This window comes from Mastacembelus armatus, chromosome 18 (genome assembly GCF_900324485.2).
Source record: "Mastacembelus armatus chromosome 18, fMasArm1.2, whole genome shotgun sequence".
NCBI classification, from domain to species: domain Eukaryota; kingdom Metazoa; phylum Chordata; class Actinopteri; order Synbranchiformes; family Mastacembelidae; genus Mastacembelus; species Mastacembelus armatus.
This window is the reverse complement of record NC_046650.1, coordinates 11,666,911-11,811,089: the sequence shown is the minus strand read 5'-3', so window position 1 is coordinate 11,811,089 and position 144,179 is coordinate 11,666,911. Positions and strand designations below refer to the sequence as shown.

General features: G+C 41.8%; 1 protein-coding gene across 1 annotated transcript; it reads right to left on the bottom strand.

Moving 5' to 3' along the window:
• Positions 1 to 24,696: 24,696 nt before the first annotated feature.
• Positions 24,697 to 125,238, bottom strand: pcdh7b (protocadherin 7b). The gene is given in 5 exon segments (XM_026292236.1): positions 24,697 to 28,524; positions 29,749 to 29,767; positions 76,915 to 77,004; positions 77,006 to 77,134; positions 121,328 to 125,238. Coding segments are annotated over 5 exon segments (3,786 nt in total). The 5' UTR covers positions 124,403 to 125,238; the 3' UTR covers positions 24,697 to 28,051.
• Positions 125,239 to 144,179: the final 18,941 nt, after the last annotated feature.

Below are 144,179 nucleotides of genomic sequence, written 5' to 3'. Positions count from 1 at the left end.
CGCCTCGCCTACCTAACTGATAAGATTAAAGGTGAACATTTTTAGCTACACTTACTTGCTTTCTTCTGGAGAGTGAAGAAGAAGAATCCATCCTAGAACAAGTTGCCAGGCAACCAGCTGAGACTACAGAAACTTACTAGTCAAACCCAGGAAGCAGCCTGGCACATAATCCTACCATAAAACACAAACTGCTGTTTTTACACTCTAATAAGAAAAAAAAACCCCAGAGATGTGTCACTGAACTTTAGAGGTGCTGATAGGTGGCTTCTGCTGCCTTTTACACATAGTCAGATTATGATCTGCTTGTCTAACTCTCAGTCACATATTATAGTTGCAAAATGTTCAATTTTCAGTCCCTTTAAGAAATCCTTGTGCATTCAAGCCATTCATTTCACCTCACCTCCCCCTTTGTAACCTGTTCTAGATTGCCAGTCTTCAATCACTTCTCTTTTCTTTGCCTGATCCTGACTGCAGATTAAGCCTGATTATTTAGTAATCAGCCTTTTGCCTCTATCTGTCTTGCCTATTAAGTTTCCTTTTAGATTTGTGTGCTACCAAGATATTAGACCAACTTCACAGTTTGTACTAATCTACTCCATACCAATCACTCACACTCTGCTTAAAGCTTGATCTGTTATCCTTCATACATTGCCCTAAACTCAGGAATGCATGGCCAGGATGTCATCTGAAGCAGCAGTGACTTAAGGAAGATTAGAAAAGACAGCATTTCCAATGGATCAAGCCTAAGTGTGTGGTGATTTAGAAAAGTTAAACACCCATGCTTCACAGCACAGCAGCAGCTCACATAGAATTAGCATGGGGGTTTTCAATTCAGATGTGTAACCTGCTGTGTCTGCAAAGCTATGCCGGTGCAGTATAAGACAATAGATCTGCATCATTGGTATATAATAGATGGATTATATTGGACCTGCTTTTGATATCAGGTGTGTCATTTCTTCATAAATTGGAGGCTGCATGTTGAAATAGGTTGAATGACAATACATTTTTAGAGATTCTATGAGGCACTAAGCTGTGTAAAGTTGGTCAGAAGGAGGCTGCAGTTGTCTACACTGCCTCCCTTCTGTCTCTCTCCTCATTCATTTGAATGGTGTAATTGGGTTGAGGCAATTGATTGATTCCCAGGGACAGATGGCATGTACCCAAGATGGGCATTTCTGCCCCTATCCAATAATGTAGTGAGGTTTTCTGCTGTGTTGCATTATATTACAGTTTTGAGCATGTTATCTTTATTATAGCTAAAGTTTGTGTTTCATTGAAAAAGAGAAAATCAAGTGTGTGCGTGCGTGTGTATTGATGCATGTACACCTCTTCTTCTCCATCCATGTGGAACTTGTACTCCATCTGGAGTCCTTAACTCTTTCTAATCTTAGAAATTAGAACATTATAGGTAATAGAGATCTAAATTACATTCATCTAATATCACCTTTGCCAGTCACAATGACACACCATGGATTAACCAAATGATTTAGGCTGGGGTGGCTAGTCAGGTTGAATGTCACCTCAGCAGGTGTCTCCCCCATAAAGTCCAACACTGATTAAATTGGTATATTATCTCCAGTTGGTGTATGGCCCCCTTGTGCCTATACACAATCTAAGAAAACACCTTCATGTGATGGATGATTGTTTTATGCTTAAGGACTACTTAAGTTGTAATGATCTTTATCTGGTTAAGAGGTAGACTCTTAGCCAATTGGCACAAAATGAGCAGAGAGGTCTTTCATATTCCAACCTTGCTCCTTCTCAATTATGGCCATGCACACAGGTTCCTTCACCTCAGTCTCTCAGTTGCAGTTTTGTTCTTTTATAGCTATCCGCCTCACATTACTATGTTCTAGAAATACAATAAACTAATTCCTGCCTGTTTTGCACAGACTATGAATAATGGGAGTGACAAAAAAGGGTCGCAGGGAAGCAATAGTCGTACAGGCTCTAAGCACTGTTTTGTTAGGCTTGACTAGCTTTTGTAATTATGTTTTCCCTGCAACCACCCCTGACCATGTATAGCCCAAAACTGCGGAATTCAAACTATTGAAGTATAAAATGCATCCCACTTTGCACTATAATCACAAGCAAGTCTATTTAACTGCCAGGAAACTGTTCCATTTCATGCATAGACCATTTAAGTAAGTGAAAATGGGCTATTTTTGTTACTGTGTTGATTGCATTGCACAATAGAAACTTTTAATCCAAGTTGATTGTGCAACTCACTGAATGAAGTCGGTGTAAAGGTCCACATGAAACACTAACCACATTTACATTAAACATGCTGCATTAGTTTCCACTCTTTGTATACTTCTTGACTTCCAAATTCTTACATTGTCCAGTTTCTTTTGTTGTCTTGAATTCCACTGAGGGAGGAGACATTGTTTGACTTGCACATCTCTGAGCTAGCTGTGGAACATTCAGTATTTGTGGCAAAGGTCCGGGTGTTTTGCATAAACAACAGAACAACAATACAAGAAAAAAAAATCAGGATAAACGTAGCTCACACCTAATTACCTCAGCCTAATGAGTTACAATCAACAGATCTTTCCAGCAGTTCTCAGTAGCATCACAGAGCCCGTTTGGTTCAGAGGTTGGAGGTGGAGGAGTGCTGTTCCTTAATGAAACCCAGCATGGAGCCCCCCCAAAAAGCAGAACACAGTGATTAGAAGCCTACACAAACACAGAAAAGGCTGCAAACAGTGATTAGTATGTAATTGTAATCCTGTAAAGGAAAAGGGATCTCCATCATTGAACCGGCAGTGGAAGGGGTTAATTAGGGACAGGGTAGCACGGAGGGTGAGGCATTGGTCATGAAAGAAGAACATTTAATATTCATTAATATTTATTTCTGCTTCAAAAACAATTGCCACATTCTAACTTTGTAGATTACACATTGAAATAGGCAGAACCCAACAAATACAATCACTTTTTGTTTACAACCACTCATGGACTTTTTACAAATTGTTTTCCCTGGCTGAATAACAATAGACAGTATGTTAAAGGAAGAATAAAAGTGAATGAAAAAGGACAGGCATGAACAAATATCATTCCTTTTTTCTCAGACGTTCCCTCCTCCCTACCCTATCCAAAGTTTCTCTTGGGCCAAGGTCTTGGCTCTTGGGATTCCCTCTGCATGTGTTAATTAGGGTTGGTCACTGCAGACAGGGTCAGTGCTGGTCTTTTGACCTCTAACAGGCAGAGCTGCCCACTCTGCAGCCTCATTGGCTGCCCTGCTTCATCCATTCTGTCTATCAAACAGAAGGGCGGGTCGGAAGCAGTCCGAGCAGTTTTCCCCCAAGGCCTTCTAATGATGACAGGGGCTTCCTCTGAGGCTCATTAAGAATATCATCTCTAGGAGACTCCCTTAAAAGCACATAAAAGACACTGTCTGGATGTACAAGCAGCTGAAGCATGTTCTCACCGGGATTACAGGCCAATTTATTGAGCAAGAACTAGAGCAAGTCATGCACAGGGCCTCCAATCCTCAGCCCAAGTGCATCCCAGAATTGAGCTTTAGATAGACCATGTCCAGTGATATAAGAACAAAGCATTGGGTTTTCATGCAAATGGAACGCCTGAATGAAGCAGCAGAGTGTCGTGACTTTGGTGATCCTGTCAGCATAACAAGACTGCTGCCTCGATCCTCAACATGCCCGCTTGCTGCGTCTGTCCCTTGCTGTCTTCCTCTCTCACTCGCCCTTTCCTCCTGCACTTGTCGACTGAGAGTCAAAGTTCTCCCGTAATCAGCACAATGCTCTCGGTGGCAGGTGTTAGTGAGCTTTTTTTCTGGCATCTTGATCACCCCTCAGGGAGTGCGCTGGCCTCCGAAGCTGGGCGCACAGCAGGAGTTGTCATCAGGAGGAGAGCCACCCACGGCGGCGACAGAATCAGGCAAATTGCTCTCTCCACAGCAAAAGGGAAAGGTTAGGACCATGGGATTAATCCAAACTGCGAATTCAGCAGAAAGAGTTACAGTAGGAGGTTAGCAAAATGTGTGTAACTCAGCAACACTAGTTTGCATGAATATGATGGTGATAACAGTATTGCTCCAGGCTAATGTGACAGCAGTCTTTCATAGCCAAATATCTGTTTCTTTTTAGACTGACCAGCTCTCAATTCTGTATGTGCACTAAAGAGTTTACTAGTTACGTCCTGTAATAAATCCTCCCTGCATGAAGGTTACAGGGTGTTTAAAGAGTGTTTCTGCTACGGCGCCTACACTCAATGAAATAAATGGGGTGAAAAGACAACAGAAACACCTGTCAGTCTAGTGCAGTACAATTAACCAGGACTATAAACTACATCCTCCAAAGTGGTCATGCAGTTGAATCAACAGCTCTCCGAAACAACAACTTTCAGGAAGTTTCAGTTTGGGCAGATGGATCTTCACCTAACTTTACAAATCCAAACCTGTTTCCCTCCAGTCACATTTCTCTTCTTTCATTTGCAGTTTTCATTTGCAGTTCTAAATTTTTCTGCCTGAACCCTGTTTTTTTTTCACTCCTTTGCTACTAATTGGGTGACTGCTTCATACATAGTGTATGCAAAAAAAAAAAAAGTCTGTTTTCACCTGAGTAGTTTTGCTAATGAGTTTTCCCATAAATTAAGGTTGGAAAATTACATTTACACAGGTGGCATTAATTCATTCTTAATTTTTAGGACTTAATTTCACTACGGTGGTAAGCAGTAATTGTCTAATAGTAATGGAAATGGTACCAAGTTAGGCTTTGTCTTGTGTTTATGTTTTTACAACTTTGTAGTAAAAACTGAAAAAAAACAGTTTTGTATACTTTTACTTTTTAACTCAGGCTTTTGAGTTGATATATCACCCACAGAATCAGCTTGGAAGTTTTACATTACTTTTTCTGCCACACTAGGTAGAGCAAGGTTAGTTTCAAAAATAATGGAATATTAGATTTTGGAGTCAGATTCTCAAAGGTGAAGAGAAAGTACTTTTTTTGTAAATTTACTTTTGCACAAAGATTCAGCAGTAGCAGAAGGACATTTTTTGTCACTGGCATGAGAGGTGATATTTATTCTGGTCTCCCTAGACTGCATGGCAGCTCTGGTCTACAAAAATGACTCAGCTGCTCATTTTCCACCCTGGCCATGGAGTGCAGTCATAGGTAAATAGCCCAGTATTGCCAGTGCAGACTGTCAGATAACCTATTGGTGTCTGAAATGTAAGAGGCACAGGTTGATGTGTTTTGGATTTTATGATGCTCTAGAGCAGTCTACTGCAAAATGCACATGCGCAGTGCACCAGCTCTGCTTATAAGGTCAGTTGTTGAGATTTCAAATGTGGTATGAGGAGAGAGACACTGATTTGGTGAGCTGCATAACAGTGTGCACTTTGCTGCAGTTTCTGCTGGAGAGGGCTCTGTCACATTCAGCTATCAAAGTGTATGTGTCAGCAATCTCTGCTTGTCATGAGGGCTTTAAGGAGAAATTGGATTCTAACATCCTCCCCTGAAATATTTCCAACAAGGCATAAGGCGGAAACATGTGGTGATGCGCTCCTCAGAGCGAACGACCCCTGGATCTGTCAAAGGCCTTTTCAAAGGAGCCGTTCAGGCCCAATGGGCAGATCTGTCTCAGGTTGTTGTCAATTAAGTCGGCACTGCTGCTTGCTTCAGTGTTTGTGTGCACTTTTGGTCCACTTGAGCTGCATGCTTATCAGAAGGGATACCATACTCTCAACTCAAACCTGTATGCTTAACAACATTTCAGCTTGAGGCGTTCAATCCTCATTCCACAGGGTAGACAGGGAAGAAAAGATCCATCATATCTCCTGTGTGTTGACATGTCATGAAACTCACTGCTATAGTGTACACAGCGTTTTGTAGAGGGAAAGCCCTTATAAGCTCACCCAACCCTGTGCAATGGCATAGGACAGTTAAGTGTTCACAGGAGATGACCCTGCCTTTGTTGGTCATGCTCAGTCTGAGTGGAGTACATGTAAAGAGTGAAGATTACATATATAAAGGTATCATAGTTGAAACCCTGACCTTTCAACATCCTTCAGCAGAGAATGTGATCAATGGTGACTCATTTAAAAATGGTTTTCCCTTTCAGTCAGCTCCGAGCTTATGAGCAGTGCTTAAAAAAGTCCTGTCTATGAATAAGACAAAACTGAGAATAGATCTAAAGGCTCAGCCTCTCTGACTGTCATACCACCATGTGCAGTCATACGTGGGTGAATGAAAAATGAATGTCTGTAACAAATTTAATTGCAATTTGTCAAAAACAGTGTTTCCCAAATACACAAAGCTGATAGAACAATGCAACAATAAGATTGGAAATGTCAAAGAAGGCTAGTTTAAAACAAAAATAGCCAAAACATTTTTCTGATAATCAATGACTGAACCACTTACTACTTTTCTCGCATATTTTGCCTCGTAGCTCTCCTCAGAGATATATTTGAGCAGATTTAAAGAAAATGTGGGTTGTGCATTACTGTCCAAAAAATCTGGAGCTCTATCTTGGGTCTTCCTCTCTCTGCCCTCGCTCTTTCCCCTCATCTGCTCTCTCTTTCTAATTAGCTTCTACAGTGAGTGCAGACTGGACAGGGGCCTATAATGGAGCCAGATGTTCGAGGAGATTTCACCCCGCAGGGGAATGTTTTGTTTACTACAAGATGAAAACAACTCTGTTGCCCTCGCTTTCCTTTTGGGGTTGTTTGTGTAAAACCACATCCCCCGACCCCACCTCTTCCCATCCAACTCTGGTTGAGTTTCAGATGCCAAGAACCAGTTTTATTTTGCATTTTACTAGGTTGTTATTTAGTTCATGGAAAGACATGTCCAAACTTCTTTTTTTTTTCCTCTAAAATCATTTGCCATATTCTTCTAGATAAATAACATGATACGAGTCCACAATCCATATCACTGAAATCCATATTGGTTGCATCAGCAGAAAAGTCATCTCTTACCTTCTCTGTTTTCCCATCATCCAACATAGCATGACAACCATTATCCAACTCAACACTTATCACCACAAAATTGACATGTAACCCATTTCTGGGATGATTAATTTACCTTTGGTGTGGCCTGCTGGAGGATCAGTCTTAATCAGCAGAGAGAGAGAGGGGAAGGGAGAGAGTGCCAGGGGTCTATACATGAGCGACTGCAGAAAAACAAATGAAGACACTTGGAATCAACTCCATCTGCATCTCTGACTGATTCTTAGAGCAGGATTAGGAGGCTGGGTCGATGAGTCCGAAGTTGAGTGTCAGTGCTGGGTATGTGATTGGACAGTAATACCCTCACACTCGTCAGCATCTTGAGATCCACTGAGGTTGTAATTGGGTAGTGCTCAAGACTCAAACAACTGATAAGGTTGATTAGTCTAACAGCATTGGAGGGCAGTGGAGAGCTTTATTAGAATCAGGCAGAGATGAGATGAACTCAGAAACTCAGTGTTGTGATGAAAAAGAGTAACGAGGTGGGTCATATTTGCAGACAGTTGAGGTTTTTTTTTTTTTTTTTTCAAAGACACCCATAATGAAGAAAAGCAAACCCAGAAGACTGGACAGTGTTTTGAAAAATAGGTTAAACACATCTGTCCTCTAGAAAAAAAGAGAGAGAAAAAAGACCTCATGCTTACTTTTTTCAAATCTCACCCAACTTATTCTGGTGTCTGAGCACAGAAAGAGAGAAAAAAGCACAATCACATTAGCATGAAGTCAAATCTGCCTTTTGTGAAATGCCAATCCAATTAGCACGTTCTCGTTTAGCTCCCTTGTCCTAAATGGAGGCTTTTGCATCTTTTACAAGGATGATGTGCAGTAAAAAGCACATTTAGTCAACAGTGTGGCCCTCAGGCTTTCCTCTGGGACTATTCGAGCTTGGTGGCTAATGAAACGGGTCCATAAAAACAGCAGGGAGCCGTGAGAGAGGCCATGTGGAACACAAGCACAAAGTGGCATGGGGTCTCCTGGGAAAGGGTAGTGAAAGAAAGGATAATTCTTGATGGTAGGGGATAGGTGGTGCTTTAAAGGCCCAACAGTATTGATTGTTGATAATTACCCTAATGATTGGTACTTAAATGGAGAAACCACAAATGAACAAGAATTAAAAGGAAAACACCCTTACATTTCAATTTAAATTACAACCAAGAGCTGGAGTAGTTTTCTGTGGGATAAATGTAACTTCTGTATATAACAAAGCTGTAGGTCCAGGAAATGGTGGGTACAATGCTCGGCCAAAACTTAATCTTGGTTTCATAGTGTTGGCTCATCATTTTTTAATTTCTAATATTTACACATCAGTCAGCAGAAATAACTCATATATTTTAGAACCCAGGTTCTTCATGTGTAATATTTGGTGGAATGTTACTTTAACTATCACTATTGATAGAAATCATAGCCAAACTCTGAAAACAAGACCTGAACTGTAATAAACCAGAGTTACTTTTTAATTAGTGGGACCCCAATGGAAGTGGTAAAGGTGTTCCAATTGAAAAGATTTGTAGTCTTACTAGAGTGCAGGTGGCATACATTGGTGCAGACCCTCCCACTAATGAGAAGGTTTACCATGTCTGACTCTTGCTAAAGGCTCCTGGTCATTTGTGTTGAACTTTGAGGTTTTTTTTTTTTTTTTCAACTGCAAAGTTTCTGGAGTGGATATGGCTGGGAGGAAACCCAGCAGACCTCAAATTATCCTCCTGCTTTTTCAGGGTCTTTTCATCATTTCAGCTCTCTTGCACACCATTCCTTTACTCTTGGACATTTTACCCACAGTTATATCTGTTCTCGCTTGCACATTATTTTCTTGCTTTCTTCTTCTCTTCTCGCTCCGGTCCCTGCTTCTGCCAATTTCATGCCAGGCCAGTCCTTGGAGAATCACCAAGGGCATTGGAAACAATCAGACGACTCTTCCCTCTCCCAAAAACAGACCCGAATTCTTCATAATCAACCATTTACTTTTCTCCCCGTCACAATTAAAAAGAGCTAGATGGGAATAATTTTTAGACATGGGTCTCATTTCCTATTTCGTATTTCACAGTTCAAGATTATTTATCTAAACACAGCACTGTGTGAGTGTGCATTCTGTGGCCCGGAGCTATTTTCCACATGGGCAACCGTGAAGTCATATTGACACTAAACATATGGTCGGCCCTGTTTTGAGATACACTTGCAGACTCCCAGCGTTTCACTTGTCTTAATGAATAATACCATGGTGGATTCTTGTGTCTGGAATCAGTGGAATTTTTCAGCAGCACCAACAATGCTTTCATGCATGAATTAACACTCTGCATTTCCATTTTTACATGGTGCTGGGGAACACAACAGTTTGTAATTTCATTTGCAATATTATGAGGGAGGGAGGGACTAAAAAAAGAGACCCATCCCGCTTGTAATAAGTGGCCCATTTTATGTTGATTTCCATTCCAGTTCAGCCGAGTACATCCCAGCGCAGTAAAAAGATTGAAGCGTTTGAGCAAAATCAATTATATTTTACGGTACTAAACCACCAATCCTTAGTGATATATCCCTTTGTTATTGAAATGCACTTCTTTCAGAGGACCCTGGCTTCGTATCAAGACGGGAGCTATCCCTGTCTGCACTGGAAGGAAGAAACGTAATACCAAGTGACAGGATAGGGAATGAAAATAATGAGATCTCATAAATATAGTTTGAAAGACAAACTGTCCACTGCTGCTCTTGCAAAAGCAGATATTTCGGTCCACAAGACTAATTTCAGTGACCCCTGAGGTGTAGAGTTAGCTACAGAAGGAGGGGCAAAATGATTTGTGCATGAGTATGAGACAAAACCATATATGCTCCCTTGCGTATGTTTGTAAAGGTCATTTTAAGTAGTAAAACGTCTATTTCAAGCGTTGATTTGCATTGAAAGCGTTGAAAAACTCCTTACAGCCAAGTGGGAGATTCACTGCATAGATGAGATGAGCTTACAGCCCAGTGTTTTTTTTTTTTTGTTTTGTTTTTTTTTTAATGGTGGACTATCCACATCAGACTGAGAAGAAAAAACAAGACTAAAGGATCCCCCTCTCCTCTGACAGCTTATGAGCATGAATTGTTGGGGGGCTGTGTCCAACAGTTTTAGACTTTCCAAAATCAACAGTCTGACATTTTCACCAACTTCACCTTGCGATTTTAACTTTTTTTTTTTCATTCAATACATATCTAGTGGAATCTTTCATGTGAACAGTACTGTGGATGCCTTCCAGAAGACTGTCTGAAAATGTAGACTGCAATATTTATTACTCCTTCCTTAGTATGACAAACAGCTTTTCACTCAGTTGCCCAATGTGGCCGTTCAGAACAGCCATAAACATTTTTGCCCCTGGCATGGTCAGATATGTTGCACAAAGTCATTCATTATCAGCATAACTCGACCACAACACTATATAGACTTTACAGGCATCACAAAAGTCATTAGTATTCATCCTCTGGCAGCCATAATTATATGCGTCTTCTTTTATAGCAATCTGTCTTTCTTTGAAGGAAAAAAATCAGGGGATCACCCAAGTCTTCGTCCTGTGGGCACAATGAGAAATTTCTTGGCAATAGTTGGTGCTTTTTTAAGTCTGGACTAGGTTGTGAACAGACCAACCCTCACATCCAAGTGATTTGTATCTCCATATATTCCTGAGCAGTAGATTGATGAAGCCACACCAGCCACTTCAGGGGCTAATGATAGGCCAAGACATCTTACTGATCATTTATGACTAATAACTAGAAAATCCTATTGTATGTTTTTGTTTTGAATGTCCAGACTTTCCAGGAAACATTGTCATCTTTTGACAGACTTCATAAAGTACTGTATATTTAGCTTTGCAGCTAACTTCACTGGCAATTTCAGTGAATCTAAAAACAACAGTTTGGCTTTTTCCACAGCTCTGTGGCCTCCGAGCTGGTGGGTTAGTTTGCTGTGCTTGACGGGTGAACTTGAAAGTTGACTGTGACTAACTCACAAAACAGACTAGATAAGCACAAACTCAAGATACCAGTCAATAAAAATAAAACTAGTGGCAGCTGCTCATTAGCTACTATAAGCAAGTGAAATTCCGATTTCTGTCAGCCATGTGACAAAATCTGCTTCTATTTGCAGAGTATTTGCAGAGTCCAATCACCAAAACTTCACCAAAGATTCTAAATACCTCACCATCCTTAGTCCCAAAGAACTACAACTGCAAACAGTGCAAAAGTCAAGACATGCAGCTGACATTTTCAGTTTAATTTTACCTCAGAACTGAAGTGTCTAATGGGAGAAATTTGTTTTTCAGGCCTTTTGAAATTGAAATCATTGGATATAACAATGAAAAGACGAAGATAAACATCAACTGGTACAACTAGACAAGGTTAATAAAGATATAATACAGATATACGATAATAGATCTGTTGATGCATTTCTTAACCTAAAATATATCTTACTGACCAGACTCCAAATCACAATGCAAAAGGCATAGGCTCAAAATGCCCTCCGTATAAGCAAACAACCCAGAGACTTTAGAATGGCATTAGTCTGGCCCACCATATGCTTCTCAGATGTTTCCAGTCAATCGTTCTTGGCCCTATAACTCCAACGCCAACTATAACTCCAACTTGAAATCTACCTCTGCTAATTAAGAGAGGACGACAGGGGAGGTACAGTAAAGGTTCGAGGGACAAGGGGCAAACATAAAGGTGCAGGTTAAGTGACAGGCCAGATGGTCTGAGTTTCGTACCAAAGTCACTTTAGCTAGTTGCACTCGTTTCACCTTCCTCTGACCATACTGTACTGAAGTTGCTGAATAGGCAATTGTAGCAAATTCTGAAATTGTATACTTTCAAAGTCAGTTCTGGTTGTACTGGGTGTGCTGCATTTGAAGTGATACGGGATAGATTACTTACTTATTTATAATTATCATTACAACAATGCAAAAATACTCAATTAGAACTAAAAGCCCTTAAGTTAAAATCTATTATCAACTGTTATCCTTTGAGGGTCACAAGGATATGTCACCAATTCCAGCTTTATATTAAAAAATGTATTCTAGTTGTTCCCAAGTTAAGGTCCCACTTCAAAATATCACGTGGTAAATCTAACACATGGACCCCAACTAGTAAGAGGTCATAAAACCCAAAAAGCTGGGAGCCGGTGGTTTAACCTTTGGCAGTCAAATCCTAATCTTAGAATTACAGTAAATTGTATCTTTAACTGTCAGACACAGTGGAGTAAAACAAAAAATTAGTATTTCTCTCTGAACTGCAGGAAAGCAAACCACTGTACAATTGATCCTTAGCCCTCCCTGACAACCCGTCTCATTATGGCAGTGCCTTCTTGTTTATGTAATAGGCCTGTTTTACATGATTCTAAGCTATTTGCCAGCATGTCTGTTCAATTTGTTAACATTTATTTGATTTTCCGAGTTTTAGACAGAAACATTAAGGTAATAGGAGAAGCCTAAACCCCCTGCAGCTTTTACCAGCAGTAACGCCAGTGATTATGAATCATGGTTGCTTAGAAGATCATAACACCGTTCTGTCTTCCAGGAAGGTTTTCTTGCAGTTTTTATTACTGTTGTTTTTCTCTTCTGATGTGCTCTGATTGACAGCTGAGAATGCTGTTAGAACACAAAAATAATCAAAGGCTTTGCGCTTACAGTCATGGATTGCCTAAACTGAACTTGATTAAGTTTCTGGGAGTTTCATGTTTTACATTGTGTTTTTCTGACTGTTGAAAAACTAAATGGCTTAAAGACTGGTTTAAAATATAGGCACCCACTAGTGATAATTCACACGGGCAGTCAAAACAAGTTCCAAAGACCCATACTGATGTTGGTGAGGTCCCTCAGATGCAGTAAATGGGAGAACGGTGTCTAGAAAGCGGAGCAGTGAAAACTCATTGTGTATATCCATGTCAAACACTCTCACCCATTAGAACTGTGCATTTTACTGGCAAAGTTTGCTTTGGACATGAAATCCTTCCTCTGCGTTCCTGTACAATGCAAATATTTGTCATCTGCCAGGTCAGACTGATGCATTCAACGAATTCACTCAGTCACATGCACACTCTAATGTATATAGGCTAGAGCGCAGATAGATATTGATGACAGTGCAATACCAATTGGTGTAATTAATGCCCAGGTTATATTGGAAGGACATGGACAGCGATGTGGGCCATTTATCACCAGTGGGCTTGCTTATTCTCACCCCATTGAGCTATCGGAGTAGGACGGCTGAGCGGAATCTTAATTGCAAGCTCAGCCCCCCTCCCCAAAAGACAGGGCGACAAGACAGGAAAGTCAAATAGTCAGTCCTCTCTCCTCCTCCTTTTAGCTTTCAGTTGTCATCACTTCACCTCTTCACAGCGTGCAACAACAGAGAGGAGGAGAAATACATGTGTGGCACTGAGAAAAGCAAACATGCACACACGTACCAGCTGCTGGATAAGTGAGTGAAAACAGAGGGGGGGTCTGTCACACACACGGCAGGACTCGGAGTAGATTACAGAGCTCCTGAGGAAATATTTCTTAGCCTTCAAACTGACAGTGGAAGAGGATTGACCACTGTCAAGCCCCAAAGCAAACATTTGCACTTCACCTGCAATAGACAACATTATGTAAAGAGATGGAAACGCAGAGCAGATCAAGGCTGAACAGCCTGAAATCAACAGGGAGCTCACGGTCTGTGTTTACCCCAATTGGTGCGAATGTCAGAGTCATTTTGTAGGAGATGTGCCATTTAAAATGTGTTTCAGCAGGAGAGGTCCACAGTGCTTTAAATGCACACTATCTGTTGCCAGCAACATCTGGCTGTTTTTTCACAACATTTGGGGAAAACTCTCAGGGTTTTTTCTTTGGCGGTGTAATGTTATTTTTTCCTTTTGGTTTTTGGATGTAGACATTAAGGTGCAGAGACACAGGGCTTGTCACTGGATTGCCTAATTGGAAACATAAATGTCAGCGAGAGGTGTGGTAGAGGAATATGTGTCCTAGGAATACCAACAAGCATTCATTATCATCGCCACGTTTTATTGTGTTGAACCAGGCGAACGGGAGAGGAAGTGCAGGGAGGAGACGAGGGAGGAAGCAGAGATAAGACAAAGGAGACGAGGAAGCAGGGGAAGGAGAAAGTTGACATGCAGAAGGGAGATGTGTGGGGAAAGAGACTGATGGGAATGAAAATTTCTAAATACAGACAATTGAGCGCCTGAGAAGTAGCAAGAAGAAAAACACAGTTGACAGGTGGGCACTAAGGGAAACACAGAGACAGGTATGTGCACAAATGGTTGTGGTATATTATTTATATATATATTTCTCTCTGTACATTTATGCATGCAGAGAGACTTCAGCCAAATGCGTTTTAAGGCAGAAGGAGGAACGTCATGCACTCGTGCACTTCTCGACAGTCTAGTCCCTCCCTCTCTGCGTCTTTTTATCATTAGTTCATAATGCCAGTGACTAACTGTCTGCTTGGCCAGTGCTGAGTAAAAAATGTAAATATTTTAACTGCACTCAATTATGAGATGCATTGCAAACAAGATACCAGCCACACCTCTCTCCAAACCACTTGTGTCAATACATGGGAGTGGAGAGATATAGTGCAATATGATAGACTGCCGACCTTTCTCTGTGATCAGAGGTGTCAGTTGGATGACAAATAAACTGTAAGTCAGGCGAGAATGCTGACGGAGAAATACAGAAGCCCCGCCTTTCTATTCTGGTTGCAATCCCTCTTAGATCCATTGTAGGAAGTTGAAACATAAACAGAGTTCAGGAGCAGCATCCAGGCCTTTTGGTTCTTTCTTGTTACAATGGCTGATTCAGTAGCTAATGCAATTTTACATGCACAATTATGGAACTCTGCAATCTGAAGCATTTTTGAAAGTGTACTTATTTGTAAAAAAAAAATACAAAGCAAGAAGATAATTAACGTAGCTTAGCATAAAGATGTAATCAGCTACTAATGCACCCCCAGTTATTATACACACACACACACACACACACACACATATATATATATATATATATATATATATATATATAAGTATATTATATATCCTCTAAGTCTGTTCCCATTGCAGTTTGTTGTATTTCGTTTCGCTTTTATCTATCTTTTCCACCTCAGTCAAGTGAAAAAGCTTTTTGTGATCATTTTTGTGCAAAATCACCTCTTTTTGGTTTTAAGGCTGGCAGCCAGTTTGGACAAGAGGGATGACCGCAGCAAGTCTCAGTGCACACACACACATAGAGGCATGTTAGTATTGTTTTTTTTTTTTTTGTTTGTTTGTTTTTTTTTACAAATCTTCAAATCTGAATCATTTCTTTAGGGGATGTTGTATTATCAGTAATTTCAAAATAATGAAATATGAAAAGATCAGTATCTTAATGTTACTGCTCTAACCTGCAGAAATTAGGCTAAAAGACTTCCAAGGTCCTTCCTGGAAAAACATAAAAAGTACTGCGTTGACACATTATACAAACAAATGCACTGCGGTATATGCAAGGTGTTTACTACAGTTTGCAGAATAACGCATTATACATACATCAAATGGTAATGAAATATGAGTCTTGTAAGCAGTGTGCACATACTGCACCATATTCACCATGTGTAGGCTGTTCTTATATCCAAACGGCCCACATACTAGTGCTCTGCATCAGTCATAAAAATGCTACTCCACACACCATCTGACTGACGAAGTGTATGAAAAGGGGAAAAGAAATCTAAATTCTGCTCTTACAGCATGGCAGATGGATAGAAGAGACATCTGCAGTGTGTACTGTGGGCACAATACATCTCTCTAACTTTCTCTCTCTCAGTCCCTTTTCCCCCTGCGTCTGTCCCCCTCAGCCCTCCGGCTAAACACACTCCATTGTATTCCTCATGTTGACTCGCAAGAAAAACTGTCACCAGTGCTCCAATCCTGTGGCATCATCCGGCTCCTCGCGAGGGTGTGGTGGCTCTGTGCGTCTGCATGGTGTTTGCATGTGTGTTTGTGGGTGGACTGCCATCCCTCTGTCTCTGTTGAACTGATTGGCATGGCAGCAGCGAGAGCAGACACTAATCTCATGTGCTAGGTTGGAGGCATCGCACAGTCTGCTATCGCTTCCTCAGATAAACAAGTTACTCTTACAGAAGTAATGCTGCTGCAGTACGTCAGCGGAGACTATAAATGACTTGGACACTGAGGGAGTTTTATGCAGGGGCTTAAACAGAGGAGGCAATGGTCTTGACAGATGATGAAGACATACAGAAGGTCACAAGTTCAATGCCAACACAAGGCTACTTTTTTTGAGTAAAATTATATCCTCTCTATGTGTAACATCCAGATTCTCCTTTTCCAAATCGTGATTTACATCCACTGTCATTATGATCTTTTAATGCAGTGCCTAATGGCTTTTTAAAGTCAATGCAGTCTCGGTCATGCATTCCACCTTCTCCCCATCCTTCCTTCAAATCATTTAGAAATCACCCTAAGACAGTTTTTATTTCGACAGGAAAGCTTTTCTGACTTATACAATCTATCATTCAGTTCCATGCAGTCATTCAAACCCGAACACACTCTTCTACTCCTGATATTTATGTAGCAGAGGGTGTTAAAGGTCTTGCTCAAGGGCACACTGGCAGCAGATGTCAATGGAATAGTAGAATATATGAACAGGCATTTGAAATCAATGCTGAAATCTGACAGCATAAATCCTGAACATCCTGGAGGTGACATAGGTGGTTTTATCACAGTGCCAGTAGAACAGAGATAGAAACATTAAATCAAAACAGAAAGTGAAGTTCTAGTAGTAGAACCGTGTGGTTAATAAAGAGCAAAGGAGCAACGGCTGCTGACATTAGTGTGACATTGTGCACATAAACATCTGTTTTGTTTTGTCAAGACAGGCTGCTCCCCGGGGTTCCTGCTGCTTAGCATCATCAAATCCATGTGGATTTATCGTGTGTGTATATTTGTATGTGTGTTGCATTACCATACATGCAAGAATAAATGTGTGTGTGTGCGTGTCTGTGTGTACGCACACTTATGTGCAATGGGCTAATTAACTGTAGCTCCTGCACAACACACACAGACACATATTTTCTCCTTGAGGGAGGAAAGCAGCCAGCAGAAGTTGTATCAAAGGGTCCAGGCGTGTGGCCTCTCCTGGGATGCACACTGTAGCACTGTCACCCTCCCCCTCAGTTCTCCTCGTTCCATTGGGTGCAGCAGGAGAGGGAGAGGCAGGAAGTAAACAAGGTGGCCATAGGGACCACACAGTTCACATTTGTACTGACTGTGTGTGTGTGTGTGTGTGTGTGTGTGTGTGAAAGAGAGGTAGAAAAAGAGAGGATGCAAAATCAGATCTGGGTGGAAGTGGAGACTTTTTATTCAGAATTAGACCTCCTACATCCTCTACCACAAATGAAGTATCCTGCTATAAGGGTGAGTTGAAGTTCATATACAAAAAAAAAAAAAAAAAAAATTAGCAGGTTTTGCATCAGATTTTTCATACATGGAAGTTTTTCAACCCAAATGCATCAATCAGAATGAACCGGCCGATCTGTGATCGCCACACTCACATCCTTTGATGTAGCACATGCAAATACCAATATTCCTCTCATGCTTGTCTTCATTTCAAACCTAAATACTCCACAAACAAACCACCCTGCTCATGAAGCCATCATATTTATGAAAATGGGGAAATAAAACATGCATGCCTGACTGACTGGCTCCACCACGTCTAACCACAATCAGATATGTGGGTAATGATGCAAAAAAAAAAAAGCATACAAAATGTACATACAAGGAACTGCCCACCGTAAACATCAAAAACAAAGTGCCAGCCTTGTCAGAATAATAAATCCATATGCATTTTATATACAACAGGATATTTTAGTGTTGACTATTTAATAAATAAGCAGCAAGCAAGAGGCCATGCTTCCCGGAGAATTAGTCTGCAGATCTCTCTTCTCCTAACCGTTGTTCAGTGAATTGTATTAGCTGCATGGATAGCTGAATCCATTGATCTCTGCAGAGGCTGAAATTAGCCAATTAATTAGTGCGGAGGATGAGCAGACAGAAAGCTTGATGCAAAAGTCATCCACCAAACAAACTCCCATCCTGAAGTTGCCCCCATGTCTGTGGAGATTTCAGGTTGAGGCTTGGCTCTTTACCTTATGTAAATATATCTCTGATGAAATATTCATGAGCTAGTGTCATGGACAGTGTTACTTTGGTATGGAAATGAGATATGTAAATAGACAGAAGCGTGTTGGACCAGGGGTTGGTTTAAAAGATCACTGAGGGATCAATAGTTGAGTGTTTTTGGCATGAATGCAGTTGTTTATGTATATACATGTTGTCAGATGCAGGAATTTAAGAAAAGGATTTTTTTTAAAAAGTCAGTGTTGTTGATGGAAATACACAGAGAGAATAAAAGTAAGGTTTTGACAAAATTTGTTATAAATTTGAATAATTTGGCTCCCTGTGGTGCCCATTAGGGAATAATTTCTATTAAAAATGTTGGTAGTTGTTTTTTTAAACTTTCTTAATAAACATGTTGTTTTAAAAATTAGTGATGCACAAAGTTTTGAGTTGGCTTTTCACAATAAAATGGTCCACCACCCACACAGGTGATTTATGTTGCCAGATTAGACCTCTTTTAAGAGCAATATGGACAAACTGGATTTGACTGACATCCCCCAAATTCTCCCGGGGGCTTTGATTCAGCTGCTAGAGTGGCACTCTTCACCCAAGTATTGCTGTTACTGCTCCATATAGTTTTTGACTTAAGGAACGTTTGCAAAATGAACAGTGCTAAATACGTTTCAGTTTTCATAGAACTATAGATGAACTGTTTTCTCATACATGATTGATATGTTTTTGTTTTGGTTACTGGACGATATGTTGGTGTATGTTTGGTGGTGGACATACAGCTAACTAATGATTCAAAAAATGACATATACTGATTTGCTTTTGGGAATAACGTATGTTCTATACATCTCATTTTTCACAATCCTTGTGCATACTTGGTGATTTCCTTTGGTCTAACAGTAATGAGGAGTGCAGCAGAGTGGCAGAGCTAGCAGGGCACAGTGGGATGGAAACTGCTTGGTGTCTATCACTGTGTCAAAATGGAATATAACTGTGCTGCACTCTGGCCTCAAGCCACAGGGCAAGTCAGGGACTCAGCACACACACACACACTCATACCTACTGTATACTGTGAGGTCAGTACAATCACTGCTGGGTCAACCTCTACATTCGTGAGAAGACATGGTAGTGTGTGTGTGTGTGTGTGTGTGTGTGTGTGTGTGCGTGTGTGCGTGTGTGCGTGTGTGCGTGTGTGTGTGTGTGTGTGTGAGAGAGAGAGAGAGAGAGAGAAACAGGCATAAAGGTAGAAAGACAACACAAGCAACTTGAGAAAGGGTTCATTCTTGAGTGTGTGCGCTCTGGCCCTCACATACAGTTGCTCCATACATTATACATTTACCCACATGGGAAATAATGAGATCACTAAGATCATTCTCTTAGAAAAAGAAATCCGTTGCATTTTCAAGGCTGGTGCCCTATGCATGTTAACAGCATGAGGCGGGGAGAAAAACCAACTCTCTTTCCACGTGCTTCTCTCTTTTTTTTTCCTCGTTTCTCTCAATCTCTCTTGCCCTCTGGCGTTGCTCAATGCATACAAAATTAGAGCATGTATAGAAAATGCATGAAAATCCCACAGACAGGGAATAGGTGAAAAGGAGGGGGAGGAAAAAACCAAAACAAAGTTGAAGAAAAAGGCCAGTTGGCTCACAAGCTTGACAGCAGGACAACTTATCAGGGTCAGTATTCAGTCATATAGTCTGGAGCACTTGTTGGGCTACAGGAGAAGATAAATGTAGTGAAATCCAGCTGTAGTAAAACATTTCCACTGGTAAACAGGAGCTTCTGTCATGCAGTAGCTGTAATATGCGAATCCTAAACATGAATGCAGCACTGCATGAATGTTGAGAAAAAGCAAAAATAAGATATGACTCCTGCTGATAAAATGTAAGGAGTGAAAAAGTACCACTCACGCTAGTTTTACATGATATCATCCCATGATTCATATGTCAAAAATGATCCTCCTCGCAATGTGTGCTGTAAGTGAGGATTTTTATGCTGTGTATGTAGGTGGTATAAGGTATACTGTCGCATATATTTCAAATGGCAACGCTACAGAAAAGTTTATTAAATATTAAAAGATACAAGAACAAGGTTTTATACTGGTTATAATACTGTCCCATAATTATAAATAAAGCAGAGCCTTAGCAATGAGAAATAAATACAGCTAGTCTTGTTTGCATGTGGAAGAATACGCTGCATTGCCAGTTTGAGAGGTGCACCCAGCTACAGCACATGCAGACTACTACAACAGTCGGACCAGCAAACGGAGCTACTTCTGTTAATAAGAGTGTAGGAGACAAAATAATACTATACAACACTATACAACATTATACACACTATACAGCACTATACAACACTACAAACTGAGGCCTCCAAACTGATCATACAGTTAAATCAACACCTCTGTTTAAAACATGTACAAGACTGCACATCTGTTAATCTGTACAAGCTACAGTAAGTAAGAACCCAGTTCAAAGAGCTCTCGTTTGGTGTGTATTCAGAAGTAAAACCAGGAAATAAACAAAATAAAGCTTTCAGGATGTCCTTTGTAGAATGGGTCCAGTATCATTTGATAAAAAGCACTCTGGCACCTGCATAATAACTGTTATTTATCATTTAATCAGTCATTTCAGTGTGACAGTAAGGATTAAGACCCTCTTCACCACAGCTCTATTCACGTGTGACCCATCAGCTTGGACACTTAATATAGTAACCTTGAATTAAGATTTTAAATTCTGCTTTATGAAAATCTTAACTTCTCAAAAGCCGCTCTTAAAAAGGTTTTTGTCACTCCCCAATCCTGACTGAATATTTTCCTTTTTGTAGCATGCCTGGTAGTCATTTGGATCATATTCATAACCACAGGACCTTAAAAGGACCTTACACTCAAAATATTATGCCACAAAATGTCATGTCAAAGGTGAAAGTGTTGGTTTTTCCTTTCAGTCACAGTTTAGAGTTTGACTTTTGCATTTTTACAGTGTTTTTCTGTGATTGTGGGCTGTTTAATGATTAGTTTTCATTTCCACAACTTCCAAAAGTAAGTACATTTTCAAGATAGAGTAGAAGGTCTTGATGTAAGGCATCGGGGTGTCAAATAGTCACTCAATTAGTTACTCTTTTCTCAATCCCTTTTACCCCCACAGTCTACCAGCCTCTATTTGTCATTAGCCTGCTTCCTCCAGCCCTGTCTCCCCTTTTCTTCTCACCGGCGTACTTTTTGTTATGTAAGTAGTCCTCATTAATCACAGCCCGGCTACGACTGCTAAGACTTGTATGGATTTTTGTCAAATTGCTTTTGCCACATAAATCTAGCACATATAAATTTGTCTGCATTCAACTTGCAACTGATGTGTGATTAATGGGTGTGAGTACATTTTGCCTGTTCTACTGCAGCTTTTTGCCTCACGACAAGTAGCATTCACACCTTTTATTTGGTGGCTCTGTCATAGCTCCAGGTCACTGGGGCAAATCTATCATGTGACATTTGTAATACTGGAAGGATGCGTGCAAAAACAATTACCATGTAAAATCTGCTGAGATATGCTCATGCTTTATTCTGTCTTATCCCACAGTACAAATACACATGTCCTGGGTCTCAGAACCTTTAAAAAATATTGATCAGGGTATTTTCAGTGAGCTACCGCAAATGTTCAAGCAATAACGAGATAAGACCACTGTATTCACTCAATCAATGGATTCCCATCAGAAAACATTGACCTCAGCAGTTTTGATGCGATCAAAGAGTGAAGCCTTGACTGCATTTCCTATGTGTGTGTGTGTCTGTCTCTGCTTTAAAAGCTATAAAATTAGCTTGTAATGGCATCATCCTCAGGGGTGTGATCGCCAGCAAAATAAACGCTGGAATAATTTATGTGATCACAATTAAATCAAAGTTATTGCGGGAGGTTCCTCATGAACTTGTTTATTTGTTCTATCCACCACACATAAAAAAAAAAAAAAACTTAGTCCTCAATGCCACAACGCATTCATAAAATAAATATGAAATAGAAATCAATGTAACGAAGCCCTAACTGCTGTTCTTCGGTTGCCACTTCCTGTGGTTACACTAGAAAAATAAAATTTAAAGACAACAAAAAAAAAAGTCATAAATTGTGGATATCAAACAGCTTCCTCTAAGGTTTATGGTCGAGTTCCTCTCGCTGATATGATTTTGAGTCATTGTTTCGCACCAGTGAGCAGAAATGGGAATGGGATTTAAACTAAAAAGGCATACCTCGTGTTTGATGTTGGAGAAATGATCAATGATTTCATTAATTAGCTTTACACATTTGAGACTGGGGGATAGTACTTTTGATATTCTATCTTTCGTTTGTGCTGTTGCATACTGATGCCGTTTCCGTTTCAACATGACACCACTGCAGAGTGGACCTTGGATTCAGGTGAACGCCTGATTATCAAGGCTTCACCTACACCTCTGTCAGGGTTTGTGTTCTCGCCGTGAAACCTGTGTGGGAGGTTAGTGCATGACTGGACCTTTCATGTGCAGGAGCCTGTTTGGAACTGAGCATGGAGACTGGTGATAACAGGCCAAGTCAGTTAGGATTGGGGGTGATAGTTGCCGGAGGGTTGTTGTTAAAAAAAAAAATCAGGTGCTTGTGAACTTGTTTTTCAACACTATGATATACTTACACCCACACTCTTACAACCAGTGTTTGAAATGCATGTACCAAGAGATAAGTATTTTCAGTAAAAATGGGAAAACTGGTTAAATGTACCATATATGGCATGTTATTGATATCAAGGGAGCTGATAGTCTTTTGAAAAATATATTCTTATTTATGGTATTCATAGTCCTCAATCACTGATTTATTCTTTAAAAAAAAATCACAATTCATTGGTATGCATTGCCTAAACATTAATTATATTCTAATTTGTCTTAATTTCCCTGTCTCTCAACAGAAAAATTAATACTACCCGCTGATTATTCCATGCGAGGCAATTCAGAATGCTTCAGTGAGGACAAGAAAATGAGGGAGACTATTTGCATATCAACATGATTCAAACCTTGTTTTTCTTAGAAGTGTCATCTTTTGAAGAAAACATGCAGAAAAAAAATTATTGTCACATTTTGAATTTAGTACATAAGCACAACTTCCCAGCCTTGTCAAAAAACAATGTTTTTCTCCAGTAATTTGGGAATAACATGGCACAACACTGCTGTGTGTGGTGTTCTTAGTGTGGGTCCTCTAATATTCCTGTGACAGTTGAGAGTAAAACTTTCTCCAAATGATTAAACTTTGGAGTTGTAATTTTACATTGCATTTTAGTTTTCTATTAAGACACCATTAGTGGTTTGAGGGTGTAGGAGAGGCTGCGGCCTGCTGTTAATCAGAGCGTAGGGAGTGGAGCAGAATGGATCTGTAATTACCTCGACTATAATCGCCTCATACATCAATCCAGACATACAGGCCAGATGAGAGGTGCACACACAAATACATACGAATCAAGGTGCATGTTTACGCATGGTTCTTCCATATTAATGTCATTTACAGGTTTGATACAATGAATAGGCTGTAAAAGCTAACTGCATGTTCACCTATAATCTTTTTACATTGCCTTGTAACTTTAATCTGGGATCATTCATAATTTTATATTATTGATGCTCAAACCACAGAGAATTATCAACTAACTTTATAATTCTACTCAGATTTTAAGCCTCTTTTGGCACATTGTTTTGTTTTTGTTGCCCCAAAGTTCCACAAATAAAAGTTCCTCAAATATCCATTTTATTTACAAACAAACATACACATAAAAACAATTAAACCAAGTACACTTGAAGGACAGAGTTTGTTTGAACATGTTATATTTTAATTTCTGCAGAGACAAAAATGACAAGCAATTTATTTACACAAACCTGTACAAAAGCAAATTAAATTATGTAAAATATCTCATAAATAGAAGTGGACTTGCGTTCAATACACTTTGCCATGTTCAGCTAAGCTGCGTGCATAGTGACTCATATTAAACGATGATAAATTTGTTCCTCAATTTCTATATCAACATCCAAGTCGCAGGACAAATAGTAATGGTTAATATTACAAATCTCATTACACACTGTGAATGCTGTATGGACAGAGGAGAGCACAGACCGAACACACACCTCTGGCACCAGCAGGATGCAGACGTTTTGATGGCAGGTGTTGCCTTCTTCATGTTCCCTGTCAACTGTTCAGAAAGATATGACACTTTATCACCTGCTAATGTCCAGGTGTCTGTAGCATGTACATCAGTAACTATCAGGACAATGTACCGAGTCTATCGGTGCTAGGATATGAAATAGTCTACACTCTACTCAGTGTAGTTGCCTGTGTGGCATGTTTTCTTTCATTGACTGTCTTTGTCTGAGGTTCATACTACAGGTTTTGTTTCCACTTTATCTGATCTCGAAAATTCAAAGCATCACCTCGCAGTATCATAGCAAACATCGCCCCTTGCTTATTTGTAGAACAGGGTTTCATCATCTACTGATATGCATACACTGTACAGTAAATCTCTGTGTGTGTTGTGTTGCTCGACACATCCTGAGGTGTGTGTTCTGTCAGTTACTCTCCCTTGCTGCTTTTTTTTTTTTTTTTTCCTCTCTCTCCCACTTCCACTCCACTCCTAGTAAACCGTCACATTAGCATTTTTATCTCTAGGCTCCCTCCACTCTGAGCAGTCAAATGTCTCCAAGCGTTTTTTTTTTTTTTTTTTCTTTTTTCCCTCCTCTACCCTTCTATGTTTCTATATTCAGTCCTAGAGCTTGTTTCATGCACAAAGAAGGTTACTCAACCTCTGATGTCATACATGTACATGACTGGAACACGACAAAAAAATCCATTATCATTATTATTACTATCAACAAGCAACTTTTGAATGTGTGTATGTACTCATTCTGTAATGCACTATGCTAGGAATGGATATTTCAACAAGATATTTGAACCCAGTGAACAACAGCCTTTTGAGTTTTAGACCTAAAGGCTCACTGACATTTGACTAGTCATCCTCCGAGAAGCCTTTGACATCATGGGATTTCATCTAAGATATGCAAATATATTTCAGTCCATACTTAAATGCCACCCCATCTACTTTTGTAAGCAGGCCATTGTTTATGCACCATTCCAAACCAACATTTAATCATACCAAATGGTATAAAAAGGCACAATTGCATATTTGCATTCACTCTAGTATTTTCTTTTTTTTATGTTTTTTTTTTCTTTTTTCAGAAGCACTCTAAATATACAAAGTGGCACCAGATAAAGAAAAAAGTAAAACACATAGTACATTGTCATGATAATTTCCACGGTTTAGTCTGTTATTGTGTAACAATTCAGTGTATGTGATTAAAACGTAAAGAACAACATAACATAGAAACTTGCAAGTTTTGTGGTAGAAAGTTGATGTAATAAAACATGAAAGAATTGGGTGTGTGTGGTGCTAGAAGTGACAATAATTAAATTTGATTTAGTATGAAAAATTAAAAAACAATGGTATGTATGGTCTTAACTAATGTACGAAGTTGTACATGGCTAATGTTTCTTTAGGTATAACAAAAGCAAGCAACAAGGTGGAATTCCGTGTTTACAGGGATAACATTTTTTTGTACATTTTGTTTTACAGTTTTTTTTCTTCTTCCTTCTCAGTAAGGGAAGTAAGTTCCCGTTAAACGTGCAGTAAAAAGTAAATATTTATGTATACAGTTGATAAGTAGGCTATAGGAGCACTTTCTTTCGAACAACAAGTAGTACTTACAGACTATAGATCGCCGGAATGCAGAAAAAGCGGCTCCGGTCAAACCAAAGGGGTTTTGCTGACATAGAAAAAGTTCCATTGCATCTGATATTCTTTTGCTTTATTACAGTCATGAGATTTTGCACCTCAGTAGCTGCGACAAAGAAATCACTGTAGACAGGGAGGCACAACATCTCAACATCGTTGTGTGTGTGTGTGCGTGTGTGTGTGTATAAGTGGTCATTATGTGTCTGCTCTACAGATGTGAGCGATGGTTTGTTGAGACATCACATTCTTATCATTCATGCTCATTCCTTCATTTAAAAAGTCTTCATGTAATGTGTACTTAAAGCAAATTCCTCCCAGAAAGCTATTTTTGTGTGTAATGGCAGGGGAAAGGGGGAAGGAGAAGGGGGATGCGGGATGCTTCATCCTGTTTGCGAAGCTTTGGTTTCCCTTTGACACCATTTATTGAGTAATCCAAAAACTTCCTGGTATCTGCTCATTCAGATGTTGCGTTTTGATTGTTCTCCGTTGAGCTGATTCTTACATTCATGCTCAAAGACGCCATCACCATGTACTGTACTATGAAAAGCAACATCTACTAGTGCTAAATGGACTCTTGGACCGGCATGTGTGGGTTGATGTCACCTTGAAGGCGTGGAAAGAAGTGAAAAAGAAGTTGATGCTTGTTGGTCACATGTACGTTATGATATTTATTGCTCAGTCTATCACACACACACACACACACACACACACAAAAAAAAAAGGAATAACAGTAAAAAGCTGTCCTTGCAGCTGTTTTAGGACCAGCTTGGTCATGTGTATGCCCTCCTAAGCCTATCACTGGTGTACATCTACAGTAAACACTAAATATGGCCTATACACACACATCATATTCTGCATATCTGGCCCATACACACATACAGTTTTAATTGCACCTTCATAATTTTAAAGTTTGTATGTCACAAACTGTGCTTAGTCAGGATTTTCAGTCTGTACAGAAGCCCCACTAGCCTCAGTGAAATAATCTGCTTTCCTACTTCTGTGTATGTGTGTGTGTGTCCGCGTGTGTGTATGAGGAAAAACTGGATAAGTTTCACTATAAACAGTAGCATCCCACTGAGGTGATCCAAATAAGCACAACAATGTACACACATGCTTCTCCAACCAGATGATAGGTGATAGGTCATGGCTCTAAGGTCTTGCATCTCTTAAGAGGGTTTGTTTTGGTGTCAATCTTGCCAATCAGGGACAAATAAAATGAGAGACTGGGGAGAGAGACAAAGGGGAATGGGAGCAGTTAGCGTTGTTGCCGTGGTCCAGTATTTCTGTACAATGACTGATTTTTCATTATGAAGAGTGTACACACTGGTAAATTAGAATCAGTCATTATATGTTCCTCATAGTATACCAGTGGGGTTGTAGTCTGAAGCAGAGGGTTGTTGCAGCAAATTCCACTGGCTCTCATTTCTGTCTCCATTTTAACAGAAATAAATGTTCTGGGCTGAGTATTTAAAGCTTAGTCTTTCCCATTCTTCTAAAATTTGAACACGGTTAAGTTTTGGTCTGCTATTGAGCAACTTTTATCACAAGCAGTCAAGATGACAGAATCCATGGACAGCTCAGTATAATAGAGACCATTATGTCTGATATATTGTTGCAGCCACAGAACATCATGGCCAGAGTGTTCCACTGTTTAAAAAAAAAGGCATAACCAGATACACTTTGAAGTCAAAATGTCCACATGTACAGCTTGTCTAGAAAAAAGAAAGAAATGGTCTTTTCTATACAGTGTCATCTTCAAGGAATGGGATCTTCATTGGGAACAGGGGGTAATGCATGCATGTACTTTATATGCAAAATGATTATTTTACAGATTAACTGTCAGGCAGCAGATTGTGTCCCAAGAGCCCGACTCGCCAGTAGAACAGCCTCATCCTATGTCCAGTCAGCACCCTAAACAATTCTTCCTCCTCCTCCAGTCTTCCAGGCCAAGTCTGGAATTAGCACTTTAAAAATGGTACTATGTTTATATATCCCCTTAGATTTTTCATAAAGGAGCTGTTGTAAAAGTCTTTGGAGAAAGTTTAGTCCTACCTTGCAAACACGTGTGGCTAAAAGCTTCTAGAGCTGTAACATTGGTGGGTAAGCAACTATGCTTAGTGTTGTGTTTAAATGCCATATGTTGTGGCAAAGCATGTACATCTAACCCTCCCAGCTCACAGGTACACCTCTCGTCGCGTCAAAGTGCCACAGGATGTGGGTTTGTACTCCCCGGTAGGCGCCAAAGGGATCTCCTCAGTAGGGTGGCCCAGCACCTCCTCCCCGCCTCCTGGCAAGACATAGGAAGGTGAGCCGAATGCCTCGTAGGAGGAGGAGGAGGAGGCCATCTTCTTGTTGAGCAGGTTGCGATTGCGGTCGCCCATCATGTGACCGGCGGTGGGGTCTCCGTTGGCCATGGCGGCCATGGCGAGGGTCTCTTGGCTGCCAGGCTGCTCGGCGCTGCTGCTGCTGCTGCCGTTGCCGCTCATGAAAGTGGAAAGCTTTGGTTGTTGAGGGGTGGTGGTTGACTTGGATGGCCGTCGCTCGGGCGACGTGCGCACAGGCATCCAGCAGGAGTCCGAGTGGCCATACTCGTCGCATTCCCGGGTGCACTTGCCAGTCATGGCTACGTCAGGCAAGGGCCGGGAGTCTAGAGGAAGCAGAAAGAGAAAAACAAAAATAAATGATACTGTTTGTTTCACTAAGTTGGGATATTTGAGGATAAACTAACATATTTGGCTAAATACATTTCCTAACTCTGCATGTTTATTCTGGTATGTGTCACATGATTTGGCTAGTATGAATTCCTTTTAGATGCGTGAATCTGTACTTTCTCTATAATGAAGTCATCACCGCATCTCAATGTTAATGGAAAAGGTAGAAAACAATAAAAACTGGTCACAATGATTACCAAGCACCTGTTGTCACAGCTAATGCATTGAATCTTATCACCAGTGAATACACTTGTATCGATAAAAACTGTTTTCATGCAGAACCCATACCACATGACAGCAACAGTAACAGAAAACAACAATGAAAAGACGACTCCACTGGCTACAACAGCCTCAAACTAAAAAACAGTGGCGTGAATCAGAGTTGAAATAATGTCATGCTTCAAAACGCGTTTGTGCTGAGAGCAGAAGGGGGTGGGGGGGCAGTGACAGAGAGAGTAGGGAAGAGGTCAGTGTGTCTTTCTCAGTGTGTTCTGATCTAAAATGCACGATTAGGCCTGTTCTGTGTCTGTAAATCTGTAATGTGTGTGGCTGAGTATGTCTGTGAGATGGGAGCACCAACAACACCCTATGTTCTTATCTAGTGATTGACAGACAGCAATCACATTCTGATCTAAGTAGCTTAATAGCTTTGTGTGGCTCAATTGCCCTGATATCCTCTAAAATCCACTAATATGGGTTTTAAGCAGTTACCTAGCTGGGTGCTGGCCTCAGAATAACTACTGTCTACTGTATTATTATGGGAAGCACATTATGTGCTTACAATGCTACACCAGGACAACAGGTTTAACTGATACCATAATGTCAATGACTACTGTCAGACAGTGCAGCGTGTGAAGGATAATTATCCCAGATTCATCAAACCGAAGCTGAAGAACTGGCTCAATAGGAGACAAAAACTACTGAGGAGGGAAGGAAAGGAGGAGTCTATCCCACAGCCCCAAACAAATGCTTACATATTACACAGTGCCAGAGTTATTAAGGAGTGCCAGTGTTATAGAGAATGCTATGTTAGATGTAGTTTATTTATGACCTGATGCGAAGTATGGAAAAATAAAATTAAGCAAAAGCAAGGGTGAGTGCAAACCAAGCCAAGCATGCCTTTGCCCATTGAAAAAAAACAAGTTTGGACCATGGCTTACTTTTAATGCTCTTTTTCTCCTGTAAAAGAAAAAAATAGAACAGAAATCACTCTTTATGTTTTGCACTTATGCAATGAAAAATGTATATATATATATATAAATATATTTATATTTCTGCACTGTATGAAAACCCTTGAGCAGTATTGAAACTGTAACCAAAAACAGGTTGAGAACTGCACCAAAAAAGTTTTAAGCAGAGCAGACATGACTGAGGACACAATGCAGCTGAGACAAGGACAGCAAAGAAAGAGGAGATAGGAAAAACTGAATGAGAGCTTTCTGTAGTCCTACTGATTTGAACTTTTAAACAACAAATGAATCATTTCACTATGAATGCCTCTCAGCAAAATATTTCGATATTACTTCAAGAGTGCCATTCCTATGCTGCTGGAAATCTTATTTATGCTAAATACCTATTGGAATCCATTTTCCTGTCACAAATTACCTTTGTAAAGCATCAACTAATGATTGCCAGCCAATGTATAGCCAATGCCTCAGGGACTAGCTGCCACTCGACAGAAAAATCAAATAAGTTTTTGTCATTAGTGGGGCCAAACAACAGAGTAGTTCTGTTTAATGAAGTGTAAATAGCTAAATAAATGAGAAGAAAATAAAACAAAATAAAGAGATGTAAGGGCAATCACACACACACACACTCAACATGCCAGCTGGTGTGATGAAAATGATAACTGTGGCTATGGATCACGGCATGGCAAGAAAAGACATCTTTGTCTCCCTCTCCATCCTTTTCTCTGTCACAGCATGACAAACAGAGCCATCAAAGAGACAAGCGGATGCCAGGCAATGATTGTCTTGCTCATTTACACCTACGATTGAGCCATCAGGTTACCCACAATGCACAGCGGCCCTCTTGAGGCCTCAGCGCCTTGCTCCTGAATGCTCATCCAATTGCTGCCTCACCCCAGTCACATTCAGGCAAACTAGTAAAAAATCAGCAGGGAGGATCTCTTGCTTCCTGCAGCTCTCTCGGGTAAGCAGCCAACCTTCAGCATCACATCGCCGCCACCCCGTACGATGAGCTGTTGAGGTAGTTAGGCGGCGCTCTGTGTGTTGTGCGTGCTGAAAGGAGGCTGATTATTTCCTAGCCACGGTCCATTGACTCTGCAGGCTTGCTAAAAATGAAGACGTTTCCCACTGAGCTAATGAATTGGGCTGCTATATCAAAGCAAAAATTTTTCTCTTTCTCTCTTCAACAGTGCCACCTCCCCCCGAGGATGGGCCATCAATATGAGTACTTTAAAACCACTTAAATCCATCCATCCTTTAGGTCTAGACAAATAAGTACACTAGAGCCGGGTTCACTCTGGACGAGTACTTTAACCTACTGAAAACTGCTGCTCTGAAGAACAGGTGTGGGTAATGCTAAATTAATTTTAATGTCCACTCAACATTGACAGATTTTTTTCCAGTAGGAATAAAAACAGATACATTACAATATAGCTGGAAAAAATTAATTGTATCATGCAATGTTGCTTCCATAGGGCCTTTTAAAGCCTAATTCAGAAATCAGGACATAAAGCATCTTCAATGAAAAGCCCTTGGAGCACACACAGCACAGCAGCAGACTTCCGTTACATATTCACAAGCATCCCACCAGCACACACTATCAAACACAACATTACACAATACAAGTGGGTCATCTGCTTTGTTAAAAAGCCTCCCTGCAACACTGAGAGTCAAAAAAGGGAGCCTCTTCATCCCAGGTTACATCCCTGGGGGGCTGAGGCCTTGTTATTTGGGGATCCAGAGCCAGAAAACAGTAGTGCAGTCTGGGTGCCGCAGGCAGGGCTCACTGCCTCTGTCAGTGGAAGAGAAGAGCTTTCAGCCAAGGAGGGGTTGGTCTTCTCATAATGGCCTGCAACACATGCCATTAGCCCTCTTTTACATTTACTCAAAAGAAGCTTCCGGAGCGAGGGAGGGGAGCTGATGGTGGATCAGGGAATGATTGGCAGGTAAGTTAGAGGGGTGACAGGCAGAATGGAAGAGCAGCAGCTTTTACTGAGATGTAATTCTGCATAGACAAAAGTCGTTTGCTGTTGAAGTGATGATTACCCACTGAGATTACCGACTGTACGGCAGGAGATATTTGTGCCTTACACAGTGTGCATCTGGTGATTTTAAGTAGTTGGTAAAGCTAAGACTTTATTCATTTGTTCAAGAAAGCAGGCTGAAAGTGGGCCAGTGGCTCCACTGCTTGAGCTGTGGCTTTTCTTAGCTGGCTTTAGTCAGCTGCCCTAACAGCTCACTAGCTTATACTGTGGGATATTTCAAAGAAGCTCCACTGCTGAGGTACAATAACAATTTGATGAGGTATCTTTAGCACAAAAAAATGGAAGGTTGAGCTGCAATGGCTTCCAGACACACACACACTTAGGTTTGTTTCATAGGCACTTCTGGGCAATTACATTTAGTGTGTTTGTCTGTCAGAGTACCTCACTGTGTTTTCACTGCGCCATGTCAAAAAGTCCACTTGCCAGTCCACGTTTCATCTATATCACCAACTCTTTCACTTTTGCTCTGTATCGCCCCACACAACACAGTGTCTACCTCTCCCTCTTCTCTCTATATTTCACTGTGAAGCACGCTACACAGACTGAAGCTCCGTGACTTTTTGCCCTGTCTTTTCCGGCCGGCAGATTCAATCCAAACAGCTGAGGCACTGGGAGGAAGGGATGAAGGGAGAGCGACATAAAAAAAGAAGACTGAGAGGGAAGATTAAACAAAACAGTGGTGATGTTGCCTGCATGCATTTGTGTGTATGTGCATCTACGCTCTAACTATGACAGACACTGCAGCTGGCTGGACAGCAGATAGGGGTCAGAACAGAAAGGGAGGGGAAGGGCATGAGGGAGAGGATGAAGACAGGGATGATGTTGAGAGGAAGGGATAGCTAGAAAGAGAATAAAGGAGAGAGAGAAAGAGACAATGAAGGAGAACGCGTTTGCTGAGTATAGCAGGGTCAGGGCCTGGGAGAAGGGAAACGGCAGATTGAGTGGAGAAGACAGCATGGCTGCCTCTGGGCCGTCACAGGCCAAACACACTGCCAAAGAGAGCAATGGAGAGGAGAGGAGAAAGAATTGGGGACATCACAGACAGAAGCAAGAGAGAGGAGAGGATGAAAGAACAGAAGAGGAGTACTGGAGGAAAAGGATTGCTGATATGAGGCATTGGAATAACAGGAAATTTACTTTAAATAACTATTTGCAGCATGTGCACATCAGTCAGCGCTTTCTGATGCATGCACACATTAACCTATCAATCCAAAAGCCTTGGGTTAGCCTCTTTCAGTTCAATTATCCCCCGCCAATAACATCCTGCTTCCAAGAAGATGCCAGGTGGTGCTCACCTCTCCAATAACTTAATCTAATCTACTTCCATTACGTTCTCCATAACACAAAAACTAAAAAAAAGATACATTCTAACCTCCAAATGTCATTTACTTCCATCCACACGGTTACAATTTGAAGACGGAGTGAAACATCTTATCCTCAATCAACCAGGAGAAAAAGAAAGATTTCAGGGTCTGGGCAAAAAAGGCAGGAGAGGGCGTCTGTGTGAGAACAGTGAGTCCAGCTTGGAAATAGGCTTGTGATTGCCTTGCACCCCTCATCAAAGACCTCCCAGAATGGACAGATCTATTTCGCACAGTGGAGCAATCAGCGTGAAGATGACAGTGTACATTGCTGGGTGTCATACAGATTACTCCGTGCGGCTGCTGAGGGAAAATGAAATATTTATCCTGAAAAACCAGCTGCTGGAAATGTCCGAGCCTTCATGAGAAAGCAGGAGGGTGAGAGGAGAGAGAAAGGAGACAAATGAAAAGTGATACACGGAGACGGCAGCAAAAAAGAAACCGAGATAGTGATGAAACTCAAATCAAAAACAATGCAGAAGACAGTTACTGTTCTCGCCGCCGTTGCTCTGCAGTTGTCTTTCATGTTTCTCCCTTTCTACTCATTCTCGCCTCTAATAGGGTCCCATTTAATTAGGTGAAACTTGCCAACTAATTATGGTGTAAGAGCAAGTCTCCCTGTGTTAGGCTGTTTCACTTTTCAGGGCCCCTGTGGCATTGCCTTGCAGCGGAGAGGTTCTCGGCATCAAAGACAGACAGGCAGACAGTCACACGGTGCTGCTGACTGCACATAAACACAAAACTAAAAGGTGGCTGTGGGGAAAGAAAGGAAGGAAATGCAGAGAAAGAGAAAAAGAAGAAAGAGGGAAGAGAGGCCTAAAAGGCGAAAATAAGGTGAGGGAGGAAGTGTTCCTAAGAGAAAGGAGCAGTGAGAAAAAGAATAGGTGCTAAATTATTAACGCTGTGACGGCGGGTTCAGACAGAACAATATCCACAGGAAAGAGCGATATTTGTCTTTCTCTTGCTGAGATGTTTGCCAGACAATTAAGGAGGAATGGAAGAGAGAGAGATACGCAGTGGTGCGGGGGAAAATGAGAACAAAAAGGGGAGTCCTGGGGAGCAATGACCTTTGAAAATGCAAGTCATGACGTGCACGGCTAGCAGCCACATTAATTGATGGCATTAACGTCAGCAGTGAATTTGTTAAATTCGAACCTCAACATGTAACCCCGATTAGTCTTGTTAAGATCTTCTAAGTGGGAGTCCAATTTGATTGAAGGAGCAGAAAATGTCCTGCTTAATTATTGTTTAATACATAAATGAGTGTTTATCCGTAGTGCCTTAATACAAATCACATCCTGTTCGTATGTCTACTTGACCCACATTTACCTGTTTTCATAACCAGCATCTTTCTATGTAACAGTAACCTTTTTGCTTTAGCTGAGCTGTTGGAAATGGCAGCAGGTGATCTATTCTCTGCCTTCTGAGCTTCTTGAAGTATTTACTGCCTTGCAAAAGCAAATAAAGGAATAATGTGGAAACCCCCCCCCCCCCGGCCGCCACTCTTAAAGAGGTGCAAGGGCCGGCTCCAAAGAAAACCAGAGAGGAGAGGGGGTGAAGAAAAAGATAGAAAGCCCTGATCGAGTTTTGTAATGAGCTGTCACCTCCTTTTGCCTCGCCTTTTGAGATGCCGAACCTCTGCATAAAAAATACCCATGATGCCATCCAGTACTCGCAGGAGAAATGTTCTAGGCTATATCTAGGTAGATGATGACGTCACTCCCTTTTTCGGCTAGTGCTGCTGCCCATACATTGACTGGCATTACAAAGCTACTGCATGTAGGCAGTATAAGTATGGCTACTTTTTGCTTTCAGCAGGGTCAGTGTGCTAGAGGTAATAAACATACTGCAGTCTGCTCCTGAGTAATTATTCAAGGAGAGATTAACTAGCATAATTTCATTCTGGTGACGATCTCTCAGCCAATTATCAAATGCGGATTGCACTCTGCCTCGCCTCTTCACACGTCCTCTCTCCCTGGTTCTCCACAATGCCCCTCCCTGACCATTTCAACATTCAGTACACAAAGCTGAAGACCCCATAAATAAAGTGTCCCTGTCTGTCGTACTCCCCCATTCATCTTACATGCGCACGTTTGTGCACATGTATGTGCAGTTACACATGCAGACCAAGTGCAGCAGGTGGTTATTTACTGGAAGCATGTTTTCTCTGTCTCAATCGCATAAATGCAGTATCCAGAGGTCGTGCCCTCACAGCACTTTTAACCCCTAACCTCATCTATAAGTGGAACAACAGCAGGATGATGTGGAGAAATGAAAAGCACGGTGACTCACCCACTCTGCTAATAAGGATGTCGGCTTCCTGCCATACGCACAAATTTACTGAAGCTCCAAACACGAAAATACCTCTGAACAATCTTCTAAAATCCGCAAAATCTTAAAACAAAAGGATTTTCTCATCAGCCTTTCATATTAGCCTTGGATCAAAACACTTACAATCACCTTCACTAGGTTCAACTCTCATCTTTCCACATTATGCAGTTATGCTTCAAAATAGCCAATTAGTTAAAGAAAAAACAAAAATTCTGCGCAACCATCTCCCCTGTTTCTATGTGTTTTTGTTAGCATGACACGCTGAGCTTATACAGAACACTCTGGAAGCCCTGTAAGGATTAGCATTAGCCGCTCTGCTATGGTGCACACATGCAACAACTGATAAAACAATATGGCAGTCTCAGCTCATTTTCACACCAAGCACAGTGCTGCATTTTCACTGTAGCAAACTGTACATTCACCATGCAGTGTGTGCCTGTGTGTGTCTGTGTGTGTGTGTGTGTGTGTCCCAGCCACAGAAAAAACAACAAGCAGTAACAGTATTATTTGATAAGACAAACACAGAATATGGGTGAAGGCGTGGTTGGTGTGTAGAAAATGGTAGGGCTTACTGAACTACTGTGAGTGTGTGAGCAAGGGGTTCAATCAGTTAAAAAAAAAAAAAAAAAAAGTGTTTTTTTTTTTTGTTTATTATTCCTCTAAATTCTGTCTCTCTCACACACACACATACCAACTAACCCTCAGCCTCTCTCTCTCTCTCTCTCTCTCTCTCTCCAGTCTTTAGAAAAAGAAGTGTTATTGCTTCTCTTCCACTGTTACTCTTATCGCACACTCCCAGGCGCACTCACACAATGGCCTGTTTTACACCATTAAATGGTTATTTGTCAAAATACAATTTCAATTAAATCCTCCCTAAAATAAAAAAAGAGGAAAAAAAAAAAGCCTTTGATTTGAGCTTTTTCCGATCACACTAACAGGAGAAAACATCAAAATCTTTACACGGGTGTACTGTACCTCTACATGGGGAAAGATGTAAGAATTGTTTGAGCAGTACAGTTTTGAAAATAGTGTAAAAAATAAAAAAAAATAGTGACTGTGGTGGTGGAATTTTTTATCTGATATAATTAAAATGATCGGTGACTGCACAGAGCATACTTGGTGTTCAGCACATGCTCAGCCCTAAGCAGCATATGAAATATGTTTTAACAAGAAAAATTATACCACTTGGCAAAGACAATCATACTGTATTAGCAGCAAATTTGCATCAGAATTTCATTATGTGTCCAGAAAAATGTAGAATGACCTACATCTCACAAATTGAATTTATGCATGCAAAAAAAATTTCAAAATAAAAGAAAGCACCCAAGCAACTTCTTATTGAATAGATTAAACATACAAAAATAAAACAGAACAGTTCAGCAGGTCTTCCATATAAAATGCATTCTCTCAGCAGCTAATGTCTAAAAACAAAGGTTCCACTTGTGAGACGTAGTTAGTAGGGGCAGGCTAGCTGGTTAGCTTGTGAGTCAGCCAAATAACACCCACTATCTAGCATGCTTGTCATCCTGAGTGTAGCAATTAGCTCTCAGCTGCTAGCACATTCTCGGCCAGGAAAGCTGGGCAGAGTGAGTCACGACCTTAATAGAAAGCTAGTGGTGAAAATGTGGTAGGGGTAATTATTGCTGACCTCAAGGGACAGGCTTTCACTTTTTCAGCTTGTAGGCTCATAAACAGGCACAGTGAGCTCCACTCCAGGGCAGAGAAGGCAAATTATCTGAGGGCCGTGTTTTCCAAAGGAATTAGTTTCCTGTGACTCGGCAGGTTCTCAAAGCATGATGGATATTTGTGTTGTAACTCAAAACACAGGAAAACTGAGCTGATGTGTTTCTGTTGATTTAGGAGAAGCAGCGCTTACTTTGTCTCTAAATTCTACCTTTTGATTAAATGTAGCCTTGAGAGAGGTAAGGAATATTTTGCACATAAAAATAATGACCAGATTGAGACAACATTTATATTATGGAACCTCAAATATCATAATACATAATAATCTGCAGTAGTTGGACTGTGGAGATTAAACCTTTTTTTTTTTTTTTTTTTTTTTAACTTTTTACTTTGGTATCATGATTTTTACTTAAATGTCTACGTATCACTATGTTGGGATGTGACAGCACTCTTAGACACAGCTTTATAGTGCAATGACCAAGGAAACCAAACAAGCGATCAGGCAAGTTTTAAAGAACGTTCCCTACAGGACAGATAGAACACCTGCTGGGGAGGTTAAAACAAACTGCATCAAATAGCTCTGCCGAGCGCAGACCCCGATGAAAGTGCTAAAAGGATGTGCCAGTCAGCAAATAGGTTCTCCAGCACCTCTTTAATGTATCCTTGAGTCTGAGCAGAGTGCCTCTGCTATGTGAAACCTCCCACAGTGTTTGTGTCTTCAAGAAGAGAAACAAAGACTTTGGAGAGAGCATGAATGCTTCATTCTATGTCTGTAGCAGACATCTGGAGTCTCACTCTGCATAAGAGCCATGTATACAAACCCTTTCCCAGATTTACAAATAATGTCAAAATGTCATCATATTGGGCTTATTCCCACTAGGAGACGCTTAGGTGCTCAGTGAGAATCATGATCTTTGATTTCTCGAGTGCCTTAACCACTATCCAGCCACTCTTGCTGAGGCAGAAGCTCAGAGAGATACAGCCTGATAACACCAAGGTGTCCTGGATTATAGACTATCTCACAGATAGGCCACAGTTTGTTCCCTCCCAGAGCAGTCTATTGGATTTACTGCTGCAGAGGCACTGTGCTGTCACCTTCCTTATTCATTCCCTATCTTTAACTTGACACACAACTGTGGGTCATGCCAACTCCAGATTTTCTTTGGGATGGGATGCATCTGTAAGAGAGACGTGGAGGAGTCTGGTGGGGAGATCTGCTGCATGGTGAGAGAAGGTCCAGCTGTATATGAATGTCTGAAAGAGGCTTTTAAAAAGGATTTCTGATTGATGATTGAAACCTGTTACACCTGGCATCCTAGAGGTCTTGCTGATCTTGACAGTATCTTTAATCACTCAGATAATACAAACTTACATAGGCAATTTCCCTATTGTGGGACAAATAAAGGTTTCTTATCTTATCTCTGTTAAGTTGAGAATAAAACATTTTTTTAAAACACTACTGACAAATTAGGCAGAGTGAAGCAGTGAAAATATGAAAATAAGAGTATCTTCTCCTTGCCCTGCTTCTCCGGCTAAGGTAGTGTGAGCGACAGTGGCACACCACATCTTAAACATTCATTAGGGCATGATTCACTTTCCAGCAACAAACACCACAGGGAGACAAGAACTCTCTTTTTAGTTATCACTCAGAAGTCATTTCCTATTCTTGAAGCTCCAAATCTGGATTTGAATGCAAGTGGACACTTCAAAGTAAGTTTAGCATTAACATTTGCATGTATCACATGGATGAACAAGAAAGAGAGATGATTGGAAGTGAAGTTTGCAGTGGATTTGAGTCACTAGCTGTGGCCCTCTTCCAACTTACAACACACACCCTTCTTAACAGGCCACTTTAGCAATATAGAAGTACAGTGCAATGGCTGCAGCCATACACAGTGTATTATTTAAAGTACTAGGGGCCCAATTTGTCACTCTGTCGGGCTCATCACAGGCGAACATCCTTTATGAAATGCACTTTTCACGCTGTCTGTCTAAAGGATCAAAGCATCAGCAGCCTTCCCCGTTTTTTCCTCTTCAGTTTCCCTGCTCTGAATCCCACTGACAAAATGAGTCAATTTAAACCAAATGGATCCCCTATCAAAATAATGAGAGTGAGTGAGGGAGATAGACAGGGAGAAAGAGATTCATATCATGGGTGGGTGAAATTTGGACAGGTGGGCAGTAACTAGGGGATATGGACACTGTCTCTTTTTTACGTTGACTGGAAATTGTTGGATTTAGAGTGGAAGTCAGTTCACAGCTAAATGGAATAGATTGTCAGAATTAGTGTGTATACATTCAGCACAGGTAGCAACAGTTTAAAGATCTCCTTTAAAGGTCTCCTGCTTTGGTGGAATCGTCTAGTTTGTGCATTCAGCTGAAACTTTCATGTGGTCTCCAATGTTTTTAAAATTGGACAATTGTCTGTTGTGTAGGCAACCTTACGTTCACCTCAGGATTCTGGACCTTATTTCTGATTTATATGATACTGAAATTAAATTGACATTAGAAGACAGCGTTTGTAACGTAACTGCACTGAGCCTTTTCTCCCTTCCCTTTGAAGCACACAAAACATGTTTCATTATTCACCCAGCCTGCCAGGCCTATGTTTCCCCTTTTTTACCCCATCTACCACTCCACCACCACTTCCCCACCCCCTTTTTAGCAATGCTCTCAACCAATTGATTTCTCCTTTTTCCTCTCTCTGTGTTTTTTTCCTCACTCTTGATTCTAATGCTTCTGGGTTGTGGGAAATATTTATTCACATTGATCGACAACGGTGCTGATGGGTCTTTCATGAGCATCAGAACTCAAACTGTTTTTGTCCCACCGTTGTCTCCAAATATCAATCACCAGTGGGAGAAGTGTGAGTCGGACTGCAGATTAGGGCAATAAAGCCCCAAAGGCCAGACTCATTTTCCTACAAGAGAAGAGAGAACAGAAAAATATACACGAGACGTCAATAAGTCTGACCTGTGATGGAGTGTTTGTGTATTCTGTGATGCCTCCCTTGTGCTGCTTGTGCTCAGAGACAGTGTTTTAATAGACAAACAGAACTTTTCTACGAATGATTGAAATACCTGAAGCAGATCCAGAACCTCGAGGTGTGAAGTTGTTTGGGTGTTGTGCATGAAGTGGTACTGAGGGCTAGAGGGAGCACTCTGATGGTAATTCTTGCATCTGCGTGGTCCATATTAAAAATGCAATGCCGACAGGATATTTTCCACATCAAATTTTCATAGCATCGAGCAGTCTCGACAGCCCCGTTTTACACACACACACACACACACACGCACGCACACTGACATGTAACAGTGATGAAGTTCTTAAAGCCTATGTATCTCTCCTTTCTCTCTGAATGCAGTGTGAGATTCAGAGTTGTGTGCCATGGTTCATGGACAGTGGTATTCCTCAAGGCCCTTTGGTGCTGTATGTGTGCTATCCCCCAGATGCATACCTTTGGCACAGATTCACATCACTGTTTACTATCTCTCCTGTGCGTGTATGTGTGTGTGCGAAAACACACAACCACATAGAAACTTGAATATTGCCCTTCTGAGGTTGAAATATTATTTTCACCATATTGACAGGAGAAAATCTCATAGCCTGGTTTCTAGGGACAGGTTGTCATTTTCACAGAGAGCAATATGTGTGCTATATGTAAAGTGACCCATATGTACATTGAAACCCACACATAGTATACAGTCCATTGGCATAATACACAGTACAGTCAGCAGCCAAACTACCAAACACATTATGTCTAATCCTGTGCTGACTCAACTGCTCTTATTTTCATATTCATATTCCGCTGTCAAATCCAAACTAAAAGCGCATCATTCCAGCCAAATAAAACTCTGCAAATTCCCATTCCGCCAATTCCTGCATGCAAGGTCATATGTAAATAGGTTTCCCTTGCAGCAAGAGAGACAGAGGCATCACCATCCGTGTCAGCATCATAAAAAATGGCAAAAGCCGTGTTTGATAAATACGCCTGGTGCACAGTCACACGCATCTCCTTGGCCTAAGCAAATAGGATATGAGGAAATGGAGAGCTGTGGAAGTATCAGCTCCATACAGGGCAAATGAAGATGTATGACCACTTCACCCTCATTATCATCCTTACAGTACATGCTCCTATCTTCTCTTTTAGTGTGTGAGAGCAAAAACAGACCTGCAACTCATTCTGGGACCCATTAAAACTCTTACTTTGGAGAAAGCTTTCAAGACAGAAGCTGTAGTAAAATGATATTAAACTAATACTAGTGGATTTATCACTTTCTATGCACAGAGCTAGAGCAAAGAAAAAGAAAAAAAAAAACTAAAAATCCCTTTGATGACTCCCAATTTAATCCTAGCAAAGCTGACAGAGAATTTGCTTTCTATCCAGTTCACTGGTTGAAAGATTAGTATTGTCTCTCTCTTTTGATGAAAAGCAATGACCAGGAATACAGAACAGATGCACTGTGACATATAGAGTCAGCAAATGAGTCATGATGGGTCAGAAGGGCATTTTATGTTAATACCTGATAAGTGTCCTTTGGGGAAAAAGACTATTATGTATTTACTTCCTTTGTTTCCTCTAGAGAGAGCAAGACAGGGTCTCGTTGAGTTACAGTGGAGTGTGCAACCAAATTAAGAGAGAGAGAAACATAATCAGTGAGTGGTAGAGAGTGAGAGATGCAAGTGTGTATGAGAGGGAGAGAGACAGGCTGGTAATATGCTTGGGAATTTAATAAGGCTCAGTGCTCCTCAATAATATCACCCGCTTCACAGTGTCCTCTGGGAAACATGAAATGTGTCGATAAAGGATGATGCCTCCCTCTGACAAACGGGTTGTGCTAAAAGCTCTGCAAACAGCCACGTGCTGCCGCCATAGTTAGCACAAATGCTAATGTGCCCCGAGCTACACTTTAAAGAATTATTCACTTTCTAATACTTACACTGTGATTCTCCAAACCTCTTCAAGGTCACACACACTGCACATTCCTTTAGCTGAATAATGTCAACATTATTCACTGAATTGTTAGTGGACATGGGCAGTGGATTTCCTCAGTGTGCATCTGTGTGTGTGTGTGTGTGTGTGTGTGTGTGTAGGAGAGAGAGAGAGAGAAAGCTCATTTTGAACTCATTTTTCTAGAAAACTAGGGTTTATTGTAAACAACTTTTCCTCTATGAATGATGAACTTGACCAAAGAGTAGAAGTGCTCTCAGAGTAAAACAAAGTACTTTCACAATACACACACACACAGGTAAATTCCCAGGCGCCCTGGAGCCACCTTCAGTGTTACTTGTTTTGCGTTAGGATTGCTCAATCAAGCTGATTGCTGCAACAGCCCAGATGTTTATGCTATAGCCTGTTTGTGGACACCAAAGCATTTTGGACAATGTTCTCAGTATTCTTTGTCATCACTAAAGATTTGTTTGGTTGTGTTAGTGTTTTGTGCAGGGCAGTCAAGAGCTCCCCCACCAAAAAACATCTGTGCAGACCCAGATAAAAACACACGTCCATACTTTTGGCCACAGACTATCTTCCAATACAGCTGTGTTTAATATGTTGTGTATTTGTGAATGCTGTTGCTTTTCCAGAATTTTCCTGAGTTGCCTTTAAGTGCAACCCTACTCATGTATGCCAAACCTAATGTGCTCATGTTGTCACCAACACAACCAAGAAGTGCACCCCCTGACCTGTCATGTCCTGTCAAACATACGAAGAAAGACAGCCTCTCGCTCTGTTGAGTCTTAAGACACTTACATACCACACCGCCTGGCAGTGTAGAAATCACCCGGAGGCTGTACCAGGCCTTGAATTTAGGACAGGCACTTTTTTGGTCACCCCACTAACCCCTCACCACCAACAACTGTTGTCACTACCTCACTGGGGACCTGCTCACGCTTGACAAAAAGAACCCCAAACATGTACCTTCCTCCACTGCAGCCAAAACGCGCTGCTGGCTTTGAGACGGGGACACAAAGCATAAAAGGGAAAAGAACACGGTCCATTTCTCGCTGGTCCCCAACACCCCCGCCATCCTCGCCCTTCCCTTTTCGCAGACATTGATGCTCACATTCTTTCATGGCTACTCTGTCTATCAAGGTTCACCTTCTGTAATCCTTTCTTTTATACTTGCTCAATCGTCCTCCATTTTTTCCTTTATATATTTCCTCCCTGTTGTCCCTGTAGACTGTCTTCTCCCCCACGCTCCCACTGCATTTCTTTCATTATCTCCACTGATCGGCCAACGACTCCCTATTGGCAAATTCATGAGATTGATCATTTTTACACGGGTGGGTGGATTTAGTAAAAGGGCCCCTCTACTCTCTTCCCCGATACCCGGTTCGTACTCAGCGTAGTATGTGGCACCCACACCCCTGTTGGTAAGACTCTGAAGCCCTATCGCTTAACATGCACTGGGCTCAACTCCCAGGAGGAGAGACAGAGGCTATGAGCAGGAGAGAACGAGAATAAAGCGGCGTAATGTCTGAGCGGAATACTAATAAAGTGCAGCACTCAAGAAAGAGGAGTTGGGAAAAGACAGTGGCAGTGTTCTGCTGCTACATAATTACTGATTAATTAGATTCAATAGCATCTCCGTTTTCCATTCTTCTCCTGTTTGTGTGCATCACTTTATGTGAATATAAGTACGGTGTGTACGATGCGAGCCCACAGGCATGCAAAGATAGAGTTAGAATTCTCCGCTTAAGATATTCATATCCCTGAGGGGACTTTGGCCCTCTGTTCTTTCTCTTTCTTCTTTAATGTCTTTGTGCATGCGTGTGCACGTTTGGTTGGCTTCTTTGACAAAAAAAATAAATAAAACGAGGCAGAGGGAGAGGTTGCATTAGCACGATTAAAAGGACAGTAATAAATGACTGCTGTCTCACAGAAGCCATGTGACTGTCACGACAGGATATGGGCCAAGTGTATCAAGACACAGATACTCCCTGATGATTCGATGCTGCTTCTTAAGAGAGCTCGAGTGGCGGGAAATCTACCATTTAGGAAAAGATTGAGCAACACACGCGCAGACTAATCACACATCCATAGCAATGAGATTTTCTTCGAATCTATATGTTGTGTATAGTATTTTTAGAGCCTGGGTGTGACTCTGTGAGTGTGTGTGTTCAAATGCATCAAATATTAATGGGCATATAGTCACTGGTGAAGTCTCATTAACACAATTTCTTTCGGGGGAAGACTACAGAATAGAGATTTTCTTTCATTGCTACAGCTGCTGATTTGCAGGCAAAGGCGGCCTCTAAGAATAGCCGCAAGTTTTCATGCACTGTAAACCCATTTGTATCCTCCTGTACTGGGTGGATAAAGTGGAAAATCATATTTCTGTGCTGGGTTTAGTTCATTATATTTCAATCATTACTTGGACTATTTCTTGTCATCAATGCTTTTAATCATTTAGCTGAAGATAGCTTGCCTGGTGCTGGAAAGATCATTGACTCTGCTTTCAATAATATCCACCCTGAATGGATAAAGTCATTTTTTCCTGCCTATCACTTGGTTAGTGTTTACCCATGGCTCTGCAATAAACCTTTTCCAGCCAAGTATACTCTTTTCCAATTCCACTCAGAATAAGGAAGAAGCTATAACCTTATTCATGATAGTAGAGTGGAAAGAACATGTTTCTATCTTTGCCCATGGCAGAATTCAGCTGGCATTCATTAATATTAGAGGAAGAGAGAGAGAGAGAGAAAGAGAGTGAGAGAAAAAGATTCTGCGGTACATTAGTGGCCAGATTTATTGACGTCTTTGCGTCATGAATGTGGCAGGTGCTCTTAGGCTACTTGTGAATAGTGGAACTCCCCTCAACTCCTGCCTCTAGAGATAAGTTTGTGGGAGAAAAAACACATACTCTCGCTCCTCGTTCTGTCAAGGTTGCTGAGACGTTGCAGGAAACCTTATGAATGTTCCCTGTCTTGTCAGGGCACAGTGTGCAGCCTCTCACTGACAGCAGGCACAAAATGATGGAAGGTCTGTGCATGGTGTTGCCATCGGCTGAAAATCACATGCTGGACCTGTGGGCAGACCTTGAAAACGGACTTGACCACTTTTGCCATCTCTAACTCATATTTTAAATCTTTCCTAGAAAAATGAATGTTCATCTATGAAATGTCTTGTTAGTGCAGAGGTTTAAACACAAGGTCACACATTTCAGGTAAGGACATTGGAGAATAAACTACTACATGAGCAACCTGCACAACATGATTAACATTAGAATCCCTTTTGAAGCCAGTTGCAGCTCAAGGACAGCACAGTGGTGCAGTGGTTAGCACTGTCAGCTCACTGCAAGAACATTCTGGGTTTCAACCTTTTTACCACTGCTCTTAGACAATTAGGGCAATTTTGTGTGTCAATTTCATGCTCTGCCTGGAATGAAGACATTCCACAGTCCAAAAAACAAGCAGATTAGATTAAATAGTGACCACACACCCACAGGTGTAAATGTTTGTCTCTCTCTACTAGGGGTCTGCCCAGCATTGATTGGATTGGTGCCTAGACTGGCATTTCACAGTATGAAATTTCAAATCTATAGACCCATTATTATCATATAATGTTTGCTTTTAAAACTAAATTATCCAAGACAGAACTCAGTTGTATCTCTCTTGTTAAGCCACAGCAGGCAGCTAATTTATTTTTGGCTTTATGAGACATTTGGACTCATGGACATTAAAATGTAAGATTGTTACCAGAAGATGATGCTCCATAATGGCTTTGGGTTTCTTACACTGCGGCACTACAAGATTAATTTCTGGGCCCTGCCCTGAGCCACAGTCATAACCTTTTCAACTCCACTGATATGTCTGTCCCTGTGGCAAACAGCAGGCTCCATCACTCGCTGGATGAACTGATGTATGGAATGATGCGTCAGTTCAGTACCATTTAATTGTATTAGGCCTATACTATGAGATTAGTCCTCAAATCTGAGATGCTATGTGAGCGCCAGCGGTAGCGTTTTAAATTGATGTGAATCCGACACAGTCTAAAGGGGGTAAAGCCGACTCTGGTCTCAAGAGATAATGACTGCCTGGTTCGTGTCTGCGGGTCAGCCTGACTATTTCAGGGCTAGGGAGGTGTAGTCATTGATGTGTCAAAACTATTCATTTCCCCTCATCACTAAATATTCCATGCAACTTGATTTTCATCCCCGTACCTTGCTTAAAGCTGACCAAGCTCTGAGACAACTTGTCTGGTATGATGCTCATGAAATAAATTAGAAAAGGGAAGGGGAGCATAAATCACATTTTCATTGGATTTAGCAGTGAGGGAGCCTCTGCAAGAATCAAAGGAATGAGCTTAGGCTATGAAACGCCATCTCTTCTTGTACTGTGATGGTCCCATATTTTGGGGGATTTCTGTGATGCTGCATAGCATAAACAAATATGTTATACTGTCCTTTTAAAATGGTTTTGTGTCCTATGACAGGCCTTGATGTCCACGATAAGAAAAGAGAGTTCCACAGAGCCGAAGAACACTACATAAAGATTTGTGCTACAGTTCATACAGTACTGGCTCATTTATCTGTTTATTTTATTTTCCTCGATGCATTATGAAGAGCATATTGTGGTATCCTTTAAATTGCTTGAAATAAAGCCTTTTCTGTTTGTGTCTTTGCATGTGTGGGAGTGCAATGACATGCAAACACGCCAACCAATCTTCACCATGCACATATTTTGTAATTCAAACACAGAAGCATCCGGATACTAAATCTTAACCAATCAGTCGGAGCTATGGATATCATAGCAAAGCAGGAAAACCCACCAAATATTTAATATACAACAAACATATCAGTCGCTAACAGCTGAGTATGGATTAGGCCATCTTCCTGAAAGTGAGCGCATATTTACTGACACAAACAAGCCAGGGAGCATATTACCGAGATACACATTGCTCAGTGCCAGCATATGAATGTTAAATTAGACTGTGTGGACGTGCGAAATGGCTGCAGCAGTGACATTTGTTGCAAAATAGAAAAATAAACAATTCTGTCATATGCAAGGCTGCTCAGATGAGAATCGCCAGATTTCCAATGCTGAGAAGTGAATTTAATTTAATGACATGCATTCATTTAGATTTAGATAACTGTTTAGGGTGTTAAGGTAGATTAACTGGCTAAAGATTAGTTATTTAATGCTGATATATTGCTTGCCTAGTTGAATACATTGCATGATGGAATTCAACATCAAAAGGCTTTGAAGGTTAGCCACCAGTGCGCTGAATTCTTCCCAGGAGATGCCTGAAATAATACCATTCTCTTTATATTTGTTGTTTTCACCTCACCATCACACTTTTTTCTTCACCATTCAGGGGCATTTTGATAGAACAGCACCTGCCACTGGTAAACAGGAAAAACAAATGGGCTCTGATCTCATGGACGTAGATGGGTATTGTTTTTTATTGATTTCCATTGGCTGAGGAGCCTGTGACAGGGAGTCTCCACTCATCAGGTCAGATTATCGATTAAGCTGAAGAGGGAGCAGCGGGGGTATGTAAGGGGTCGTGCATGCAAGCGAAAAGAGCTGGACCGTTTGGAAAAGTAAAGCAGAGTCATGATCCCTGACAGCAGTGATTAACATGGTGAAATGCAGTCAGGTTCCCTTGGATAAACGACTGTTGCAAAATAAACACTTTACTGTTCATGCAGATGTTAATATAGCGATTATCTGATCTGCAAAAACCATCACACTCAACCTTAATGAATTTGCAAAATAAAATTTGACGCATTTGACATGGGCATTGCACTCCCTTGGTACCCCGTGAACACTGCTAATAATAGCACAATGAACATGATATCTATAAATAGCTATCTCCATGCTGTAGAACTCTGTACTTAGAGGACACCAGTACACTCAGAGGTAGGTGAGACAGATGACATTTTGAACCCCCGCAAGGACTGAATCATTACAAGCACCTCCCCACTGGAAGTGTGGTGGGATCAGCAATATTTCACACTGACAGAAGGACTGGACAGCAGGCGTCCACACACAAGCCCAACTCCTCTTATTTATTTATTTCTGTCTCTCCGTCTTTGCCCCCCCATGTATTTGGGAGTTGCCAGATTGGATCAAAAGCATGTTGTATTCAAAGGTACTCTTTTACTCTATCACAAACTCCTCCACTTGCCAAGATACACTGAAATACTCACACATACATAAAAGCATGCGTGTGTCTGATTAGAAATCTCAAACTCCACAGATTCTCCTGACATTCTTTTTTATGTTTCTAATCAGCAGTGGAATGTAAATGTGTCTTTGGCTCCAGCTGGAGTGATAGGACCAGAATCAGTATGTGTCTGCTTAGCACCAAAGTGTTTAGAATGCCCGCTGAGTGCCCCTCTATCTTTCTCGCGCTCTCTTTCTTTCCTCTGACTTTGTTGCTGATGTATATGCAGTAGACACAACAATCACTTGATTGAACCCATTTGCTGCAGACTCTTGCCTCTATCCTTGCTCCCATTAGATAATACCTTATCGCACAACAGCTTGCTTGTACCTCTCTTACAAGTTACAATGAAGATGAACTCATTTGATCTGAATACTCTGCTCTTAATGCATTTCATTCTGTGTTCTGTTTATTTTTATTTGGGCCAGAGCCTTTCCTCTCCTTCAGGACCCATGAATAGTGCATCATTCTTTGCTGTGAGCAACAAATAACACAAGGAGCTTTGGAAATCTAAGTTTGTCTCTGGGGCAAGTCTCTTCCTCTCTTGCTGCCCCTCCACCCATGTGCCCCTGACTCTTACATTTACACTATTTACACCATAGAAATGAAACGAGTTGGAAATAACAGCTCAGTCTTTGCCAGTGCATCTGAACATCGTAATTCGCCAAACAATTGAGGCGTATTGGCTTTGGTAGCTACTGACATGGAATGATGTTTACTGACAGAGACCACGCTAAATCACTTAGGAGGAGTCCTTTTTTTGTCTTTAGTCTTGCCAAGACGCCATCTCTGCTTGGGTGGCCTACATTACCCTTTAGTATTAAGGTCTGCAATTGTTTTTCCTATTGTTTTTTTAGTGTTTAGATTTGCTGATTAGATTTCTCAACTCCTGTGTGTTAGAAAACTGAAGTTTATCCAGTATTTTGCTGCCTAATTTTTAGGATTTGTTTCTCAGTGAGCCTAAAAACTGATAAGAACTGGCAAATTTCCTATTGTATGAGTTGCCAAATAAAGAAGTAAATAAACAATTTCTTTAATTCCTGTTGGTAATAAAACATTTTTTTTAAATTTGCCAACACTCTCAAACATTCTCATTTTCTGGAGCTGCTAGAAATTTAGCCTCGTCTCATCATGTAACCTCCAAAAATGATTCCATCAGCAACCATGAGTGGTGACTAATACCATTTGCTGGGATCAATTAGACTGATTGGCTTAGGCTCTGTCTTGGCCAGCCCAGGAGGTTGGCAGTTGCAGACAAGTTGTCCAATTAAGTAAGCACAAGCACTTGCCAATAATGGTTGAATAATGGGCCTTAAGGGGAGTGTGATTCGTCTCCAATGTTAGGCACCAGGGAGGCAGCCATTGAGTGTGTAAAAACCATAGATTTCTCTTTTCAGATTACAATCAATATCACCCCCATGGCTTTGACAATGGCCTCAATGAAGGATTAGAGTGTAAAGATGTTGGTATCCTGGGTTGATGCCAATAGTTATTCTCAGGCCCACTCCCTGAGTGTACATTCTACAAATGTCAGCGTCTGCTCTTCACAAAAGGTAGATACAATTAGGCCCAGGTAAGTATTCACAAAATAGGGTTCCTTACTTACTCAGATGTTTGGGATTAGATGCAGCGTGGCATTTAGATGTTAAGTTGTTAAGTGTAACATTTGACACATACTAGCTATAAATGCAAAACTGTCAATCAAATGAGTAAAAATATGATAGTTCCCACTGTATCATGCCAGATGGGTCGACAGTACAAAAGGTTCCCTGTGGCACTGAAGTAGCCTTGAATGTGCCATGTGTGAGCACCCTAAAGAACACATCCATCAGGAGGTTGGAAGCTGTTTCTTTCTGAGTCCAGATGAACAGTTAGTAAAGGCTTTAATTTCTTCCATCATCACACCCAGCGTCTATCTCCCTCTCCCCTCTCTCTCTCTGCATCTCTACAGTAGCTGTGTCTAATACTGGCAGGTCTCTTAATGCCACATGTAAGCAGCTGTAATTTAACGCGTCAGGTGTGGCATCTGACAGTTGTGCATTTAATATCTCTCCGTCCAATGCTTGTTACTACCACCACCTGATCACAGGCCCAGAGTTTGAGATGCCCCAGTATGCACAGAAGCACCATTTGAAATGATAGAATAGACTGAGATGAGCCTGATAGTGGCTGCCATCTTTGATGCATTCTTTTATTTCACTTTCAGTTTTCTGTATTGTTAACATATATTGTGTGGTTATTCAGGCTGTAACTACATAATAATAAAGAGTAGGGGATAAAGGAGGACATACTTGGCATTCAACATGATACTTTAATGCTACTTTAGAAAAATATTTAAGCACATGCCTCCCCCTGCTTAAATTGGCCTTGCTCTGTTCATGTGAATTTTTACTCAGTACCATTGCACTTGGTTACCTCTGACTTATTTTCTCTAACACGATCCCTCTCTGCTTTGAGTTCTTTTGTGTGCATTGGCTGAAGGGTGGAACATGTAACAGGCATGGATGTTTTTCTTTCTGAAATGTTCCCTCTTTATTTCTTTTTTTTTTTCCTCTGCTTCTTCCTCTCCTCTCCCAGGTGGCTGTCTCTGGCCAACCATGCACACAGCACACTGGGGTCAGCAGCAAAACGGACGACATTAACAGAGGAACAGGCACATTTGCACATGTGCAAGCATGCCTGTTCCCCCCATGCACGCCCTCTCTTGTTGATACCAAAACTGTCAATCATAACAGTCTGTGAAATACGTGCTTCAGCACCGCACTAAGCTGGAAAGAGTACAAATTCTTTGTGCAGATGCAGACACACTATGAGTCTGCTATCTTCTCTTCCTTACCTCCATCCACTCTACTTTTGCTTCTACCAGACGTTCTGTCCTGTCTTCTTGTTCATCCTCCTTTTGGAACATAGTATAGTCCCTCTTTCAGAAGAAGGTCCTTGTTTCTTTATGTACCTACTATATTGGTTGCCAGTACATAATTGTTTTAGAAGACACATTGCCGTTTGTGTTAAGATTTAAAACTTAGGCACAGGGACAAGGGAGTCAAGCCAGTGACATGTACAGCCTGAATCTCATTAGATATATTTGAACATCAGGGCTGCGTGAGATTTCACTGACCATAATGCCATGCACTTACCAGTAGGGCATTATGGGAGAAAAAGCAATTTGCTGCGGCAAGGCTCAATGGCCTCATGAATCAAGCCAATGTGGACAAGGCGAAAGCAGTTAAGAGACCAGTACATGCTGCCTGGAGATTGCTTTTAATTCTCTTCCGTTACAAAAAAAAAACAGCGTCCACACCTCATAGCATCTAATCTGACAGGTTAATGTCCTTCCGTGTTGTCTCATTGTCATCTGGTGGTCTGCCGTGGACCTTTATTGAAGTTCCTGCACAGGTCACAAGCTTGTAAATAGAAAGATAATCTGTAAATGCTAATAGATTAAAAGAAAATGTGACACTGGCTTGTTTGCTGCTAAACAAGAAACAACCTGTTGGCTTCTAGCTGTCAACAATGGCTGAATTGAAACACCTGTCATATCCTACTGCCAACCCCGTCCTGGTAGGTAGCTGGGCTGCTCAAGCTGCTAATGATAATGACAGCAATCAAAACATTGGCACTAATGCTGTTAATAGCAATGATAGTGCTAATGAGGACACTACCTGGGAGGCTGTTTGCTTAAGTTGTTTTCCTGACTTACCCTCTGGGACCAGAGAAAGAGGGCCTGATATCCTGTTGCAGCAGTCCCTTGGTGGTCTCATAGATGTCCTGGAAGGCCCTCGTCTCCACTGGCTAACTGCTAATGCACACCGCTAATTACAAACAGGGGATATGAGGTAACAGCAAGAGAGCCTCCTGGGACTGGGAGATGCACCCTGCCTCTGTTCCCTCTGTGGTGCAACCGCTCACCCCTCTTCCTCCCTGGAGGGTTACGGCAAGTTTCTGAACATGTATTTTTCAGTCCTGTAGCTGTTGTGAGCATGAGCTAAAAACACACAGAGGTGAACAAGTGGGAAGAAAATAGGCATGTTGTTATTCTCTCTAGCTCTCAGCCTCTCTGTGTGGCAATTAAGACCTGAAATATTAGTCTGCAAAAGAGCTGCATTAATGATCAATGTGGCGGTGGACAGTCTGCAGCAAAAAAGAGACAGCAAGAGCTCTTAAGCTTGTCTATGTTGACAAAAGCTGTTTATACTCTGTATTTTCTGTCTCGTAACAAAAGTGTGAGGGAGAAAAGTGGGTGGGGAATTACAGTGTTGAAGGACCACCTTTGTAATGCTAAATCCCATTCCTAATCTTCCAGTATTGATTGGCCATCACAGGCATCCATTTACAAAACCGAGGATTGTAGGAGAATCAGGGACTGGAGGGGGTGGACAAAGCGACACAAGGCGCTCCCAAATGGCAGACACTGGATAAAACCAAAGCCAGCTTCAGTGAGCCTGCGCAGAAAGAGAATAGAAAACCGAGGATAATACTCAGCTCTGATCTACTGTTTCCAGTCGCCACAAGCACAAGGGAGAGCATAATCACCAGAGCAAGACAGAGCTAAAAAAAAAAAGAAAAAAAACAAAGGAAAAGGGTAGAATAGAGGCCTCCTGCCTCCATTTTGGCCTGAATATCTGGCGGTTGCCCTTTAAGAGTGAGCATCTGCAGGGTCCAATTGGAGACAGGAGCCCAATCCCCTGTTCGGTCATTAAAGGCGGTTTCTAGAATGGCATCCATCTGCTGCTCTCTCATTACCACTATGAGTGATGGTGGTAATGTTCCTAAATACGGTACTGGCGAATTGTCATTTTGACCCTTGACTCAGGAAGTGGACACAACGCAGCTAATGAGGCCAGTGTGTGGACAGAAGTGAGCTCTGGGTGTTCCAACTTGGACTCAGCGCAGGTGGTGCGCACAGTCGCATCATTAAGCTTAAATGACTTGTCCTTTCAGTGACGAGCCTCGCCGCAACACTGTGTTTGTGCTGTGGGTCGATTGTGCGGCCCAACCAGAGAACCAGCGACCAACAGGTTGCTAACGTTCAGTTGAGGATTGCTCATCGCAGCTCAACACGTCAATCAATGTCATCTGGTTCTCTTCCCCCTGGACCTGACTCTTTTCTTCATTGCCTTTGACAGATGGAAAACTCAAATGTGTGAAATGAGTAATACAGCGTTGCTAAAGAGCTAAGCTGTGACTCAGCAAACAGCACATTCACTGAGGATAAAAGACTTTTCCACAGCAGCCATTTTGATTTCACATCCACGACATCAAGTTGAGGCTGGCGTTATTTTCTCCTCAACATACTGAAAATCTCTCCACTGAGTTTTCTTCAGCTTTCGTCTAAACCACCCCCTCCTCTTCCTGCAATCCATCTATAGCAGCAGTGCTCACTCCCATTAATTACCTGCTTACAGAGGCTTTGCATTACAGTCGGCCTGCCAAGACATCAACAGACATAGAGTGGAAGAGTGAAAGTCACCCGTGTTTTTCTTTGGGCTTGTGAAGAATGTCTTTCCTCCCCAGAAACGTGCAGACACAACTAAACTGCTCTGCAATTGATGCTGTTGTTTGCTTCACACACACAGTGCTGCTAAGAAACAACTGCATATGCATGTGGCTAAGGATCAGAATATGCAAATAGATACCGTAAAATTGAGAACAACACACACAGACGTGTGTGTGTGCATACACATGAATATTACTCATCACTCCAAGGTGTGAGGAACCCTAGCTAGTTGAGTGTATTTACCTAGAAGAGAGATGAAATATACAGTACACTAAGGACTAATGAGCTCATTCTCTCTGCAGTGCAATCCCCCAAGCATATCCCACACAAATGCATTCACACACACACAGTCTCACATGCAAGGCCCCCTGTCTACTTCTCCATCTCTGTTGCTCTTCTCAAACACTCGTCATTTTTGCAATTCCTCCTTTTGCATCTCACTTCTCCTCCTCCTCTCCTCATCTGCCTTTTCTTCTCCCCTCCCTTCATCCCCTTTGCTTTCTCTCCCCGAGGCACATCCCAGGCAGTCTACCTGATCCAGGGGCTGTTTGTTTGGAGTGCAGTTGATCGGGCACATGGGTACCTTGGGGTGCAAAGAAGGGAGGCAAAAAGATGCATTTGAGGCAAAGTGAATGAAGGAAAGAATGGTTGTGATGCCTGAGTGTCTTGAAACACCCGGTGAAGAGAGGGAGGCGGGGATGTCACAGGACGAGGCGGTGTGTGTCTGCACCGTTTGGTGGTGACATTTTAACCAACTAGAACCCTTGAAGTTTGGATTTTGCCATCTTCTAACCTGGAGCTGCACAAAAAAGTTTTCAAATCCCACAGTCAAGGTGACCTACTGTACACCTCTGCAAGGAAGATTTTTATCAATATACTCGCAGATCTGGGAAGTGATTTAAATGTTGTAAAAACGCAGTTCAAATATTCAAGTAGTAGATAAACATATAAATTATGACAGAGTTTCAGAAGATCAATTTAGAAACTGCCTAGTGGATAAGGTAGCTAGATATATTGTGGTTGTAAATTGTGGTTGACAAATACATCATATCACTGCATATATTGTCATATTGCCCATCCCTGTTGTAGTGCATATTATGACTTTATAATATGATTTAGAAGTACACTTTCATTTAAGATGGCTGGATTCTGGTTTTAATTTAGAAAGTTCCTACCTGGGTGAGAATAAGAGGATAGAAAACAAACAAAACCAGCAATAAACACACTCACTGTACCTGACTGGCAAGCATCAACCAACAGGCTCCATTTAAAAGCTTTTATTTATGCTCAAAGTAGCACACGACCACTAGAAAATGGATTGACAAACAGCAAAACTCTGTTGGACACTGTGATTTGTTATGTTGCTAAGGAAACACACACACACATGCACGCTTGTTCCATATGACAGGTACACAATAAAAGGGACACTCTAATCCCATAAAAGGTGTCTTTGTGGTATATGAAGCTGCTGCACTGCGGTCTACTTCACTTTGCTGGTAATTATCGCTGTCTGCCTGGGAGACAGAGACAGTAATGCTTCATTACAAAGTACAGGAAAGACTGAGGACGCTGAGGAGAAGAGAACAGACCGGGAGGAAAGTAGGCGATGAAGGGGTATCATTACTGGCCCATTTGTCTCAAAACACAGGGATAGGGGAGAGCAGAGTTTGAGTAAGACAAGGTGCACACGATGACTAGATCCAGTTCAGCCCCATCAGACTATTCCCCCGTCAATGAGGACCAACTGGCGAAACTAAACCCAGTTAAGAGAAAAATCCAATAGACTCCGCAATTGAATTTCATTATTCCAACTTTAATTACTTGCCCAATTTGAGGCTATGGCATGCATTGATTAAAATGGACACTATTTAATAACCCTATCCCCTCAAAAAGGAACACACCTTGAAGATGGAATAATTAAAGCAGTGGTGAGATAAGATTCATATCGTTCCCCTCTAACTCAGTCCCTGCAAATTGGAGGTGCTCTAATGAGAGAGGAAAGTGAGCCAGTGGAAGGAGAGAGCAACAATAGAGGGCAGAAAATGAGAGAAATTGAGGGAATGAGCGAGTGGTGGAAGGATTTGATTGACAAGCAGCAACACTGGGAGACAAGTAAGAGGATACGTGAGCTGGAGACATATGGTAAAAAAAAGATGGTTTCTGGAAATCAGGAATAGGTACTCATTTGGAATTGATTTCTTATGTTAAGACCGCTGATACCTGTATAAGCTCCTCCTGTGTTGTGAAGGGCAACTGGACTGAGGATGTGGGCGGGTTAGGAGTTGACTTTGCATGTGTCCAGCAGTGGCCCCAGGGAAGGACTATTTAAAGAAAGGGACGGACAGCAGCCTCCTTCTTGCTGCTTACGAAGAAGTGAGGAGAGAGAAGTGGGGCAGGACGTTTTCAGTGTCCTCCACCCACACACACATAAAATCATACAGAATGTGCACAAGTAGCATCCGTAGCTCTCAGTCGCTTTTTAAGGGCTCTTTGCGTTTAGAGGGAGCTAGGCTGACATGTTCTTGTCTGCGCTTAATCATACCCAGTGGGCTTGAGGTTATGAGCCAGAACACTATCATATGTGGGAGTTTCATACTTCCTGTTGTTGCTTTTAAAAATTTGCTTTTAACAAGAATTTTGCTTGCATGCTTTGTTAGACAAGCATAGGACCAGACAATAGATTTGTTTTTCCTGATGTAAAAGCTTGTGTGCTCTGTTTGCATGAATAAGAACAGTTCTGTGTGTGTGTGTGTGTGTGTGTGTGTGTGTGTGTGTGTGTGTGCGTGCCATTGTAACAGCTAACCTGTGTGCCCTCATGGCTTCACCTAGTGAGAGTGCCATGGCTCGTTAAGCTGGCAAGGATGATAGTGCCCGACATCTATTTACCGTAGCCACGCAAACACACACAGACACATACAAATGGCCCACTTTGGCCAACAGCATCCCCTCCGGCCATTTTACGACTCTTGCTCTTTGACTCTTTTCCTTCTATTACACCCCCCGCCCCCCCTCATGTCTCTTTTTCATCCCTTCGTGCTTTCATCCTGGTCTGAAACGATTAGTGTCATACCTGGCTATGAGGTTAAAACATGGGGGAGGTGTATTTTTCAGTGCCCTACAGTAGCTTTTATATAAACACTGACTGTAATCTCTCCTTGCAAGATGGCTTTATAGGAATAAAATATGAGTGTCCAGAAATATTAAATGATTTAGGAGATGGTGCCGGTCCACAGAGCACATATAAATTAAATGAACACGCTCTGCGGTGCTAATATGCATACTATGTTCTCCAATGTACCCAGACTGACTTCACAACACTTTATCACATCACTAGTCGATATGTGGGGCTCATCTTTGCGAATCCGTCTGGTTGGCAAGTGCCGGGATTCAAGACTTCACTCAGCACAAACACATAGTTTAAACATTTGCAGAGACCTTGCAGATCTAGCTGCTAATGTGTAGTCGTGAGCAGCCTCGTTCTCTACAAAAAAAATCAACTTTCATTCGACAAAAGAGTCCTAGGTTTAAAGCTGTAAAGGTTTTACAAATTAACCTAGTGTGCGTGTGTGTGTGTGTGTGTGTGTGTGTATGTATGTGCGTGCGTGCGTGTGTGTGTGTGTGTGTGTGTTTGGGCAGTATAAAAACATACCCACATCTTAACTAAATTTAAATTTCATAGTATTTAGCTCGCTTAAGCATTTTAAAAGGGCTTTCAGACTTCTTTCAAAAAGTGATCTAAATGAGTGAAGCAGGGGGAGAGACTAATGTAGAGAGATGGCTAAAGAGAAGCAGGAAAAATCACAGCATGCTACCCTGGGCTCAAGCAGATCAGCGCTGTCTAGGTCAGCACATTTGAAGTTAAAGTCAGTTTTAAATGGGTCTTCAGACACCCTCAAATAAAGCCGACAGACAGCGCTGACCTTTACAAACTACTGTCTGTAATGAAGAAAGAAGGGGGGGGGGGACAGATGGAGTACAAACCCGCTATGGCTCAAACTCCTAATTGAAACTTCTCAACTCTTTCTTGGAGTTGTGCTGAACTCTAGGGAGGGAAAATGAGAAGATGAGTAGGTTCTGTTTTGACTTCCTCTTTTTCAACAACCACCACTACAATTTCAGCTTTCGCAGTGTGTTTATGTTCATATCTAGGCTGCTGCAAGTGCAGAAGCGAGAGAGGAGGGGGGGGGTTGTTTGGAGCTCACGTTTTTCCCTGCGATGCGCAATTAAATTTAATGACACGAGTCCTTGTCTAAACTGTTTGAAGTGATTTGACTTTGTGTTAGTGAAATAGAGCGGAAGAGGGCCAAGGTTGAAGGCCCAACATGTCATATTTCTGTTCATGTTGCATAATATAGTGAAGTCAGGCATTCACTGGTTAATTCATTCATTCCAAGGAGCCTGTAATTCACCTGACACAATGAGCAGGAGAGAGAGAGGGATGAGGAAGGGAAGTCCTGGAAATGCTGTGTGCAAGTGTCATCAGCACAAAACTAGGAATTTTTGAGATTTAGATCAAAATATGCCAGAAACCTTTCTTGAGTGTTTATAGCTGTTGTCCATTTGGATGAGAAGTCAGCAATTGCTTTACCATAACCTGAGCTGTGAGGGATAACCTGTGAGGGATTGATACTCGGCCCCTATAAATCTCACTTGGGTAGTTGGCGCCTGAGTTATTTGTTTATGCATGACATGTCTTGGCTGGGAAGTGAGTGTCAAGTGAGCAGGTGGGGTGGTCATCAGTGAAGACAATTAAACACCTCAGAGGCACTCGGCCAAATCTTTCCTCTGTCCCTTGCCTCTGTGTACCCTTCCCCTCCCTCCCTCGTGCTTCCTCTCCGTCTGACAGATGATAATTCAGTGGGAGTAAGGGTCATGGCCTGACAGAGAAGGGCATCATCAGCTGTGATAACATCGCTGGACACAGACAGTCAACAACAAGTTGGCAGCTGAAAACAACAACAGACAAGAAGAGAACTTTTCAAAGGCACACACAGGCCTGGGTTTTAGTTACAACCTCACGCATTACGACACTCTTTCAAAGTGCGCTTGAGTGCGTTAATGCTGAATCTGCAGTTTGGATGAAGGCTGGCGTGAGTACACTTTGTGCCCTGGCAGAGCCACACACTGCTTACTCATCCTAACTTGACCCCCCCCCCCCGTGTACACTGAAACCCAGAGACACACAAATACGCACCAAGACACAAAGCGTATCACTGCTCAGTCCGTGTTGAGGTCAAAAGGGCTCTCAGTTTCCCCAGCATCATCTCAAATGCTTGCTAATTAGGAGTTGATGGGTATTATTGTACCCTCTGGAATTGTTGGAATATTCTAGAAGGGCAAAAAATACGCTCCCGTCACTTGCACATGTTCAAAGGAGGGATTCAGTCCCAAACTAGGGTGGGAGAGAAAAAAAATCGGTGTCACAAATGGGGATCGACTGTCAGCCTGGCTAATTATCCACCGTTAAAACTGCAAGCTTCATTTCCCGCACTTATGTCGAGGGGAATCATTTCTGGCGACCTCATCCCTGACTTTATGAAAAGAAAAACTACATTTATCATAATATTACCAACTCCCCCTCCCCCATTCCCTCCCCACTATTATAACCACAGTCAGAAGTCCAAATTGAGTGATTGCTTTTACAGGGTTTCCACGTATTAGCGCTTCTTTAATGTGCTGACACCATCACCCTCGTGCCTTTAACTGCTCTGTAAGATGTGTAGCTTGGCTCCAGTGTACCTCAACTACAATGCACCGGGGTCAAAGCCAGGGCACTCACATGATCGATGCTAACGTGATTAGCAACACACAACCAGAGGCTAAGCTGTGCTTATGAAAGTGCTAGTTACAGGCTCTCTTTCCCATCACAAAGGCGCATGTGAACCCAGGAGCAGACGTGTGCAGGTTAACTAGGAGCTGCCTGTGGACCATAATCCATTTAAGACTGTAAACATGGAGGAGGGGGAAGACATTTACTGTCAGACAGTGCTTGCCACAGCCGGTATATCATCTCCCTGTCAGCAATGCATGCACTGCTGGCCTCTATGAAATCACTACAGTTACAGTGGTAGCATTAGTCATACCACCTTCAGGGCACTACCTTCTAATCAGCTACAATTACTGCGATTTAAGGCTGCGATTCTCTTATAAACAAGTCTATATTTTCATTCTTTACATATATATATGGACCTTAACTACATTTTGTGATGACGCAGTTTACAGTAAATGAAGTTCTCTTTCAGCGCTGAGTGAAGAAAATGCTTCAGGTTATAGAGTGGATGAAAAATAGGTAAGGCGCACATGAGTTGTTGATTATGAGTCCCCCTGAGTAAACTAGCTGCAGCAAAGAAAAACAACACCAACAGTGGAGTTAAATTGGAGTTCTTGATCTCTTGATCTGTAAAACGTAGACTTTGCTAAGAGTTATGTCTTATTGTTTGTATAATTAGATGTTTGACACCCCCTTTGTTAAATAATAGTGTAATGTGATTTCTATTTGAAAGCAAATGAAAATAACATTCTTTATACAATACGTGCACAATACTGAGAGGCTGACACCAAGATATAAAATAACCATAGTGATTCAGTGGTCAGTATTTCTATGTCCAGAATTCTGACAGTTCAGTGTTAATCCACCAGCATTATGCGATGCGAATAAGGACTCAGTGGCAGCCAAGGTTAGAGACTTATTTAAAAAAGGCTGACATTTACACTCTGAGGTTCCTAAGTCTTTGGACTCACAGCAGTCTTTCGATGGCTTTATGTGGCTGTTGGTCATGTTGTGGCACATGGATGACAGCTAAGCCAATGTGATGTACGTTAGATGGGTGACACGGAGAGAAAAAGAGAGAGGCAAAGATTGTGTTTCCTTCCTCAGTCTCTCTATAGCACATACTCCTTTTGCGGTTATGCAAACGCCTCTTCTCAAACTTTGCATTGCTGCCAGACCTTAACTTCTATTATGGTGCTATTTTTAAATTTTCATTTGTGATGGCTTCAGCATGCAAGTGCATTGACCTTACCTGCAGAATCCACCATCCTCTCTGTCACAGTGAAAAACAACTAACTAGCACGCAAACATTTAAACCAGAATGTGTACGAAGGTTTTCTCAGGCAGGAGAAAATACATCATTAATGACTTTCTGTAGCAGTTTGTCTATTCAGCCAGACAGAGACAACTTTAGGTCAAACAACGTATAGCACAAATATCTGCCCTCCGACAGCCAAGGTTGTCTGCATCTCCTAGATCGATATTTCTTCTAGTACTAGCTGCTAGAACACAGGGTGCAAAGGCTGCTGAGCAACAGAAGCACTGAAGACACACAACACTCTGCATTCTGCCCATGTTTACACAAGGAAAATGGATAGTCAAGGATGGAAGGATACATGGGGTTTATGCACAGTGTGAAGTTTTAACTCTGGAAGTAAAAAGTGAAAACATCTAAAGTAGTTGCAGTCTGTTTTCCTGTTGAATTTTTTTAGTGTATTGTTATTTAAAGTGGAATTTGGTAACAGAATAATAATAATGAGTGTTAGTTCTTCAGTTGTTAGGGTTAGGGTTGTTGCAGAAATGCATAATGCATGTATATGCTGGTGTGTATAACCGACACTGATGTAACATACCGGTAGAACACAGACACATGTATGCAAAAATATCAGCTGAACAAACCTGCAAAAATAACCCCAAACTTTCCACCATTGCTGAACATTGCATGGCAACATAACACTGCTACCAGCATCGACAGAGTTATTAGTCTATTATTAGCTACAGTAGCGGCTAACCCCCACCCCCGACACAGCACTGTCATCATAGATGGCTGGCTTCTAATTGGATACAGAGGAGGCTGCATCCATGTTTCACTAGTGTGAATGGCAATCATCTTGTGAGAATCAAACATTCAATTAAATAAGCCCCAAAATGCCAAAAATAACATTTCATGGGGAAGTGGCAAGCGGATGTGAATCACATTGAGGCATTTGCATAAACAGATGATTACAACGAGACGTCTGAGGAGAAGGGGCGAGGGTTGGGAGGGTGGACAGATCTGAGACAACGAGGGGGAGAGAGAAGTTTGTGGAACAAAGGAGGACCCTCTCTTCCCTGTCTCTCTGCGCCTCGCACACTTGGCACCTAGTTTATGTTTGTCATGCCTGCTCCTATTGTGTAAAAAAAAGAATAAAAAGTAGTATGCAAACACACACACTCAAAGGCTCTTGCGCACAAATATACACAACACAGTGGGAAACTGGAGGAAAGAGAAAGTGAGGCAGCTGTGAAAACATTGCCTCTCAGTATCAGAAGAGACTTGAGAGGAAATATGGTGCAATTTTTTACAGCTCCCTGCCTGTCAGGGTGAGTAAAGAGAGGCCTGTCCAGTGGACCTTTACAGTCTCTTACACACATCACGCTCCAAAATCAAAACCCCAGTGTCACTGAGTGGGTTGGAAACACTTGCCTTTTGCCTGATTTGAACCAACTTGTAGATTATTCTTGCATTCCTGGTGCCGGTGGTTTTTTTTTTTTTTTTTTTTTGGAGAACACATTAGTCCATGGCCTCGTTTTTACCACAACACAAACAAACGATTTCATGCTTTCATGCCAGAAATAGTGAGAAATTGTATTTTTTTTGCCCTGTTTTGGCACTAGATGTAGTGCAAGTAACATTCTGTTTTCAACAAACTGCACATACAAATTGGTCTGTGGGACCCAACTTTAAACATATGCAGTATTTTGTGGCCTGCCCTTTAAATTATTTTCCACACAATACATAGAAAAAAGACAATTTAGCAATTGAATGCGAATGATTTTTTTTTGGTAGCAATACCAGAGAATGCATTTTCATTCAGTGTGTGTGTTTGTGTGTGTGTGTGTGTGTGTGTGTGTGTGTGTGTGTGAAAATGTGTCAGACATTTCATTAGGGGAAGTGCTCTCTGGATCTTAACTGCGCATTCTTTGGTTCTCATTATTTTTTGCCCTATTCACATAATCAGCACTTCAGATTAAACTGACACAATCTCCTGCCTGAGTGCAGGGACATGAACACACACACACAATTAAGCACAAGAAAAGAAAAGAGTCAGCTCAGGTTACATAACGCCTTGAACAGAATACAGTTGCGTCTACACACTCCCACACTCATTCTTTCTGTCTCTCGCTCCTTCCTCTCTTCCATCATCACCTTTGCCAGAGGATAAACTCCTTGGCTTGGAGGCTTTCTATCAAAGCCCACAACCACAAAAAGGAGCTCACTGCCCTTATTCTCGCAGCCTCTCTACAAATATCTATTTCTACACTGCATATGCTTTTACCCATCTGCAGCCTGCTCTTAGTTTCGCCTTCTCAAAGTGCCCCCCACTGCTCCTCCTCTGACGCTTTAGAAACAAATTGCTTTGTCCCCACATAGAGTTCAGCCAAAGAACACGAGTGTTGACAGCTATGGTCTTTTCAAGAGGAGAGGAGGATTACTGCATGTATGTACTGAGGTGGATTAAGACTTTGACGCTAATGAAAGGTCCTGACAGGAACATTTTTGGAATTGGTCAGCAAGTCTTAAGCCCAGTTAATGCGTATAAGGCCAAAATGAAATCGCTAAAAGCAGGGCTAGATATAATAATAATAACATCAAGAAGGGGGGTAGAAAAGTGCAGACAATCAAGAAATGCCTGGAAAATGCAATTTTCACCAGAAACCATCTGTTCTTGCTGTTTATAATCTGTGGTTGCTTTTGATTAAGATTAAACCTAGCTCAAGCCCCATGAGCTATTAAAGGAGGCCGGCATCTTTTTTTTTTTTTTTTTTTTCAAATAAAGATGAGTGATTTAAGTGGTGATTGGGGAACAAGGTGATGTGTGTGTGTGTGTGTGTGTGTCTCCCTCCATGTGTGTCCGTGTCCGCGTGTATGTGTTTGTGTCCTTGCTCCGTCTCCAGTCGCTTAGGGATTAAGATGATTTATGCTGCCCTGACGTGACTTCAGATTCACAACATGTGGGGTGCTGGATCCATCATTCATTTCTCTCTCCTCTTGCTCTTTCTTTCTCAATGTCAGTAAAAATCCAACTTTGTCTGTTTAAAGGTTTATTATTCAAATTACTTTACATGTTTGGGACTTAGCTGACTTTGTTACACCAAAACAGATATATTGTCTTTTTTTTTTATTCAACACATTCTTATACCTTGGCACAAAACTTGGCGCCTACGTTACCCACATTCCAATGCGACTTTTAACAGTTCAGCCTGAAGCTGCTAAACTCAGACAGAGGCAGTCTCTTTATAAATTTTCAAACTTGTCTTAAGACCTCATTGATGCTGACTCAGGCGACAGTGTAATTATTCTGTATGTATATAAGTTTTTTTTTTAGGTTAGGGAAAGGCCAAAGACGTCTGTGTGTGTGTGTGTGTGGGTGTGTGTGTGTGTGTGTGTGTGTGTGTGTGTGGCAGATTTGACATAAGACAACTGCCCAGAGAGCAGTTCATCATAACAGCTATAACTGGATAATGACTGTAACTTGTTTCTCTGTGCAATGTGTGAACCCAATCTGTCACTTTCAAAAGACTTTCAAATCCGAGCCGAACATTGTGAGTGGGAGGCACCGCTATTCTGCATCGTACAGCTCCTGTGTGCATGCAGTGCAGAGTACAGTAGCCTGGTGCAACCAAAAAACATTCAGCCAAAACGGATCACATTTTCTCTTAGTCTTTCTGAATTTCTTATGCAATATGCACACCTGCAGCACAAAGGATTTCTTCCTGCTTATGTGACTTGATTTTCATCAGTTAAGCCTCTTTCCAGTAGCACCCTTCCAACAATTGTACAAACCTTTTCACCCACAGCGAGTTACAGGCACTCTGATGTTCGGCTGTCAAAAACTGACTTCAGGGCATTCACTTAAGGTGATAAGGAGATTTTCATGTTTAAATCTCAAGCTGGACATATGCATATGTGTGTGTGTGTGCTTACAAGCATGTACATGTATTATCTTTGTAGAAATTGTGAGTGGATTTTCAGGCACATCATTTGGATTAAGATGTTCTTTTTTTTTGTCAGCCCATTGGTTGGGGAGGCGAATGCAGGGGCGTCTTTGTCATCATGTCACTCTTTCTCTCTGTTCACGCCTGATAAAAGTTGAAGGGTTGTTTGATGATGAAAAAAAAAATATTTTAAAAAGTCACAAAAAAAAAAAAAGTTCTGAAAAAAAAAAATCAAAACACAGAACATGAGAAACAGCTCTTTTAAACAGCCCTTCAGTTCTCTGGTGACCATTGCTCATTAGTTAGTTTTCCACCACTTAAACCCAATCCTGTCAGCTCTGTGGAGACACTCCTGTGACTTGTTCCACAACCTCTGCCAAAATGATTGCCTTAGGGTTAGTTTGAGCTACAGACAAGATAAATGCTATTGTTTTAGCCTTCAAGGTAGTCATTAGTCTGTGGGTGGGACTGCAAACAAAAGGGCAAGAAGCAGACAATGAGTCACACACTTTCCTGCAAATGCACAGAAACAGGTGTGCCCCTATTGCGTTTGTTCAAAGAGTTAATCTTTTTGTAAAGCCCTGGGGAAAGAAAAACAGCTCACCTTATCAAATCCCTACTGCATTAGCCTCCATTGTTTGGTGTCAGTGTCACGTTACCTGGTGCTGATTGTGTCGGCTGATATGTTTTGGCTGATGGGTGCTTTGTTATTGTGTTTTAAATGGAAGCTTTTGATTGCCACTCTGGTTTTCCTGGTCCCTCACAGGAAGTTGTGCTTTGAGACTGCAGTCATCAGAGCTGTCCGTAGCTGAGCTGCAGCTTTGTGAGGTGATTGCTGCGTTTTATAGGCTTGAAAAGACAGCCGCCACACTGAATGGCACACAAAAGAGACAAGAATTCATTTTGTTTTGTTTTGTTTTGTGACCTAAAGGTACAAAAGAAATAGAATCCACACCTGGAGGGTGGGTGGGATCTGGTCTGTGTTGTATGTTTAGATGTGCTTTTCCTCGCTTTCACAGCCAGGTGCACCAAAATTACAAATAACGCAGAGGAGGGGACGCTGTGCAGTGATGGAAGGAGACTTGGGTGAAATTTGTCAAGCCATGGGCTGAAGTTGACGTGGCGCTTCAATTACTGGGTGCCATTGCATATTCATCCTAGTGTTGAGGGAACAATGATGCGTGGTGCCCCCAAAATAATTCCTGAGCTGTCATTGGGTTGTTTTATTCCCCAATGAAGGCCAGCAATGTATTCTCTGCTCTGGCGCACTGCTGATGGTATTTTAACTTCAAATCCTTGCATTCTGCAATAGCAGAATAGAAAAGCAGTGATACAGAGAAAGAAATTGTGAGAGTGAGAGAAATAATGTATTTACAAGGGAAAACAAGAGAACCAAATAAAAAAAGTATCTTCTTATAAGAAAAAAAAATACAGGTTTTTTCTTAGTGCTGCTTTATGCAGGAACTATATGTATGAGAATACTCTGTTTGCATTGTGAGCGAAAATAGAAAAGCACAATAGCAAAACCACTAAAGCCCCTAAATGGGTCAACAATGCATAAGCAAGTAGCTTCATGCTCACAAGAGAGAAACAGTAGGAGTGCAAATATTAGCAGCACACACATCAATACATATAAATATACACAATTTCCTGCTCTTACCGCAAACACACACACACACCAGACCAATTTTACGGCTGTGTGAATGGTTCAGTGAGTATTTGTCTTAAGTAGGGTGAGCTTTCGGCCTTCATAAAACATGTATGCTGGTAATGCTGACCGTTATGTGAATTTCTTGCCTTGCAGTCACCAGGGAAACTGGTTTGATGGACTAAATGGACATGCCTTTGTAAAAAAAAAAAAAAAAAAAAGTCACATTAAGAGGAATTAAAATGCTTTAAGTCACAACATTCTGATGGCTTGGACAAAACCTTGAATTGAGGGATTGTTCAGGGTATGAAAAACTAATAATCATACTTTTTGCCCCCAGTAGCAGTAAAAAAAAAAAAATTGAACATGCTTTGGGATGGGGATTTTTTTTATTCATTAATGCATAGACAATAAGCATCCCTTGAAAAGCTCCAGTCAAAAGCAAATGAAAAGAGCTAGAGGAACCCAGGAGTATATTTTCCCTCCAGGTGAATGAAGTCTGCATGTGGGCAAGCAGGCATATAACGGTATGAAGGGGTTTTTGTGTGTGTCAAAGCCTTTAGTGTGTGTCTTCCTGCTTGGAAACATACATGTGTGCAGCAGGTTATGAAACCCTCCAGCCAACCCCAGAGTCAAAGGTCACAGCGTGAGCCACTTGGTGAACTCTAATATGACTGGAAGGCAGGCCAGGGGAGTCCCTTTCAATAGGCTGTGTTTACTTTTCATTTCAATCCCTCTCTTCATCTCTGCACCCTTCTTCCATATGAGACACATTAACTATGTCCTCAAAGAGAGACGGCGAGAGAGGGAGCGAGCGGAAGGATAATCCCTCTCTTCCATTGTTACACGCTTTCATCTATTTTTATAAGACGAGGAGCGAGGGAGTGGAGGGTTGAGAGAGGGGGAGAGGGAGGAGGGAAGTAAAAATAAGTTGTGGTGGGCCGAGGTAGTCTTGTTGCACCGCTGTGAGCGTGACGCATCTCCGCTTGGATTCATATGTATGTGTAGACATGTGCACACACACCCAGATTTGCTGTACATGCATGATTGAACACGCGCACATTTTCTTCAGCTGTCAGTATCGATCCACACCACTTCCTGTGAAGCACCGCTTGAAGGTTCATTCTTGACCTTGGAGGTCCACTTACTACATTCCTTGCAGAGCTTTCAGCTCCATCTCATGCTGTTTATTCGTTAATGTGTCATCATGAAGATTGAGGAAAATGCATTTATAAATAAATAAGGACTCCGTTAATAAATATGTGTATATAGTTTACGATAGAGCTGCAATGACTAGTCAATCTGTAAGTCAAACAGAAAATTAAAACTAAACTTTTATGATTGTTTCAATGTTTTTCATAGTGAAATGGTGAAAATATGATGATTATTGATGTGGAAATTTGGATTTTTATATAAAAATCTGCAGAGTAAAAATAGTAAATACATCATGAAACTGTATGAAATCGTAAATGATCCATTAACTATTATTACCAGATGCTTTATAGGTATTATTAAAGTAATACCATTGATGCTTGGTCCCTCCCATGCTATATTATTGTTAATCATAAAGTTAGTATGTGTGACCTGTGTCCAGTGACTGACCCTGTTGGGTTACAGAGCTGTAGTTCAGGAATATATCATAGTATTTCTTAACCTATTTTATGTCCCACATAGCCCACACAACACACCGAGACCATATTCACACACACACACACACACACATACACACACACGCTGATTATCATTAGCTTACAACATAATGCCTGCAGCAAGTAGGCATTTGTTTGCCTGTATTTTGACAGTTTTACAGCATTTAGCCATGTCTCTGACTCATCAAACCACCCCGATTAAAGACAAACATGGTGTCAAATTCCTAAATAATTCGAGCTAATTGATATCAATTAGTGGTAACAGCCAACGCTGCTGGCAGAGTGAGGAGTTTCCTGACAAAATCCGTTCCCAGAAGGAACGCCAGTTTACAGCCATGCCTGCTGGAGATGTGGCACAGCAATCTGTTCTGCAAATAGGCAAACGTGGGTGAACCCAGACAGGTTGGCAAAAGAATAAGAAAAGTTTTTACTGTATTTTTTTTCACTAGTTTAAAACACTGATGGGGATGAAGTTGTGGGAGATCGAAAAACACAATGTGAATACTGGAAATGTCAAAGGTTAAGCTGCAGGCAGGACAGATGCCACACACACGTAATATGTCAGATAAACAGGGAAAGGGCTGAAACATCTATTTGTCAGTTCATGCACAAACATAAGCAGAAAAATGTACACAAGTTGCGGTTTTTGCCATAAAGGTCAAAAACAGTGTCACTGTTTATACTAATACTGAAGCATACACAAGGATATCTTTACCAGCTCTGCGTATTGGCTGTAAACAGGTTACATCTGGTTCTAGTCGGTTCAGTTGGGTTTGACAAAACATTTACTGGCAAGCCATTTGTGCTGTCTCAGAAGGTTCTGTAATCATATAAATGTGATGTGTTTCATAATCAGCACAGCATTCCTGATGCACAAAATGAAATTGCCAGTTTTTCAAAGGCTCAGAAAGAATGTGTTGAGTAGCATTCCAGCAGAGATATTATGCATGGATTTGTGTATGTGCCTTAACTGTGTGATAGGGGGAGGGAGTAGTGAGAGACAGTGTTTGTATATAAAGTGTGGTATGTTTGGCGAATACATGAATGAATGCATGAGCGGCCCCAGCTTGGTGTCGGCCCACAGAATGTGTGAACACCTGAATGTGTTTTTCTGAATTCTGTTTGTGTTTGTCAACAAATTCCCAGAAGTGAGAAAAAATGTAAAAAAAAAGAAAAGAATGCCTTCATTCTTTGGTTTCGCAGTGTTTCTCTCAGATATGTTCCTGGTGTGAAGTCGCCATGCAGCGACATATGTATGTACTGTATATTTACACTTATACACAGTCCAGACCTTGCAGTGGTCTTCTGTGAATGCCCAGGCCATGTTTAACGAACAGAACATGTACAAATAAATAAATAACCACTTGCAGTTATTGGCATCCCTTAAAGCCAACCCCTCCTCTGTTATAGATCTCACACTGGGAAAGACATGGCACTCACTGTGTCCTAGTGCTGCATACCTGATGTCCCACCATGCACCAGCAACTGCGATCCCTTGCTCTGCACAACCTGTTCACCTCATCTTCTTTACAATCATGCATAGAATCTTAACAGTGTGACAGCAGAGGGGAAGTTTGGATCGAGAAGGAAGAGCAGGACAAGTTGGAGGAGAGAGGGATCTGGGGGTGGAGGTGGGAAGCGGAGCGGAGGGAGGAGGGAAAACAAGCAGAAGACAGAGTGGCTGGGAGTAAAGGAGGGACAGAGGGAAGGAGGGAGGCTTTGGCTGAGCGCCTTGGAGGTGTTTAATTGTCTTCATTGAAGACCGCCCTGCCAGTCCCCCCCAAATGTTACACCTGACACACAAACCCCAGCCAAGAAGTGATAATATCACGGAGCTGTGAGGAGGGAAAAATATAGGGGAAAAGGATAGGTGCGTTCCAAATTAACAGCTGTTGGAGAAAGTGATTTTATTCTAAACATAACAAATGCCCGTGCCATTTGGAGACAAGCCAAATTGCTAGTCACTGCTTCGTTGCACCTAAAAAGGCACAAAATGCACATCGCAGCACATATGACTGTAGGCCCTCATTGAAAATACAGTCATGTCTCTGCAGTGCCATGAAAGAGCATTCTGCTCTCTTTCTCTATCTTCTGGCCTGTGCTTTATAAACTGTGCACCCAGGAGAACCACCGATCTTTGGAGTAAAATTCGACACATACAGTATTCCCTCTGAAACAATATGGCTGCCTTACTTGAGTGGCCCTTTTATTGAAGGTGCATCACACTAACAGCTATAAGATGTATTTGCTGCCTTTTTGTGTAAGATTGGTTGATATTCTGTGCATACGCTGCACGACATGAAGTGTCTGAACCATTCCTCTTCCTCGGCCCAAATGGACATCATTGCGGTGTGATGCTTGTCTGTGTATCAGTGTTTGTAAGCTAGATGAATGGCTTTTTTAATCTCTGTCAGGAGTGGGTGTCAGCCCGCCTCTAGCTACACAAAATACCGCAGCAACAATTCCATTATCCACACTAGGGCCTCCACATTACATGTGTGTCTGCCCACCGCATAATATATCTGTTCCTGTTGGTTTTTGACAGTGTTCTCTAGAAATCTCCAGAACTTGTCTGTGGTTTTTAGAAGCTTAAAGTGGTCAAATTAGTAATTCACTAAGTCTAAAAATCCCATCATCTTACTCATATTGTGACCACTGGGAGGAGACTCCACCCAAAACTCTCCACAGTGTTCCCTGTGGATTATCCAGAGTTGATTTTGTTTCTGGAGAAAGATGTTACTGTTGAGGTTTTCAGCTGCAGATTTTTTTAGTCCTGTAAGCACCTCAAGCAAAATTACATTCACATCCATTTTAGTGCGTTGGCTACAGAAATCTCAGAGGTGGATATCTCAAAACCTTCAAAAATAAAAACAAAACTCTCTCTGTGGCTACAGAGAAGTATAGGTTTAGAAGAAATACCTTCTTTTGCAGTTTATGCTTCCTTTAACAGGAAGCATAAATGTACTATCGCTGGTTTCCCCACAGACTCTTCAGGTCTGTCTATTTCATGGTCGGAGCAGGTATTCTTCTAGGTATTAATTTTGTCAGTGTGGTGTGTTGTGCGGGTTACGACTGGCCTGTGTGGGCTTTACAGTCCGGGCGCGCCTGTGTGGAGAGATGTGAGGAGGAAGACAGGACTGTGGATGTGACACTGGGGTATGATTTGAATACCTGTCTGCTCCGGCCGAGCAGTGATCAATCATCTCTCTGTCAGCCGCCACTCCCTGCTGGCAACTTCTCCATGCATGTAACCCCCATCCCTCACTTTTTCCTTCTGTTTCTCATTCTCCAGCTCTCTTCTGTTTTTTTTATTAATTTTCTCTGTGTCTCCTGGTCTTGTTCCAACCTCCCATCCTTCGACTCATTTCTGAGCTCCCATGCAGTGTGTTACTCATTTACTCTGCCTTGCCATGCTTCCCTTTACCTTCCCCTCAGTGCTTTCTCTCACATCATCTCACCAGGTCTTCTTGTTCTTTCTATCTCCCTTGCTGTTGCTTCGCCTGAGGATATCACAAGAAGAAATATGGGGTGAGGAATAAGGGACAGATGGAAATGAATTGAGAGGCACACAGCAGAGGACTGCAGGCACACAGTGAATACAAACCCTGCTGCAATATGTACAAGCATTCAAACCTTTTGTGTGCTTTTTAGATGTTACCGTTTTTTTCATTTTCAAATAAATGTAGTGTTTTTAACTCATGCACGTGGACTGTATCCTTGGGGAAGGCGTAGGGGGGACAAAGCATGTGTAACATGCTGACTGATAGTGCAAGTGCCTTCCGCTGGGTGATTTTTCACTACATTGCTCTTTGCTGGGTACACACACACACACACATACACACATATCTCCACCAAGTTGGGGGAAATCAGACCGAAGACCAGCGCTGCTGCTGCTCGGCTCTTGAAATATGAATGGTTTTAATTAAACAAACTTGCTTTGCCATCTGGCCCTACAATTGGGCTTGCCTAATGAACAGAGTTACACACAAACACTGGCAAAACATGTACACATGCACATTATTAACCAGACTAAGCAGCATTCCAACAGGCAAAGCTTCAGAACTAGGGAGAAACAACACTGAAGGGATCTAGTGAGGTGCTTCACAGAGCTGAAAAATGATGCAATGCCTCATTGTGTCGAAGAGTGCATGTGTGCAAAAGATGGCTAAACCTAATTCGTTTTTGTCGGAATGAGCATATGTGCATTTGCAGGAAAATCGTGCATTTAAGCCACTGTCCAGTGTGCATGTATGTTAACATTTATGCACTATTAGTACAGACATACTTGCCGACTATGTGACTGAAAAGTGCTGTGATGTGCCACTTGTCTGTCCTCTTTTAAGCCAACAGCCAGCACTAAATGATGATGTTTGTAATCCAACAGTTGTATCCTGAGATTTCTCAGCAGGACAGGAAAGAGATAGTCTGGTGCGTATGCGTGTGCTGGGGGGTGGTTGTCTGGTAGCCAAAATCACAGAAACGTGGGAGGCTTGCTAACGTTAGTAGCCAGTAAGATGTGCTATTATTCTGTTAGAGGCTACAATAAATTTGCACTATTCATCTGTCTTAGCAGTCAGCATAAATGAAGTCAGGTGTCAGCCTCTGTGAGATGCACTTAGTGATCCTGAGTAAATAAAAAGTTGAAAAAACAAATGAATAAAGTACTTCACTTCTCTCTCCTCTAAATTACTACACACAGTCATGTCCAAATAAGAATACATTAACTTTGCTTTCCCAGGTAAAGCACAGCCACTGGCAGCCCAGCATATATTGATATATGTATCAGGAATTCAGTACAGGATGGTGATGATAAAGTTAAAGGTTAAGGTACACATTAGCATGTTTCCATAAAAGAGCCTCTATATTATGACTCAGGCTATGGATCAAATAGGATCAATCCAGAGCAGTGTGACCTACAGCAGCAAGCAAAGCACAGTGCATAGCTGCACTGATGTACTGAACAATGATATTACACCTTCAGTGCCGGGAGCTGTTCTGATTCGTGTGGAGGTTTCACATGAAAACACTATGCGCACCTCAGACACCTCGCTTGTGATGAAAGGGCGATCTGGAAGCATGTTATTTTGAGGTGTACTTGAACTAACACGGTAAAAATTGAAAAACCCACTGCCCCCTTGGCAATGTGGAGATCAATAATAGAGCACAAGTCTTTGACCCACCGTTAAAATCGTACATCTGGAAGGGCTCTTTGACATCCATAAAGGTCTAATCGGGTGTTTGACTCCAAACACTCAGCGTTTATGAATATCTGATGAGCACCGGCGTAAGCTCATGAATAAGTGAGGGGCCCAGCTGTGCATCAAAAAGATCAAGACTTCACGAAATTTACTAAATGCCACAGTTGAGCTATATATGAGGCAAGGCGCTGTTCAAGAATCATGGTAAAAATTGATTTCGTTTCCTGTCCTGAAATTGTAGCTAGAGCTAGATATGTAATTATATTTGTACTCTTCCATTGAAGAGTTTCAGGAGCATTTGTAAAGAAATAGCAAAATTCACTGAGGTTCCCAACATGCAGCTTCTGACAGTCTCCACTCTGCTGAAACATCTATCAAAATGAAACTACGGAGGAGTCTTGTCTGATAGTTTGTGCAGGGTGGAATGGGTCAAGAATGTGTTGATATTCCCACGGTGACCCCAACACTCCCTGTTCTGAGTTGGTTCTGGGAAGTATCTGTCTTGAATAGAGAGGTTGTCTTTTGGCGTTTTTTTCTTGACACTCCCAGTGGAAAGAAGTCAACCAATAGAAAATAATAAAGTTTGAAACCTGACCTTGATGGAGATGAGGAAAACACAGTCCCACAGCACATCTGTGCAGGGTGGAAAGAAAGGAAGGAAGAGGAGCTGTGTGTGTGTGTGTGTGTGTGTGTGTGTGTGTGTGTGTGTGTGTGTGTGTGTGTGTTTTTCTGGGTCTGTTAGGATGGACACTTGCATGTGTGTGTGTGTGTTGGCAAGGGAGGTTCAGTAGTTGCGAGTGTACGTGCACGTGCCTGACACAGACGAGCAGCTGCAGTGTATGACTCTTGTTTCTGCAAACTGTGTAAAAATTGATTGACTAGAAAAGTAGAATCAGAAAGAGGAGATTAGGCTTTGTCTCTTGTCACCCTGACACAAAGCAATGGGAAACAAACATGATGAATCAGTAACATGGTTAACGACCAAAAAAAATCCCTATGTTCAGGTTTTACAAATGGACTCTCACACTTCTGGCTGCCAGGTCTAAATTCTCATAGACTGACCCCACTTCCTGTTACCCTTCATCTACACACACACACACACCTCGAATCAAACCAACACTCGCCCTCCCTTGCTTCCCTCTGGTCTTCCACAGGACAGGAGACAAGACTCTCACCGCGAATCACAGTCGCATTATGCACATAAATGTCTGCAATTACCTGTGGCTAATGATGCTCACGCCAGCATTGAGCACCTCAGCAAGCCATCTGCTAACTTTTGTTCTCCCTCTTTCCTCATAACTTCCTAATTTTCTGAAAGGGCTCAAGCTTCGTATGGAGCAAATGCAGTGCTGACAGTGCATGTGTGCTCCAGCTACAACACAAGGGGGAGTGCTAATGACTGTAGTTAGCTTCCCTCCATCAGCAGTTAGCCAATATTTGCCCTAACCTTAGATAATTGCATTTACTTTATACTTAGTTATTCAGCTCATGCCCTTATCTAGAGTGACCTAGTATAATTAAGCAAACAGGGGTTCACTGTCTTCCGTAAGGACATTTTAACAGAAAACATGAAACGGGTATTTTGGGGGGTCGAATCACGGGACCTATACTAGATACATGCAAAAACCCAGAATCAAAGGTTATTTTGAGGCTGAAAGTAATGAGCTAAACAACCAGACCCATTTTCACATGCACTCACTTACTTCCAATCTCACTTTTACAGCTGCCTTTACAGCTACACACACATAGACCAGTTCAGCTGATCTTACTGAAGATACTAAGCAGCAGCAGAGCATGTTGTTTATCTTGGATGGAGACTGATTCATGAATTGACCTCGACTCTGTTCCTTCAGCAAATCTCCTCCAACACTGCCGTGTACTCCATGGCACCCTCTGGGAAAGACGAATTAACAACATCTGTGCACTGAGCTGAAATCAGAATTGACTGGGATTATAATAAAGTATCATTTGGGTCAGTGTTCTAATTGTAAAACATTTTAAAGCTCTAGACTCTACACAGTATTATTTTTTTCTAGAGACGGATTTGATTGACAGACTGATCAGTCGTGATCATCTGGATTGCCTGCTATCAGTTGACCCTGCACAATTATTTACTAATTGAAATGAGCCTTTTGATTGTGCTCGATTTGGCCAGCAATTGAATGCCTATTATTTGGAAAAGGAGATTTAAATAGGTAGCCCTATCAGATCACACCAAATTGTTTCAAATCCCCTGTAATCTAGATTAAGGCCAAAATTTGAGAGGTCACTGTGGACATTAGTGTCCCAGCCAGTTTGATGTGCACATCTGGCTGGTTTGCCCAGATTTATCTGCTCTGTAGGGTCATCACATTAACAATAGCTAGGCGTTTAATACAGTGATAATTCCCTTATGGTCATTTTTTTCTAGGCTCCCCTTTGTGGGTGCAGTGGAAGATTAAAATGACCACACCACTCTGGCATAATTTATATCATCTACCGACCAAGTATATCTAAAAAGAGAGGATGTGAATCTAAGCGATTTGAATATCCTTATCCTAAGCTGCAATGGGAAAGCCTCTGCACTTAGGCTTAGCACTCTCAAGACAGCTACTCCTTGTTAAGCATCGCCTCAGACTCCTAGAATATGAATGGGGCCATTACCCCCATCTCTCACTGCGCACACACACACACACACACACAGATACACATACTTTGGCTTTGGTAGGAAACTAGCTCAGGCTAGCTGTGCGAAGGTTCTGCAAGGGAGGATAGAGTACTGTACCAAAGGACTGCTTTTACAATAGGCTCTTTTTCCATTGCTCCCACTCACTAGGCTGCAGTGTTTTTACATTACAACCTACAAAACATTAGTCCTATCTCCCGATTGGAGCAAAATGAACTCCTTTGTAAGGACCTCAAGCCAAAAACACTTCAGTGCAAATGAGTACAGCAGCTATCTCTAAAGCTTATATACAATTGAAGTTGAATATTAACCCCCCAATGTTACACCTCTTGTACTTTATCTCAAAAAAACAAAAAGACATATATAGAGAGATCCAGCAGAAAAGCTATCCTGAGTCAAGCTAAGACCTAGATGCCAAATAAAAATTCAGCAGGAATTGAAAAGAAGTCCTAACCAGCTGGAGACTAAAAGGAGAAAGATATTCTGAAAGGTGTTGATCTAGAATAATATGCGTGTTACATATATTCCCTTGTGCAACGGCTTTGATCAAATAATCCTCCTGTTTCTGAAACAGAACCATAGGGTTTGTAATAAATCCAAGACCTCGTCTTCACATGATGTACGAAGGGTTTTAGCTTTAATAAAAGTTGCAACAGCTCCTGCATCACAACTGCCACCCCACTTCCCTCTGATCCACTACAGAACTAACCACTGCCAAAAATCTTAAGGGTAAAACAGCTGAGGGCGTGTTAACGTAATAGTAGAAATACTAAAACAAAAAAAAGAGAGAACCTCACATGTTACTGCGTGTTTGTGAGCCTGTCTGTCACTGGACGTGCTACGTGAATGCTCTAGGAAGTATGTGCGTGTGTGCTTCCTGTATCTTTTGGTCTTAATCTCCTTTCAGTGTTTGCCCCTACCATTTTCCATGTGCTCTGCCTCACCGACACTGCCATCCGGCGTTGTCCTCTCGTAGCTGTCCTCAGGCAGGGGAAGGGCGCCCAGCCGGGGGCCCGATGAACTCTTGCTGCTGGGTGTCTCCGACTCGTCCAGGCCGCTGTCGTAGCAGCTCTGCAGCGATCCCTGCTGGTGAGGGTCCTGGGGCTGGCTCACCACCGAGAAGGTCACTCGGCGAAACGGCTACAAGAGAAACCAAATGGCCGGGGGTCACTATAAAAGGGATGTTTTACTTTTTTAGTTTCTTTTATTGTTAGACGTAGCTAGGGAGTTGGGTCGTCTGGATTTTAGAAATGAGATTCGGGTGAGGAGAGTATAGACATAGGTAAGGAAAAGGAAGTAAGGCTAAGGAAGCTATAATGTTGTTGTAGGAGTCGTAGAAGAGTGTTCGCTACTTCTAAAAGACACAACTATTAGGGCTCATTTAACACTCCGAGTGATGGCTGTGATGGCATCTTCCTGATCCAAAAATAAGACACATAACCTCATCTGCTCTATCACAGCAGCCAACAAAGACCTTTTATTCCCACAAACAAGGTCGTGCCTTTCTCTCACCCCAAACATTTGTTATAGGTGCAGGGAGGAGGCTGGAGCCTTTTGTGAGCTCACCTGAAGCTCTGGGGACTGAGCCGACATGGCATCTGGCTAAACCTGTGCATTAAATAAAGCTATGGAGGCAAGAATGCACCAGCACAGTTTACTTGTTTATTTGCCCACAAAAAGAGGATGAGGTGAGCAAGCATTCGGCTTTGCAGGCAGTCTAATTTGATGCCACACACCGAAATTGCAAAAGGCAAAGACTCATGCATACAAACAGGAACACCGGTTCGGTTGAATGTAAGCACATGCACACACACAAAAGGTTTTTGCTAGATGAACTGAGGGTTCATGCTGTCAATATGTGTAGTCTGCTCGAGCACGTTACTGAACAGTGTCCTGAGTTAAGCACTAACAGAGCATGTCATTAAAGCTGGGGCCTCTTTCTCACTGTCTCAGTCCGTTTCCCTTCCTCTCTCTGCATCTCAATCCTCGTCTGAGCGTTGCACAAAGGTAAAGGCAGATACGGGGGATGAAAGAGGGAGAACGAGCACAAGGCAAGGAATGAAAGACCAGGCTCGGTCATTACCGGAATAAATGGCATAACAAATGGCTAATGCCATTCAATAATTAGATACAAACACAGTAAGAGCTTGCTTCTTTGCTGCACATCTTCTCTTCCTGCCCCTTGCTGGACCTCATCACTCGCTTGTGTTCTCTTCATCTTCTGTTTACCCCTCCCTCCTTTCTCTGTCCTCCTTGTTTCCTCGTTCTATCGTGAATATTAAACAGGACAGAGACCCATTATTCAAACATGTTCTCGTCTCTCAACGCCATTCCATTTGTTCTCCGGTTGTCTCACTTGATGAAGTAAAATCTGTTATCAGCCACAGTGATTACAAACTGCACTTTAAATTTGTACATCTATCCATAACCCAACCAACCCTGTCATTCCGTCTGAGAGGCAGGCATCAAAAAATTATGTCAGGCTCTTATCATAGTGACAGATATTTGGTATGCGTGAAAGTATGTCTACATCTTTAGAAAACGAATGACAAAGGAAATGTAAGCACACACATACACAAAAATGTGGGAGACACTGTCAGCAGGTGTTGACTGGTCACCTTAGAGAGGTAAACTTCTTTGTGATTTTGTCATCCAGAGACACTCACTGTAAGCACCTCTGAATCTCTGCCAGCCACACACTGTGGAACAGTCTCTTTCTGATAATGAAATATCCCACAAGCCACTTGGAAAAATGGGCTTCATTTTGCCGTGTGTGTCTGTGTGGAAATTTGCATTTATTTATATATTTCTTCTCAGTTTTTCTTTCTCTGGCTGGCTGGCTAACACAGCAATCCTGGCAATAAATCATGTTTCCATGTAATTACAATCAACACTCAACAAATGAATTGGTATAAATATTCATGCAAATTTCACTTGGATAGTCAAACATTTGTTGCATAATTAAAATCGGGGGCCCAGAAGAAGAACTGCTCTCTATAAGTGTAATAACACTTGAAGAGATGTTAAGATATTAAACCATGTTTTTTTATGTTTTGTTTGTTTTCTCTTTGTTTGTTTCTGAGAAATAGAGTAAAACACTTGTATGGTGTGAGGTGTGTGTTAACAAGTCCCACAGCTTGTGTGCGGCCGAAAAAAAAAAAAAAAGTAGTACTTTGTCTGGATCAGATTTAGTGGCGTGCCATATTCCTTAGGAAACACTGTTTTCTAATGATACAAATTAAACGACTGTTGCCTAATGAATTGCTGGCGAGACCGTAGCAAAGAAAAGATACACTCGAGCAAGAGCATGCCGAGGGAAAATTGAGTTTGGGAAAGAAAAAAAAAAAAGTCGAATGAACAAATAGATTTTATTCACCTGAATTTCCCCTTATTTTCACTGGAGAGAGAGCAAGATAGAAGTCGGGGGGGAGGGGAGGAAAAAAAAGCTAATTTGTTTGCAGACTAGAAATGGAGTTCATGCAGAGATCGCCAGAGGCTTTGGATTAGAAACTGTAGCAACCACCGTCTGCACCGCGACCTTCGCTCCTTTATTCTGTCTTTTAAATAAATGAATAAAATAAAAATTGATTCTTTCTATTTGTGTGTGCGCGTGTGCACATAGGTGTGTCTCAGTAGCAGCAATGGAAGAAAAAGGAATTGTCCAGCATCTGAAATCACATATGGCTTTGTGGTTGTCACAACCATCACATCTTTTCTCTCTCTCTCTCTTGCTCAACTTTTTTTTTTAGCCAGAACGGTCTGGGGGCTCGTCACATGGCCAATCCACAGGGAAAAATTAACAGAATTATCTGCCATGCACACACACACAGTGAGGGCTGACAACTGGGGTTTTGCTGCCCTGAAGATACTTTAATATGTGAGTGATGACATCTTAGGTTGGGAGAGATAAAAACAGGCTGTGGGTGTTACACTGAAAGTGTTCCTGCTTGCTGTCTATACATGTTGTCATGTGGCACAGCATGTTGACCCCCTCACACCAGATACTGGCTATTATCAGATGTGGAGCATTTGTTAAGCCTGACTGAGTACATGTCCTTTGATGCCCGTCTCTCTACCTCCTACCCTGCCCTCCTGGCCTCCTGGTCCACTCAGCTGCCAATCAGTTGAGCAGTGACCGACCCAGGAACACTGTCACAAACACATATACAGATGAGTGGAAATGTCATGACCTGAAACCCATTTAATTCTTAAAGAAAAGCCAGATTATTTATTAAAAAATACTTCAGAGACAGTTCGGTTGATTCGCTGTCTATTATGTGATGAATGGCCTTTTATAGACTTGGATTTAGAAAACAGAAAAAATGAAATCTATTTACATTGTTCCACTTTTAGACTAGGCTAAATCTCGTGCTGTGTTCTGCCATAGACTAGCAAAGCTCTGAATGTATGGCTTTCATTAGAAATTACCACCAGTTTGCTTTATCTTTACCAGATGCTGGGAGCCCTCTTTGGGTCCTGGCAGCCGAGGGCCTCTTTGGGGTGTGCCTGTGATTGAAAGCCAGCTGTGACAGCCATGGGTGATTGAGCAAATCCATCATCCCAAAAAATGAACGCAAACAAGCCACAAGTTTATCGGGAGCTCTGGCCAACACTTGGCCCGTCCTATTTCCTGGATGCTAAAGGGAAAACACATGCGCTGCCTGACTGAAGTAGAGCTGGAGCCAATAAAAACAGAACTGTGCCACTCATCTCAATAATGTGTGACCTCTTGGATTTGATTTTCATTTCCTCCTTCCCCCAAACCAAACTTTAAGCTGCTGTCAGCAGCACTCTGTTTGAGCCCCACTTCTTTTATCTCCCAGCAAACACTGAATGAGTAACACATTGTTTAGAAGAAGAGCACTCTGCCCTTTGCATGAAGCCTTGGAGTTATTCAGATCAATTATACCAGTTGAGAACACAGTAAAAGTACATTACTTAAAGCTATAATGTACCTTTAATGTCAAGTATTAACTGTTTTCATTATCAGTTCTCCTATTATCTTCCCAGTCAGCTTGCCTAATGATATTCAGTGCTCATGTAATACAGTAGAGTACATTTAAGAATTCTACTGTGACTCCTCATCTATTGAGGAAGACTTTAAAACCATTCTCTCTGGATGTCTGGATTTATAATTAAGCCCACCTGCACCAGAGCCTGTGGACAGAGTGGAGGATAATGGAACGATGGGGTGGGTCCAGTTGGAAAACACAGTGTGTGTAATTTCAGCTGTAAATACCTTTTGGCGGATGGCAGTGACCCACTACCGTGAACCACAGGAAGTAATTGTGGCTGCGCTGGGCTTGGGGCAAACATAAACTGCAGGGCCAGTGTCTTATTGCAGTCAAGCAAGAGAGATGGAGGGATACTGAGAGGGAAGTTTGAGTAAGTGAGATGGAAAAAAAAGATAAAGAGGCCAGCCATACAGGGGGGAGACAAAGAGACGCTGACAGAGTGAGAGAAGGGAGTGACACATGAGTATAGCTAAGATTGGCAAAAGTGCCAATCTGTGATTAAGAAGCCATGTTTCATTTTTAATGGGCAACCAGACGATGACCTGCGACACGCCACCTGAGACACGCAGAAAGTGCCAAATAGCCATAGTAGACTAAACAACATATAGGCTGGGATCTTAAATTGGCTTGGCCCAGCTGTAGCTGCTTGCTTTGGACGACTCAAACGCAGGTGTAATTCCACTACTGTAAATTAAAAAGATCCTGAGACGCACTGATGTTGAAGCGATAAATGAGACGAACGCCCTCAAGGTGAATGTCTGACTGGAAATCAATTGGAATCTGATGCAGGTGGGTTCAGGTTCTGTTTGGGTGCTGCTCAGTTGCACTTAAATACTATGTTACATGCTGAGCTAAGAACAGGACGCTAATGCCGCCTGGCTTTAATAGTCAAAGACAAGGGGGTAGGGTGAAGGATCTGAATGTGGATGGTCTCTCAGGTGTGTTAGCCCCCTTCCCGTCAGTGACCAGGAGCATTTCTAAAGGGCTGTTGTTAGGGCTGAGTAAGTTGTAGGAATGCTGGTGAGTAGTTGGCTGCAGCTTTGTTAGGCCAGCCGCCTGCTGAGGCTCAGGTATCATGTTCTAGCCTGACTGATAGCTTTGGCCCTGTCAAGCTCCAGCGCTCCTCTTCACTTCTTCACTCCTCTGTGCACATTCCTCCCAGGTCACTTTTTCACAGTAAAAAAAGGAGGATGAAGAAGAAAAACCAGAGTAACATTTCCAAAGAACACCCAAGACCGAGAGGAAAAAAGGAGAAACAAAACCGAGAGAAAAAAAGAGGCTCTTTTTTTTCAACATCCTCTTCAGAGTCCAGAAAGATGCAAGAAGTGTTTTTCCTTCTTGTAATCTGCTGAGTTTGAAAAATGTTGTTTATCTTTTAGGAACCAGGGTGACATCCTGGTGCCAGTTCCTCAACTTAACTGTGCTCACAATATTGGACTAGAGATATAGATAGAGAATTAGATGAGATTGATAGATGGGAACGCCAAGGTCTCTCTTTAAATTAGCCAGACTTGTGAGGTCAGACAATCCGCGTAGACACAAAGCTTGTTAATAACATTTTTAAACACCTTTAAAAATACTTTTATTGTAGGAGGTGTAGACATTATAGGCAACACAGCACACAGTCTCGTTAAGAGGTGATGATGCTATTAGCGCTCTCTTGTCGATCTTTGAGATCGTGAGAGTAGTTTTTATCCTTCCATTTTACCATGTGGCCATTTTATGATCTAACAGCACACCGATCAATTGAATGTCCTTCAGTGCTTGTCCACTGGCATTCTCTTGAGTCTTTACTGACCCTTTATTGCACTCTTTGGCTGAAGAAATAGCTGTATGCTCCAGTAAAACAAGACCATTTAACAAATCCAAAAAGACAGCCAGAAACCCACATGAACATGAACTCTTAAATGCTGTTGATTATTGTATGGTTGAGGCTATGCCATAAAAAGTTTTTGCTAGGCACATGAAGTCCTCTCAATGAGCTCTGCAGGATGAATTCTTAGCGCTTGTGCCTTGGGAACCACTTTGGATGGATGAAAAGGAAATGGGAACCGAATCGAAAAATAATGCGCACTGTAAGTTGGAGAGAGTATAAGAAAGCAGAGTAGGAAAGAAAGAAAGGGAATAGAAGGGAAATAGAGGATAAGGAAACAACAAAGTGGGTGATTGTTCCATCCCAAGCTCTATTTTCTTCCTTCAACCACATCCCCCTTTAGTCTTTTCTTTTCTCACTGGGTTTGGAATGGCTTTGGAAGAGTGCCACAGCTAGCACTTTCCTATTAGCATGCATCCCATGTGCACAGCGAGAAAGACAGACCCGCAGGAAGAAATAAAAAAAGATCACACATGGTTACTTTCTTAAAGTCTGGCCTAAACTTTTAATTGCTCTTCAAGTGGCGGATTAGGCCACTGGTGTAACAGAGATACTATTCTGGGGGGATGCGTTTGAACATCTTCAGAAGCTTAGACCAACCCCTGACCTGCACTGAATGGCGAAGGAGAAGTGGTTCTACTTTTTTTTTTCGGGGGGGGGGGGGGGGGGCGTGTAGATGATTGTTGAGTGGCAGAGGATTAGCTTCATGCTGCCAAATAACACCCTGTGTGGATTCTGCTGGGTTGCAGGAGCACCATCATAGTAAGCCTAGTGTCACGTAAGTGATAGCATGAGGCTAAAAAAAGAACATTAAAAGGATAAATTAAAGCTTCATAATTCATAAAGGGAGTCCTGTTATTGTTGAACACATAACTAATGTATTCCCATTTATGCCGTGGTAAATTTTTGTGTATTTCCAAAGCAACATCTGTGGATGTCAATGGTGAATTATGTTACATCCTCTCATTATGAATGGATGGGGCCTTCTTCTGTGTCACCGTGTCAGAGCCATTGCTGCTAATGCAAGCGCTGGCAGACACTGGGAACAAGTGTCAACCAAACCCTGACCATGGTGTTGCTTACATAGAGTCTGTCTGCAAATCCTAAGATTGCATTTCCCACTTTTTTTTTTTGACTTCAGTCCATGTGTGCACGTATCAAGTGAAATCGCTCCATCCGCACTCAGCCTTACAAGTGCTTGTTGTCTGAGAGTACATGTCATTGTGTATGTGTGTATGTGTCATGTCTTTGCCGTCATCATGTCATTTCACGTGTCACTCTGCCATCAGCTTAGGTTCCCAGTAGTGGCATGGGTGGGTGAATCTAGGTGTCGCATGTGGGGATCCATCAAAGCACTTGCAGCACTGTGTCTGACCAGCGGCCTATTACTGTCAGTTTGTGACAAGCCTGAGGCTGGTGCTAACGTTAGCTTGTTGTGACACAGGTCCGGATGTCAGCAGAAACCATGACACGGCATCAACAAAGCCTGGAGTTGCCACAGAGCGGCCAAATGCCAAATGAGCATTTGCTGTTACAGATATGAGAAACAGCAGCTCACTTGTTCTGCTACCTGTCTAACACAAGCACAGATGGAAGATTTAGAAGCTATATGGTGCTATATTTAAAGAAATGAATGTCACCGCAGAGAGAAAAAAAAAGCTGTGATATGATCTATAGGGATAGACCGACTGGGAATAAAGGATAAAGAAAGAAAAGGACTGAGATAAGGGAGGGAGAGTAAACGACAGAGTAGCAGCTTTAATAAGGCTGATAAATGATTCTTTATTTACCATCCCAAGTCACTGATGACAGATAACCTGCATTTAGGGGATCAGGGCTGCCGTCCAAACAGGCGAAAGAGAACGAGAGGAGAGAGATGGATTGGGGGAGGTTAGAGAGCAGATCCAGCTTATCCGCTAATGAGGCGTTCTATTTGAATATGATCGTGCGGGCATGTATCATTCAAGTGGGATAAGTGGTATGTGTGTGCGCGTGTGTCCTGATGTCATCTTCAGAAACCCCCACACTTCGCTCTTTTCGTTAGGATGGTGCCAGCAGGTGGCGTGTCTTTGCCAACCGCACACCCTGATCATATCACTTAGATCCAGACCCGCTCATCCACCACCTGTTACCTCCAACAGAACACATACCATCCAAACAATTATGAAAACAATTACCACAAATGACTAATTAAACTCTAATGTCAGGATAAATAAACCAGTGGCGAGAAGGGAGTGGTAGAAGGAGAAATGAAAAAGCCCAAGGCAAGTGAGGGAAGGAATGAATAAGCAGCAGTGGGATAGCAAAGGAAGCGAAAAGGAAATGTGTAGTTACTACACGTGCAGTATCAGGATTATGAGAAATGGAACAACTTCGCACTCGCAAATGTTTAACAGATTTCGTGACTTGGCATAAAAGATATTTCTCCCACCACATTTCTTCCCGTCATGTCATGTTCCCCATCCCTCCATCCTCTTTCATCATCTCATTCGGCCCCTTATCTCCCAACTTCCCTCTTTCTCTATCTCCGTCTCTGTCACTCTCGCCCACTCCCTCCCTACCTCGCTATCTTTGTCGAGATCACACAAGGTCAAACCTCCCTGACGTTTGATGGATGAAAATGGAATTAAGATGAAAGCACACTTTCAGATAATGAAGATATGCGGTGTGAGATTAGGAAGCTGGGGAGGCTGCTGAGGTGCCGACCAAATTAATATTGAAATTTATGTGTGTTTGGCTCAGGCCCAGACAATCCCCATGTGTTATTTTCACCAGGGAGCCAAAGTGGAAAACATAACAAAAATTTTAATAGTGTTTGAGGGGGGAAAGTGGGAAGGCGGTGTCTTTTTTTTTTTTCTTTTTTTTTTTTCCAACAGTCGACTGTTGATTATGTCTGACATAGGAATGCAAAATGAAGTAGCTGAAGTGCATCGTGAAGTCTTTCAAGAGCAGGAGGAGGGATTGTGTTTTGTGTTGTGAAATGTAAAATGTGCACAGCTGTGGGTCTCTGTCTTGTATAAAGATTAAATATGTGATTTTTACAATAAGTGTTAGTATGTGCTATCTTAGTTGTCCGTGAACACATTTTCATATTGACATATGCCTATTCAGATATTTGCATTGACTTTGAAAGACACATGATGTGCTTTACAAAAAGTAGCACATGCAGATACATACATCTTACAATTCAATCTTTCTCATCTCAGCAGTACGAAAGGGCTGGCCTTGTGCCTCAGAACGCATCAAAGACAGTCTATCAAGGCCTCGCATCGCCATCTGATGATGACGATATGCACTCTAATCCGCATGTAAAATAATCTTCACCTCCAAGGCACTTTGAGTGCACTAGACGAGCAGTCTTGCTTTTCTCCAGTCCTTTTCTCTCTCGCCTTCTCTGACACTATTCCCAGCGAACAAGGAGAAGAAAACAGGGAAGATACACAGTGTACTCCTAAGGTCTCGTTTTTGGCTCCAGCCCTATTAGATCTCATTACTCAGTTGTTGACTGGGTAGCCATTTTAGGCAGATAATGGGAAATTTGATAATGGCATCAGGTTGTTTTGGTCCCCACTGTCACATCTCCGGCTCCCTGCTTGCAGTGGCACTTTGTTAATGGGGCACAGGAGTGTCGAAAAAACACAATTAACAGTGCAGCTAGTTTGTTCCCTCTGGTCTTTCTGCCGAATAAGTCAAAATAATGCAGAAAAACATTGAGGGAGGAGTACAAAAGAAATTAATGCATACTTCAATTTGGCCTTGTTTTTGTCCTTTCTAAGCTGCAAGCTGCTCTCCGTTATTGAATAAGAAGGAGGAAAAAAATGTGGTCAGGTTACATAGGAGATTGCCATCACTGAAGCTCTTTGTTAAGACATTAGGTAAACAGGCAGACTGCAGAATCTTTTTTTTTTTTTTACTTAGCCAAAGGTTACATGGAGGTCAAACCCCCATAATTACTGGACACCTGTGCTTGCTTTTCAGTGATCTTTGTACCAGTGCCCCTGTGCCATCAACCCCCGCGTGAGTGTCTGTGTGGAAGTCAAGGTGTGTGTATGTGCATGTGTGAGTGGTTCTTTCACCGATCACCTTACCGGCAGCTGGTATCCTAGGAATAAAAGAAACTTTAGTGAGGCCAGCAGAGGAAATGGATGAAGGAGGATAGTGTATGGGAGAATGGTGGCCGTGCAGAGGGCTAGAAAATTGAACAGATCTTGTGTCACGTTGAAATATCCCCACCCCCTACCCCCACATTCCTCACTGCGCAGGTGAAAGCACCTAACTGTATGCATCCTCCTCCTCCCAGTGCTTCTGATTGAGAGAAGGACAGAAATAAGAGAACACATACAGCAAAGAAGGAATGGCTGCTACTAAAGTAACCTAAGCTGTGCACCGACTGCTCACACGAAGGAGCTGCTGTTGGCGGCGGTGGTGGTGAGTGAGCGTGGCAGGGGTGGTCAGTGACTCCAAGATGGTTATTGATTTAAAGTGACATCAGAGTGACAGATAGCGGTGATGAGCACTAAGAACAGTGCTGCGCATCACATGCGGCATCATTAAGGATCGGTGATACGGGATCAATAAGGAGGCACAAAATGTTGGGTTAGAAGTATGTGATTGCTATGAATAGGGTTTCCTGCAGCCTTGTGGATTTTCAGGGAGAACAGAATAAGGATTGGTTATCTGTTCCCTTTCTCTCTTTTTGTCTCTCTCTCTCTCTCTCTCTCTGCTTTCCTCCCTCTGTCATTCAGCCACAGCAGAACCGCTTGGAAAAAAAACAACCCAACATCAAAACTCAAGGCCAGAATTGAGGCTGTCACATAAAAAGACAAAACATCCATTTAATTTGCGCTCGTATTACATTGCCATTCCTCTCTGTTTGATCTAAGAACAATGCCCAGGATTTGCCTCAAACTGGGCTGTTTCCAAGCCCTTCCGCTCTGCTATACCCGGTTTCTGCTGAACAGGTTTTCTCCCTATTCAACTCTTCATAAAGCAAAAGCCAACTGCTAGCAGCACAGCACAGCACCCCACTGCACTAATGATGGACCCCATCAGGCTGGCTAATTTAACCCCCTGTGTAAATTGAGAGGTAGAGGTCATGCGGGGGGGGAGGAGGGGGCTGCAATTCATCTAAAGCAGAAGCCTCTCTAGCTTAAAACAATAATCAGATCACTAAAGGAGGAAAAAGCAGACTGGCCCACATTTCTATGCTAACAAGAAAATTGGGTGTGTTTTATTTATCTGCAGTGCAGACCAGATTATTATGAATTTGGGGCACTGGAAGACTAGTTATTTAGAAGGCTACAGTTTCTGTTATTCCCTTGTGTATTTACTTTGCCTCCCCTGCTGTCTCCCCCCAACCCTCCCTCCCACGTCTGTGCCTCTGGTCCTCGTCTTTGGCCAGAGTGAAAAGCAGGCCAGGCATAAGTGACTACTCAATAAGTATAATGCACCAAAAACAGAGGGGTGACCGTGGTTGTTAGCATGCAACACAACACCACTATAAGGCAAAATATGCAAATATGCCTTTGAATATTATTTTGGTTGCTAAAAATCTGCATGTGTTGCCTTTGTAGCTGACATGAACTCCCAAGGGAGTGAGTATGAAGAGCTTTGGGTGTGAGGTGGCTGTCCTTTTTCCCAAGATGCATCTGAGTCTTTTTAGTACATCAGTGGTATTAAAATCATGGTGTAACATCTGGAGACAGTTGTTTCAAGAGTAAAAACACACATGCACAGCAAATTTCATCTATGTCTTGCTAAAATGCCACGATCCTAAATAATAATGCTAATGGTGTTTTTGCAGAAGCTGTCAAGCTGTTGTCAAGACGTCATTGTGTGGTTTTTTTTTTCTAACTGATGTGTGCAAGATATCAGCCCATCCAGATGTGATCAGCGCCATTAGTGAGTTTGTTTTTTCAGCACCAACAAGTTTTCATTTCCCATCCATCTGTCAAGAATATCACCCACAAAGTCATCCATCACACTCAATCCACTCCCTAATTCTCGTGTCTCTCGCTCTGCTTATCTCAATACTTTGGAGCTCAAGTGTAATACTAACAAGGCAGAGAAAGACGAATGGCTTGTTGGGTCATAAATCCCCAGATAAGTTGAGCAGTATGTTTCACATTATGGTTTTATACCATGTTAGACCTTGAAGGAACTTTCTGGTGTCTTCATGTGAGTCATGCCTAAGCACACACACAAGAATAAAGGTCTTTGTCATCCTTCCCTCTCTCCACTAATGAGTTCCATTTCATTCCCACATTCCTTTACACAACCCCATCAACCTCAGCCATGTTGAGCAGCAATGCCACCATCTCTTTCTCTCTCCTCTGTGCTCTTTCTACAGTGCTTCCCACTGTAGCTGATTTCCGTTGTTCGCTACAATCTAGTTAATATTTCATCAAGTGGGGAATTTCACATCTGTAGGTCACATTCTGGGCCCTGGCAATTAGAAACTCAAACAGCAACCTGACTTGCTTCTTTAATTCTCCTTCTTCTTCTCCTCAACCTTCCGTGCACCCTTTTTTCAAAGGGAATTAACAAGTTGAAATTAATTTGAGCCCTCGCTGAAGTCCTCATAGCGCAATCGTGGAGAGTGGCCGAGAAGTAGGGTAGGGCGGTAGTTGATAAGAGAGACAGATGCAGAGGCAGAGGCAGAGGCAGAGATAGTGAAAGGACCACCCGAATCCACATGAATAAAATAAGATTCCGGGTTTTAAAGTGTTGCGCAGCTAAATGAGAAGTGACTGCAGTCTTTTGCTGGGTACAGATTCTCTTTGGTCTTGGACAAGTCCCTCGTTTAGAAAACTAAAGGGCATGATATTACCATGGTTGCTGGAGACACAATGAACTGGAACTCATGGCTAATTATAGTAGCATTTACACCAGTTTGTGTGATTTAGGGAACTACATTTTTTATTGTGCGAAGATAAATGTGTATTTGTTCTATTCAATAATGAATTTGTGAGCCTGTGCCTTCTTTTTGTTGGTGTGTAATTACATGTGTGATCACCGAAGCACGTCTGTATGCACATTATTGTAAGTGTGTATTGTGTGGTTCTTAAGTGTGTGCTGGATTCTATGGGTTTACCCTAGATACAGTATACGAACTGGATTAACAATGCCTCATTCATCGCAAGATCTTTGATTAACCCCGCCTATACTGCACATCATTAGGAGGTTTTAACAATGGGATTCCAGGCCTTAGCATGTTCACATCCGTGATTAAAACCGGAACAAGATGGTGTCAGTGGTGAATAAATGCAGAATAAATGCGATCCTCAGCGTTCCACACTGTTGTTTAATTCAAATTTAGGGCATCAGAAGAAATATAATTAATAAAAACTTGCTGCTGTTCTTACTAAAAAATCACCATGGAGTTTTAGGAAGGGATTGAAAAGAAAAATCACTTAGCTTTTATCTTCTTAGGTCCTTGAGTGGATTTTACATAAACATAGTAAAGGGCTAGTCCTGCTTTTATAGACCACTAAAAGTCAACAATAATCTCAATCATGGCCTGTTTAGTGTATTCATCATGCACTGACATGGGTAAGGAGGACATTTGTGTTGTGTTGTTGCTGCTTTGGGACCAGTGATTATTGGCAGTAACCATTCAGGACCTGACCTACAAAGCACTCTAATACATGAACTCGTGACCTTTCTGCCTGCTAACCTGCTTAAAGCTAATATATACGGATCAGTTGTTGAGGATTCAAGTATGTGGAGGAAGTGAGTTAAAGGTATGAATACAATTAATATTTAAATTTGACCAAAACAATCGGTCTGGCAAGTACAGGTCCCTACTGGGCTAATTTAAGCAGGCAAACGAGAGGCAGCCCAGCAATCTGGCAAAATAAAAACCAATGCTCCCCGCTGCAGCCAGCCAACCAAGGCCATCACACAGAGAAATGGCGAAAATCCACCGAATCTTTCTCAGAGTTTCTCAACAAAATGATATAATGCAAGCCAGTGAGCACAATGTTGAAATAAGAGCACAGAGCGTGCACCTTTTTTGTAAGGTGCAGCTGACCCCAGATGAAATTTTGATATGAGCACGTATGATCTGGCACACGAGAGACGAGACACACCCCATCCCACACGCAGCCCAGATCTGTCCATCAGCGGTGTGTTTAGCCAACCTGCAAAACTGCCCCAATCAACAGAGAAGACGAGCCTTGTCAGTCACATGTTAGCGGCCAAGTCACCACAAGGCAGAGGAGGAGATGAGGCTGAATGCTTATTAGTTACTGTGAAATCTTAGCCCCAGTGCTTGTCTTGCATTCATAGGCTCAGTCAGAAAGCACCAGTGCGCTTCTTTAAGAGGATTTTTTTTTTTTTTTTGTTTTTTTTTTGTTGCAGCATTTCGGTTTTGCACAAAAATACATAGGAGCAGGGAAGGATGAGGTGGAGAAGCAGTATTATGTCCCAAACCTGGTGTTGTAAATACATGGATATCTCCCACTAAGTGTTACTGTAAGCATAAGAAAAGAAGTAGTTTAATATAATGTGGTCCTAGAGATTAGGAGTCTTCTCTTTATCCCACGCAAGTGTACTGGAGGAATGCTGATTAGCTATGTAAGTTTGGCCACTGACTGAGAACATTCACCATACATTTATATTCACAGTTAAAGTCAGTGCAGTAGGTGCAGTACTGACATGGAGGGGGGGTTCTGATGCTGTCTCCATCTGTCTGCTGTGTTTTCTTGCTTGGACGTCTCTGAAACAAGCCACTTCTCAAACCAGAATTTAGATCTTGCGAAAACCCAGATTCGTGAACATTCATTCGTTAATAAAAGCGTGCATCCACGCATACCACCATCAAATACCTCATGCTCCCACACACAAAAGCCTGAGACGAGCTCAGATCCGCGAGCTTGCAGCCAACGGACGTGGCGTTTAAATGGATGTGACATTAAAACAGGCAGCCCCGTTCAGATTGCAGCTGGTTCAGAATCACAGTCCCTCTGTCTCTAGATATCCACATCAATGTTGAAATAACGATGTCTTAACATATTTGTCAAACAGATGCAGTTACTTTACACTTGCTGGAGGAAGATGCAATATGCAAAGCTTTATGTGATTTTGTTTTCAATAGCGATACACAGCAGCTGTCAGTCAGAGCTTGACCGAATTTCAAAACATACTCCCACTCATGGGTCCACTCAATAGTTGTCATGAGTCACCAGTAGCAGCAATTACTGTGGTAACAGAAAAAGCATACAAATTATAAAAAGGCAGCAGCATTAAATCATATATAAAACCAAACTGTGGCATTAGTTTAATCTCCCATGTACACAAACATCAGGTTCTTGCACCACACTGGGCAGAAAAAGTAACACAGCAATTGAAAAGACAAAGCATATTTTTAGATTTGCTTCACAGTGTAAGCATATGTGCTTTGGGTAGGATTCCACAAGAAGCAGAGAGGCACATACCTCTACTAGCATGTTTTACCACTTCATCCTGCCTCTCGGTGTGTATCAACCCGAGAATTGACCATCAAACGCACACCGTCCCTGTTCAATCTGCTCATTGTTTGATCTCAGCATGGCAGAGCCAAAGAATAAACAACTCTATCACAGAAGGATTTTGCATACAAGAGAAAGGCAAAGAGATACAAAGCAAACAAATAAATGTGCCAGCCCGTATGAAGAATTCTGGGCTGCGTAATTAGGCAACATTCATAATACATGACCAGAGGGAGAGAAGGAGGGAGGGAGGGGAGGAGAGGAGAGGAACAGAGAGAAGAAAGGTAGAGGAGAGCATTTGAGTGTGAAGGCAGGAGTGGTAATGCTTGATCTGCTGTCATTGATCAGATCTGGGTATGTGTGCATGAGTGTGTTTATTTCTGGTTGTTTCCATCATGTGGCCATTCATGTGTCTCTGCACCTGTGTGTGTGTGTGTGTGTGTGTGTGTGTGTGTGTGTGTGTGTGTGTGTGTGCGTGTGCGTGTGTGTGTGTGTGTGTGTGTGGATGCATGCATGTGTGCATGGCGTGATGGAGGCAGAGGGCCCGTGGCAGGTAGAAAATGGCCCGGGCCTTTTCATTTGACACCGCTGCGCCTTCAAACAAACTACCTAGGGCCCCTGCGCACACCCATAATCCATTCAAGGTAGCAAGCAATTTTCATTATTGACTGGTGAGAAACAGAGGCAGAGAAAGAGAGACAGAGAGAGAGGGCAGAGTAAGCGAGACGAGATGGAAAACAAAAAGAGAATAGCATGGCTGAGTGGGGAGAGATTGAAAGTAGTAAAGAAGGGAAAAGTGAAAGAGATAGCAGGGTATTGGCAAGAAAAAAAAAGGTTGCGTAAAGGAGAGAAAATAGATTACAAATAAAGAAAGGGCTCAAGAAAGTGGAAGATGGGAGGAGAGATCCAAAGAGATAGATGTGATTGAGAATGATGCGTCAGGAGAGGAAGGGAGGGTGGAGGAGAGATGGAGAATGGAGGTGAAGAGGATACAATCACACAAGGAACTAATGTATGGGTAGAATATAGGAAGTTCATGTTTATCAATGTGGGAGGTGGCGTATATCCAAGCGGCAACATTACATGTGAACACACATGAGGGGATACTTGCAAGCACACACACAAACAAACTGTTTTGCTGCTGAGGTTTCAGTGATCACCACTAAAGAGAGAGGGGTCAGACACAATTCATGGCATGCTAATCTAGACCTTGCAAAAGAAAAAAAGAGGGTCCAGGGTTGAGTGATAGACATGGTCATGACCGTGAGCTGATGGATGGCAGAAACAAATTGTCCACACAAATACACACTCCTCTTCCCTCTCTCTTTTCTCTTAAACACAAAAAAACCCTAATCCACGTTTAAATGCAGGGAAACTCCACCACTGCCTGTCTTTTCTCTGCAGTTTTACAGTAACATGCTTTAAAGATATTGACAGGGCATTTTGGGACAGGCTCATTGAAATGCAGCTCAGCAAACCACCAAGGAAGAAGCAGAAAGACGGAGGCGGGGTGGGGACGGGGAGGGGGGGTGTTGAGAGTCGCTAATGCTTGAAAGAAATCCCTCTGCGCAATATATAAAATCACACAGATTTGTACTGTTTAACCACCCTCCAACCTCTTAAAGTGTGATACCTCTTCAGGAAACATTACAAAAAATGTTTGATGATAAGGACTTGAGCAGTGCATTTGTTACTACAGGCCTGTTGGCCAAAAACAGCAGTCGACGGAGAGCGTCTTCTGCTTTTATACACAGAGGAAAGTTAATGCAAAAAAGAAAAAAAAAAATGGGTAGAAAATGAGAGAAATGATTGATATTCTGTCCTTGTCTTATTCCAGTCAAGTGACAAAATTTCTCTGTTTTTCTCTCTCTGTCTCTCTAACAACCCGAGCCAGCAGCCAGGAAATGAGCCTGTTTTGTATTGTTGAGAGTTTTTATTTCTTTTTTTAAATTCTAAATAAAAAATGACAGTTGATTTGTCATCCTCTGCAGCATTTTATGTGTGTGTGTGTGTGTGTGTGTGAGTGTATTAGCTAACCTGTGAGAGTGTGGATGCCTCTGGCTGGGGATCATAGTGGAGGGGGAACACGCGCCCTATACCACGTTGAGAAGGTTAACATTACTCCCTACGGTGTGTGCGTGGGCTGACACGCAAGTGACCGAGCTGCATCGGCCATGCATTACTGCAGCATCCATCAAACCTCAGAAAATAAGTAATAACTGCACTGATCGCTGCCAAATTTCTCCCTTGTTTTACATTCATAGCTGCACTCCCCTCAGCCACTCCCTACTTCCAAATCCCTTATGCCAACATCCCGGTTCCCTTTTGTCTTATCTTCTCCTCCTCTCCCTTTCAGCCTCCCTCCTTTCTCTACAGTCACATCATCTCTGTGTTTCTCTCCATGGCACACACATACACACACATTACACTTACGGGGAGTGTGTCTAAGATTATGAGTCTCTCTCTTTTCTTTCTTTTTTTTTTCTTTACGACCGGGGCCAGGGCCTGAAGTTGCCTCTGTCAGCACAATAAGGCCCTATAATGGATGGTAATCATTCAGCGAGTGTGGCGGCTACGGCTAGCTTGAAAAAAAAAGAAAGAAAGAAATAAAGTAAGTGAGTGAGAGGGAGAGAGAGAAGCTGGCTCCTCCGCTGCTAATCTCAGCTAATGGCTTCTGCAGAGCCAGGAGAGAGCTATACACACTAATAATGCAGCGGGGGAAGAAAGTGAGGGATTGGGTATGTGGAATGTGGTGGTTCATGGTAGAGATGAGCGATGGGCAGGAGTGGTCATCTGACTGACTCGGGGGGGGTTAGAGGAGGTCAACTGACTGTTGGGAGGGGGCAGGGGTTGTAAAAGAGAGGGAGAGTGGGGGAGGATGAAGGAGGGTGTGTGGAATTAAGAAGGAAGGAAGAGGAAAGCAAAGTCAGCTTAAGCATAGGGTTTAATAGCATCATTATTACAGGGAGTTACCCACTATGGGATTTAGAGCCAACCACACACACACACACACACACACACACACACACACACACACACACACACATATGCACAAGTCAATTTAAAGGCTTGTTCATACAATGCAGCATTTAAGCCATCATTCATGGCTAATAATGTTCCCGGGCAAACATGAACGTTTCAAACAAAAATAGTCATCATTATTAATTGGTTTGACATTTTGGAAAACGCTTATATTCACTTTATTGCCAAGAGTTAAATGAAATGGCTACAGCAAGCAGGTGGTTAGTTTAGCTTGACATAAAGAAGAGCGGCAGGAAAAAAAAGAAATACTGAGCTTGTTGATTGAGCTTGTTGATTACAGAATGGGATTGGCTGAAAATGCAATTATGGATTTAGGGAATGAAAGTTATTAGCTTAACCACAACCTTTTATTTGTTGTTAAGATTAAATCATTTGAACTGTTTTGAAGATTTTAGAATCCAGTGGATTGGCTGTTGTTCCATAAATACTTTCTGCCTGTACACGCTGTGGCCTTTTCTACTTATCAAATACTGAATCTGCCATTTTACTATTTCTCAGAAAAAGTCCAAAGGCAAAATCCTGTGACAAGGAAACAAAGTGAATTCAAATGCTAAAAGAAAGGGATTCATCAGAAGAAAAAAATTTAAATATAGGACTGTAAACAATCATCATTTGACAATGCAGTACATTGGCTAGTGTTGCAGTAAGCACTATGCTTTGAGGGATTGGACGTTTGTCTAAAGGGATTAGCTCAGGGGATAAGCAGAATGTTTCCCATATCTCTTTAGCCTAACTGAGCAGAGAGACAGCAAAATAGTGCTTGTTTGTGCCTGGCTCATTTTCCATTTCCAAATATATATTTATCCTTTTATCCGGTTTTCATCATCTGCAAGGTTATGCAAGCATGAGCAGAGACAGGGCTACGAGGTCGAATGCATGAAAGGCTGATACCAAATTACTGTTGTCCAAGGCTCATGCACATGCACAAGGACCGAGGCTGGGGATTGGAGGAGAGACCAGCGGGCGTTTTCCTCTCATTACAAAGCCAACAGACACAGATGGCTGTGGCCAGAGCAGAGGATCAAGTCCGTTGGACAGCACCCAGTGGGTGAGCCATGAGCCTCCCCATGTTCACAAACAGTAGTAATTGGGAGAAAGAATCTTGAGAAAAGTTGTGAATGCAATGTGTTGAGAGTTCACTTTCTATCCTGACAAATGATAAAAAAAAAAATGTACATGAGAATTCAATTACTTTTCTTTTGAGAAATATTTCATCTCAACCCACACATGAACCGTTTCACTTAGGGGAAACACATCCATATCCACCTGGTCAGGCATCTTAAATAATTCTCACAGAGGGATTTACAGTTGATGATAGTGTGAGGATTTTATACAATTTGCTTTGCTAGACTGGTCTCAGTAAAAAAAAAAAAACTGCCTCTGAGTGCAGCAAAAATAGGTCAGATTTTAGTATCCAGCACAGGGACAAAACAGACATCTTCTGTACTGTGTGAATAAAAAGCCACACAGAGAACAGAGAAGGAGGAGAGGAAAAAAGACTTTTGTGTGTGTGTATGTGTGTGTGTGTGTGTGTGTGTGTGTGAGAGATGGTTGTGGGGCTTTGACTTAAGAATGTGATACAGAGGAGAGATGAAAGTAGGTGAGAAGAATGAGATAAAGGAGATGGAAAGTAGATGAAGAGAAAGAAGTGTGGGTATGGAAAGAGATCAGCATAAAGGAGCTTATAGAGCGTGTAGAGTGACGTTTTGTGTGTGTGTGTGTGTGTATGTGTGTGTGTGTGGGGGGGGGGGTCCAATGTGAGAGGTGACCTATGTCAGTGTTTTAGCCACACTACAAAGGGCACTGTCTGCAGTGCCTTGTATCCCACTTTGACATTGACTGAAATATCTCTATCAAAGTGTATAGAGATATTCACGATGCCCAGCAGATGAAGTCTTTGCTGATCATTTGACTTGAGCAGGTCAAGCTTTCACTTACCCACTTTGTCTTTAGAGCTAATTAGCCACTTGCTAATAACCTAAAATTAGATGGTAAAGGAAAATTAGAATTGTCATTGTGAGCATGCTGCCGTACTGACTGTTAGCTCAAAGGATTGTTGTTAGTCTTACTGAGTTGTTACATGACTTTAGACTATAGCACCCAGTGTGCTTTTCTTTTTGCAAAGGACACTGAGGGTACCTGTACACAAACAGATGCAACACTCTTTCCCCAAAAGCTTTTCACTAAATGCTTTAGACTTGCTTTCCCTTTATTTCTTTTTCTAGCTGTCTCCCTCCTTCCTTTGTCACCTGTGTTCTCCCTCATTTCATCCCTACTTTCTCTTTCTCTCTCTTTCTCTTTTCCTCCCACTCAGCTTTGCCATTCTGTGAAGACTGATATATGCCTTTTTAGGATCTGGAAAAAGAGCATTCATCAACAAAGAGTTGCCTCGACACTTCACTTGAATTGTGTGTGAGTGCACACGTAAACAAAGCTAATACTATCAGAGGCATTTGACATCTGTGTCTGGGTGTGTGCGCGGCAGTATGTCTGGGTATAAACACACCTCCTTGAACCTGCTTCCACCTGCCGTGACTGACTGGAGGCAGTGTGTTGAATCCTCTCTGCTTCTTTTTTGTTGCTGACATTCAAACAGTGTAGTAGGTTTTGTTGCTAGAGAAGTGCCAGAGGTGAAATCCATCTGGCATTATTAAAAAAAAAAAAAAAAAAAAAAAAAGCGGAGACAAAGTAGTGCATTTCTGTGAAACGAGTACAGTTGAGTGTGTGTCACCTTTCATGTGTATGTGTGCAGGACTAATACCCATAAAAGAGTCATGAATCCTGTTTACACCCTTGGTCTAACGGCTTCTATCCATCACTGCAGTGTGTTTCTTTGTACACCTGTGTGTACAAAGCAGGTTGCTGCTCTCCTAATTTGACCAGAGAATGAGTCCTATCCTTGACCTGTTCCCACACCAGTAGAAAGAAACACCAGATTCAGAAAAGATGGAATGAGGAGACTGGGGGGAAAACTAAACAAACATGCGTAAGAAAAAACAGAACAAGGGAAGAGAGAATTTGCTGCTTCGGGCATCAAAAGTATGAGACAGCTACGCCGAAAGAATATTATAAATATTTTTGAAACTATTTTAGTGTCTTCTGAGGCTTTTTCTATCTGGGATGGAAAATCTCATTTTCAATAACACAGCATGTTGTAAATATTAGATCTTCTCCAAACCCAGGATGCCACCATACTCATCACAAACTGTCATCAGAAAAGAGTTATCCTCGACGGATGGATTAGCTTCAGTCTTTCTCGTGCAGGCTTTGACCTTTAGGCTGTAGATTGCAGATTGGGAGACAAGTAGAAATAGAATGACAACCATGGGGAATTTGATCCCTTGGCTAAAACTTTGGGTCTGTTTGGAGAAGTTTGAACCCTGAAAAGTTTGCTAAAACGTGTCCATGTTGAGGGGTTTTATCTCTTTTCTCGTCAGTTTTTGACATTATCCGGTGTTCTAATAGGATTCTGACTGATTCACACGAATGTGTGCGCGGGCGAGCATGCACTTCACACAACGTTTGATCTGGCTCGCGCTGAGGTGACATCCTGCTGCCAGTAACGAAGCCAGCTCTCGAGGAAAGGAGAACCTGAGGTCAAAGAGGCAACTACAATTCCACAGGCTTTCATTTAGTGCTCAGCTCAACCACCCCACCTGTCTCTGAGCTGAGATTAAAGACCTTCAAAAATAGACAGAGATAGAAAAAAGGTGTAAGAAAGACACTGATAGAGGGTGTCAACAAAAAAAAAACCCTTCAGCTGTCAAAACTCAATGTCATCGTATCTCAAAAGAGAATTGGTAATTGGACAGGAACGTAGGGGAGAAGGGGACTGGAGACGAGAGGGGACCAGAGCAAAGGTTCTTCAGTTGTATAACACTTGAGGTATGCTGCATGCATCGCCTGTAGCCCCAGGCAGGGAGAGTCCAGCTTGGCTGCAGTGAAGCTGTACCTCCACAGCATAGTTCTAAAACAGTATTGATGTCAAAGGGGGAATAAAACTCAACAGCATTTTCTATTGTTGTTGGGTGTATAAAAGACAAAGTGGTAGGCCCCCCTCTGCGATGATGGAAAAAGATGTTGCCATGAGTCATAAAGAATCACCACTAGCTGCTCAATGGTTAACCAAATCACATGCTGGGAACAGGGAAGGGTGTCTTATGAATAGAAACTGAAATATTCCAACATGCGGTCAAAGCAAAATGTGCCAGGAGAAAAAAGCTCTTACTCTTTCCAGCACAATGGTTCTTTTTTATTTTGTTTGCCGGGGCACCTGTTTGGTGAAATCCATCTAAACCTCAGCAGGAGGTTCTTGTGCAAGACAAAAAGTTGCCTACAAAAGAAGCTGACCGATCCAGAACTTCTCAAAAATCTTGAAGAATGCTTTATCGACCCTTGGAGTAACAATAGGGGGGTGATGCATTTAGCCCTGTTCATTCAGCTGGATCTTTGGTTCCCATGTTATATGTTGGGTGCAGAGAAGGAATGCATGGAGTTAAGAGTTCAGAGAGGCTAAAGGCGAGCATAGGGGCAGGCACAGAGCAGACTGAGGGTATGCGTCAGTGCGGTTGTATGAAAGCCAGTAGGACATTAACTTAGCAAAGACACAATTTAACTAGGCTTGCAACATACTCTGGGTAAGCTACTGATAGCTGAAGGTTTAACACAGAGCTAAATTACATTCCAATTGGTTTGAAAACTAAAACATTTTGATTTATGGAGCTTAATTCGAACCAGTCTGAATTGTTCTGGTTACATAGTGACACTTGCAAAACAAAATCTCAGCTCACTCAAAGGCGCATTTCTTCACAACAAACAAGCTGGGCTCCAACTGCAGCGAAAGAGATTCTTTTTAGTGATCATCAGTATCGCTTTGACGTTTCAGTCCAAACAAAGCAATCCCCCCCAAACCGTGACAAGGCGCCTGATTAACTATTTAACTATTAAAACCTACGTGCAAAAAAGCGGTGTTGACATAAAATCCGCTGTGTTCTTGCCAAGGCTTTAGCTCTCACACCACAAAAACAAAGCAGCTTGTCATATATAACATTTCACAATGAATATTTTATCATCAAATGCAGGCAGGTTGAAAGCCGCTTTTTTTTTTTTTTTTTTTCCAGCGTCGTTACTCCCAGAACGGCAGATTGTTTGACTTAATCCAGTCACTCCTCTGACCTCCCACCTAATACTTCATTGGTAGATTTACTTTCTTTGGCCATTTGGATATATTACTAAATCCTACAAGGTTTATCCAGATGGTCACCGTGCAGTATGTCACAGTCTGAAAATGCAATAAAAGGCAAAGAGAGGATTCACCCAGATATCTTTGCAGCATTCTGCCTTCAATATTTCAAGGTTGTGAGCATAATACTCACATGCTGTGGGACAGAGAAATTCACTTCAAAGGAAGGGTGTATTTAACCTAGAAAATACAGCAATTCAGTAAAATGGATGGTTTCAGAGTGTATCTGATTTTAGGTACATAATGTAGGGTTTGGCTAAATTCAACCCTTGACAGTAAGGGGAGGTAGTGTTCACATTTATGGTACAACTGTCAAGAAACTTCATGTATGGTAGCGCAACATCTTTTCATATGTGATTGCACACATGTATGTGTCAATATAGAGACACCAACACATAAGCTCAGCTGCCACGTTTCAACAAAGATGTAAAAATGATGCGGCCTGCGTGTGTTCCCTTTCTTTGTGGCCCTGCATCCACTGGCTCTTCTTTTGTGCCTTTGACATGCTTGTACGTTCTGGGTTCTTTTTTCCACGGTGCTATGTCATGATCAATTTACCGCTCGGCACATGATGGCCCCTAGCGCCTCCGAGGATTTGAAGGACTTTGTGTGCAATTCCAGCCTGCCTAGCTTTCTCTCCCACATACAAAACTGGCATTTGTATTCTTATCCTGCTTTGGCCACTGAGTGAGATTGTGTCCCAGCTTTTGCCTCGCTGATTCCAGGTTACTGTTTGGAAGAGAAATCGCACCAAAATCCTGCCCAGCGCACACCAACTGGCAGCTGCTATTTTGAGGCAAATTTCCCTTATGTTCCCAATTTTTTACCACTATGTTTTCAACCACGTGTCGTCGAGGTCAATCTGGCAGTCTTATACAACTGTGACTGCATGTGTGTACCTGTTTGTGTGTATGCATGTCTGTGCGCGTGCGTGTGTGTGTGTGTGTGTGTGTGTGTGTGTAAGAGAAAGCACTGAAGCATTTTGAAAACATCAGGCTCAATCAGTGCTCATTTGTTCAGGGACCCCGAGAAACTGAGCACATTGCCTCACGTAGTGACAGTGAGACAAAACCACTGACAAGTGTTGTTTTAGGCAGCCACTGTGTGCATGCGTGTGTGTGTGTGCACCTGCTGGCTTCTGTCAGCACCAACCACACATACAACTTGGTACAACTTAAAACGCAAAACTACATCACATATGTTCTATACTTCAATTTTCCTAATCACTCAAGCTTAAAAAACAGCCAAAAATGGTTTTGTCTTTTCATAACAAATGCAGAAACATATTAGTTTTCAATATTTCAATTTTTCCTCTGAGCAATAGACTAAAATGGCAAATAATCCACCGAAGCAAGAACATGCCATCGAGGATATTTGCAATTCAACAACTGTCATCAATGCTAATGCATGCTATGCCAATCCAGCCAAAATATTATATTATCATTCTGCTTTCGTATGCATGTTGGTGCTGCTGCCCCTGGCAAGGCTATGGCTGACTGTGTGTGTGTGTGTGTGTGTGTGTGTGTGTGTGTGTGTGTGTGTGTGTGTGTGTGTGTAGGTGGGTTCGCATTATTAATCCAGCTGGGGCTGAATGTATTCACGCAACTTGCGTCATGTATTGTGTTGCTCATTCACTTTCTCGCCATTCCTCCCTCCATCACACCTTCCCCATTGCTATTTTATGTTACTCCCCCCTTCATCCTTTCTTTCTTTCCATCTGTCTGTGATTCTGCATCCACCTGGCAAGTATCCCACAGTGGGGAATTTTACAGCAGACCTTTCTTTACTCTTCCTTCTAATTGAATAAAGCACTGTAGAATAAAATCCTCCTCATTAAAGGTCCTACTATGGATTAAAATGCTGAGGTGAACACATTTTCTGCATGTAGGAGGTAACTTAATGTATTCAGTTACTTCCAGTAATGAAGTGGAATGAAAGTGGGTTTCCAATTTGCAGCGTGTGTTTGCTAGGTCAGGTGGCACGCTTCGACCTAATGGTACCTGAGCAGGTTTTGGGACGTGTAAACAGCATCGCTGACTGAGTGTGTTCATATGTGCGTTTTTGTGTTTTCTTATACAAATCATGCACGTCAGCATCTTTATCATGCAGCATTTACAATTGTTCATCCCATTACTTTTCAAATACACCTAAAAGCAGAATCTTTATCAGTATGATCAATAAATGATGCTATGTTTGTTAATATACTCCATGTCACCAAAGCAGCCAATTCATCATCTGCCTATAGTTGATGCACTGCAGCTTCATGTGTATTTAGGCATTTAATTTTACAGTATAGTACAACATTTTCTAGTAGTCGAATGGCAATAATTAATAATTAATGATGTTAGCAAGAAGTGTCAGTAACTTCTAAATACAACATGATTTAGTTGTCTAATTGGTACAGAAAGCCTCGTAAAAACATGCCCAAGAAGAAATTATTGCACATTTCTTATTATTTGCTCCACATTTTTAATAAAGGAGGGATTTTCTTAAGATGCACTGCCTGTGGTTCATCCAGTCGTTTACCCGTAGTGTGAGACCTGCTGTGAACTTCAATTTACATCTTGTCACGCTACCAGTCCAGCAAATGCAACAAGAAAACAAAACAGTGCAGTTAGCTTGAAAACTGCTAAAATAACAGCTATCTAGATTGGCAACCCCAAAATTGGTTGACCTGGGCAGCCTGCTTAGGGCAGCTAAGTAAAGCTTCCTTCCACCACAAGACAGAAATCCACCAATAAAGTTAATATCATTTACTTACCAGACCAGCTGGAATGGCACAGAGCAAAAAGCCATGAAAGGGGTCTCAACACCATATGATAAACTCTGATAAAATTTGTTTTGCTTTTTTCCCCTCTTCTTCCCTTTCATTTTGCCTTCCATTTTGGAAAGCATAGAGAGACTATAAACCCCATGGTATAATTTCATATTAACCAACCTCATCCTAGAATGGATATGAGATTTCTTCAGCTAATATTTATATGCAGAATTTTCTCATTATCCTAGGCGAAGGAAACAGCTACAAACAAACACCCAGGCAAACGTGGCTCATGCAAGGCGCAGAGAGGGGGAAAAGAAGAAAGAGAAGTTAATGTTTAATTTGCGAAAACAATGCCCTGACTAATGAATTTTCTAAGTTTGTTGCCTCCGTTACAGCTCCTTGTTTGGCTTTGTTTTAATAGAGCATGCTGATTTAGAAAAAATAAAGGGCAGAAGGAGCCGAACTGGAGAGAGAAAAAAGGTGTTTGTGCAGAAAACACCTTATTTGGACTTTTTTGAGGTGAACCGAGTGTGCATTGCCAAAATGAGATGTTGGAGCTAAGTGTAAGACAAGAAACAGCTTACACGAGGAGTGCATTGCCAGAGGCATTTTAATGATCCAGGGGTCTAGAAACGTGAGCAACAGACAGTGCGGCTCTGAGCTGCAGACATGATCTGAATTATTACTATATACAAAAGCCAACATCTCCTTGTAGCATCGCATAAATCTAGAAAAAAAGAGACAGGTAGCCCAGTGTCACGGTGGCCTCAAATATGTGAGGATATGAGCTGAAAAGAAGACTGCTGCGGAGGAGTTCAGCATGAGGTCACAGAAGCCATATCCATTTCTGAAGTTAAATATAAGGTTCCTATCTCTCTGAATGTAGCAATTTGAATAAAGAGCATAAAAAGTCTTATGTAATTACAGTATTTCATAGAAATCTGTATTATACATTATAGTAAGTGTAATTATTTTGTAGGAGGAAGTATCACTTTCTACGAATGGTGGCTATCTCATTTTAATAGGGGAATCTTTATTTCACATACTGGGATTTTTTTTTTTCCTTCAACTAAAATATTCAGTGGCAAAATTATAGGTGACTCATGCTTCTTGTCTGACTGTAATGCTTTTGAAGCAACCTTTACAAAGGCTAAGGAAATGTCTGGAATTTAAAAAAAAAAAAAAAAAATGCTGCGATATGAGCAGCCTCTCTGCTCCGTCTCTTCAGCTTTCAACTCTGTGCTGATTCGTGTTGCTAGAAATACTGTAGCTCTGAAGTGGAATAACTTCGCCGAGTGCTGTGACCTTGTTGCGCTCATGAAAGAAACACTCTTAGAACAGCGCACAACAGACACACCAACAAGACATACCAAAGAGATAACAGGGGAGTTTAAATAACCAGGACTAACTAGCACTAACTGCGTGCATGTGTTCACACCACGTGACATAAACAGAAGTCACTGTTAGATTCCATTTTGACAGGACATTAATAACACTGAATGTAGACGCAAACAGGATGGACGCACCCTCTCAAACACAAAAGCAGTATAGACGCATTAGAAACACAGAATGCAGCTTTTTCATCATCTTTCATCTCATTTAAAAAGTGTTAAACATGATTTTACTTCATTGAGCCAAACTGTGGGACAACCTTTACGGTCATAATCTGCTTTGAGCCTATGAGGAAAGACAAAGATTTGACTCATTCATTTCCTTTAAAGATAAGCTAGGTATGCTGAGGCATGTGTTTTGGGAGTGGAGCTGGCCAGGAGGTGTGCAGTGGTGCCACGCTCCAACCTGGCAACAAACTTTGTCTAGTTAGGGCACGGTTGCTCTTGTCAGCACCTTCTGTCAGCATGTTTTTCCAATCATATTTAACAGCACGCCATTCTCAAACTGCATGCTAAAATAGCTTTTTGTGTGGTTTGAAAATCACAGCAGTCTTTCAGCAATGCTCTCAGCTTTGACATAGTTCATTACTATTGCATATTACTTACATACTGTATCAGTGTTTGTCGAATCTAATTTTAAAAAAGCTTCATTTCAATCCACACATAGAAGTCCCTGGAGGATGAGAGGAGCGCGTTTCTACCAATTTATCACAATAAATGCAATTATGTTGGGTATTTAATGTTTTTCATGTATTTTTTACTCTTACATTTTGTTTAACAAGAGCCTTGTCAGTCTGTAATTAGCGATCACTGAGAGGAATCACAAAAAACAAGAAAGACTTGTTTTGTTGCGCTTGCTTCTTGCCGTCTTCCCTTTCCTTTCTTCCCTCAGGGGAAGTTGCCTCACATACAGTTTGGTTCAAACCAAACGCCGAACCAAAACTCACTTGACTTCAGATAATGTTAACTTTTAAAGAGTAACGACTCTATGCAGGCAACCTGTGCGATTTGAAATTTATAAAAGTCAGCGTGTCCTGCAGGTGTGTTTTATTTAGTTTTTTAATGTGTTTTTATTCTGAGCACAGGAAAAAGAGCCTTTGTCTCTCTGCTTTGACAAGTAATGCTCTGCAGATGAGACACCAATCAAGGGCCAGGATCTAACAAATGCATGGGAAAAAATGCAACTGTGCTTCAAGTAAGATTTTTTTCATATGTTATTTTATAGTGTATAACACTGAACAGGACAAGCTCTCAAATTTTTAGTCTTTATCTTTTTTCTTAATCTATCTGTCTATCTTAATCTATCTCTCCACCTTGTAAGAGTTAATCCAAACTACTGTCTCAAGCAGCTGGCCCTCCTGGAGATCTTTCTGGACTGAAGTTATTGTTTATTAAATCCAGATTCCTTTAGAAATTTAACAAAGACAGCATTACAGATTTTTTTTTTTTTTTTTTACTGAGGGCTGTTGATGCAGTAAAAGGTCAGGAATGTTTCACTGCCAAAGTTTTGCAAAGGTGAAGAACTTGCATGTGAATTTGCATTTTAGTAGCATTGGCACATCTGGTAGACAGGGCCATGTCAGAGAGCAGACTACATGGAGTTACATTAATCTCAGCTAGGCTTAAGGCTAAAGAGAATATTTCTGATAAAGTGTATAGTTGAAGATTTGTCTTTCTGCCCTGGAGCCAGGAGGTTCCTCCGTCATGAACTATGGGCGAGGTTGATTGGAGTGACCGTCTAGACCTGATGGGGTGGGGAGATGCCGCCAGGTGCTCTTTTAAACACTCCCATTAGATATTGGAACTGGCACTTGTTGAATAACTTTCAGATATGAAGGCCTGGTGTTTATCCACCATTGATCTTCCACCCCCCACCCACTGCCCATTACATCTCTATGGGAGGGCTGGCCACTGTCAGTAACCATTACAAGAAATCTATACCTAATACGCTTCTTATTATGAATGCTCATTTTAAAACTTCAATAACTGAGGAGCATTAGTGTGGGCAGTTATCGTAATTCCTTCAGGGGTAGATGAGGATAAGTGATTTTATAAAACTTGCAGAGTTTTTTTCTCTGTGGTTTACACTATTTTTATCCTCCATCTTTGGAAAAGAAAAGCCAGAACCTTGGAATGCAAACAATATCTCATTGTCATAATATCCAACAAATACATATGTGCATAACTTTAAGTTCTGTATATTTCAGCCTCATTGATATGCTGCTGCACAGAAACCAGTACATCTAGTAGCTACAGGGGGTCCTGGGTTCTGCGATGCAGAGAACATTGGAATAAAACTGCATCACCGAGGGAGCAATTGAAATGTATATTACAGATGTATAGATATTCAGACTTATATAGTCACAGGGAGCCCTGAAGCAATTCTGAGCTGTGATGAAACAATGACCCAGGAGCGGCTAAATTTAGAGACAAGCTGGGTCTCCCAGGAAGCATCTCCATTTGGACTGGAATGGCAAGTTTGACCCTCATCTCTCCGCTCCTCACCTCCTATTAATTGAATCAGGCTGCTGCCCAGGATAATTCTGTCTGTGTGCGTGTGTGTGTGTGTGTGTGTGTGTGTGTGTGTGTGTGTGTGTGTGTGTGTGTTTGCAAGAAGTTTGTTAAACCAGGCCTAAAATCGTTAAAATGTGTCTTCCTGAGGTGACCCTAGTTTCAGATAACCATCCAATATATTTCACATGTGAAGGAACGGGGAATCTTGTGTGCACACAACCCAGCAGGCTTTATGCCTCTCTGAATGCCAAAACCTATACATATATATATATATATATATGTATAGGTTTTATATATATATATGTATGATACACACACAGTCTTTTTCAGAAGATATGTATTAAAATCCCTCATCGACATTTCCTGCAAAATTATGCATTATAAATTGTCTACTCCCCGCACCCAATCCCACTTCTGATACTAGTCTTTTTACTATATTCTGATGCATGGATTTAATTAAGAAACACAGAATAAATATTAAAAATGTATGACTGGAAATTGCTGCAAGTTCTCGATTCCTTTTTTTCCCTCTCCTTTTTTGTCGCCTTCCATTGTATATAAAAAAAAAAAAAACAATGTTTAGGCACTGTTCATAGCTTTCCTTGGCTTTAATTATAGGGGTTTCTCAGTGTGAAAGACTAGTACTTTCTGTTGGAGACTCGGCATCATCATCAGCATGGACATGGAGATGAAATGCTCAAGGGAAAATGCTTCATGTTAGGTTTCCAGTCAGATTTCTAATGCTCGCTCACTAGCGAAAACACCAGCACTCTCATCAGAGTGTGAGATTTAAACAGGGCTTTGAGGAGCTTGTGCCTAATAATTAGTCAGCAGTCTGCTTTAAGAATGTTGAGGTAAACAGGGTTTAATTAGGAAGGGTAGTGCAATCTGGGACAGATGTTGTGCAGGAGGGATCATGCTGTGACTGTTTTTGGTTTGTGTTACAGTGAGAAGCAGAAAAGAAAAAACATTTACGCCATCTCAGGAAGACAAAAATAATTATTTCAAAAAACCTCCTGTATACATACACACACACACACATGAACGCACGCACACACACAATGTGACTGGTGTGCAAGCATGGTCTTGTTGTGTTAAGAAGCTTAAATGACTAAAATGAGCAGGTCCGTGCATAACTGCACCCATGAAAACAGAATGGGCAGAACTCTATACAATACCTGTTGTATGGAGGAGAATGTTTTCACAATTTGTAAGTCTTACTTATATTCTTCTCGAAATTACAGGTCTTGCTGTGAATCTGCATCTTTGCAGTACAGGGCTTACATTTGTTGCTTTGCAGGGTGGGTCTCTTGACGGTTTTCCTTCAGGGAAAGTACGGCAGGGGCAGGTATTCCAACAATGTCTTCCTGACTTCTCCACTAAGTGGCAGATACACTACTTAAAACCTGCTGATGGGATTGCAGGGCTCCACCTAAGGCTTAAGTCACCACTAAACCACATGAAACTCTCCTCTGACGGGCAGTGGCTGAGCAGGGATCAACAGCTAACAATGTGGCAGTCAATGCACAATTTTGGAAAAATAACAAAGGCAAACATACCACAAGGTGGGTTTTATGGATTCTAAGCCTTAAATAACCATGTCTGCTAAGCTGGAAAAACAGAGGAGGAAAAGTATAGAAGTGTGAGAAAGAGACAGCAAAACACAAGGGAGGGGATGTTGGTGAGAGGATGGAGTGTTAAAACAGAGATGATGAGAAGCGGAGAGAGAAAAAGCAAGCTTTGAGGGGCAGATGATGAAGATGACAGCGAGCTGTGGGAGGGAGGCAGAGAGCGAGAGAGGGAGAGAAAAAAAATCACATATTCTTGACAGAAGCAACATGGCACGATCACACAGCTATTTTTCATTCACACTCCTCTGCATTCGCACGATTCCAAAGGTACCCAAGCCCCAAGGAAGCCTTCCAGCAAGCACTGTTTGCCAATTTTTCAAACCTTGTCACTCCCTTTCGGTGTATCAGCTCGTGCTGCACAAAGGGCCTCCTCTTAGCATTGCCGCTATTTTTGTTGTCATTGGGCCGATGTAAGGTAAACACGTAAGGCAGTGTCATCCATAACCCCTCCCTCCCCATAATGCATCACTCTTAGATCACACTGTAAAGGGCCAAACATTGCTGTGGGAGGGATGCAGAGTTTTAGTTTCTTTGGGGTTTTTTTGTTTTTTTTTCTGCATGCACCTGCAATTTGACAGCACACAATATCGCTGTAGCATATTTCAGTGGGTGCTGAAAAGTCACATGCATGCCAATGTGGAAATTGTTCATGTTGCCTTGTCAGTTCAACAGTGGTAGTTTGAAGTAGAGCTGGTTCCCCCCCCCCCGACTGTCTTCCTCAGTGGCAACCCTCTTACAGCTTCTTGATGTTTATAAAAACAGCTGAGCCTCAGACACTGTCTCACCTACAGTGAACTGTGTGCTAGGAACTACAACCAGACCAGGCCACTGTAAGCTGACAGGTAAAATGTAGTGAACAAATGTTAGTGTGGTACTGTAGATCCCCTCGGATCATGTCTCCCCACGTGAACAGGCACCTTTTTTCTGTGCCATTTTATCACACACCATTCAGTGCCCTCAGTGCTCATTATGAGCTTTGACATAAAGGCTATGGAGATGCGGAGGCTAGTAATGAAACGGCAGCCGCTGTATGTTCTTGAAGGCAGCCTGTCCCTGATGTAGATCAAGAAATTCTTTGGGCTTTGACTGAGGCCTAGCAATGTCTTAGGACGTTTGTATATGCAAGTTTAATATTTCACATGGGATTAAAATTGGCATTTGTTAAAAAAAAAACTGATATGGCACTAAACTACCCCATGAGTATAAGAACAAACTGACTGAGACAGTAGTGAAAATATAAGGGTTAACATAAGGTTAGTGTTTATTGCTGAGGCCGACAAATACATAGCACAAACATGTTAAAACTCTGCAGGCACTTCTGGAGCAACAAATGCATTCTTGTTGTGACACAGGCACAGTCCCACTTCATTAGGCCACATGCATGCCATGACTCATTACCCTGAAGAGACACTTCCAGTTGGATTTGCACACATTCATAAAAACACGTTTCTTTGAGTTCATTCCCGTCAATCTAGTTGCATAGAGTTGATGACATTTCCTCTAAATTCCTCCCAATTCCTCCCAGTTAATGCACACACACTTGGTCAGTCAAGCTCTTAGCTCTGTCCTTTAAAAACAGGCATTTACTGTATTTATTTAACATTCCTCTGTTTTGATCCTTGACACCAGCTCCTTTACTCTGTCTGAATGGATTCATTGCTATTCAGTCATTATGCTCCTCAGATATCAGATAAAATATAGAGGACTTTGTTTCATGTGTCTTTAAGAGTTATGGCTATTTGATACTCTGGAATATTTGAAAACACTAGATTCCTATGTGGCGCCTCACATCAATAATGAACTTGACCTTGCAAGGCAAGTCTTTTCTCAGAACGGGTGAATGTGTGACTCATATCTTTATGCTTTTGTTTAGTCACATCAGGATCATTGTTCTCTCCGGGCTCAAAAACATGGTGCACATCCATCCATCCATTATCTATACCTGCTTATTCCTATTTAGGTTCACAGGGATCTGCTGGAGCCTATCCCAGCTCTCTGTGGGTGAAAGGCAGGGGTCCACCCTGGACAGGTCACCAGTCCATCACAGGGCCACATAGAGACAAACAACCTCACACACTCACACTCACTCCTATGGGCAATTTAGAGTCACCGATCAACCTGACATACATGTTTTTGGACTGTGGGAGGAAACCGGAGTACCTGGTGCAGATATTATATTAAAGGTCTTTAGCCTATTTTTACCATGTAAAACACATTTGCCAGGCAGGAATAGATGTGGGAAATAGTTAACCAGTAACTACATCAGACTTGAGGTGGTGCCGAAATGCTGGCCTTGAGTTAAAGAGCAAAGCTTTGTGCAGCCACTGATGCTCTCTCTCTCTGTTTAATTTGATCTCATGAATCAAGAGCTCAAAGTGGGGAGGACAGTAAATTACAGGTCCCTAAAGAGCTGTGACACAGGGAAGAGATGAGTGCATTGTAGTAAAGCAACTGCTGCCAATTTAGTGTTCAGGGACCTTCAGCTTTGAAATACTCCCCATTTGCCCAAGTGGCTTTATCAAAGGAGTTTAGTGGAACATGACGTTCCCACGCCGCATCCAACTCCGGGCCAAAGCTGCTAGAATACCATGACTTTTTTTTTTGGAGGACCTTTCCCCTTAGCTTCTCTTTTGGCAGTGAGATGTCTGAATAACTGGGTACAAGTAAGATGAGAGCGCAGTAAAAACCTTTTAAAAAAAAAAACACTAGGCATATGGTCATAAGAGAAGTTGGGGGGGGGGGCGATTGCCGCAGAGGTATACTGCCATAGTAACAATGGATAGCCCACCAAGGATTCGTGAGCAAACACAGGCATACAGCTTAAACAGCAACTGAGGACCCTTGCCAGTATGCCTCCTTGTTCAAACAAAATCACAATGGCACAGATAACTCTGGCATTTTAAACATAAATTACAAGGTCTCCAATTGTCATGTCATGTCCCGAGTTCACTGAGAGATGAGGCTGCCTCGGCAAAGAAAAGCTCATTCAAAGAGACTCAATGGAGTACACACACACATGCACACACCCTGACGTAAATCTTTCAAATGTGCAGAGGAAGGAAAGGAAGGCAAGAGCAGTTTGCATGTTAAGCACATTTGCGTAGACATCAAACGATCGGCTGCAAATGGCTTCACAGGGGAAAGTAATCTGTGCTACTCAAACATTTGCTGTGGCACCCACAGAATTCTGATGGTGATTAAACAGAAAGTAACTGTCTTCCCTCTAAGTCCAGCTGGGGATCTCCACGACACACTCGTAAATGTCACCCATGTAGGCACTCAGCTGCTTGTCAAAGTCACTATGAGCTCCCCTCACGTCACCGGTTCATAAGAGCTCTTCACTGTGTGATAGGCTTCCTTTATGCACTTATGTTCCCAGCAGTTTGCCTTCTTACACTCAAGTCTGTGATTAATATATCAATAAGGACAGATTAAATGTGATGAATCTGACGTTAAGTGAAACTTATTAAGAAAAGGCTGGGCTGGAAATAAAGTTGCGATAAAAAATGAAAAACCCAGTTGTGTTTAGCGGCTTTGTTTACCGTTATTGTAATCATTTTACCGCCCCCAGCCATGTCAATATGATTGATATCCTTGCCTGCCCCCCAATCCCAGACCTCATCAACCTAGAACCAAATGGCAACAAATCTAACAAGATTCCCTATTTTCCTTGCCTCTGTGGGCTGGCTCCCCCTCAAGGCACTTCTCACCACTGAATCCACTCTGTATTTTACAATTGGCTATTGTGTCACAAGTGTTGCATTGGACAAACTCAGAGTAAATGAACCGAGTTAAAAACCAGTCTTTCAGTCTTGATTACATCCCCCCTGTTTCAGTCCCCCCATAACCGCACCGAACCGAGCAAAGCACCTGAGTTCACCAATTCACTCACCAACCAAAATGGCCAAGGTGCTCTTTGCCAGTGGCCGATTTGATTGACTATTTGTAGTTGTTACTCAGAACATTGTTGCTGGAAAGACAGAGGGAGAAATAAGCAGGAGGACTTTATCTCATGAGATACTGTGAGAAAAAGAGTAAAAGGTGAAACCAAAGCTAGATAATAAACAGGCTTTAGGGCAAGGTGCCGCAAATCAATACCTGAAACCATATTAAATGTCTGGAGCGCCTCAATCCACAGTAGAATTTGTCTGACTAAAGCCAGCATTACATTCACCTCCACTTCATATTGCAGTTTCCAACAGGCCAGGCCTATGGGAACATACAGCATATGAGGATCTTGTCAGAGTATATACAGTGTAGTTTATTCTGGCAATATAATACTGATCTCTACTACAGAGCAAAACTTTTCCTCTTAACAAGTTTCTTATCAATAACTTAGTTTTAAAATTGTACTAACCGGTAAACCATTGGTGTAATTAATTAATTGATTATTCATTATTAATTGATTAATCGACTTAATCTTTTCAGCTCTAGAGTCCTGGTTGGTTTACTGTTACCTGGGAAAATAATTAAACTGACGAAGATCTGGGATCAAGAGGAGCCCAAAGAGGGTAATTCAGTCATGGTGAAAAGTGCCAATTATAATTTCCCAAGAGCCCAAGGTGGCTTATTAAAACTGCTTGTTTTGTCCACAGACACATCAAAAAGATATTCAATTTGCTATCATATTACAAAGAAAGCCATAAAATCTTTACTTCTGGGAGGCGAAACTCCAGAAATGTTAAGCATTTTTTGCTTTAAAAATGACTGATATTGCAAGTTAAAGTCATAGAGGATTCCTGTAGCACTCAACAAAAGGAGGATTTGTTTCAACTTACTGGAAATACCACTTTTATTCAGTTTACCCCACCGGCCTTTTAAGGATATCTGGAGGATTCTTTGTCCTCCCTTGCTTCGCTACATTAAATCATTGAGGAGCAGATGTAAGATGCACTGAGGAACTGAAAATGTTTTAGGAAAATTCAATAAATCAATGTCATGTAGAAAGTCTTATGTACTGTCAGTGCATATCTGTCATGATCCGCCTCACAGTGATCACAGACTATACCAAGGCTGTAACCTTATTCATATTTTAATTTAATCCCACATTGCCGTATCCAGCATACTAAAAGAGTGAGCAGAGGAAAGTACACACCAAGAAAGAGGCAAATTGAAAAATTAGCATTTTCAAAAAAAAGTCTGGCTGGACTTCATATTTCAGTTGATTTGATAGCAGTTACCTTGCGAGGCCGCTCATAACTCCAGCTGCCCCGTGACCTTCATTCCTCAGCAGGCAGGCAGACTCGTCCAGCCACTGACAAGATTTATCGGGCCTGGCTAATAGCCTGCTCTCTGCCAGGTAAGCCCTCATCGATACAGGGGCTCCTCCTGCCCCCACCAGAGCTTTCCTAATGAATATTTCTACTTTTTTTTTTTTTTTGCACTCCGTCTGTAGGGTTTAATACAGGTGGTACGTGTATGTCCAAACTGAATGGGGTTAAAGCACACAACTTAGTCAGAGCAGTGACCAATAAATAGCTGAGCTGAGGCAAAGGAGGTCCCAGTGTCTTGCTTCAGGGCACTTGTAATCACCGAAAGTCAAGAGAAGGTGTCACATCACAGACCAGTCGAGCTTGTCGTGGGTTTTTAACAGGTGAAGATAAAGTATTGCTCTAGCCTTCAGGCTCCATCTGCCTCTGTATGTACGTGTGTGTGGAGAGTGTATGTAATAACCAGACACACATACAAATATAATGAACTGTATTCCTTGGGTAAACACAGCAGCACAAGCACACAAACAACACACACACACACACACACACACACACACACACAGACAGGATATTGAAACCCTTTCAGGCATGTCGCCGTGCGTGTGCCTAGTGCGAAGGATGATGGAGAGGCTGAAATGTGGAGGCCCCCGTTAGCTCTCCTCTCCAGCCCTCGCAGGATACACAAACACACACGTCGTCATACTGTACATCCACACACTTTATCACACCCTTACACATGCATCACCACAGTGCGCATACCCGCTGAGTGCACATGCACAAACTTTCACACAAGTCCCACCAGGCTTTGATGGATGGTCGGCGAGTGCTCTACCTCCTGTTTCATACACATATAATCTCATTTGGGGGCCACATGGAGGGAGCCGCACCAAAACAGGGCTAATAGAGGCAGTCAATCTGTCCTGTTCCTCCCCTTCACAAGTCAACTCATATCCATTATACTCGGCTGTTGCTTAGTAAATACATAAGAGTGCAGCCTATTAATAAAAAACTGTTAAAACAAACACAAAGATTCCAGATGCATTATTTATCTAGGACTATTCTTAATGCGTCTTATACAGTCAGGGGATCTCACTGCATCTTAATATTTTAGCAGTTCCTCAATACAAAAGAGGGTGGTCAAAGCCAAAGGGGGTTTGTAGGAAGAGAGAGACAATGTGCAGGTTTTAAAACCAGCACCCAGGGTGACGGTTGTACCTATTAAATGTGCTCCAGTTACACTGCTGAACTTATTAACTTTTCCCCTGCCAACACCACTGTACAGACATACTCACCTAGTCATCGTTTTACTAAGTCCAGCATCTTGCTTCTGTCTGTCTGGAAGACAACGTGTCAATTAAAGTGTCTTTTTTCTTCACTTGTCAGCTCCGCTTAATAAACAAGTTCGCTGTCGGCTGCCAGAGCAAACAGGCATTTAGAGCTAAATTATGGATCAACGTGCCTGTCTTTAATTTCTCTTATTCTCTGTTTTTGCAAAGGCCATGTGTGACAGCATGGCTGGTGCCAAGGGGAGGAGGCCACCGACCCTCCTGGCAGTTCCCTTGACACTCTGGGCCCATGTGAGCAACGCTGACAGAGACTGATTAATCTGATTCATCGCAATGTTTCCTCCACAGCAAGGGAGAAACAGAGAGGGAGGCACGCACACATGTAAACACACGCTCATCAGAGAATCAGGCAGAAAAGCACAAATGCAAAAAAGACCCATCTGCCACCTGTTTGAATCAACATCAAGAGAACAAATGGCCCATGACCTTTTCTGCAAAACAACAACAAAAAAGTCACACTATAATGGGGCTGCCTCTGCCAGACATTTTTGCAATTTTGATAAGGTACAGTGTCACAGTAAACAAAACACTGTTGTTTTGCCTATTAGTCTCACAAACAGTAAGCCCTACCCCTGATCCCCGATCCAGCTCGCTGACATAGAACTATTCCCCCAGGTTGTACAGCAGTACAACTAAGTGATGTTCTTATTTAGTTGGTTCTAGCTTCTGGAGACGATACAACAAGACAGCTACAGAGAAAACAGCACGGCTAGCATAGCATATCATAGACCTTGGGAGCCTTGTAAAAGTCAATTTACTGTACAAACCACTCCTAACAATTGCTGTGAAAAAACAAGTGGGCAATATGGTGAGCATGAAGTGATTGATAGTACCACAGGAAAGGCAAATCTGCAAATATGAATTGGCTATACCGTGGTGAGCCCTATCTAATGTGATCGCTGCCGGGTATGAAATGAAATTCCTTCTTCAATGACACCAAATCGAAAGAAGCGGCGAGAAGAAGGTGGCATCCTCGACACTGCCACTTACAATCAGCTGTGTGGAGAGCAATCAAGGTGGCATGTGGCTTAAATTTCCTGTCTCTTTCTTCCCTCACTCTTCCCTTTCCCTGGCTTTCATCATCTGACTTCATGACAAATGTTGCGTATGAACCTGGGAATTCTTCATCCTCTTTAATCAAGTATTTATTTTCATTAAAACAGTTCAGCTCTGTGGCACATTCACTTTATGTGGAGAAGAGATGGGGAGATGTAGAATTAAGGAAACGAAAACAAGGACATAGAAATTTAGCAATACTTATGGCTTATCCACTGTAGCTAAAGAAAGTCAAAGCTCAGTATTATGCAGAGTGAAATAGCAGAAACCAGCTATAGCAATATCCCTCTGAGTTTTCTGTCTCCACCATTTCTGCCTGCGTATCAGGTAAGTCTAATCCTTAGATTAGTAATTGCCTCAGAGCGAATGCATTCAAATCACCAAACCAAATTATACCAGAAAATGCTGCCCACTGCAATTTCATGAGCATTACTGCGCTCTCTTACTCCTTCTATTTTTCTTTCAGAACATAAACAACAAAAGCCCGAGCAGCAATAGATTGAATTAAGCCGTAATAGATCCAAACAATTTTGATAAAATTAGCCACAGTCGGCGGTACGCAGCACCAAACAAAGGACAAGCACTAATAATAATGTGACAATAAACAAACCAGCACATTGCACAATAATCTAATTTCTTAGTAAACACAAGATTTCCATATTGTCTTTTTTCGCCTTTTTGTCACTCTTGGCTATCCCGAGCTTCAGCCAAGTTGCTATGTTTCAGTTTTTTGTTCCTCTGTTTAATAATCTACTGATTTCTTGCATGACTTTGCTACTGACCATCCTAGAAAGTTCTTAACTGGCTTCAAATCTAATGAAAATGAAGAAAAGCTGCAGTGAAACAATAGCTTTGTGTTCTCTCACCATACGCTGACCTGTAGCAACAACACTGGGAGGATGGGGAATGACCAAATATGTTAAAGCTCCTGTGGAACCTCTTATCAAGTAATTACGCTATTGAGCTCAATGAGTGACTGACTCCTTCACTGGTTTTGCAGATGAAATCACATGAGGCCCTTCAAGGGACTCTGGTGCCTGCGAAACACGTGGCGGTGAATGCTAAAGAACAAAAAGTCAAAGGGCTGGACAATGAAGGCATGGTTGCTTAGTTCTATGTACGGGGGTTCATATAAAATTGAAGACACTCGAAATGCAGGGTCACGGAGGCATTCGAAGTTTCAATTAGGTCACTTGTGACTTTCCTGAGGCGTTTAGGCAGCTACATTTTGTAGGTTAAAACAAATTAGGTGAGAGGCAAAGTACAGCATTTCCATATTGGTTTCCTGTTCTATCTCGAGCCTGAAGGGCATTCACATTCTATGTTTTGGTTATTAACACCATCCAGGTGACCTCCATTTGCATGGTGGTATCATTTGTCCTATGTGAGTGCGGTGGGTTGAGGATTTGCCCTATGCAAATCAGATTCTTCATAGCCATATTCAGCTTGCGCAGGAGAGGTTGCAGCTAGGAGAAGGCACAGGAGGGACAGCTGGCCAGAGCACGGGAGGTGGGCTCTGGGGGCTGGGTTGAGGGCAGTGTCCAGTTTTACTTGCTGCATCAACCCTGAGGCAGGTTACCCTGGTATAAGTGTGCAGACCGAGCCTTTGCCTGCCCTGAGGGGCTACGATGTGAGAGCACAGAACACAAGCTGCTGTGGCTCACCACTGATTAGAAGTGATCCACCTGGTCAGGAGTTGCGCTTTGAAGTGATAAAACAAAAGCTGATGGCTTGTGCTAATTCAATGGCTAAGTAATTTCATTCCTCACTACATAATGGTCGGGCAACATTAATTTCTGGCATCGGGTAGGACACAAGCTGCTGCCAGAAGTAATAAAGTTAAGTGTTCTGTTAAGTGCATACACTACTCATCAGCCTTCCGATGCAATGCTTAGACACAGGTATGTAAAGAGCAGACAGACCAAGTATAATGTTGTAGCCCCACATTGCAAAAGACAGGAGAGACTATAAATAACACAAGCCGCAATCAATGGAGTTACAAGAAGAGATGAAATGTCAGGTCTGTTGCCTTGCCTGTTCAAGCCCCCAGCAGCTGCTTGGTGGCACGCTGGCTTCTCCCTCACGGTTAGCTCAGCTTAATGACTGTTTAAATGTCTGACGGGCTAAAAAGAAAGGCTCACCTCACAGATAAACTCCCTCAGTTGCCTGGTTACCTGCCTGAGCAGGTTGCCTGTGCAGTTATTGTAAGATTAGCTAGGCGAGGGGAAAGACGGAACCTGATACCTCAGAGAGTACAGTCAATGGTCAGCACTATTCTCTTTCTCTTTCCCTTCCCATTTTTCTCTCTATCTTTCCATCCAACCCCAAGTCCCTTGTGAAACAGTAGGGGCCATTCTCTATTGCAGTAACAGGGCCGTCTTTCTTTTGCATGCCTCTGTTTCTTCCCACAGATGGACAAAAAGAAAGGGAGTGGTAGAAGACTAGTTTTGGAGTAAGGGCATGTATGTGCGTGTTCTGTATGTGAGAAAACACACGCAATGCAAAGGATCCCTTATCAACTGCTGTAAATTGTAAACAGGTTCAACCTCATTCATGCCCAAATGTGACAGAAAGGTTCAATTTAAATATAAACCTAGTAACTTAAATAAATATCAAGAAAGTAAAATTCTACCACCTCTTTTTCTAAGAAAATATGAAACATAAGGAAGTTATAATATTCATGGTATTTTTTTGTCTCATCATTTTGTAGCACTAATCCAGATATTACACAAACTCTTCTATTAACTAACTGTCGAACATTTTATTGTCTTTAGCTGTAGTGGCACTTACCTGACAACTGAATATTTTTAGACGCAGCATCCCTAAAATTAAAAGCATGACCACTTCACTGTTTAAACTAATATAAATATGGCTATTAAAGGCCATGAGTGAAGCACACAAACACACACCTTTGCTTCAATTAGCACGATCATTCAGCCATTACTTTATGCCCTGTTCACCCCAACTTAACATATAAACAGTGAGTGGCTACTGAGCCAATGCGATATAAAAGGAAATTTAAACACCTACGAGCTACTGTATATTAAATTAAACATATATGATGTAAGCCGCTAAACACTTTCTTCACAATTTTATCACAATTAAAGTATTGAACTAAAAATAGTTTTTGTGTGTTACGGCCAGTGCAGGGTGGGTTTTGTCCAAGACACTGTGTTCTAACAAATGCACAGTCCATAAAAGTTACCGCAGCATTAATGTAGAGAGTAAATAAATAATTATATAACTGGAGCATAGTGACACACAATACATGCTGCTGCCGCAACAGCAAATAGAGTGCCCTTTTAATTATGCAGGAGACATCCGAAAGCAACAGCACTCCTCACACTCTGGGAAGCAGCTCAGTGAATACACCATATTAGAAGCTGTTAGAGACGGAGCTGAGGAAGAGAAGGGAGAGAAGTAAAAAGGGAGTGAAATGATTTGAGGGGAGACAGAGCGAGAGGGAGGTTTGAGGGATATGGAGAGATGAGAGTGGAGATTAAAAAAGAAACCACTGTAAGAAAAAAAAAACACACATACACAAGGCAGAGAGCACTATTGTAAGGAGAATATTGTGGTAGACGCTGAAAAAATGGAAAGAGAAAAGGGTGGATGCAAGGATGTGCTACAGAGGAGAGTCTAAAGGGGGAAAGGCGACACTGGGTATAGAATATCAAAACATGAACCTAGCAAAAGAGAGGAAAACAAAAACAGAAAATAAAATAAAAGAGAACCCAGATGTGTTTTGAGACAGAACAGCACTCCAGAATTCTAAAGGAGTAGCTGCTGACACCAAGTAAAACAAAGATCAATAATTCATTAGTCTGCCCTATAAAACACATAAAAGTGTTCTTTTTCCTGAAAACGCAAATCAGCTGACTTCATTATGTATTAACTGGTTCTTCCAATTGTTGCACCTAACAATGTAGGAACAGCCAAAAAAAATGTATACAGACCTGATTGATAGAAAGCACACATTTCCTAGAATTTGATTACAACATCAGTCCACCTACACCTTTTTTTCCCCAGCACTACAAGTGTAAAAAACAATAGTTAATGAGAGGAAAAGAAGACTTGCTGAAAGGTGGATGACAGAGAAAGCAGGTAGAAAATGGCAGGTAAGAAAAAAAATAGAGGAGGAAAAGAAACTGAAGCACAATATGAAAGGTGATATAAAAATGTCCAATTTCACCTCTATGGCAATGAATTGTGCAGCATTCAACCTACATCTACCTTTCTCTCCCCTCTGCGTGTTTTTTCCTCTCTCCCTCTTTCACAAGATGAAAAGAGAGCCTTGTCACAGACAGAGGGCAGGGCAGGGCTTGACATGGCTAAGGGGAGTGTAGTCTGCCCTTGCCATACTCCCCTCCGGGATAAAATAACTGCAAACCAAACCCTTATGTGAGCTGTCTACAACACTCTGACACACATTTGCCAAGGTTAGTAATTGTGACAGCACTGACGGAAAAAGCAGCCTCAACACATGGTGTGATAAAAGTGAAAAAGTTGGACATGTTTGGTCGAGTGGTAACAGTACCCTTCCTTGGCTAATCTAAACCTTTCTCTTGCCTTTTCAATATTACATGTGAATGGCACTCCCAACCAAAACAGATCAATACTGCTAACTTGACACACATTAGCACCATAAAGGCAACAAGACTACTGAGACTAGCCCTGTCAGAAAGCATTATGGTAGAAAGAACACTAAGAGGAAGAAACAGAAGACACTTAAGAGAAGTGGAGGGGAAAAAAACAGAACATGGAGACGTGTCTTCTTACCTGTTTGTTGTACTTGTTGATAGTTTGGCTGCTGTATTCAGAGCAGTGGTCAGATCCAAGGGAAATGTTATCTCCGGTGCCAACAAAGGTGTTGGCAGGGGGCAGGTCCTGAACTGCCTGGTGCTTTTTTCCAGCTGTTGGGGACTGTGGGTGAAGCTGGACAGTGGGGAGTGGCGAACTGGACTTGTAGTGCCGGGCCAAATCTGGGCTCCCGGGCCCTCCGTTGACTGAACGGTAGCGGCCCATGCCTGGACTGTCCGAGAGCTTCTCATTGACACCATCATAACGCTGCCCATTGGGTTTGGAAGCCTCTACAGTGACAATGCTGCTATATAGTGGCTGTTTGGACTTCTGTTTCTTCTTATCTTTCTTGGGCTTCTTGGATTTGTCATGCTGCTGTGGTGTGAAGAAGTCTTCGTGATCCTTCTTGCCGGCCTCGTAGCCATTCTTATTCTTGGGGCGACAATACCGGGCCATGACAACAACAAGAATAATGAGGATGACTGTCATGATCCCTGAAACCACTCCTATTACAATGCTTAACCGCTGTTTGCTTAGATCATAGTTGGGGTCACCGGCAATATTGGTGTTAAGAGATGTGCTCAGGCTCTTAGCCACCTGGGCCTCTACAACTGTGGAATTGGAAAGAGTCTCATTAACATACACATGAACCAGTGTGGTGGTGCTCTGTGAGGGCTGCCCACTGTCATTCACCTGGACCACCAGTCTGTGGAGGCCATAGTGCTTCTGCTCCAGCTTCCCCACCAGTGAAATGACCCCAGTGCCACCATCGATCTCAAACAGCTTGAAGGGGTTTCCCCCAATGATGCTGTAGTTCAGGTCTGCGTTGATGCCGGTGTCAGTGTCAGTGGCTATGACAGTTCTGACTACTGTTCTAATGTTACTGGAGGGAGGAAGAAGGGTGTAGGAGCTGTTTATTGGGAAAGTGACAGTTGGTGCATTGTCATTTTCATCCATGACAAAGAGTGAAACTGTAGCAGTGGCCGATCTGGGGGGGTCACCCCCATCCACAGCTTTGACACGGAAGGTGTATGTAGTTTTTTGCTCTCTGTCAAAGGACAGGGTGGAGAAAATAGTCCCAGTGTCATTCTCGATAGAAAAGATGTCCTCCTCCTCCTCAATGAAAAGACTCATCTCTGCATTTTGGCCTTTATCTGCATCAATGACTGTAACCATGCCAACTGGGCTGTTTGGCTCAAGGTTTTCTTTGACATAGAAGGTGAACACATCCTGCATGAACTTTGGTTCGTTGTCATTCTTATCGGCCACAAGAACAACTACTGTTGCAGAGCCCTGAAGGGTGTTTATGCCCTTATCTTTGGCTATCACTTTAAATTCGTAGCGCTCCGTTTGCTCTCTATCCAGAATGGTGTTTACTCGGATGTCTCCACTGTCTGCATCAATAGAGAAAATCCCATTTACTGATGAGTCAAGGGAATAGGCAATTTCGGCATTCTTCCCACTATCTGCATCAATGGCTGCCACTGTTGTCACCCTCTCGCCAGGGGCATTGTTTTCTGGAAAAGACACTTCTACTACATTCTGGCTAAAGATAGGGGGGTTGTCGTTTGTGTCGCCCACTTTAACGATAAGTGAGTTATTACTTGCCAGACTGGGACTTCCAGAGTCCACAGCCACTATGACCACATTGTATTCCTGTGTGGCCTCAAAGTCCAGGGGTGCAGATGTGTGAAGGAAATATTTCTTTTTGTTCTGCTCCCCCTCCATTTCACTGGCTGGTTTGAGCTGAAAGGGTACATCCCCTACCACTGTGCAGGTCACTATGCCATTTTCTCCCTGGTCACGATCCGACACCTGAACTAAGGCAATGGGTGTGTCCACAACCACATCCTCAGCCACATTGGCTACCCCATCTTTTAGGAAAATGCGTCCTATTTTCCGTATTTCTATGGCAGGAACATTGTCATTCTCATCCTTGATGTTCAACACCACAGTGGCCTTGTCCATTTTGGGCGGCTGGCCTCGGTCACGGGCCATTACTGTGAACCTCAGTTGGCTCACTTCTTCACGGTCAATGCGGTGCAGCACACTCAGCCACCCTGTGCTCTCATCCAACCTCAACAGCCTCCTCACTGACTCTGTGGCTGCCCCAAACACGTACTCTATTTGACCATTAACCCCCACGTCTGCATCTGTCGCTTTGAGCTGTAGTATGGGGGCGCCAGGGGAACTGTTCTCAGGTAGGTCAGCTTCATACACACTCTTCTCAAATCGAGGGCTGTTGTCATTCACATCAGTAATCATTACCCTCAGAATGGCCTGGGAGGAGCGAGGGGGATCTCCCCCATCCCTAACACGCAGCGTGAGCTCATAGGAGTCTCTCTGTTCCCTATCAAGGGCCCCTTTAATGATGAGTTGAGGCTGCTTCTCTCCATCAGTAGTGTCAGCAACCTGCAGTTCAAAGACGCTGCTCCTGCTTGCTCCTTCCTCAAATCTCCTCTTCCCCGAGTATGAATCCCCAGAAGAGCCCAAGCGCCTCGAGTTCTCCCCGTTGTCCTGGATAAGCTCATATCTCTCTATTCCATTTCTGCCAAAATCTCTGTCTGTAGCTGTGGGCAGCAGATAAAGGGTTCCAATGGGTCTGTTTTCCTCCACAGACAGTGTCAGGACAGGGGAAGGGAAAGACGGAGTGTTATCATTTATATCTAATATAATGACTTTTCCCTCAAAGAGGTCGACCCAGCTCTGGGCTGGTCCAATCACTGACACTTCAAAATCTATAAAGCACTCATTTTCATCAAATATCATTTGGCACTGTTGTAATTTTTCACGGTCTATCCGCCTCTCATTGGTGGTGAGCTCACCTGTTATGTTGTCTATTTTAAAAAAATCTGAGCCTGATTCAAGCGTGAATGTCACCTCGCCGGACCCCGCAACGATGCCGAGGTCGGCGGCTACGTTCCCTACTCTGACATCGGCTGGTCCCTCCTCGGCCAAACGGTACCGGAGCACTTGCTTGGCAGCGGGCTGATGCACAAGCTGCAGGATGAGCATGCAATAGTACAAATAGTCCACTGCACCAGTAGTCCTCATTGTTCTCCCCTGAAAATTGTCCACTTAGATTTGAAAAAAGTAAATAAAAATATTTAATCACTAATGGAAGGTCCGAATGTGGAAAATAAAAATCGTTTTCATTAAGAGCAAAGCCCTTGGTCTCGGGATGTGTGGGACTTCATCCTCCGGACGACTTACTACATCGCTCCCGCTGCAGTCAAAAGCAGCAAGTGCACGGGCTTTCCTCTGTTTTTCCTTCTCCAGCACTGACTGTTACTTTCTCTTTCCTTGTTTTATTACGAAAAAAAAAACACACTGATATTAAAGCACACCAGAGAGGCTCCGTGCGCCCTGGATGGTGCCACAAATATGTGAATTTCATGCGCGTAAAAGCCAAAATGTTATAGTCCGAGCATCACATCACCAGAAAGTAAAATCAGTCCATATCGCGCCGTTCTACTCACAGTTTGTGGTTAGAATCTCCCGGGCTGCAATATTCCTCTGCACGATGATATGTCCATGTATGTCAGAGGATTATTTAAATGCAGTTCCCAAAGTCTTTATATGGCGAGTGTTGATTATGTGTCAACTCTCCGATCTTGAGGGCGTAAATGTGATACAGATCACCTGTCTGGTTGCTTATTCTGCTGCTTTCCTCCAAGTCACTCGCGACCAGCAGACAGTATAGTTCTCTTTCCTTTTGCGAGCCAACTCCACAATGCAGCACCTGATGAAAATTCAGTCCCGTCTTTAAAAGAAGGGAAAAAAAACTGAAGAAAACTTAAAACGTATATCCGACGCGGATTTTAGGAAACGGTGAGTGTGTCCAGCATATTCAGCTTCTTCCCTCACCTGCAGACGCGCCGCATGTGTTGGCAGCCCCTATCTGCAGCACTGTGAGAGGGATTCACAAATGATATTGCAGTCTCTCTCTCTCTCCCTCTCTCTTTCTCGCTTTCTTCCTCTCTCTCTCTCTCGCTCTCACTTCTTCTATCGCACCCCCCCTCCCCAGGTTTCTTCTCCCCCAGCAGCGCACGTATACAGGGGTCGGACTTTGGTCTTGATCACCATGTCCAGAGTCCTGAAGACAATATTTGACGAAAATGGGCAGAGGAAGGTGATGCCTTAATACGGTAGTTTTCGCTGGTATTTTCTCGAGACGTGGCTCGGCACTTTGTGAGCACAAACCGGATGTTTTATATTTATGTCTAATGCTCCTGTGGACAATAAGACGAGATGTCCTATAAAAAATACCTCTTTTATTGTCTTTTACTTTATAACAGGCATTGTGTTACTGGCTTTATTGCATGTTGGAGCCTATGCGGTGCGGTGGGCTTGTTGGTTTTGCCGCAAGAGATTTTGTGTGTGACAAGCAAATTGAGAGCATAACTTTTACGCGCTCGTAGATTGTTATAACTCATGCGTTTTTTCAGTGAAACTGTCCAGCAGCTGTAATGCACAGCCACTGCAGGACAGACGAGACAAGACGGGACGGGGCTGGCTGTGTGCGCAGTGCTGTGGTTTCCCTGTGGTTACTAATATGAATGCGTGTGGTCGCCGGTGGCTGTGCTCTCCGGCTCAGCGGGCTGCGTGTACTTCGCCTCTCTGTATCTTACTACACTCATCAACCAGGAATCTGAGACTGGGGTTATGAATTTCTATGTGTAAAGACAGACATCCCTCCTGGACGGCCCCTTCCAGATGATCTGGGCAAGAGTTTCCTTTGCGACCACTGCGCAAACCCAAGTCCCTGTGTGCGCGGTGTGTGTCCTACCACTGCTGCCATTCAAATGGTTTTAATGGATGCACTGTTGAAAAACCATTCATGTGATGCTGGCGGGTGCTCTGTCCAGCATCACGCTTAAATTCTTCCAGAGGCGCAAATGTTACGTATGTAAATTAGCACATTTTAGTAGGCGCATATGTGGACTCATTTACTACAACACGTATGCGCTTTTACACTGCTGGTAGATGTTAAAAAAAGGTAAATGTTTTTATTTTTTATTAATATTATTCATTTGTGTATTTATTTATTGCATGCGCATGCATGAGGATTACCTCTTCTAAACTTGGAACTGGGGGTGCACTCCTGTGTTAATAGAGGGACAGTGCGGTGCTCCCGGTTTCTGTAAAATTATTCAGTGGATGAGTGAATGGGGGAGTGAGGGAGGGAAAGGAGGGGGGGAGAGGAAAAGAGACAGCCAGTCTCAGCAGCTGCATCTTTCTCAGACGGCTGTCTGAATTCCAGCAGTGGCTTTATCCTTGCTTACTAGCGCCCTCTATCGTCAAAGTAAAATTAAGCCCCCCACAAAAGGCTGCGGTAGGAGCAGTTGGATGTATTATTTGCATCCTTTAGTTGGTTCCTTTCTATACAGTGCACAATAGTCGCTGATTATAGGTAGGGTATATGTACTTAAACATCACTCAGAAGGTGTATATGAATATAATGAGGTAGTTTAATCATCAAAACACATTAAAAAAATGAAATAATATTTTCTTTATAGGGAAGCTGGCAATCAATTCAGATGGTTATTGTGAGTATGTTCTGTTCAGTGAATGGTATGTAATTTGATAAGGCACATTTAGTATGATTCATATTGAAAAAAATACAAATGTACACACTGAAACTCACTGAAACCTGATCCAGTTTGGGTCAATATAGCACCAACACAGTACCATAGATTGTTTTGTTATTTATGTATTTTGTTTTTATTGTTGTCAGGTTATTCAGCTCAATGAAAACACGGTTATTCTGAGTGTTAGTCACCTTGAAACTGTCACAAAATTATTGCTAGTACCATGTGATGTGCACATGACCTTTCAAACTGCACAGAACACAAATCACCCACATTAGAAACAGATATTAAAAAATGCAATTGATAGTGATAAATTAAAAACAGTCACATAGATAGTTTCCTTTTTCCAAGGAGATCTCAGTGTAATTAACCCTAAGTCAATTTTAAAAATTACAACCAAAAATTCAATTATCCTTGGATGACTGTTAAACAAGCAGTATGAGTCAAGATTCATAATAACAACAATGCTGTGTCCCAAGGCCTTTGGAATAACCAGGTGCAAAGTGGAACAGAACATGCAGGCAATTATGAGACAATGTTTACTATCAAGACCATGAAGATCAAAGCTCAAAATCATCACTGAAAATCATTACTATAGTTGTGTGCAGTATCGATCTTGCGCTCAAGTGGATGAGTGGTCTAAAGCGATGCCAGGCAACGCACTCGATGCTGTTACAAAGACCTCACCAGTGAAAACGAGCTGTTTTGAAAACTACATGTGCAAAAATTCATACTGATTCATACTCCCACACAATGACTGATAGCACAAAATTAAAGCAAGTTCTCATAAAAGAGGATACGTCTTTTTTTTTTTCTTTTTTTTTGGCCCAAAAAGTAATTTTCTGACTGAATGTTTTGCATATTAAACATATACTGCAAATCTTTGGCTATGATTGAACGGCAAAATGGCCACAGAGCTAAAATATCTTGTTTTGATTTTGCTTATACCCCCCTAGACAGTCTAGACGTGTTAATGAAATGTAGAAAGACAAAATGAAATAGTGCGGCAATTGCACAGTCTGCTGAATTAATGGTTTCCATTTTATAAGCAGAATAATAGCAGAAATGTCTGACCTTTCTTATTCCTGCGTTAGCTAATGTTTATTTTAGTGTTGTGTGGTACAGTCACAGTTGTGTTAGCATGAAATAACACTTCTGTTGTCCAGTGATGTGAGGATGGAGGTATAGGCTATGAATGATTGGCTGCATTGTTAAAGGATGAAAATACACCTTATTGTTATTATAGGTTTGCCCCATTGATTTGACACATTTCCATTTCCATTTTTCCTTGTTAACAATGTCATAGTTATTGTACAATTTAATGGTTTTTATGCTAAATAGAGGAGCTTATATATGTTTTTCACATCCATTTTCTCCATGGCCTTGCATTAATATTACAGCTTTTGCAGCAATAAAATGTTCAACTGCAAAATATTGCCATTCAGGTTGATTACCCATGAATATCAAATGATCACACTAAATCTACTCACTAGTAAGTTGTTAAATAATTAGATTTTAAATCAGAGCATAGGGTCTGACTCTCTATGAACATAGTTATAGAAGGAGAACATAGATGCACAGACAAAAAGGAGATGAAGGAGCTGTAATTTAAGCATTTTACAGTATTTACCTGGGACAGAGCCCAGCGTACGGATTTTTACACTGTCAGCATGGTACCGGTACTTATTTATTCACAGACACAGGGGGTAGACAGACAATTTTCTAAAAATTGGTGCTTAAATCTTCATCTGGTGAAATTCAAAATAATCATCATGATTAAAGGTGTTGTGCTGTGGAGTTCTTCACACCAAAACAAATTCTGTGTATATTTGAGGCATAAGGAATGTGTGCAAAGTATTTTCAATGTTTACGTGTCTGTTCATTTGCTATTATCTTCTATCTTTGCAGCCATATTTTGAATGTTACCCAACACAAACAATCAGAGGAATAATGTGAAACCAGAGGCAAAAGTGTGTATCACACTGACCGTGTGTTTGCATGTTTCACTTTTGTGCACGTTCACAAAACTAAATGGAAGCTTGTAAAAAAAAAGCATCGCATGCATTGCATAGCATGACTAGTAGTCAAAAACTACACAAGGTTCCTTCATTACATTCATGTTTTTGATCCTGCTCACGTGTCTCTAGGACAAAGTGGAGTGTGAGAACTTTGTTTCAAAAGTTAAAAGTGTCTTAATAGAAGTATTTTACTTTGAAGTAACATTTTACAAAGGTTTGTCATGTTTCTGTTAGTTTTACAGTAGTTTTTAAAGAAGTATTTGTAAGTGTATATATCAATCTACCACCTCTACCATGGTCAGCATCACTCTGGCTAAGCTGGTGGTTTGATGCTGGCATCAGGATCAGGCTCAGCCAAGTTAATTTGTAAAGATGATGTTGATTAATGATTCCATTTAGCGTCATTAGGCAAGAGGAATATTCTCTTTAGGTTTATTTATTTAAATTGTTGGAAGTAGGACAGAGTTAGATGCTGTGAATTGTTTACCATGTTTGCCATGTTTACTGTTATGAAAGTGTGAAAGTTAGTTTTGAAAAAATGTGAGAAAAACGTGAGTTTAACTGTAAAATCAGGTCCACAATCCACAGGAAGCTGTGACAGAAATAAAAATTGTTGGTTCCATACTTTGTTTAGCTTTCCTTTTAATATCAGCTAAACTGTGGATTCACTGACCACTTTTTAGCTGTTCCTTACTTTATTTCCCAATTCCTAACATTTGGAAAATTTAGAGTGAACTTCCTCTCTGTTGGCTAAGTTGCTCAAACTCTTAATGATTGGCTGTGTTTCTTTGAAGTGGCTGCTTGACTGCGTGCACTGGAATGTGTTTTTGTTGGTGCTGAGCCACCAAGTTTGGGGCTTAAGGCAAATCTACTTTATTATGACACTGCACTTTGCAGCAGGAGTAAGGTTACGCTAAAAATGTAATCAGTCCATGTTTTCTCCAATGTCCATGGACATGAAGTAAGGCTGAGAAATAGAAGCAAAACTGTGATGTGATGTAAAAATTTAGATAATGCCTCTCTTACCGGAGCAATATTAGTACCAAAATTGCACCAGCTCAGTGTGTTATCAATGTTCTGGCAACAGCCCCTGATGTTAGAGCAATGAGCTGAACCCTCTGTGCATGTGTGTGTCTGTATCACCTTTCATGCCTTCCTGTTTGTATCCGTATGCGTCTTGCATGTATGTGTTATAAGCATTGATTCACACTTCCGATGCATATGTGTAGGATTTCCTTACATGCTGCTGTGTGGATGTGTCAGTCATTGTCCCTAGCTGGGTGTGCATGAAGCCCGACCCTGTGTACTCTCTGACTGCATGGCCTCGGGATGGAAGTACAACCATCCGTCAAGAATGTGTGAAAAGTCGGCCGATGGCGGGCGGGCAGCCGGCCAGGCCACTCTTAGGCAACTCTTTGTAGTGCTGCCTAAGAGGTAATATGTCACGGCATCCTGTACTTTGAACAGCAGAGAGAAACATCAACAAGCAGTGACTCAACGGCGCAGAGAAGAAGCGTCCAGCACTGTGGTGATGTAGCTCAGCAAGCCTTTTTCTTTCCAACTCCCTTTGGCAAGATGCTATTTTGAGACTCCCAACGCCTTGTTCTGCCTTCTCCCTCTGGGCTTTGTGAGAACTGTTAAAGAGATCACAATACACAATAGAATTGGTTCAGTAAGTTTCAGTACTACCAAGATCATTCAAACAGTCACTAGGGCTAAAACGGATGGTGCCATGCCTTACAGTTGGAAAGGCAGCGTGTCTCTTTAATAATGTGAGAATATAATCCAGGGAGAACACTGCAGTGTTACATGAGTCATATTTGCTATTGATTTGACACCACAAGTGATACAGCTTGTTGGTTTGCATTATTAATGAGCATATCCATGAGTATTCTGGATCTTGAGGGGTTTTTTTTTTTTGGCCAGAAATGCGTCAAAAATCACTCATACAAGAACAGATCCTGGAACCAGTGGCTCATGAGAGAACTCACACACCTGAGTCATGCAACTGGCATGAAGCATCAATACACACAGCTTTGAGAAATGACAGAATGAATGACTGAATCCACGGTGGTTGGCCAAATGTGGTCCTGTTAGTCACATTCAGAAAAACTGACTGAAATGTTACTGTTATATTTAAGAATCAGTTTCACTGACACAAGGACATAATACGATATATACAGTTGTCTTATTTACTAATTTAATGTTTAATTCAATATTTTAAAAGTTGAAAATCTCACATTATTGTTTTGTTTTTGTTTTTTTTTGTTTTTTTGAGAGAGAGTTCAAAAGCAGTGCGTGCTTACAAGCACCGGCCTCCTATCACTGCCATCAGTACAAGGGCCATATACACTGTAGCCATTGCTCCCCCCACCCACCAAGACATCAGTCACCCAGTCACAACTTAATCACTGACACCAGTAACACAAGGGACACCCTGCTTTTCAAAAGCCCATCAAACTTCAAAAGGGGACCTCTGAAAGCAGCCATTCAGAGGCAGTTTTTCAATGGGACGAGGCTCGCTGTGGCCGCTATGAATGCATTCATTTGGAGCGAGTGTGTTCCGAGGCAACTTGTATTGTGATAATTCCAGTGTCAACACTCAGTACTCCTCCCTTCAACTGTGCTGATCCTCAATGAGCTTGCCACTTGTCACAGAGAAAGAAGCCTTGGAAATCTGACACTTAAAAGACACAATAACCCTGCTAATTCCTGACCCCTAACCTACCCTGCAAAAAAGAAGAGAAGGGAGAAAAAATACCCAGCCAGAGCACACGACACTAGCCACATTATTAGGATCTGTTGAGGGAATAATAAGGATGAATTACCCCTCCTCTTTCTGTGACCTAAAAATCGCAGAGCATACTGAATCTTGCCCCGTGTCAATGGCTGCGTGTTATTTGCATGCATTAAAGTGAAAATAGCAGCTCTGTTTTGTGACACTCATTTTGTGTCAGCGTAGATACTCACAGATTGTCCCCCCTCTGTCACGCCCTCCCTCAATTTCAGCAGCCGTGTGGAAAGTATTATGTGTGAAGGGTAGTCATTTCCAATGCATAGTTATTTCTTGAGTGCCACTGCTGTTTATATGTATGTGTGAGTGTGCATGTTTGCCTGGATGTCTGGTCTGCGGGTGTGTTTATCTGTTTATGAACAGCGTCAGAGTGTTTGTGTGCACTGTCCCAGTGTTTCAGCAGAAAATAAGAAGACACCTGCTCGGCGATTCGGAGCTGGCTGTCAAAAACAGGCAGGAAAGTGTGGTGGGAGAGAAAAAAAACACCCAGGCAGCTCCGAGATATATCTATTCTGGCTTCCCGCTTCCCTCAAGCTGCCGGTAGGAGACTTCAAAATGGCTCCACTCCCTGCCACAGAGTGGGCTCTGCCCTGTCAAAATGTCTTTGAATGGAAAATACAGACTGAAAACTTTCCTCCTTTCTCTCTCTTCCTCATTGTTTTTCTCTCTTGCGCTCTCATTCTCTCTTCCTTCGTCCCCCCTCCCCCCTTCTGTCCATCCTTCATCGCACACAGAAAGGGCATCTCATCCTCTCCAGTGAAGCTCTCATTGAATTCTGCCTTTGCTCTGAGAAAAACACTTGCTTCCACTCTCGTTCTCTCTCTCCCTCCCTCTCCAGCTCTCTCACTGGAGCCCCGCCAGAGCTCTCTGTCTCAGTGAGGTATCTGCCAGTCACTCAGAAGTCCATTCTTCACTAAAACATGATGTCTATCTCCTGGGTCCTGTCTGTAGAACAGTGCAGGTCTTGGTACCTTTGTCAGAAACGATTATGATCTTTGCAGTCTGCAGAGTTGCAAACCAAACTGAAAAATCATCTGGGGTCAATTAAGATGGAGCATTTGAATGTTTACTTTCAATATTCAAAATTATGTGGACACACTAACTTTAAGTTAGTTCATTCATATAGTATTATATCAGCCTCCACTCATACTTTGCACCAGAATTTGAAACCTGGCTGCAGAGATCGGCCCCCATTCCACCATGAGAGTATGAGTGAAGAGTGTATTTATATTTAAATAAGGATTGTGTGTTATCATTTATGAGATGAATTCATCATTGATAGGCTTGTTGAGTGGGTTGCATTAGGCATTTGTTTTGATTTTCTTGCATTTGATTTAATGAAGTGCGTATTAAAATACGAGACTGTCCTCCCAAAAACCTTGAGACATTACTCAGCAATTGTCCACATACTTTTGGCCATAGGAATTGGACAATTTGCAGACTCAGTTTTAATGTCATGACAAATATGAACAGAGTAATGTTACTGTAATGCCGCTATTAAAAATATCATTACATGAGTAGCACATCCATCACTTAAGGAGCCAGTGATCATTAATTTCACGGTATGGATACTTGCAAAATCTGTCTGGCCAAATTTGGTCCCTAAGGCGTCTCACATTTATGGCTAATCTAATACTTCTCCTATGACAATGTCTAAAAACCCATTTTGCCTGTGCTTTTCCCATTATTTCAGGTGGCTTCATCACCTGTGGCTAGAAGGAACTACCTAATGACCATTTTCATTTGATAATTGGTTATCTTGACATTTCAAACTGGCTCTATAATTTGTTCATCTCAATTGTGAGTGGCTCGTTAATTAAAGTGTGTCTATGCTTAGCTCATCATTTCCAAAAAGGATTTGAGGTCACTGTCACATTACACGGTTGGCATTTTTGGGGAAACATTCGTTAAAAATAGCAGTTTTGCCTAACCAGCCTAACACAAGGGCTTTAGAAAATCTCATAACCCTAACCTTGAGGATTGGCCGCAGAAAAAATATTAATATCTGAAGACCTGAGGAATGCGAGCAGTTTATTTATTTAAATACGTGCATCCTTTTTAGCTGCTGCAGTGAAATATAGTCTTCAGGACAGAGGGTGATATGTGCCCTGACAGTGGTGAGAAAAAGGGAGATCCATGTTCGCTGAGTTAACTCCATGGGAGAAGAAGTAAATGTCCTTTGTGAAAGTCTTCAGATGAGTGATGCCTCAGACTAAGCTTTCAATCTCTCCACAATGCTCATCTCAGTAATAATTCATTCTGCATCCTCAGAAATGGAAAATATTGATTTTCAATGAATAACACCCCAAACCAGCAGGCAGCCCTGCCTAAGATTGCTGGTAAAGTAGAAAATAAATAATAATAAAAATACTGTGTCCTCTCTCCATAGAGGGGCGTCTCATGCAAAAACCAGCTCCAGGCGTGATAAAACAGACATATGCTAGTCAACACCCATGCAAGTTCTTATTAAAACTAATTAGGAGATAAGTTGTTTTTTTCGTCAGATTGTCAGAGACTAATTGCTGCAGTGTTTGTATTTCCTGTCATTATTGTTGGTATGGTGGTATGTTTCACTGAGGGCACAGCTGTCAACAACAAAAGTGGCAGGATCTGGTTCAAAATTAAATTCTGGAAAGCTTGAATATTTATTTGGTACCCATATTTAGAGACTGAACATCCTGTTTGTGTCATCAGCGAATAAGCAAGAGCCACCATCCTACTGGCTCAAACACGAGGAAGAACAAAAACATGCTTTTTAAGTCAGTCTCAATAGTGTTTTTTTTTTTTTTTCTATGGTTCACAGTTATACCCAGTACCCTCCTCTACAGTATGATTCATGTTGGCATATACTGAGCCCCACTGATAGTAATCCTTTATGTCGCTATATCAATAGCGGTGATTTGCCACTGGGCTTGATCAATTTGTTTTTATAATAATGTTTTAGCTTAATGCTTTTTGCTGTATTTGCTGTTCCATACACTCTGGGGAGATTGTAAAGGATTATGAACTTTCTTTAAACTTTCACACTTACCACCAGTTTATCCACATTGTCACCACCAGAAAGAGGCAACAAATGCGTGATTTGAGGTTGAATTCTTTGAAAATAGCAACAAGGGTATTTTAAGGGATAAGAGGCTCTGGCTTTACTGATGTGATTAGAATTAAAAGTATAATGCTTTAAATCCGCCCCATGATCTCTTTTGTTTCAAAGCACACAGCGATGACAAAGGGATTAAAGAACATTGTTAATTTTTGTAGATCCGTGTGCATCTATTACAGCCAAGAATAATATTATACCATTTAGTATTAATACATGCGTAAGAGAAAGTATTCAGCAAATTATGAAACAGACAAATCTGCACTCTCCAGCTTTGGCAGACATATTTTAAAATTCTGATCCTGTGAGCACTTATGGAAATTGGCACCCGTGTTCTTCACGCTTGAAGCTGAGGAATGCTGTTACATTCAGTGACTGGATTTTGGTCAATTAATGAACTGTGTCAAAACATTTTAAGTAAATGATAATTATTAAAAAGTGTCTTACTGTGGCAGACATTTGTAGACTTCTGCTGTTCTCCAGTGAAAATGTTATGTTAAGGCTACTTAGAATTGTGGCGTGTGTTTGGCCACATCATAACAAAAACATCAACATAAATTTTAAAGTTTATTCTTACAAAAAACCTTTAAGTTGACAAAACAACGTCAACTTAAAGTCTGTTTAGTAGTTGCAAGCACTATATGTGTGGTTTTGCCCCGTTCTCATGGAAACGCTGACAAGTACATCATGCCTTTTATAGTTCAGAAATATAATTTATTCCACTTGGTTTTCATAAAATATGCTAATTTTCTGATTTTTATAAGATGCTGTAAATTAGTTGATTAACAGAAGATTAATGATTATGTTGGTAATTGATCAGTGGTTTCTCATTATCCTTTAAAGGTGCAACGTGTAAAATGTAAAAGATTTAGCGGCATCTAGTGGTTAATTCAACTTTCTAAGCACCCCTACACCCAACCCCACCTGTTTCCATGTGTGAGGGAAGGTACGGTGGCCTCACGTTTAAAACATGACACAATTCTCTGTCTAGAGCCAGGGTTTTGTCCTTTCTGGGCTACTGTAGAAACATGGCAGTGCAACATGGCTGCCTCCATGAAAGGAGACCCGCTCCCTATATGGATTTAAAAGGCTCGTTGTAAGATTAAGAAAATTAAACAGTTGGTATTCTCCAGTGATTACACATTTTTGGCAAACTGAATATGTCTGGCTTACAGGCTGTTAGTTGACATCAGTGTGGGCTCTGATAACATCGAACGGTTTGTTTTTGCTATTTTCCAAAAAATTGATTTAGTCTGTTACATTTGTGCAATCATCTGAAGGCAAAAATTTAAAAAATATGTCATTGGCTGTGCCTGTATTGTGCAATCACCTATATTACAACATAAAATAGATGATCACATGAGAACCTGTGTGGAAATTGCTGGGAAAAGAAAGGCTAGCAAAAGTATATCAGCAATGTTTGTGATTGGTTTATCACAACACACATCTGCCAAGACTAGTAGTTTCAAAAGGCTCAGCTTCTAGTGTCCAAAAACACTAGAAGCAAAACATTAGAGCAAATATTAGGTTTGTTAGGCCTTTATAAACTTTTTGGCATTAAGAACTTATTATTGGTAAATACCACAGAGGTTTCTGTTAAAAGACATCCTAGTGTGTGTGTGTATGTATGTACAATCTTTCTTTGCCTTGGGCTAGGCAGTGTCTAACATTATACCTGCTCAAATCACTCAACATGCCTCTGTTTAGTGTGTCACCCCCCCAGCCCTCCCACTCTCTCTCTTATCTGTCCCCTCTCCCCCTGGCCTTTGATACATCCCTCTAGCCTCCACCAGTTCCCCAGGAGTGCAATCTGTTGTCTGCTGGTATTGATCAGGCACACAAGGTTTTGATTATCACACTTGGCTGGATAAAGAGGGGCTTCACTGCATGATTGTTACTCCACCATTCTACTGTCTTGTTCCTCTGTTGGCCAGGGAGTACTTGACTTCATTGGAGTCAGTGATTGGATGCACCCTGGACCAACCCTCCCGTACACCCTCTGCAGTAAAAGAGCCAAGATTCTGATGCCTTCTTCGCTTGACTGAGTGTGTTTCTGTGGGTTTTGTCACATGAAAGCAACTTAAATACAGCAGTGTACAACCAGACAATTTTGCTACAACATAGATCTAAACTTGGTAGTATACATAAGTTAGAGGGTTGATGATGGTCATATATGTCAAAAAATGAAGGTGAGGCCTTCGTGTGGGGTAAATAATCTCACAGGCTCTTCAGGGAAGGAAAGTCTGAAACAAAAGCAAACACGGGGAGCTTTTGATTTTGATTTGAAGTTCAGTCAAGAGGGATGTCCAATCTTTGTCTCATTTGCAAGACAAAAAAGAAGACACGGGCAAGCTGCTGATCGGTCAAGCATTCTGACATTGCTGCCTAGGAGTCAGCCACCCACTGGCCTATTCACTGGTCAACCAATTAGGTCTTGGCTGTTAAGGTTTTATACCTACTGTTAAGGCTACTATTGTGTGCCAACTAATGCAATTTCAGGCTTTCACTCACTTTGGGAGCTTTCATTAAATCCAGAAGAATGCCAGGGCTATTCACACATAGGCTCAAGTTAAAAGCTCCGCATTTTTATATTTCTTTTACTGTCACACCTCCCCACCCACCCATTCCCTACATATCCCTATCTCCACACTCATGCAATGCATACTCATGGCACAGTCATTCAAAAAAGTCACTTGTAAGAGCAGATAAAGTTCATTTTCACATTTGACACTGTTTTTCTGACTTCTCAGGTTTTTACAAGGTCAGGGTGCTCTCACCGTTTCAAAGTTTTACCAACTTCAGCTTCTTTGAAAACTCTCTCACTCGGGATCTTCATGTGATTTGTTGACTTTCTTCCTCAAAAGTCAGAGAAGAGTTTGCAGTGTGATCACTGTTTCATTTGAAGGGTTTCACAAACATTTCATGGTCATCTGACTTGATGTTTCTGCTCCATGTTCTGGGTTGAATCATTGTAAACAGTGCCCCTATTGAGAGTGAAACTTATCAAACAAAAAGGCAGGGGACGGGTGTGGGCACATTCCTTCGCTTGTGTTCATTAGTTGCACACTCGCTGTGATGCATGCTGGGGGATGTTGGCTGGGCTTGGCCGACCACTCGAACACTGAGCGCACGAACAGATGTAGCGTAGCCTTTCCAAACAGAGGGGATCTGACTTGCTCAAACTTGGCCAGGAGTCTGGGGAGCTGTCGATGGAGCTGGAGGAAAAGGAAAGGACAAAGAAAAAATAGAGGGAGAGAGGAAGAGAACTGCTGGAAGATAAAGAGAGACAAACAGAGAAGGATGGGGTGGGAGATGGGAGAAGAGTTGTTCCCCAGAGGGATCACTCTTGGTGTCTCACTCCACTGGTCCTTCTAATGTGTGACGCTCAGGAGATTGACAGACTGTGTAAAACTCAGCCCACAGGAGAAAACAACAACAACACAAGTCAGGCACATGAAAACGGCAACTTGACTGGGCTGTGCTGAGCAGAGACTGCAGTGGGAGGGTTGGATGGACAGCAGCACTGGTCGATGCAACCTTTACACATTCTGGGAAGGTCTGCTGAGCATGTGAACTCTTTTTTTTTTTCCCACTGCCGCCTTGCTTCACACTAACATAGTTACATGAATTTGAACCTGGGACTTGCTGCAAAGAAGCAGATGAGCTGAAGTCCTGCTGTTTATTTATGAGGTTACAACCTGTTATTTAAAATGTTCCCATGAGGAAACACTGGCGTATCAAAAGATACCAAATTATGTTTGAGAAGTTTACAGAAAGCTGCCTACCATCACCTCTCTTGTGCCATACAACCCATTCAAAGGGGAAGTTTACCCAAAACACAACTTCTCCCTAGTGGTGCAGAGAGGAAAAAATAGGCTTTGAGCTACTTTGGCCCTTTATTTATATCCATTGTCCCTGTTAAATCAACCAGCCATAAATATAAATAAGTAAAATGATTATTCATAGATCATAGTTATGGTAGATTTCACTTCCCCAGGTTTTGAGATTGCTTTCTTTTTTAAGGGGCATACTTATGCCTTTTTATACATTATGTATTCTGACAGTATGAAATTACCAAAATAAGTGGAGGGATAAGGGCGATGGCTTATAACAAAGTTTCCCAGGCAGTTAGAAACCATATCTGTTGTGTTCAGGACCTTGATCACAGGGATCACTCAAGTTATCAGCTTTGGAGATGTCTGCTGTTTTCTTAATGCTTGGCCCTTAATGGACTGTTTTGTTTTCTGTATGAATATTTTCCATTGAAAATATTAAGAAAGCAATTGTTTGGTGCACATTCATTTGCCAAAACAATCACTTAATCTTAATCCTTGAATTCTTTTCTCTTGTGAAACCAATGCACACTGTTTGGCACCAGAATAAAGGGAAGATTTCTGATTATTTGGCTCTCATCTGATTCAAGGCAGGTCCTCGAAAGGTCTTTTACAAAAATCACACGTCATAAAACATAATAGACATATATACCACAGAGAGCATGTATATATATATATATATATATATATATATATATATATATATATATATATATATATATATATATATATATATATATATATATATATATATATATATATATATATATATACATATAATGTACATACATTTATACTGAAATGTTAGGGTTAGATTTACAAGAATGAAGGCTTAAAGGACGAGATTTGTTTGGTAAATCTCCATCCGTTTTCCAGTGCATCTCATGGAGGAGGTATGGTCCTGTTGTAATCAATAGAACTATTTACCCAGACTAAGTAATTGCATATATTTTACTTGTGCTGTATGTGCCTATACATGACCTGAAGCATACTTTTACACTTGAAATGTGGCTACCCTAGTACAGATTGGTGAACTAAATTTTGTCCGTTGTGCTTAGATAGACCTCACTGCAAAAGCATTCACTGGAAGAGGAATATGAATGCTGTTAACAGAGGACTCTGTGGATTTTCCAGCATAGGGAGGTGTCTCTAGAGGTGTCATTTTTCAATGTTTGCAGGCAGAAAAATGGAATTATATCCATTCTGCATAACATAACTATATACCACTATAAGATAAACCGTTCAATGTAATTACGATGACCTTATATTTTTAGGTATCATTTAATGCTCTCATCACTGAAACACTGCATTAAATTTGTGGAAATATCTGAATTTACAACTGATAGTTGTGTCCACATACACAAAGCAGGTTCCTCTTATGCCTTATTATCTTGTCCACAACAACTAAGAAGACAGAAATAAAGCAGGATAAGCCCATTTTATGGGGCTATACATTTTCCGGTGTCCCTACTAGCACACCCCGCATGATATAGCTCCATATCAGCCAGTGTGATACCCCCAGCCTAAAACTGAAAAATGCCAAATGCCTTCACGATCCAGCATTTTTACATCCTCTCCATCATGTCCATGACACATGAACATATAATTGACTGTCAAAAGTGGAGCGTTTCATTCACATGTATTTCTCAGCTTGACCTTCAGCAATGATGAAGTGAAAACAGTGGAATGAAGATGAATGGCAGGCACAGTCAGTGCTAGGACCCAGTGCTCCTCTGCCTGATGAGCAGGTTTAATATGGCCATCATGGGCTAATCCTTATTTAGGAACCATCATCATTATTGTCATCACATACATGCTTTGTACTATTAATCAAAGTTGTGAGGAGAATTTATCACACGTAGATGTTTTCCACTGTGTACTAGTCATTAGCATACAAAACAAGCATTTACACATACAGAACTGAATATGCACACAGCATAATAATTGGTAAATAACAGGCTACTTATGCATGTTAGAAATTCATTCTTTCTTGTGTTGCAATTTTGCAGCTGTGCACAACGTACTTAGAGTTTCAGTGCAGCTGCTTATTTTGCAAAAGCAAATATTTTCTTAAAATTTAAATCCAAAGCTTATTTGTATTAGCCCTTTCTATAACCCATGAAATTATGATAGTCAGTGTAAATATGTAATATATATACAGATGCTTTATATTCCTCTATTTTATATTCATATTTGATATTATGTATGCTGAGTGTTGAACTCAATAATCTCTGCTGTGAATTTGCAGAGGATAGTCAATTGCTTTGACATGTTTTTTTATATTGCTGTGGGCAAAGGCAAAGCAAAACAACAATGTGGCCTTCAGTCCTGCATTATTTTTAATTTTATGGTTTCACTTTTTTCAATAGTATTATCTCTAACTGACTAATATTTTAGTCAGTTGGTTTGCTAAGTTGATGATTTTGATTTGGGATTACACTGGATTATAGTTTTTATTGTAGACCGGGCTATGATGCTATTGATTCATGCCCAACATTGTGGTCTGTTTTTGGGGTGTGTGCGTGGACATCTCAGGCTGAAGGTGGGCCCCAAACAAATTGTTACTCTTGGGCCTGTCATAGCCAGCAGCTGCCACTGTGTGTATTTGTGTCTCCATTCATGTGTGCAAACCCATGTCTATGTGTGAGTGTGTATGGATTTGTACTAGCCAGCACCATGATGGCTGCCATATGGGAGCCGTAACTCCATTAGCACGTAAACAGTCTGCTAGGCTTACTTGGATGGGACGCAGACCGAGACACTACACATACACACATACAGAGAAATAGCTGCCGCTGCATTATTAAACTGGTAGCACATTAAAAATTGAGTTTAGGTGAAAAGCATCAAGCGTGACCAAATTAGTGATACATTTTCAAAGCAGATGTCAATATAATAAATTAGCAAATTATGTAGACCCAAATGAAATAATCTTTGTGGTTTTGGAGTTCCTGGAAAGTTGCACATTTGTCCAGCTTGTAATTCAGCCTTGTTTCTAGCCATGCTGAGCTTTATATCTGCCGAGGTTTCTGTAATATTTCTGCTTCTGTCTCAGTACAATAGAGGTGAACGAAATGTCTGTGGAATTTTTGTGATGCTTAAAGTATAATAAACATTGCATCTTAGGACCTCAACATAAATTCACCTTTTCAGGTTATTTGAAATGAAATTCCATTCACATCAACTGTCCTTGGAGGGACGTGTTAGATGCACCAATCTACAAACGTAGGCATGTGTAACTACTGTCTTCATGACTAGATGCCACCTGTCAAGAGTGAGAAAATAGGTTTCTTTCTGATTTTTTACCAAATGCTCGGCATGTATTGAAACTTTCATGTGCTTTCACACATAATTGTGTGAACAGTTCACACATCAGGCTGTCCTTTCAGATCTCAATACTTGAGTTCAGTGGTGGAAATGAGTTAGAAAATAAGAAAGCTACACATGCTATGTGTCTTAGGTTTATATACAAGAAACAGAATGGTCAAGTCAGTAAATATTAGTGAACATCAGCTGCTTCTGCTGCACAGACATACAGTACATTCTGCAGCTTTTCAATGTCTCATCACCAGTTTGCCTCACTGACAGTCATTTCACACCACATGACACCCCTGCATGTGTGTGTGTGTGTGCGCGCGCGCGCGTGTGTGTGTGTGTGTGTGTGTGTGTGTGCATGTGTTCACGTATGTGTGACACATCTTCCATCAGGAATCGGCAGCTTGTTCTAACATGACAGCGTCGCCTTGAAGTCCTGCGTGTATGTATCTCTGTGTGTGTGTGTGTGTGTGTGTGTGTGCGTGTCAGGGTGTGTGTGTGTATATGTCGGTGGGTGCGTGCTGTCAGTACGGTGACCACTCTTGACACCCACATGCAGAAAGTGACACACGAGCGCAATTCAGCTGCAGGTCACGAGTAACTTGACTTATTGGTGTCATATGACATATACGCTGTCCAGCTGGATGGCAAACAAAGAGTGGGTTTGTTTCATCATCACTCACGTTCTTCAGAGAGCACAACAAGAGGGCTGAAACTGAGAGTATTTCTATCTGCATTAGCTTGCCGTATTTGTTGATACATGATAGAACAGCATCATTGCTATGTGCATGCTCGTCTGAGGAGATAAGCCTGCCTGAAGACTGGAGAGGAGGCCAATTACATAGCCTGGATTAAACGGCAAATCCCAGCTATAATGAGAACCAATCACAATGACCGCGGGGTATCCTAGCAACCAAGCAGAAACACGGATGGTTGTTTGGATATAGTACAGAATGTTGTTGTTGTTGTTATTGTGTTGGGAGTACAGATGGAAAAATACATAAATAGAGAAAAGGGAGGTGGGGTGGCGGAGAGTATAAATATGTGCTGTGGAGACAAAGAGAAGGCCAGAGATGAAGATGAATAGAGAGGAGGCAAAAAAAAAACAACAATTCTGTGAAGTGGGTGAACTGACAGGCATGTGAAAAGGAATAGAGAGAAGAGAGACATGAAGGAAAGATACACTAAGAGAGAGAGAACAAGCAAGACAGACAGAAAAAAAGAGACTGGAGAAAACATTGAGGGCTCTAGAAGGAATTAGGCAGCTTAGGGGGCATTATGTCAGTGTACATAGGATTTAGTGTATAAGTCTGGATTATGGCCTTTTGCTTTGATAGAAAATGCCACCTTATAGGCAACGGAGCTGTGTTTTGTTCGTCAGGCAGATATCAAAGTGGGCTCCCTGCTACTTTTTGGAATGCACGGTCAGAAGGTGGGCATTCAATCCCTTTCACTGAGGAATTCAGAAGGGATTTGTAATGCCAACCACTCTGTTTCTTAATGCTGCATGATACACAATGACAGACAAACCAAAAGGATGGGCAGGTAAATGGAAATGGACACATACACGCACAGGGCAGGGTAGCTTGTTTTAAAGTGCGTTCCAACATTTATTTTCCTTTCATTATACAATAACTTTTGCCAAATTTGAGATGTAAAAAGAAAGTGCAGGTAAGAAAAAGAGAATAATTACAAAAGTTAGATTGTATTTCAGGCTCAAAATTTCCTTTTCCATTTCATAAACTTGTGATTTTCTTGCTTTCCTCTCATAACATATTCCTAGAAGCATCTTTCATGAGCATTTCTCAATGCTAATTTACTGGAATAATTATTTCAGGTGTAAAGTTACTCTATTTTGCATTTTCTATTATGTAACAAAGAAGCAGGTGTATATACTGTAGAGTAAGATTCAGGATCTGTCGTGAACAAAGACCCCTGCATGCCTACACAAAGACATATATCCTCACACAGTGTTTGATCTATATGAAACAATCACTCTCATCCATGCACAGCTACACACGTACACAGCCTAGAATTGCCACTATCCACTTTTCCTCCTGCACGTTTACTGTCAGCCAGATGAAGAATACCTAGTGATTGGTCTGAAATCCTACACAGTCCTCCTACACAGTAATGCGCTGTTTTGCACCATGAAGCTCTCTTTCAGGTGCCTCAGTAAATAG